This window comes from Lactuca serriola, chromosome 5, assembly GCF_051521515.1.
Source record: "Lactuca serriola cultivar US96UC23 chromosome 5, Lser_US96UC23_V15, whole genome shotgun sequence".
In the NCBI taxonomy this organism is placed as follows: domain Eukaryota; kingdom Viridiplantae; phylum Streptophyta; class Magnoliopsida; order Asterales; family Asteraceae; genus Lactuca; species Lactuca serriola.
In genome coordinates, this window is record NC_136412.1 from 234,599,446 (window position 1) to 234,743,624 (window position 144,179).

At 38.0% G+C, this 144,179-nt stretch overlaps 2 protein-coding genes, 2 long non-coding RNA genes and 1 pseudogene across 10 annotated transcripts; 1 reads left to right on the plus strand and 4 right to left on the minus strand.

Moving 5' to 3' along the window:
• Window positions 1–6,206: 6,206 nt before the first annotated feature.
• LOC145053750 (S-adenosyl-L-methionine-dependent methyltransferases superfamily protein) lies at window positions 6,207–10,154 on the minus strand. 3 transcript variants are annotated; one of them, XM_079001846.1, is made up of 12 exons: window positions 9,901–10,154; window positions 9,068–9,238; window positions 8,558–8,655; window positions 8,251–8,355; window positions 8,099–8,161; window positions 7,875–7,948; window positions 7,308–7,782; window positions 7,177–7,233; window positions 6,953–7,075; window positions 6,771–6,877; window positions 6,599–6,673; window positions 6,207–6,387 (listed from the first exon to the last, which is right to left on the minus strand). In XM_079001846.1, the coding sequence occupies exons 2-12, from the start codon at window positions 9,232–9,234 to the stop codon at window positions 6,328–6,330; spliced, it is 1,404 nt and encodes a 467-aa protein (XP_078857972.1). In that variant the 5' UTR covers window positions 9,235–9,238; window positions 9,901–10,154; the 3' UTR covers window positions 6,207–6,327. The 3 variants fall into 3 exon arrangements, with proteins under 3 accessions (XP_078857972.1, XP_078857971.1, XP_078857973.1); XM_079001845.1 differs by having other exon boundaries at window positions 6,953–7,084; window positions 9,901–10,151; XM_079001847.1 differs by having other exon boundaries at window positions 6,953–7,084; window positions 9,068–9,171; window positions 9,901–10,150.
• An 18,062-nt stretch (window positions 10,155–28,216) lies between these two features.
• Window positions 28,217–30,410, minus strand: LOC145053751 (GDP-mannose transporter GONST3 pseudogene; annotated as a pseudogene). Of its 2 annotated transcripts, XR_013684602.1 has the most exons (3): window positions 30,337–30,398; window positions 29,845–30,018; window positions 28,217–29,571 (listed from the first exon to the last, which is right to left on the minus strand). The product of XR_013684602.1 is annotated as a GDP-mannose transporter GONST3 pseudogene, transcript variant X2 (transcript). The 2 variants fall into 2 exon arrangements; XR_013684601.1 differs by lacking the exon at window positions 29,845–30,018 and having other exon boundaries at window positions 30,337–30,410.
• Window positions 30,411–43,322: 12,912 nt separating this feature from the next.
• Window positions 43,323–44,473, minus strand: LOC145051490 (uncharacterized). The gene is made up of 4 exons (XR_013683652.1): window positions 44,139–44,473; window positions 43,980–44,066; window positions 43,726–43,885; window positions 43,323–43,431 (listed from the first exon to the last, which is right to left on the minus strand). It is a non-coding gene; the product is annotated as an uncharacterized LOC145051490 (long non-coding RNA).
• Window positions 44,474–45,838: 1,365 nt separating this feature from the next.
• LOC145053753 (uncharacterized) lies at window positions 45,839–47,954 on the minus strand. 3 transcript variants are annotated; one of them, XR_013684604.1, is made up of 4 exons: window positions 47,823–47,954; window positions 47,571–47,688; window positions 47,317–47,427; window positions 45,839–47,004 (listed from the first exon to the last, which is right to left on the minus strand). It is a non-coding gene; the product is annotated as an uncharacterized LOC145053753 (long non-coding RNA). The 3 variants fall into 3 exon arrangements; XR_013684605.1 differs by having other exon boundaries at window positions 47,317–47,486; XR_013684603.1 differs by having other exon boundaries at window positions 47,571–47,946.
• A 2,903-nt stretch (window positions 47,955–50,857) lies between these two features.
• Window positions 50,858–51,798, plus strand: LOC145053752 (thioredoxin H1-like). The gene is made up of 3 exons (XM_079001848.1): window positions 50,858–51,048; window positions 51,138–51,260; window positions 51,363–51,798. The coding sequence occupies exons 1-3, from the start codon at window positions 50,956–50,958 to the stop codon at window positions 51,501–51,503; spliced, it is 357 nt and encodes a 118-aa protein (XP_078857974.1). The 5' UTR covers window positions 50,858–50,955; the 3' UTR covers window positions 51,504–51,798.
• The last annotated feature ends 92,381 nt before the right edge of the window (window positions 51,799–144,179 follow it).

Sequence of the window (144,179 nt, forward strand, 5' to 3'; positions counted from 1 at the left end):
TTTGTTTTCGTATGACAAACAAGTTTGGTTTGCCATAGTGTCAAAACTTTTCGGGATTTATATGGTTGTGCATGTGGCTAATCCGAACTTTGTGACTTAATCACTAGGTTCGTCCATCTATTTGGAGGACTTTGGGAGATCCACGACGCAATCAGGAATATAGCAGTTGGGAGTTGGGACTTAGCCCTCAGGCCAATATGCTAGTGATGGAGTACACCCGTAGGAAATAATAAAACATTATTAGAAATAAGTGGCAAATAAATAAGGGTTATATATAGTAAAGTCCCAATATTTTCATCGATTTGACAAGAAAGTTCTAAACTTTATTTTTTTGACAGTAAAGTCCAAATTACCGGGAGTTTTTGACACTTTTATCCTTTTTTCCCGGTTAGCCGGTAATTAGAACTTTTTTGTCAAAGAAATAAAGTTTAAGATTTTCTTGTCAAATCGTCAATTAGGACTTTACTGTCAAAAAAATAAAGTTTAAGACTTTTTTTGTCAAATCGTTGAAAATATTGGGACTTTAGTGTATATATGATTTTTTTTTGTTAGAAATTTAATGATATGATACTCTTTAAACATAAGAGTTATTGAAACATTCTCTAATCTGCTAGATCCTATTGAAATCCTTAACGTTTGCTTCTTGTTAAATCGTTTTTTTAATCTCAACAAACCGACATTGAAAAAAATTGAGATAATCAAGAAAGAAAGAAAGAAAGAACCAGGGTTGCGTTTGCTTTTTGCAGCCCAAAAAATGGAGAAATAAGAAACCAAAAAAAAGGCAGATATATTTTTTTTAACGGCAGATATATTAAATTATTCTTTTGAACAAAACCATAATTAGTTATATTTTTTAAACGGAAAAAATATAATAAATTACTTATAAATCATTTTATTTATGTTCGTTGCGCGACTTGAACTTAGATGTCAAGAAAAAATTGACGACACTGGACACCACTTTAGAGTCGGTTAGCTTCAATAAGGTGCACACCTACATCACCTAATCTTTTTCTTTTACTATGATTTTCTATGTTTTCTTTTGGTTTTAGTTAATACGGAATTAAGTCTGCATTACATAGTTTTGACGTACACTTTTAAATGCATTTGTTGAATATTTATTGGACTAAAAAAAAGGTCAGCCCCACAATATACTTTTGACACTTGAATTTGAAAGCTAATATATATATATATATATATATATATATATATATATATATATATATATATATATATATGACTCAAGCGAAAATGCAATAATTTACGAAAACGTTCAAAACAAGGAAAACCTATAAGATTATGCCACCTAAGGCCCCATTTAACCAAATTTTGAGTTCATGTATATCCCTAACCGGCTAAGCTAATCGCAACATCTAAAAAAAATTAGAAACTTACACTTCTGATCTTCTTCCTCTCCATTCTTCAATTATGCATACGGATTCTAGACTTCTTCTCTATTGTTGAACAATCTGAAGTCTGATTTTGTGAACCGTTGCTGAAATACATTGGATTATTGTGTTTCTTTGAGCAATATAGAGAAAAATGATTTGAAAAGGCTTTAGATTATGCAAAAAAAATTGGCTTTAGAAATGAAAGTAAAACCGGAATTTTGTGAAAAACGTATCATTCAAAGAAATAAACGATATGATGAAAATGTTGCTAATGAAACTATTAAAACTCCTCTTCAATTATTTAAAATTGGTTACTTTTTATATATAGTAGATAAAACTATTATTTCATTTAAAAGTAGATTTGAGCAATTTAATGAGTTCAAAAATATTTTTGGTTTTCTATTTAGTATAAAAAAAATTAAAATCATTTGATGAAAATACTTTAAAAAAACATTATTTAAATCTTGAAAAATCATTAAAACATGATGATAACTTAGATATTGATGGTTGACATTTATTTCATAAACTTAAACTTTTAAGACATATTTTATATTTAGAACCTGATACAATTATTAATATACTTATTACATTAAAAACTTTAGTTCTTTTCCAAATGCATATGTTGTCTATATGATTATGTTAATTATTCCTGGTATCGTTGCTTCTACGGAAAAAAGTTTTTCTAAATTAAAATTATCAAAAATTTATTTAAGATCTACAATGTCACAAGAAATATTAAATGAATTAGCTATTTTGTCAATTGAAAAACAGTTATTAAAAGAAATTGATTATGAAAATTTTATTAAAGAATTTGCATCTAAAAAACTAGAAAAATTAATTGTATGTCTTAAATATATTCATAAAAAACATATACATAATAAAAAAAAATTAACTTCGCCGTTTATAAACTTTTTAGTTTATTATTGTCGGTCTCAAGCCCAGATAAATGATGAGGGTTTATACCATTAACTATAGTAAATGTCAAAGGGTCCTAAATTTTTGGTTCGCTTCGAGCCCCCAAACTGGTTGAGCCGACCATGGTGCCACCTCAACCTTATATTTTGGACAACAATACATCCAAAATTTTAACTACCTGATGATAATCGATGATACATGAGAAATAGTTTCATATTAGCAAAACATGTTTTTTTTTTTGTTTTGTTTTTACTTTTTTATTATGAGAACATGAATTTACAAGTGATTAAGGACGTAAAAAAAATGTTTGTTAAAATCACCTTTAAATCTATATTATCATAACACCCTCTCATGTAAACTTATTATCCTGCTAATAACTTTAATTTCTAAAGTACATATGTTTGATTTTTATGAGATAAAATCTATTTTCGTATTTTCGCAAAATATTTTTGTTTTCGTATTCTCTCTCTCTCTCTCTCTCTCTCTCTCTCTCTCTCTCTCTCTCTCTCTCTCTCTCTCTCTCTCTCTCTCTCTCTCTCTCTCTCTCTCTCTCTCTCTCTCTCTCTCTCTCTCTCTCTCTCTCTCTCTCTCTCCTAACCAAAAAAAAATCTTATGGTTTAGCTTCAATAATTTTTTGAGTCACTAAAAAAATGAAATAATATATTACAATTATAATTTTTTTTTATTTAGATAACTTTTAATAATATGTTTAGAACTTTTAAAAAAGTCAAATTAAAATATTTTGCTTTTATTTTCTAAAAATAATTATAAATACTTTTCTTATGACTTTATTTTAACTTTTTAAGATATCATGGTATTTAATTTTTATTTTATTTATCCTTATTTTTTTATTGTCTAAAATACAACGTACATATTTAAACAACATGATATATGTGTATAGATTATTTATTTAAAGATATACCTTAATATGATTTATTTGATAAAATAACGCTTTTCTGTATTTATCAATTTAGTTTATATCTTCTAATTACATATAAAAATAAGTTTATTTTATTTTATTTATTCAAACTAACCATAGATACAATGAAATATAATTATTCATTATGTTACCTTTTTAATTCAATTAGGTTGTTCCTTCAAAATTTTATGATTTAATTCCATCATGCTAATATACCATGCTTTAAAAGGGGAAGATTCTTGATGCGAATCAAAATAGACGGACTGTCCGCAAACATTTTTCTAATGTTATATGTAATTACAAAAAACTATAATACTATGCTAACAATTTTTTTAGTAAAATTATTTAAATGACCATATGCTTTTATTAATTAACTAGTTTATAACCCATGGGAACCACGATTATAAAATTAATTAAACTTTCATAATAAAAAATATAATTATTAATCAATTATTTTAAATAAATTATTAATTAGGAGGTATATCAAACTTTTAAAGTTATTATAAATTCAAATTTAACATATAATTAGAAAATGTAAATTTAAATTTTGAAATGAGTTGCCTTATATATGTACATGACACTTGGTATAATATTAATGAGGAGTTGTATTAGAGTGACACTTGACAATTGGAGATTAAAACTATTTATTAATTAGAATAGAGATACACGTCCGCTCGTTTTATCCAATTTGCCCCGTTAAATCTTTTTTAGTCAACTTCAATAGGTAAAAAGGTTGTTTCAAAAAGTTGCAATAATTAATTTTATTGTCCAATAAACTATTTTTTATTCTTTTTACAACCAAATAAACACATTTCACAAAATGTATAGTTAGTTAAAAAAGATTCTAAAAATTACCTAATTATCCTTATTTTATTAATTTGCAATCAAGTTACTAAAAACAAAGGCAATTTGATAGTTATTATTGCATATCTGCATATTGGAGTGAGTTTGATATGTCTCTTACTCATTTTGTTGGATCTGGTAAGAGTTGAGTCCGACTCGGTCAGATTCATATAGTTTGATATCATATTTAAAAGTCTTTGACTTGGTCTTTGGCTCCTCTGAAATGTCTGTTATCCGGTCAGATTTAGGGCTGAGTTACTCAATCAGACATTCATTAACTCAATCAGATGAGACTCAAATACCAACTATCAAACAACTTCTTAGTAAGGCTCAACCCTGAATCTGAAAGGGTAAAAGGCATTTCAGACGAGCCAAGACCAAGTTAAATGTTTCTAAATGTGATATAAAACATTATAAATCTAAAAGAGTCAGACTCAATCTCTTACAAGACAAAATAAGAAGCATATCAAACAATACCTTCTATAAAACTACTAGAATATTAAGTATCCCTAATCATGTAACAAATTTTATACAAAAGTGAAAATAGCCAATACAATTATACATTCAACTTTATTGAAAACAAGAGTAAAGTATTTGAAATAAATTGATGAGCTTTTATTGATTCTATGGATAGGGTTCATCCACAACCAATGTAACAAAAATACACATATTTTTTTTCACCATTGTATTTTTTAAAAGTAGGAAGATCGCATATCTAAAATATAAAACTTACACATCATTTATTAAAAGTTTTACGTTACCATGACACCATATATATGTATGGGTCCTAATGTTCACCAAAAAGGGTCAACACAAGAAAGTTGTGAAATGAAGATAGGGAAGAAGAAAAGTTGACTCTATCTTTTTAACAAGGGGCAAAAAAGGGAAAAAAGAAGATTACCCCAAACATGTTTTCATTAAGCTTTCCAGCCTGAATCTACGTGTTTTATATTTTTCATTCCTGTCCTCTCATTTGTTTGCTTTTAACCTTTTCAACTTTATTTCAGGATAAGTTTATAAAAATCAATAACGTGTTTTTAGATTTCTTCCATTTAAATCATCATTTTTTTTCCTACATACCTAATTATTTTACTTTCCAAACGTGTCTTGTTTACATCATTTTGTATCTATTTAAAAAATTTACAACTTACAGCTAGTTGCCTAGTTTTACCAAATATATCCATAAATCAGAAAAATATGACTGCATGTTAAAAAAAAAATTTTAGAGTAAATTACACGAATAGTCCCTATGGTTTGGGGTAATTTGCGCGCTTGGTCCCTAACTTATTTTTTTAACTCGAAAGGTCTCTATTGTTTGTTTTTGTTACGCGTTTGGTCCTTACTGTTTGTTTTTGTTACGCGTTTGGTCCCTGTCTTACCTAAAAAAACTATTATTTAAATACGAAAAAATGGTGGGATAGGTAAGGTAAGGTGAGGGATGGGTTTGGGGGGGGGGGGGGGGTGTTTATTTAATATAAATTAAAAAATCAATGCCAAAATAGTCTTTTTAGGTAAGATAGGGACCAAACGCGTAATAAAAACAAACAATAGGGACCTTCTGAATTAAAAAAAGAAGTTACAGACCAAATGCGCAAATTACACTAAACCATAGAGACCATTCGTGTAATTTACTCCATTTTTTATTTTTTAGCAATAGCTTGTGACCAATAGAAGATTTTAACATAAACTATGCACTCATGATCATGGCTTAGTTTTTGGTTATTTTTGTCTTTTTCTCATGGACTATGAATTAATGGAAATCTAAATGTTAATACATGACCATAATGAGACTTTCTTTTCCGGATTATAGGAGTAGATATGTACAAAAAAACATAAACATAAAATATAATACAAATAAAGATAAAACACATGTTATTTTATGACTTTGTTATATTTTCTCGGTGTGCTCCAATAAAAAAATTGTCTTTATGAATTTTGTACCCACTTGAAGAAAAAGCATAAAGCAATACGTATATACTAATATGACTATATGATGCAATTCCAGTCAAGAGGATATGCTTTACCCCTAAAGTTTATGATTGCATCTTTCAATTTCAATGGTGGAATTCTAATTGTTCTTTTACATGTTTTTTGATCTTTGTTATCGTGTCGGGTTTTAAGGTTTTTAATAGACCATCGCGAAAAAGAAGAGTATTATACTTTATCGAAAACTCTTATCCTAAAACACACAAAAAAAATAAAAAAGTTAAAGATAACTAATTATCATCCAAATAATAATGTAAAAAAGTTACAATATTTAAATCAAGAAACTTCATTGATGCATGCTTCTTCGGGCAATCGAAAGCTCAAGCAATACATCGCCTGCAAGACATGACTTAATCTGGTAAGCTATATATCAGTGTTTTTTCTTTTTTCTACTTAATGCAGAAAGAACGTCTTAATGGAGAGAGTGAAGATAAAAGATTGAGTTGTTACTCTTTTTAAACAAATTATTGAGATAGCACTTTATCTTTAAAGGAAAAAAAAAATGAAGTGTTGAAATTTTGTATTAGATTTTATATTTGGAATTTACCTTATTTGGAGCAACATCTCTGACTCGATGAAATAAGGGGTCGTGTATCTTAGCATTCAAGAGAGATTCTGCCTCCTGTAAAGTTTGGTAATTAGTCAAAATGGGTCAAACTATAATTAAAATTAGAAAAGAATGTTGTGATAGAAAGAAATGAATATATAATAAAGCTTACTGAAACCACTGATTCTTGAGTCTCATTTGATCGAATGAAGCAATAGCAATGAATCCATGGAAGAGATCCTTTCCAATATTTCATCTGTATAAGTCCTCTAAATACATCTGAGATAAATATAATTAAATTTTCATTTTTCATTAACATGAAAGAAAAGATAAATTTACAGAATCCATATTTACCTAAAAACTGTAAAGCAGAAGCAGGAAGGTTCATTATCACATGATCAATATGCTCCCATGATTTATCAGTAAATGTCAACAAAGTTTTCATTCTTTTATTTTTGCTTCCTTTTGTCTTCACAGCTACATGAGCTTCAGCATGAAAGATTACAAGGGTATTTACGTCTTTTACACAAAAACAACAAATTCACTAGTGAAAAGTTTCAATGAAAACATCATCATACCTTGTATACAGCTTTCAGAAGTGGTTATATTTGATTCTTTGTTCATATCACCCTCCTCTTTGTTTCCAATTCCAGGAATGAATATCAAATTAATAAATTATAAATTTAAATTTAAGCAAAACAAAACATACCTCCATTCCTTTTCTCAGATTCTGGTTTTGGTTTTTTCATATCATCATCAACAGGCAACACTTGCATCAATTTAGACATGAAAATTCTTGCATCCAAATTATAGGCATGAAGATTGTGATTAACCTTGTTGATATCTGCATTAATTTTGAGATAACGAACACTGTCTGGATTCAGATCATTTGCATACACCAAGCATCCTTTTTGAGCAGAAGGAATAGCAAAAGGACCAATTCCAGCAAACATGTCACATATGATTTCTCCTTTCTCAAACTTATTCACCAATCTTATGTGTTCATGCTCTAATCTTGAATTCCAATACACCAATCCATAATCCATCTTGAAAGTTGCTCCATATTGTTTCACCTCTGTAGACATTTCCTGTTTTCCCGCCAAAACTTCAAATTGTGGGACCCGGAATTCGTTTGAAATGCTGCCCACTTTGTTGACAACTGTCTGGATTCTGGGATAGTTTTTCTGTTAAGTTGGAAAATAAATGCTCTAGTTTTTCTAATTTGTATAGAAAAACCCTAAAAATGTGATAGAAGTTTGAGACATGTCATACATACATCATAGATGACCTTTGCAATTACATCCTTGTATGGAAGGAGTTCATCTGGTATGTTCAGATGAGCAATGTGACCTGAAAATGAAGAATAAATTCAGCTCAATTCATTCATCCAATACAATTAACTCCAAATAATAGATCCAAGAAATAGCAATTTTGAATTCGAATTAGAGTTAGAGAGTAAGGCTAAATAGAAATTTAAAGACATAAAGAAAGAATACTTAACTATTGTTTCAAAAGATGAAGGGACCTCAAGTCCAGAAGGTAGAATCTGCTTCAGCACATGGTCTGTAATAGAACAACACTCATTTAATAAATATAATTTTTTTTTTGGCTAAAGATAACAGTTTTGAGTGTAAATTTGAAGATAAAGTCACCTGCACCCCAGTATGAATATCCAAGTGTCAATGAGTATGGAACTGTTTCAATCTTGCATAGTTTCTTTAACTCATCAAGATTCTTGGTTGGAATATCTGAAAGATCTGCTCCAAAAAGCCACAATTACAAAATATGAATCTCAATATATAACAAGAAAAAACTCAAAACACAATAAAAACTTGCAAGATTATGCAAAAAGAAAGGACAAGACTCTCATTCATTAATGAGATGCATCATGCATGTCATCAACATTATTATAACATTCAAAAATTACTACTTTAATAAGAGTAATATTGAATTTCTTACCTGGATTTTGAACCCTTTCAGATAATATAACATAACGCGTTTTTTCACTAGTTGGGTCTTCAGTGATGGGCTTGATACGTGGTCTATCAAGCATATGTCTACATATATAAAGAACAAAAAACGATAAATGATCTGATGTGAAAGTCTACATAATACTAAAGATCAAGATCAAATTTCAACACTTCAAGAGAATTGACATAATAAAACCAAATTCTTCCCCACAAGGACTCATAGATTCAAAATTGCTTGTGAAATAACAAGATTAGATCCAATTAGATCCTAAGAGTTCTGCAAATTACATGGACAAACAGTCTTCATGTGGTGATATATATATATATATATATATATATATATATATATATATATATATATATGTAAGTATATAGCTACTCAAGTTCATGACTTTGACAACTGGAAATGCAAAAGATTTCTATGGAATTTGGGTGTAAAAATAAGGGACATATGGGTGATCAAACGAAGCAAGATTCAAAAAAATGAACAAAATCATACCCATTAAGAAGCTTAGTTGCAACCTTGCAGAACTCTCTAGGGATTCGAAGTGCCCACAACTTCAAATGCACATCAAATTTGCTTTCATCCAACATTGCAGAATGCTTCAAAACCCCACAAAAACAGCAGCTAAAATCAATTCTCTTCACAGCAATAAACTTTATCATGTAACTACAATAACACCTCAACTTAATCAGGACTAATTGCATGATTTATATGCAATACAAGCTGATAAGCAACCATGTTATTTGTGCATGGACTAAGTTGAGCTTAAATCAATGAAATGGAACTGCAAAGTTATGTAATCCATCAAAAACAAAAGAAAATGTTTACCTGGAACTAAATTGTTCATTCCCAAGTTACCAACATCAAAATTCAAAAGTTCAAAGTTAAAACATGTATTAGAATCAATCAGTGAAAACATGCATATTAAGAAAGTACTATATAGATCCCTTTCAGGCATTTGATCAAACAGCTTGTCTGCAATGGCAACCATCCCAAATCATATCACAAACTATTTGTCATTCTTGAATCTTGATAACCAGATGGTTATCACAATGTTGTAGGCTTGTACATACATGGGCATCAAACTAGTACATGTTCCTTCACATATAAACTAACACAACCAAGATACTTCGCTTTCCATTAATCAAAGCTCAATTTTAACCAAGAAATGTCGGTGGTCATATAGTAGAAGCAGGAACTGACGCAATAGGAAAAAAGAATTGGAAAATAACAAACCATAAGGTAGAAGTAGAAGTACAAACTAAATACAGTAGCAGAAGGAATGGAAAAGAACTCGGAAGTCGGAACTACACACAGTAGAAAAAAACCTCTTGAAAGCCGAAATTCGTTGTGCACTGCTTGGTGCTTGCTTCAACGCTTCTTCCTCTTGCTCAAACAGAAATGGAGGATGGAAGGGACTGTTTTGAGCGGCGGAGACCGGCGAGTTGGGGTGCTGGAGTGTGGTGGACCGATGGCGATTAGGGATTTAAGGCGTGAGTAGTACGTGACGGCTTGGGTAGGAGATGATGGATGGGAAATATGAACGGTAAATGTTATTCTAACCCTACAAAAATTTCAAGGGTTTTTTTAGAACGTTTATAATTTTTTAAGGGCTTAATGTCACTTGTTAATAAGTTCACTTTACTAGTTTACTTGCTATAACAAGTTTTAAGACCCCATCCTTCCTTATTAGCCTTATACCACCGTCAATCACCCTCACCATTTATCCACCTTTATCATCTTCATCTTCACCTTGCACTAGGGATGAGAGTGCATCCAAATCCGGATCGGATGGACCCGGACCCGGAAAACTCGGAACCGTTTAACGATATTTTTTAGAACCGGTATATAAGAACCGGTTCCGGTTCGGTTCCGGGTAAAGTGAGTCTAACATCGAAAAACCCGGAAATAAGAAAGTGGGTAAGGTAGAACCGGGTCAAATGGGTTTAGAACCGGAAAACCCGGATTTTTTTTTAATTACCTCAATCACATAATCTTTCAACTGTTATAAAAAAAATTAACAAACAAAAAATTACATTTAGGTTATTAGGATATTAACGACATTGAAATCAAAATTCTTGACAACTTACTTGTGTAGCTTCATTGTTATCTACCAAATTGTCCACCATTGGTCTTTAATTGATTGTAGGAGATTAATTTGAAGTTCAATTGGGGATGAATGGAAGTTGATGTTTTGATGATCATCGACCTGAATGATGAACTGAGGCTTCAGTATCGGCATAAACCGACTGAGGCTTGGGCTTCGGTATCGGCGCAAATCGAGTGAGGATTGTGTAGGCGACGACGATCTACTTCTTTGTGATCGGTGACTTTTTTTTAGCTTTTCTCTGTGGACGATCGACGAAAATTGAGGGCACGGGGAAAAGAAACCAATCGTATTCTGGTTCCACGGTTAGCACGTTTCCTATATCGGTTCCACATCTAAACCGGTTCTTTGGCCCACTAAACCCAGACCCGATCCATTTAACCCGGTTCCGGTTTTTTAAACAAAACCGGTTAAAAAACTCGGATTAACCGAACCCGTTAGACCCATAATCGAAATATTCGGAACCCGGATAAGAGTAATATTGAAACCCAATACCCGGACCGTTTAAGCATTTTCCGGTTATACCGGTTCCGATTCCGGTCCGGTTTTCCAGTTCTAAATTTCATCCCTACCGTGCACCATCCACCGTTGTTACCTTATAGCTATCCGCTTACAAGGCCATTCTCTAACGACTTGGAATGCCTCCGGTGAGAAACCGTGCCCTTCAATGGTGTGAGTTCAGTTAGACTTAACAAACGTGTCGTGCCGTGTCGGGTTCGTGTCGTGTCAAGACATTAAACGGGTTGAAAGGGTGTGACCCTACCCCGACCCGTTTAATTATCGTGTTGTGCTGTGTCAACCCCTTTATTTTCGTGTCGGTTTCGTGTTAGGTTTCGGGTTAAGGTTTAGACCTTGTAAATAGGTTGTGTCATGTCAGGTTGAAATATTTTAAAGGTTAGAAAGTAGGAGTTGTGGAGGCAAAAAGGAAAAAGTAAAACACTGGAGTTATGAGATGGAATGACAAAATTTATAGTAAGTTTTAGAAGGAAAAATGAAAAGAGTTAAAGTTGGGAGAGCAAAAGGGACAGGTTGTGAAGATGATTAAAATTAAGTAAGTTTGAAATTTTAAATATTACTTCTAATTATTGAGTTTGGCCCATTACAAGTCTATAATAAACAATATATAATTAAACGGGTCATCTTCGAGTCATCTTCGAGTTGAAAGTCTTGACCCTAACCTTATCCGTTTAATTATTGTGTCGTGTCGTGTCAACCCGTTTACATAAACGCATCAAAATCTCTAACCCTAACCCGTTAATTTCGTGTCATGTCATGTTTTGCCAGGTGTAGCGTTAGTTTGCGGAATGTGTGTTGTTGAAGATATTTTTGATGATGACGAAGACGAAGAAAAGAGAGTTTATGATTTACTGATTAGTTAAGCTATAGAGTATAGATAAAGGAATACTTCGTATAAAGGGCAATCTGGTAATTTTAATGTATTTTTTGTCGCCTTACCAAATGCATCTGACAACTTGTTATATTCTATATTTCTATAACTAGTTGTGAGACCCATGTATTACATGGGTTAATTTAAAAAAATAAATAAATATAAATGTCAAGATATTTAAAAACTTTAAATTTATAAGAAAATAAGAAAAAATAATGAATTATATATATATATATATATATATATATATATATATATATATATATATATATATATATATATATATTAAAAGAGGGTTCCCAATTCAACCGTTCTTGTTGTTGATTGGACCAAACTTTTTTTTTTTGTTTTTTTTTTAAATTTTTTTCTTTTGTTCCTCGCTGGATTTCTACGGTGGATTATGTGTCATCAGCTCTGGCCCTTCCCATCTACGTGTTTCTCTCTGTGAGTTTACCTTTCTTTTGGGCAAAAGAATACCTCCATATATCTCCTACCAACTACATCTCGATCCTCTGCCCCTTTACCTAAGTCTACCATGGTCACCGCTCACCATCCTTCCCCGTCGCCTCTGTTATCCAATATCTTCCGATTCAGACTCCATCCCCTTAGCGAAGTCGGCCAGATCGATTTTGCATAAATCCATTTCTGCTTCACCAAGAAATTGAAGACAAAAGCAACCACAATAGCCCCCCTACCCTCCCGGTCGCTCATGTTCATTTTCCTATTCTGCTATTAGGGCTAATCACCTTCAAGGTTTGTATCTTTTTTCGACTGTGACTGTGGCGCCACCAACTTATAGGATTTTGAACTCATTGCCTGCATCAATTTCGTACTCAAATGGTTAGTTTCCTCGATTAACAGATATTCTTACTTACTTGAACCAATTTCTCCCTTCTGATGTTTATCTCATTTCAGTCCACTGCCTTCATATTGTCGTATGCCCACACTTCATGTACATCATGCTTCTGCCTCCATCTCTATTGGAAGTCGTCCGGTCGAACCGTAGATGTTCACTTCCTCATATAGTTAATCGATTCTGACCACAAGGTAAATGATCCGACTAATCGATTGACGTTAACTGGAGATTAATATTTTTTTTGGGTATGTTGTCTGTTCTAGACCTTCATTTCCATATTGAGCCCATATTGGTTTGGAAATTTAACTTTTCATCAACTCCTCCTGTAACACCCAAAGTCAGGAAGGCCAAGAAAGGAAAGGAAACCCTAATTTTAAGGGACGACTCGGCGAGTCCGAGCGGGATCCGGGTCGAGGAGTAAGTGACCGACTCGGCGAGTCGGCCAAGGAGACTCGACGAGTCTGGTCTGTACGAGGAAAACCCTAAATTCGAGACTTGGAGCCTATTTAAACGTCTCATTCTCTCCCCTAGGGTTCCTTTACTTCCTCTCTCACCCATAATACGAACCCTAAGTCTCCATTGTTGTGCATTCAAGCTTCCAAGCCATTTTTAGGTGATTTGAAGGAAGAAGAAAGAGGGGAATCATTGAAGCTTTAAGGGTTGGCCTTAGATCTGGAGCTTGTGGAACCTTTCTGAGTTATTAAAGGTATTAAGTCGTTTCCTTCCCTTAGATCTTCTATGGTTGTGAGATTTAGGGCTTTTTAAGCCATGGTTAGTCATCCATTTGAGTTAGAAGCCGGATATGGAGTTGCTACTTCAGATCTAAGCATATTTTGGTCTTGGGAAGCATAAAGTATCAGCCCTTGAGTTGGTTATGGAGCCTCTTTGCCTTAAACCCTAGTTTATGGTGTATTTAGCCTAGATCTCCTTCCCTACACGTAAAGTTTGCAACTTTACGTGAGGAATAGGCTTGGGAAGGGTAGATCTACAGTTTGGGGTCCATGCATGACTCAAAAGTCCTCTGCATGTATGTAGATCTGAATGGACTCGGCGAGTAGCATGAAGATTAGGAGGAACTCGACGAGTGGGATGAACAGCTCGTCGAGTCGGATGAAGTTGGGCAGGAACTCGGCGAGTTGGAAGAACAACTCGGCGAGCCTGTTGAAGGTTGTCCTAGACTCGGCGAGTCTGTTCTTGGACTCGACGATTCAGGTCGCGAAACCCCAAACCCTTCGAGTTAAGACTCGAATCAGTGAGTTAAGTGGAGACTCGGTGAGTTGGTCAGGTCAGGACTCGGAAATTGGTAGACTCGGCGAGTCATGGACTGACTCGGCGAGTCGAGTCGCGAATGGAAGGACTCTGAGCATATGAACTCGACGAGTCTGTAGGTTGACTCGACGAATAGGGTTGACCTGGAAGGTTGACCTTGACCAGGACTTTGACTTTGACCAGAGTTGACTTAGTTGGCTTTCGGGGGTCAGTTAGACTAAGTGTTGCATTGATATTGGTAGCTCGGGGAGCTAGTGGAGCAGGAGTTCAGAGAGTTGTCGGTCAGCAGCTAGTGGGATCATCAGCAAGTTCAGCCAGTGCAGGTGAGTTTCCTTTTTGTGTGAATGGGTCTACGGCCACAATGTCGGCCCATGTAGTTATGAGTAGAAGACCCGGGGGTTAGCCCTAGGCACAGTATGCTAGTATGATATTCAGGACGAGGTCCAATGATAGCGGGCGGGTGCCCAAGGAATGGTTTATATGATAGTTTATCCTTGTTGTCTGTGTGATACATGTATGTGCCTGGTAGGGAGGTGAGTGTGGGCGAGGTCCCGTATCTCACCAATAACAGAGTGTGGATGGTGTTCCACATCTCATTAGCAGCAGATCAGGGGCGAGGCCCAAGTTAGGGAAAGAGTGAGTGTGGGTTGGGCCCGTATCTCACTATCAATAGGAGAATGGACGGGATTCCATGACTCATTAGTAGCAGGACAAGGGCGAGGCCTAGGATAGGCGAGGCCTTTGGACAGGATCTATCAGTATGTGTTTAGCTTATGTGTTGTGATATGTTCATGTGCTATTATATGTTAGCGGGCGAGGTCCGGTGACAGGCGAGGCCTAAGTGAAACAGATCTGTATCCAAGCGGGGCTCGAAGCCAGGCAGGGCCTGGAGCGGCGGGGCCGTTGTAGCGGGCGAGGCCCAGGATAGCAGGCATGGCCTAGTATGTGCAGTATGTGGTTATGCATGGTATGTGGTAGGGTGGGGAACTCACTAAGCTTCGTGCTTACGGTTTTCAGTTTTGGTTTCAGGTACTTCCGGTAGCGGAGGGAAGAGCTCGGGGTGATCGCATGGCACACACCAGAGATTAGACAGCCTGAGAATTTTTTACTCTGATAACGAACATGTGTTTTGGAAATTAATACTCTGATTATGTTTTGGATTGATGGTTTCGCTTTAAGTAATGTTTTATTAAAAGAAATTTTTTTGTCTTGAATTTTGGGACGTTACAAGTTGGTATCAGAGCCTTGGTTTGAGGGATTCGGGCATACTCTCGGGTGTGCCTGAACTCAAACTAAGGGGTCGGATAAAAAGTTTTCAAAATGAAAATACAGTTTTGTAAAAAGAGAGTTTTGGGAAAGAAAACAGTTTTAGAAAAGCAATAATAATTCAGCAAGAAAAGAACTTTGAAAAGAGAAAAAGGGTGTGGTGCATGCAATCAGTCGAGCTCAAGTAAGTACCCCAAAATACCCATACAAGTTTGTGCTATGATTATCAGTTAGTAGAACAGCATGCTAGATTAGGGCTAAGGATCTAGGGAGGATGCCTTATGTGCCTATTATATGTGCTTTGAGTTGCATGTTAGTGCCGATTAGACAGTAGTAGGATAGCCTGTTTAGGTTATGCCTGAGTTTATGAGTTGTGTTGCATGCTAGTTCCGATTCTTGCTATGTGGATATGATTGCTTGAGTATGTTGTGGTTAGATTTTCCCCTTGTCTGAATGCTGCTTGCTTCGTGCAATATGGGATTCCGAGTGATGGGAGTTAGTCATTAGGTGGATACGTCACGTCATATGTGATCAGGGTTGAATAATCTCAGAGTGCTGGATTTGGCCCTATTTCGCAGCTCATGTTTGAGTCTAACTGTTGTGGGGACGAGTCTTTTACTCGAAGTATTATCTGAGCCTCGTCACATGTGATGGTATCCAGGTGATGGCTAATTGGCATCACAAGGAGACCTTCAGCAGCTGAGGACTGGTTTGAGTTGAGTCAGAGATTTCCCTAGGGCAAGCCTAGGATGAGATAGTGCTTGGACCAGTGGTAGTGGATGAGGGACCTGGTGGAGTCAAAGAAATTTCTGAGGAAAGTACGGATAGATGTGGAAGGTAGTATGGGCCCGTACTACTGAAAGCAGAGGATCCGTACTCGATTCGGGAAGGACCGAGACAAAACCGGGAACCTAGTAGGGTGTGTGTTTGGTCTCGCCGCAGTGATGCGTATTCTGATAGTGGATGTATTATATTTTCAGCATGGTGACGTTGAGAGAGAGACCAACGGGCGGGTCAGGCGCTGGAGAGGGATCAGGCTCAGGTTCAAGGACCGAGCAGCTCGAGGAGCGTATGAGAGAGTTTGTATCAGCGAAGGTTACACGCAACATACTAGATTAGACTCCTGTGATCTTTGGCACGGTCAAGGAGGGTATACTGGAGATTTTGGATGAGAGGCTGGGAGCCTTCCGTACCGAGATGATGGCCTTGGTGGGAGCGCGTACCTTGACATTTTGGGAGTTCAGGGCTTGCGGGGCACTAGATTATCATGGGGCTAGAGACCCCATCGCTAGCAGCAGATGGTTGGCTGATGTTGCCAATGCATTCCGTACGAGCCGGTGTCCCGAGGGGGACAAGGTCAGACTCGCCTCCTGTCTTCTGAAGGACAGAGCAAGGGATTGGTGGGAGGAGATTGGTCATGCTTTGGGGGATGATGCCGCGTTGGATGCGATGACTTGGAGCGATTTCTCGGCCAGGTTCAGGGCGGAGTTTTCACCAATTATTGAGGTGCAGCAGTTGGCACGGGAGTTTCAGGATTTGACGCAGACCACTGAGATTGTGGCGGAGATCACCGCCAAGTTCAGGGAGAGGGCTCTTCTTGTACCGCAGTATGTCGCAGATGAGGAGATGAAGAAGGCCCGATACCATGAGATGTTGAGGAACGACATCAGGGAGTTCGTGAGCAGATCCAGCTGGAAGACGCTGGAAGGTATGATTTCTCGGGCTAGAGAGAGGGAAATTGATTTGGAGCAGATCCGGAAGAGGAATCCGGATGAGGTTCAGGTAGCCGCGGGTTCGGGCAAATGGCCCAAGGGATTGGATTCGAGATCAAGGGATTATCAGGACCGCAACCGGTGCGGGAAGTGTGGCAGGACGCACGGGGCGCGTGCAGGAGTGGTAACGGTGGTGAGTCTGGCTGCTTCAAGTGCGGTCGGACTGGTCATTTCAGCAGGGATTGTACTGTTACCGCCATACAGGGATCAGATTTTATATGTTTTCACTGCAATCAGCAGGGCCACAAGAAGGCCCAGTGCCCCAGTTTGTTTTCAGCAGGACGGGTGATGGCACCTGCCCCTGCAACTTTGAGGATCACAGACGGCCGTCAGGGCCATGCAGAGGCGCCTGTGGTAGGAGGCAAGGCTTTTCAGATGGCTACCTTGGAGACGCGAGCAGCGCCGGACGTTGCAGGTATGCGAATTCCGTTTTCAGTTCTTTTATTTGTGCATGATTATATTGTTATGGTTCTGCATCCATTTTGGTATGAGTATAGTATTATGGTGTGGCTTGCTTGTGATTATGTTATATGCCATCTGCATACCTCGGATATTTGTATGGTAGTTGGGGGATGTGCTCTATTGGAGAAGGTTGCATAGGATGCAGTAACTGTAGCATGCTTGGGAGGGACTTGGTACGTCTTGCTAGTTCGGAGTGGTATAGTTTTAGAAATGGATTGGTTAGATCTCTAGCTATGGTAAGCTTGGTTTCCTCAGCAGGTTGATTATGGAATGGTAGCAAGGATTGGATTTCTTTTGAGTATTGAGCATCAAGGGGTAAGCAGGATCGAAGTGGGGGAGAATCCTCCGAGTGTGCAAAGGTAGGAGCACGCAGACCCAGAATGAGTGCGTGACCTCCGAGAAGGAAAATAAGTAGTTCAACGTTTGATGGATCGAGGAGTTCAGGGTTGGGAGTTTGAGAAACCCCCCCTCAGTTAGTGCATGTATTGGTGATGGTTAGTATGTGGTTGGGAATTCAGGTTGGAGGATCGCCTGTAGGACTCGAGTGGGTTAGAAGGAGGATCTTGAGAACTGATAGCATGGGGCGCTTTCGTTCTAGCAGTCAGTGGTAGAAAGTGTTGTAAGACTACGGGGCAGCCGTAGCATTCACTAGCAGTCAGTGGTGGGAAGTGTTGTAAGACTACGGGGCAGCCGTAGCATTCACTAGCAGTCAGTGGTGGGAAGTGTTGTAAGACTACGGGGCAGCCGTAGCATTCACTAGCCGTCAGTGGTGGAAGGTGATGTGAGACTGCGGGTAAGTCGTAGCATTCCATAGTAGCTTCATTAGCAGAGTTGGGGCGAGGCCCTTATCTCCTAGTGATCAGTCAGGGATCCGGAATGGGTAGTGGATGAGAATGATAGGGAGCTTGCCTGTATAGCCCTAGAGAGGTGAGACCTTGGGAAGGGCCGCTCCAGGATAGAGGCGGGTGAGACCCGTGAGCGAGGCCCGTGAGTTTAGCAGCACAGGTGGGACCTGGTAGGGACCTTAGTGTCAAGATAGGGGATCGGGGATCCCAGGATTGTAGTTCCTGAATGGCAAAGTAGATTGAGCAGTTATAGGTGGTCGAAGTTTCTTCGAAAGTCGATGGGAGCGACTTGGAGTTGTGTTGGGTCTAGCGACCGGTGGGAGCCGGTAATCCAGATATTGGTAGATTGGTAAGGACCAGGGTGGTCTCAGTCATCCGGAAGTCAGATGAGGAATATCAGAAATTTTCAGCCAGTATCAGTACGGGTAAGCAGTCTTGGTGGAATTCAGTTAGTTGATCGTGGGGTGCTCGACACCAAATTATAGTAGAAAGAATTACCCAATGGATACTGGCAATAATGACCCGTACTGGAGGTAGCGGGAGTAATGGATTGGTGAAGATAGGATCTTCACAGTGACAGAGGAATTAGTTGGTTATGGAGCATTGCCTTGGGAAGGCAAGGAAATCGCGCAAGGAAAGAAGGGGTGAACCCCTATGAGTTCAGTGCAGTACTCGGAGAGTACCAGAAGGATTGTCGGTTGTGCAAGTTGAATTTCCAGAATGTTCAGAGTCAGGGATGAACCGAGGTTATTATCCCCGAGGATTATGTTAGTCAGAATGACTGGGCGAAAGACCAGCGAAGGTAGGCAGCTGGTGTTGGAATAATTGGTGGGGTATTGGAGGCAGATCGCAGGCGGTGGGCCATAGCAAACTTAGAGGACGAAGTTTAGTTTAAGTGGGGGAGAGTTGTAACACCCAAAGTCAGGAAGTTCAAGAAAGGAAAGGAAACCCCAATTTTAAGGGACGACTCGGCGAGTCCAAGGAGGAACTCTGCGAGTCCGAGCGGGATCCGGGTCGAGGAGTAAGTGACCGACTCGGCGAGTCAGCCAAGGAGACTCAGCGAGTCTGGTCTGTACGAGGAAAACCCTAAATTCGGGACTTGGAGCCTATTTAAACGTCTCATTCTCTCCCCTAGGGTTCCTTTACTTCCTCTCTCACCCATAATACGAACCCTAAGTCTCCATTGTTGTGCATTCAAGCTTCCAAGCCATTTTTGGGTGATTTGAAGGAAGAAGAAAGAGGGGAATCATTGAAGCTTCAAGGGTTGGCCTTAGATCTGGAGCTTTTGGAACCTTTCTGAGTTAGTAAAGGTATTAAGTCATTTCCTTCCCTTAGATATTCTATGGTTGTGAGATTTGGGGCTTTTTAAGCCATGGTTAGTCATCCATTTGAGTTAGAAGCCGGATCTGGAGTTGCTACTTCAGATCTAAGCATATTTTGGTCTTGGGAAGCATAAAGTATCAGCCCTTAAGTTGGTTATGGAGCCTCTTTGCCTTAAACCCTAGTTTATGGTGTATTTAGCCTAAATCTCCTTCCCTACACGTAAAGTTTGCAACTTTACGTGAGGAATAGGCTTGGGAAGGGTAGATATATAGTTTGGGGTCCATGCATGACTCAAAAGTCCTCTGCATGTATGTAGATCTGAATGGACTCGGCGAGTAGCATGAAGATTAGGATGAACTCGACGAGTGGGATGAATAGCTCGTCGAGTCAAATGAAGTTGGGCAGGAACTCGGCGAGTTGGAAGAACAACTCGGCGAGTCTGTTGATGGTTGTACTAGACTCGGCGAGTCTGTTCTTGGACTCGGCGAGTCAGGTCGCGAAACCCCAAACCCTTCGAGTTGAGACTCGAATCAGTGAGTCGAGTGGAGACTCGGTGAGTTAGTCAGGTCAGGACTCGGAAATTGGTAGACTCGGCGAGTCATGGACTGACTCGGCGAGTCGAGTCGCGAATGGAAGGACTCTGAGCATATGAACTCGGCGAGTCTGTAGGTTGACTCGACGAGTAGGGTTGACCTGGAAGGTTGACCTTGACCAGGACTTTGACTTTGACCAGAGTTGACTTAGTTGGCTTTCGGGGGTCAGTTAGACTAAGTGTTGCATTGATATTGGTAGCTCGGGGAGCTAGTGGAGCAGGAGTTCAGAGAGTTGCCGGTCAGCAGCTAGTGGGATCATCAGCAAGTTCAGCCAGTGCAGGTGAGTTTCCTTTTTGTGTGAATGGGTCTACGACCACAATGTCGGCCCATGTAGTTATGAGTAGAAGACCCGGGGGTTAGCCCTAGGCACAGTATGCTAGTATGATATTCAGGACGAGGTCCAATGATAGCGGGCGGGTGCCCAAGGAATGGTTTATATGATAGTTTATCCTTGTTGTCTGTGTGATACATGTATGTGCCTGGTAGGGAGGTGAGTGTGGGCGAGGTCCCGTATCTCACCAATAACAGAGTGTGGATGGTGTTCCACATCTCATTAGCAGCAGATCAGGGGCGAGGCCCAAGTTAGGGAAAGAGTGAGTGTGGGTTGGGCCCGTATCTCACTATCAGTAGGAGAATGGACGGGGTTCCATGACTCATCAGTAGCAGGACAAGGGCGAGGCCCAGGATAGGCGAGGCCTTTGGACAGGATCTGTCAGTATGTGTTTAGCTTATGTGTTGTGATATGTTCATGTGCTATTATATGTTAGCGGGCGAGGCCCGGTGACAGGCGAGACCTAAGTGAAACAGATCTGTATCCGAGTGGGGCTCGAAGTCAGGCGGGGCCTGGAGCGGCGGGGTCGTTGTAGCGGGCGAGGCCCAGGATAGTGGGCGTGGCCCAGTATGTGCAGTATGTGGTTATGCATGATATGTGGTAGGGTGGGTAACTCACTAAGCTTCGTGCTTACGGTTTTCAGTTTTGGTTTCAGGTACTTCCGGTAGCGGAGGGAAGAGCTCGGGGTGATCGCATGGCACACACCATAGATTAGACAACCTGAGAATGTTTTACTCTGATAACAAACATGTGTTTTGGAAATTAATACTCTGATTATGTTTTGGATTGATGGTTTCGCTTTAAGTAATGTTTTATTAAAAGAAAATTTTTTTGTCTTGAATTTTGGGATGTTACACCTCCTCTATTTTCTGCTATCCCTTGGTAAGTTTTTGTATATTCTTTCTGTTTTCCATCTTTGTTTACAAGTATTTGCAGTGATGAAAGGTTATACGGTATTCCACGTATAGGTAACTTTTATGATGCACACCAAGTGCTCGATAAAATGCTTGAGTCAGGTTTGTCAAATTTTGGGGCCATTTAGTGTTTAATTTCAGGTTTTTAACATTCTTTATGTATTTCATCTTCAAGTTTTATTTTCAAAGATGGGTTTCTTTTTTCAGCTTACTGGGAATTCCACTTTTTCATTGCATGTTATACACGGAATATAGTTGGAGGGTTGCTACATGTCCCATTTGATATTGCATATTATCGAAAAGTTCAATATTTCAACCATAGAGGGAATACAAACCTGGTCATGGACACTTTAGGTGCATTGGATTTAGCCACTGAACCACCTAATTTGACTTATTAGTTTACTACATTTACAATTTTACATAGTTGCTTTTATTACATATATATTTGCTACATCCACTTTAATTAGTTTTTCTTAATAAAATGGTGTGCATGAAGAGGCCATTGTGGAAAAGAAATTCAATCTTTATGCGACAAATTGGCAATTAATTAAAATAAAATAAAAAACAACTTTTTTCTATTACCACTTCCACTTACTGGTCACTTGATTTTTAGTTATTTAGTGTGTTTCGTTTTTATACCATCATTAGGAAACAATATGCTTTTGGTTGATTGTACAATTTACTAATATCTCCCTGAGCAATTTATTATAGTTTCTTTGGTAGCAAAGGATGGTTGAAAGTATAATACTTCCATTATAGTTTCTATGCAACTGAGGTTGTAATTAGGTTATACTATCTCCATTGTTTATGTCACACCCCAAAACCAAGAACAGCGGAAACGTTCTGGGGCGGAGGACGTTATGTATAGTATCACAATAATGAAAAGTAGTAAACAAGCAACAACATCATCCACTGCATTAATAATATAATTTTAATACAAGTGTGTTCTGACAAATTATAATAAACACTAAAGTATAAACAAAATGAAAGATGAGTCTTGAACGAGCTCCATCTTCTCTAAACCTTGCATCGGTACCTGTCTATCGTTGACCTGAGGATACAAGTATTTTGAAAGCGAGTATCAGCTTTAAAGCTGGTGAGATCATAAGTATTTTAGTGTCTTAATTTGTATGTATATGAACTGTAAGTATTGAAAATGTATATGAATTGTAAGTATTGAAAATGTATATGAACTGTTAGTATAAAAAATGTTTTGTATGATCCTAGGAAGCCCTATGTTTCCTACTAATCGTATCGTTCTACCAAGGCATCTAGTGTCTGTGTGTGTGGCTCTTGTAAGAGTGTGTATTTTCCCAAATCTGACTATCATTAACCAAAAATATAGTTTCTACATTACCGTGCGTCGTGTGAAAATTCACGAAGTGAATGTAATGGGAAAATGAAATAGTACTATGGTGTAGTGTCGAACTACAACCGTACTAATTACCTTAAGTCTAGGGTAATTTTGTGAGCACTGTAGTATTTGTAATAAGTGACTACTTCTGTACTCCTATTGCCTTATTTGAGGGATAAGGCATAATGTGATGGCTAGATCCCAGGCTAGACGCTCCCTTGTCAAAGGGATTTTGAGACCTTTACACGCCCATGCATATATGCACGCCGTGACACATCCACATTACTATGATCATGTATACCTGATATAACTATCACAATTGCGTTGTGATTCATCGGTATAGTTAGATCCTGAACTCGTTCCATGCTATAGCACCTAGTGATGTCTGTCCTATCATCGTATATGTAAGCGTACTCATGTAAGTGTGATCATGTAAATGTACTCATGTAAGTGTAATCATGTAAACATATCTATGTAATAGTATAGTAATGTACTGTAATGTTCTATGTGTGCTAGCTGTAATGGGTATTCTCTCTCTATCTAGCATGTATAGTAATGTACTGTAATGTTCTACGTGTGCTAGCTGTAATGTGTGTTCTCTCTATCTAGCAAGTATTGACTCATGAATGAACTGACTCATTGTGTGATATCGCGTTCTAGTAATAGTTCTAGTATCTTCCTAAACTACCCAAATGGTAGCTTACTAGTAATATAACTGGTACGTATGAACATGGAAGTATACCCTTGCTACCCAAGGGCATTGGATGAACTGGAAGAACCTTTATGACTATATATGTACATATGATATATAACTAATATTTAAACAACCTTTGGACGGATACCCGATGTCCCACCAGACCACATCTCAAGCGCGAAAAGGAAATAGGGTGGATAGCCTTCCTAAGTCTTTTAAACATTTCTTATATAACTATACATATAGAGGCATGCAATTGTTAATATAAAAGCATAAAATAAGTTTTGTAAAACCTTTGATCATAATTATTATCTAAGAAAAGATCGACTTGATGTCAATCTATAAAACGGTTTGAAAGCATGGGTTTGATAAAACAGTTTAAGTATAAATAAACATTTATTTGAAACACAATTGTAAATGAGTTTGAAATGGAACATACAGAGTAAAATGTACAGTTTAATAAGGAGTTTTAAACATATGAAGTGTTTATAAAAATCATTTGAAGGAAACTGTTTGGTAAAACGGCTAATGAGTAGCCAATCATTTGAATGCTGCTTATCAATCACATGTGATCGATATAATAACTAGCATGATTCTACTTGTATCCCCCCATAAAACATTTAAAAACAATTAAAACATTGATTAAGGGGTATGAACTCACCTGTTGCGAGTGGATCGGATGGAAGTGTCGGATAAGTGCTTGGTGTCAAGTGAAGACTTAGATACGCACAAAGATCCTAATTACAAATGTATATAAACAATTAGTCTTTAAACAACTAATAAACAAGTCAAGACACTCTAAGACATGACAAACACTTTGTATAAGTGTTATAAGTGCTAAGGAGTGCATCTAAGTGTTGTAGGGAAAGGCTAGTATGATTGGGGTTCAAGGAACACTCTTAAAATGAGTTTACTCCCTAAGGACCAACACCCCTTGAGTTTACGGTCGTAAACTCTTGATTTTTTCGGTCGTAAACTCCTAACCTTTTGACCATTTGTTGTTTGGAAGTCTCCTAAGCTATTCCAAGCATTCCTACTTCATGATTTAGCCTTAGGAAGTGTTGTGTGGCATCAAAACACTCCTAAATGGAGTTTACGGTCTAAGGACCATTTCTCCATGAGTTTACTACCTTAAAATCATGAGTTTACTACCTTAAACTCACGAGTTTACTACCTTAAACTCACAAGTTTGGTATTTTGGGGGTTTTCAAGTCCTTAGCTCAATCATGGCACTAGTCTAGGTTAGATTCTAGGCATAAGGAACAACCATGGGACATTTACACAACTTTTAAGGTGTTTACGGTTTTGGGAGATCCCCAAACCGTAAACACATATAAATGTAGGATTTTTGTGTGATACACTCATCAAGGATGGATCTAGACAAGTCCCTAAGGCATTGTGAAGCATCTAGACACCCTAAAGCACCCTAAGGCACTATATTTGGTGTTTACGGTTTTGGGAGCCTCCCAAAACCGTGAACACCTTGTTCTTGGTGTTCTTGGGACTTTTCCTTGGTATAAACATGTATGAATCGGTCCTGTACCTCACAGACTAAACCTACTCCGCGAACTCAATAGCATACATTTTATCCTTCGCGTTTCGATTTTGAAACCATACCTTTCCGTTAGGACTCTTGTAAGTCCACTCGTCGAGATCCTCGCCTTCGTATTAGAACCATGGTGACCCTCAACCGAGAGGTCAAGCGGACGAAGCAACGCTGTCGCCATTTAGTGAAGGTTCGTTGGGATACCAACCGAGGACCCGAATTCACTATCGATTAGGAAGTTTCCACCTCTTGACTCGATTATTCATACCTACTTCCTTACCTAAATTCTAATTTCGAGACGAAATTCCCTTTAATAGGGGGATGATGTGACAACTCGAAATTTTCATTCGGTCAAACCCTAAAAGTCAACCACTTCGTATCATAAGTTAATGTCATCATTTCTTATTTTTAAGAAATTTAAAGTTTGTTTGATTATTTTAATATTATCTTTAAACGAACGGGTGAAAGAAAGTGTCGTCTCGGGTTTTGAATTTTAAAAACCGCAAACACCTCGCGTCTTAGAAGTTCTCGGCCAAACTATTATGTTTGGGTTGAAAAATCATCCCAAAAACCGTGAACTCATGCCTATGCATGAGTTTACTCCCCAAGACTAGCCATTATGTGTTTACTCCCCAAATACCCAAAAGAGTAAACTCCAAAATATCCTTTCAAGTATCATCCTAGATTTTGTTATAGATCTTCAAAATAGTAAGTGTTCTAACCCTTTCAAGTTAGTATATCACTTAATCTAGTGATTGTACATCCTTTAATCCATTCATTTATGTGTTTTGACTGGTTTTTCCAAAACACCAAGAACACCAAGAACACACACTAGTGTTCTTGGACTTAAAGTTCATTTCAAGCTTCCACAATGTAAGTACTTCTATCCTAGAGTCATTTAAAACTAGCTATACATGTTTATACCAAGGAAAAGTCTCAAGAACACCAAGAACAAGGTGTTCACGGTTTTGGGAGGCTCCCAAAACCGTAAACACCAAATATAGTGCCTTAGGGTGCTTTAGGGTGTCTAGATGCTTCACAATGCCTTAGGGACTTGTCTAGATCCATCCTTGATGAGTGTATCACACAAAAAGCACAAAAATCCTACATTTATATGTGTTTACGGTTTGGGGATCTCCCAAAACCGTAACCACCTTAAAAATTGTGTAAATGTCCCATGGTTGTTCCTTATGCCTAGAATCTAACCTAGACTAGTGCCATGATTGAGCTAAGGACTTGAAAACCCCCAAATACCAAACTTGTGAGTTTAAGGTAGTAAACTTATGAGTTTAAGGTAGTAAACTCATGGAGAAATGGTCCTTAGACCGTAAACTCCATTTAGGAGTGTTTTGATGACTCTAGGATAGAAGTACTTACATTGTGGAAGCTTGAAATGAACTTTAAGTCCAAGAACACTAGTGTGTGTTCTTGGTGTTCTTGGTGTTTTGGAAAAACTAGTCAAAACACATAAATGAATGGATTAAAGGATGTACAATCACTAGATTAAGTCAAAACACATAAATGAATGGATTAAAGGATGTACAATCACTAGATTAAGTGATATACTAACTTGAAAGGGTTAGAACACTTACTAGTTTGAAGATCTAGAACAAAATCTAGGATGATACTTAAAAGGATATTTTGGAGTTTACTCTTTTGGGTATTTGGGGAGTAAACACATAATGGCTAGTCTTGGGGAGTAAACTCATGCATAGGCATGAGTTCACGGTTTTTGGGATGATTTTTCAACCCAAACATAATAGTTTGGCCGGGAACTTCTAAGACGCGAGGTGTTTGCGGTTTTTAAAATTCAAAACCCGAGACGACACTTTCTTTCACCCGTTCGTTTAAAAATAATATTAAAATAATCAAACAAACTTTAAATTTCTTAAAAATAAGAAATGATGACATTAACTTATGATACGAAGTGGTTGACTTTTAGGGTTTGACCGAATGAAAATTTCGAGTTGTCACAGTTTAGGTATTCCTTTTTTCAATCTTATAAAGTTACTGTCTTTATTGTTAAGATTTATATAACATAATGTTACATCTTATTTGGTTGAACCAGAGACAGGATTTCCTCAAGATTTGGTACAAAACCAAATGGAACTGGACTTGCAGTATGGAACGCACCATGGCAACCATTTGGCGTTAAATGAAGACTTGGTTTTATTCATTAGTCATTACTGAAGTTATTATTTCTTTTTTTAACTGTTTGTGCAAGGAAATAAACAATGCATTATAACTTTCAATCTATTTTCATTTTATAGACTTTACTTTGCTTTTTATATGAACTTAAGTTCATAAATTTGAAAAATTTATCATTTCTATTTTTATTGTTTTATTTATGCACTCCAAATACAGTCCATTTTACGTAACACCATTTCAGTATACCCAAAAAATGGATAGATAACACATCAAAAACATTGAAGGCTTCCAACCCCCGCAATGCGGGGGCCCTTCTCTAGTTATTATAATGTAAATATTTTTTATCTTTTAAATTTAAACAAATAATTTAAATAAAGAAAGAAAAACTAATGAGTTTTAATTTTAAGAATTTTGAAATTAAAAGACAAGTTTATTAATAAAATTAATATTTATTTATTACTACATTTATTGTAATAATTACAATAAAATATCATGTAGAATTTAATAAAATAAAAAAAACTCATAAAATAACATGTACACAAAAAATGAATTCAAATTAACCAAAAAATAACATTTGGCAAATTAAATGAGAGATGGCAAAAAAAAAAAAGGATCCGTCCGTCTTACAAAATGCATAATCTTATTTCAAGAAATATTACTACATAATATAACTAAATTAAAGAATATAGCCAAGAAAGGAAGCCAATAGCAAACAGAGGACAAAATTGCTTGTTTATTAATATTGGCAGATTTCTAACTATTGCACAAAAAAGCATGTAGTAGGACTAGGTTTATAAAGCACAAAAATAGTGTACGAATGCAAATTATACAAGAAACAAAGAACTATTTCTAACAAAACGATACCAAACATTTGGTACTTGATAAATCTAAATGTGCACAACCAAATAAGATGTCCTCCTTTGATAAATTTAAAAAAAAAAATGAATCTTTGACCTATTCTACAATATTGTAAGTAAAGTAACAATTTCCCAGTATACAACACATGTGTAAAAGCAACATGCATCTCATTTTGCTTCCTCTGAATTCGTGACATTTTGCATTTCAAGCAGTTTTTGTTGCTCATCTTCTTCTTGTACAACAACTTGTTTAACATCAGAAGAAGTTTTGGAATTAGGGTTTTTGCTAGTAGACTGTTGATACATAACCCCACCAAACATACAAATCAAAAGCCCAATTGTCCCAATCAAACTCGAATGTTTATCCCAAATCATCAAATTAATCACCACAGTTAAAAGCTTATTCACAATCCCAAGAACTGTAAAACCCGTTGCTGAAATTGCCCTTCTACAAGAAAATCCAAAAAAAGAAATCGCCAAACCAAACAAACACGATAAACCCACTGGCAAAATCACCTCAAAAGAATACCAATCTGTCTCCTCTTTGATTTCATGTTTTATCTTCTTCAATTCCCCCATTATCAACAACTCCAATGGGAAAAGTAACAAAGCTTCAAGATTATTGTAAAGAACAAGACCCCATGTGTTCAATCCGATTGTCATCACCACATGTTTTATGTAGACAAAATCTATGGACATGCTTATAAGATATGCTAAAGCCCAGCTATACGCCATGAGGGTAAATTGGTAATCTGTGATGACATAAAGTAGACTCCCTGCAAAAATGGTGGAAAGTGAAAGCCATGTCTTGAGTGAAGGCCATGGTTGGTGGAGGTAAAGGGTTTCTCCAATGGCAACAAAGATTGGAACTGCTGAACGAAATACAATGAAGGTGTCAACATTTGCATGAAGGAGGAGTTCACTGTTTGTGAAGAGGGAAAGATAGAATATAATGGCAGCTGGAAGGAAACGCCACATTGTTTGAAGGTCTAATCGGTCATGTTGGAGAAAGTTGAGGGACCCGAAAAGGAATACACCGGATGCACTTGTGAAGTATTGTAATGCAGTTAGGGCACCAGGGTAAGGGAATTTCATAACTGCCCATTTGTTGATGATGGAGAGTAAAGAAGCTGATAAGCAGTATCCAACAGCTATACCATATACTGAAACTTGATGGAGGAAAGTATCATAATCATACCAGTTTTTTGATTCAATGACAGGTGGAGGAGGGAGGGGATCTTTTTGTGGGTTTTCCACATCATTTGTCATCTAAATCTGCAATGAGAATATGAGATAAACAGTGAATCAAAAATGTTAAAAACCCACTGTTTATTTCTATATGAACACAATGTGTCTTTCCTGTTATGAGCAGTAGCAATTGAACAATTATCAACACCTAGGCAGCAAATGAACAGATACATATGATATCACAACCAAAATAAAATCAATTCACATGTAAACCTAAACAAAAATCAAAATCAAAATCAAACACCAAATCATTCACACCTAAACCCAAATAAAATTCAAATAAAAAAAAAAAGAACAAACCTAAAGGAAAAAGAGAGAAGATCGTTGCCGATGGAGAAGGAGAGGGGAGCAGGGAGAGAAGCAGCTGTTGGGACGTATTCAAGGCGATATCTCATCTGTGAGAGAACGCCGGAGACAGGGAAGAAAAGATCATTGGAACACCGGGAAAAGAAAGGAGCGTCGGAGATCAGGTAGCTAAGAATAGATGAGGAGCGAGACTAATAAGTATAAGATGTCAAATTACAGTCCTAATTCAATCACTAACAACATCTCTTATGCTGCAAAAGTAAAACCCTAGAAAGCTTGAGTAGTGAGTGAAATACACGAACAAAATCTATGGAAATGCGTAACTCAGAGTACTGCCGACAAAATTAAACAAACTTGCTATTGCAAACACAACCAATATGATATGCTAGATTCCACATCTCTACACAGCATTATAGTCGTGTGATCTGTAACGAGAGTTTAAACAGATCTGTGAATTTCAAGAGATATTCAAAGTGACGTAGGTACCTGTATTTCTGGCGGAGAGTGTGCGTGAATTTGGAGAGTGAAGAAAGCAAGGGATTTGGAAATGGAAGAAAACGACCGGTTTAATTATACTAATGTGACTTTTAGCTTTAGAAGAAAGAACACAAAATTACAATAATGGTCCTATAGATTATCGAAAATTATCATTTTGATCCAAAATATTTTTATTTGATCCAAAGTATTTTTATATCCAAAATATTTTTACTACACCATTGATTCAAAATAGAAATTCCATTACATTTTTTATCTATTAAAAAAAATACTTAAAAAGACTCATTTACCTTTTTTTTTATTTTGTTTTCCAGTTTTTTTATTGCATAAATTATAAAAAAAAAAACACCCACCCTTCCCCCTTCTCTTTCTTATAATGTTCATCTTTAAGGTAGCGTTTAATACACGGAACAGAACTGGAGAACTGAACTTGACTGAAGTGCTTATTTATATAGCATTTGACAAAACTAAGATAATATGGAACAAAAACATAAATTTACCGGATTATCCTTCAGTTTATGGATATGTTTATAAAAGTGTATCTAATTTGTTTTAGGGTATATAATATTTATAATATGATTATATATATATATATATATATATATATATATATATATATATATATATATATATATATATATATACTAGGTACGTCTTAAGGCCGTCCTAAAGACGATCCTGTGTAGTCTTAGATGAAGAACTTTTGGTATAAGATTATTGTATATACTCTTTTGTTTCAAGCATGTGTGATTTTTACAATAATAGATGGTGCTGTAAGTTCTCGATATAGAAATCAATAAGAATATCAGCACGTCAAGTTATTTGGATGAGTTCACTAAAAAATCGCAAGAATAAGTCTTGCTTAAGTTTTCACAGAATATGATTAAATTTTTGCTGATCCAAAAGATGTCCGTATTTTCGCCTGCACCATGAAGCTTGTGACGCACCAACTCTATTGGGTTTTTTCCACCGACCTTTACTTAAAGATGCTGCCTAAAAAACATAGCACATTGGTACTGTAAGGCTTTTTTCATTTGTCTTTCTCAATTTTAATTTAAAGTCTAAAGTTTTATAGTACAATGTTTGAACATGTTAAAATGAAAGTAGATGGATATTATTGATGAATGTATTAAAGTACATTGTGATTTGGGTTTTTATTTGTAAGAATGAAAATTTTACTTGGTGCCATGAAAGCATTGCATTCTTTGCCCTGTATACAAAAAAAAGACCCCAAATTAGATACACAGGAACAATAGTACACAAACATAAAATTATCAATTTTAGAGAGAAATCATAAAACAGTACCCAACCTTGGGAAGCAAAATAACTTGCATGGACTTTTGTTAAGAAAAATAATTAAGTGACCATAAAAAAGTAATTAGTAATTACTTCAAATACATGGAACAATGGAAGATAGCATGAAAAATCAGTTAATCATTAGACGGTTAGAAAGAATTAAATGGAAATTAAAAGATTAAAAAAAAGGTTTAGATGTTATTACAATGGTATGAAAAAAAAAGGATTATAACTATTTTCAAAAGCAAATGTATGAAAAATGTATAAGTAAGAAATCATCAATCTTCATAAAGTACATATTCAAGAACATCCAAACAACAAACTCAAAACAAAAATTTACTCATGATGCGGCGAAGAAGGTGGGATTTGATCGGCAAGCTTGTCTATGTACTTACTGCTGAGGCTGACCTAACAAATCTATACCGATCTTATGATTCTTATCCCTGAACTAATCTTGTTAACACCGAGATTTTCTTTTAGATGATATGATTTTAATATCAACTGATCCAATGAATATTGATAACCATGATTCCGAACAATCTTTTTGTCTTGAAATCACAGTTTATTTCATGCTTCTAGTAATTAGTCTTAATTATCGAAAACCAATATAGCATCTCAAAGATATACCTTCCTTATGTTGAAAACTTACACTACAATAGTACAAACCTCATGAGCCTTGATTGTCTCAAATCTTCATATATAACCTCATCAGTTTGCTCTCTGTCAATAAGACCAATTATGGAAGAAGGCTTGCATCTATTAATCTCCAATATGTGATATTAAATCAATAAGGAAGATCTAAGTATAATGCATGGTTAAGTTCTCAGAGCATATAAGAAAATACTTAACATATATCTACAAAAATGGTCACTCACATAGCTACTTCAAGTAATGGAAGCTAAAGGAGTTTCCTAAGCTGATTTGTTATAAAATCCAAGGCTTGAGAACTTAAAAAAATCATTTTTCCTTTATAGAAAAATTAAACCCGAAAATAACAATTAAATAGGATATTTCGGATTGAAAGCTAATACTTTTGAATTTAAAATGGAAAACATGAATATCTCTTTGTGTTGCACTCCTACCTTGGCCTGCTTTTGCTTTAATGGAAAAATAAAGATCCAAGCTTGTTAAAATGTTGACGATCTTCAAGAAGACCAACAGGGGAGACGTGAGATAAACTACAATCATCAAAAATCTTGATATAGGAAAAAGTTAAGATGAAATATGTAAACTCGTTTAAATCAACTTCATTGGCTTCTTCCCCTGCCCTTGACCACGGCCAGAAATCCAAGAATATACAGGAGGAGATAACGGAACTAAAACAGACAAAAAAAAAAAAAAACAAAACAAAACAAAAATACAAACCTGATGCTCAGCCCTCAGCTTCCTCTTCAATGGTTGACTCCCGAGGTTCGCTTATATTTCACATCCGGTTGAAAGAGTAAATAAAAGAGAGTAGAAGACGAAGGGTGATGTAGCACCTGGTTCCTGATACGTAATCCTTGTAATTAATATTTCTTAATTATGCATTTTGCCTTGGACTCGGCGAGTTGAAGGACCAACTCACCGAGTAGAAGCGGGATGAGACGCGGGGTCTAAGCTTTGGACTCGGCGAGTCGGCCCCCGGACTCGGCGAGTAGACCCTGTTTGGGCAAAAACCCTAATCCGGGTGTTTGCACCCTATTTAAACGCTCTAACTTGGCCTCCTTTGTCCCTAACACTTCCAGAGAGCTGTAGAGCGAAACCCTAGCCCCCATATTGTTCTTGAAAGTGATTTTGGATTTGTAAAGAAGGTTTGGAGCTTAGAAGAAGAAGGAAGAGGTTGAAGTGTGCAAGGAGGGGAGGTAGATCCATAATCTACACTGTGAGAAGCTTCCATCCAGGTAGAAAAGTTCTTACCTTGATCACTAGTTCATTAGATCCCCTTTTTGTCCCAAATTAGTGGTTTTCAAGCCCTAAAACCTCAAGCTCCATGTGTTATGCTCTATGTTCTGAAAGGACTTTAGATTTGGACCTTATGGACATCTTGGAAGTGTAAAGTCTCTGTGGTTGGGGTTATTGAGGTCCCTATTGAGTGTATGACCTCTTAAAGAGCTTGGATTTGCTTTTTTGAGCTTATGGGGCCATGCATGCACATAAAGTTTGCAACTTTACGTGATAAGCATGCCCTAGGATGAGAGATCTATGGTTTAGAAGTGTTGCATGTCTCAGTTTTGGTCTGTATGGGAAATGGGTCGAAGGGACTCGGCGAGTACCAAAGTGGAACTCGGCGAGTTCTATGAAGATGGTCTTAAACTCGGCGAGTTGGGAGAACAACTCGGCGAGTCCTATGAAGATTGCCTGTAACTCGACGAGTTGTTCTTCAAACTCGGCGAGTCATATGAACTGTTACTGAGTAAGAGGGGTTTAAGTGTTGAAGGTCTGGTGAAGATTTGGTGAAACCCAAATCCTCATAAGGGATGCTCTGGTGAAGATTTGGAAGCGAGTAGGAGATCTGCTCGTGGGGGACTCGGCGAGCTGTTCTTGGACTCGGCTAGTCGGATCACGAGTCGGTTCTATAGTCCCAAGTAGTGAGTTAAGGGTGACTCAGTGAGTGGGAAGAGGGACTTGGCGAGTAGGACCGGGTTAGTAGGAGAAGGACTCGGCGAGTCTGTGCCATGACTCGGCGAGTCCAGTCAACTGCTTGACCAAGGAGTTGACCTTGGACCAGGGGTGGGTCAATCAATTGACCTAAGGGTATTTATGAGTGGCTAATCTATGTTCATGGATTTTTAGCCTGAGGATTACCGGTGCAGCAGTCAGACGTCTAGCAGTCAGACTTTCGGTAGCTACTTTTCGAGGTGAGTTTCCTTCTAGTAGGAACGGGTCTAAGGCACCAAGGCTGGCCCGTATAGACGATATGTTAGTATCAGAATGTGGGCAGAGCCCGTATATCATAGTTGAGTTTGATTATGTTATATGTTGTATGATAGAATTGCTTATACTCGTTGTCTGTGTGATACTTGTATGTTATGGTTTAGTAGCTGAGTGTGGGCGAGGCCCGTATCTCTCAGATAGCGGAGTGTGGGTGAGGCCCATATCTCTCAGATAGCGGAGTGTGGGCGAGGCCCGTATCTCCCAGATAGCGGAGTGTGGGCGAGGCCCGTATCTCCCAGATAGCGGAGTGTGGGCGAGGCACGTATCTCCCAGATAGCGGAGTGTGGGCGAGGCCCGTATCTCCATGAGTGTGGGCGAGGCCCGTATCTCCTAGCTGTTCATTGTATGATTGTATGGTATGAGGTATTATGGGGGAACTCACTAAGCTTCGTGCTTACGGTTTATAGTTTTGGTTTCAGGTACCTCCTCAGCGAAGGGGAAGGAGCTGGCACGATAGTGGCACATCATACACACCTCTTGTTTTCCGCACTAAGAAATTGTTCTGGGATTTGTACTCTGACACTATGGTTGATTCCATGTTTTGGTTTTCAGACACGTAACATGTTTTAGGAAATGATATGATCGAATGTTGGTTATTCTAAATGTTTTGCAAAGTGAAATTTTTGGACTTGAAAATTGGGTCGTTACAGGTGAGGTTCTTCTTCAACACTAATCCATCGGTGAAATTAACTCAATGTTAAGAGGAGAGCGATCGAAATAGAAATTGAAGGACCCTTCATGAACCCTAAATTGTAATCACAAACTATCAAGGAGAGGGAGTAGGTACGAAGGTGTGCAAGGAAGTAGAAATCAGGCGTCCATGTAGCACGCAGATTACTAAACAAATACTACTTCAAAATCAAATAAAGAAGAGGCAAGGCATAGGAAAAAAGTGAAAAAAAAAATAAGTAGAACCAATGGGTTGCATCGTTCAAATTCAAAGTGAGCGTATGAACCCATGACCTTTAATCTTGATTAAACCGAGGGAAATAAACTTGATTAGTCAAAAGAAAGAAAGGGAATAAGAGGGTATGTGATTTCAGCAATTGGGGATAATAAGTGGAGATGGCATGAACAAATGTGCTGCTGGTGGTCAGAAATGGTGGTTCCATAGGTTTTCAAGAGAGATTGATTGAGAGAGTAAAGAAGAAAACAAAAGAGGGTAAGCTAGGTATAGTGAGTCGGTTGGTGATATATTAGGGAAGAAGCCAAGTAGTGGTGTCTTAGCTAGAATAGGGGCAGCTGGCAAAGCTAGAATAGGGTGTCACGTGTTTCTCTATCCATGCTTAATTCTTAGAAAATCAAAGAAAATCGGTTAAAATTCAAAAAAAAATATTTGTTAAATTCTCAGCCCTCCACTTATCTCAAATCTTAAGACATAGGGTGAATTTATATAATATATATATATATATATATATATATATATATATATATATATATATATATATATATATATATATATATCAATGAATTAAAATTATATAGACTAAAAGAAAATATAAAAAAAAGTTAAAATTGGTCTTGAAAATGATTACAAGTATCACCACTAAGATTTAATGTTATGTTTAGGTCATTTTTGATCACTTAATTTTTGCTTTTGTGCTTATTTGGTCATTTAACTCATTTTAAGTTTTAAAGCATCACCGGACTTCTGGCTTTGTGCTCATTTAACCACCTAACTTTTAGTTTGGTCGCTTACCTTTTGGCTTTGTGTTCATTTAGTCACCTAAATTTTAAAATTGTGCTCATCTAGTCAATAAACTTTTAAAATAAAGTTATATATATATATATATATATATATATATATATATATATATATAGAGAGAGAGAGAGAGAGAGAGAGAGAGTCGGGTGAATACTCAAAAAATGATGGGGACTGCGAGGATAAATCCGGACCTTCAATATTGAAAAACAAGTGGCTGAAATTAATTGTATTTTCCATTTTTTTTTTCAAAAGCACGGTGGCATATTTGAAATTAAGTAGATATTTTGATACTTTTCCTGCCAGGGGTAAAATATGTTAGGGTAAACTTGTAAATATGCAGGAGAAATCCCTTCACATTTTGATTGATGCATTCATGTCTGAAAACCCTTCATCCTCCATTCTTCTGCTTCCTTCTTTGCTATAATCGTCCTTCTAGCATCAACTTTGCGTACTCTTCTGAAATCAATATATATTATGAGAATCAATTTCGAGACGTCATTTTCAGATCTGTTTGTTTATTTCCATGTTAGTGGAAGGAGGTAATTTTGTATCTCTGGATATTCAAATTGTTTGATTATTTGTTTATTGTTGTTGATCCATTTCTTCTTCTATTTTATCTACAATCCATCAAATTCTAAACATCAAATCATTATAGATTGTGAAAATCAGGTTGCATCTTTATACTTTTGTTGTCATTAGTTCTATTTCTTCTAATCTCTACATCGATTGAACATTTTCTTTGTTATTTAAAGTTAATGGTATTAGTTAAAATCCATTTGTAGTACTCATTGATTTGAAACTCTAGTTTTACAATCTCTGGTTTGTCATCACATCCCAAAAATACGGTCCCAAAAGTTTCGTTATGAAAATTTATATAAAACCACAATTCAACCATAGTCATAAAGAAAATCGTGTATCGTGTATCTCAAAACATCATATCAAATACTATGTCAAAATCATGTGAGATAAATATCAGAGTCTAAGACATCCCATACCAAAAATGTGGTGCGTGCCATGTGATCATCCCGCCCTTCCCCTTGCTAGTGAAGTACCTGAAACCAAAACTGAAAATTATAAGCACGAAGCTTAATGAGTTCTCCAAACTACCACATACCATACAAATATCATGCAACTAGGAGATACGGGCCCACCCACTCTCATGGAGATTCGGGCCCCACCCACACTCTGTTGTCTAAGAGATTCAGGCCCCACCCACACTCTGTTGTCTAGGAGATTCGGGCCCGCCCACACTCCGTTGTTTAGGAGATTCGGGGTTGTCTAGGAGATTCGAGCCCCGCCCACACTCTGTTACTAACATGCATACAAGTATCACACAGACAACAAATATATCTACCAAATAATCACATAACTATTCTCAATTAACACTATGAGATCCGGGCCCCACCAACACTAGACTGCTATGAGATTCGGGCCCCGCCACACTCAACTATTAACATATCACATATACGAGCCGACCTTGGTGCCTATGACCCGTTCCTACTGAAAGGAAACTCACCTCTCAAATTGAATGTTGAACTTGTGCGTGAGGAATCTCTGCTGGCTGCTCCCACAACTCCTCGGCTACCACTATATAATAATACTTAAGTCAGAAATCTGGCAATTTTGCTTAGGGTAAAATGACCATTTTACCCGTGGTCAAAGTCAACGTTTGGTCAAATTTAACCTTCTAGGTTGACCTAACTCGCTGATTCAGCCTATTGACTCGTCGAGTTCTAGAACTCAGAAACCCTAAAATCGTGACTCAGCTCGCCGAGTCACCCTATGACTCGTCGAGTTCATAGGGTACCCATTATCACGACTGGACGAACTAACTCGTCGAGTCATCCTCATACTCGCCGAGTCTTAGCATAGTCAGAAAAGGGACAAGATGAGCCAACTTGTCGGGTTCCTTGACAACTCGCCGAGTTTCATGAACATCATCGAGGATCCTTGATCGGACTCGTCGAGTTCCCATATGAACTCGTCGAGTCCCTTGCAGATCTAACCTAAGCAGCTGATTTCACACTTCTAAGGCTCTAAAAATACAAATCCAGATCGTTTCCATGGTCCATTTCTATAAAGTTGGAGACTTGATGGATTTGCACACCTCAAATGGACCCAAACTCAAGTTATAGCAACCTACTTCCATGAACATGACCATTACTTGGACAAAAACGGGTTGAAGACCTCTTTTATGGTTCTAGAGACTAAATATCACAGGAAAAATGGATTTCTTGGCATACAACCCATATAGAGTGACTTATCCTTCTCAAAGGGATCAAAAAGACCCATAAATCAACACTAAAAGAGATCTAAGCTGTGGATTATCAATCTAAGAGCTTTTTACCTTAGAAGGTTGCCAATGATGGATGAAATCCTGGATCTTGATCTTCTCCACAAGCTTGATGGCTCCAAGCTCTTCCAACTCTCTTCTATATCACAAAAACACACTCAAAACCTCAATAATCTCTCAAGGATGAAGCTCACAACGAATTAGGGTTTTGGAGGACATGGAGCTAGTAAGGGAGGCCTGAAAAGGGGTTAAGTGGCTTAAATAGGGTGCAAAACCTCGAAAGTAGGGTTTCCTCCAGACAGATCTGCTCGTCGAGTCAGGGCTTCGACTCGCCGAGTTGAGCATTTAAATTCCCACGTCCAATCCGCATCTACTCGACGAGTCAGGGCTACCAACTCGTCAAGTCGCTTTTACAAAAATTAATATTAAATGAACTGATGCGTACCAGGAACGGGGCGTTACAATTCTCCCCCACTTGTTTTAAACTTTGTCCTCGAAGTTTGCTGCATCTGAAAACATCTCTAGGTAATGCTCCCTTATATCCTCCTTGGGCTCCCATGTTTACTCCGAACCCTTACGATGCTGCCACTGCACCTTCACTAGTTCGACCCTCTTGTTCCTCAGCTCCTTCGTCTTGCGATCCAGAATCACCATTGGTCTCCCAATGTAATTCAGGTTGTCATCAACCTGAATAGCATATAGGGGTACCACTAATGAATCATCCACCAAGCACTTTCGTAGCTGGGAAACATGGAAAGTGCTATGGATTTGGCTGAGCTCGGCGGGAAGATCCAGTATGTACACCACCTTGCCCACCCGAGCTATGACTCGGAAGGGGCTGATATACTTGAGGCCCAGCTTGCCATGTTTTTGGAACCGTATGACTCCCTTCCTGGGCGACATCTTCAGGAGAACCATATCGCCCTCCCGAAACTCCAAGTTTGAACACCGTTTGTCACGTGTAGCTCTTTTGCCGACTCTGAGCAGTCTGGATCCTGCTCTGAACCTGTTGGATCCTCTCGGCGGTCTTGAGTACTACCTCTGTACTCCCCATGACCCTCTGACCGACCTCACTCCAACATATTGGGGTCCTACACTTCCTCCCGTAGAGCATCTCGAAGGGAGGCCGGTCTATATTGGCGTAGTAACTGTTGTTATACGAAAATTCCGTTAATAGAAGATACGTATCCCAACTACCACCGAAATCTAAAACACATGCACGAAGCATGTCCTCGACAGTTTGAATCGTCCTCTCGCTCTGTCCGTCCGTATGGGGTGGAAAGTGGTGCTGAAATGGAGACAAGTACCCATCTCTTCGTGAGACCGCTTCCAAAATCTGGAAGTGAAACGTACATCTCGGTCTGACACCACCAAGACAGGCACTCCATGACGTGCCACTACCTTTCTCACATAAATCTCGGTCAGCTTCTCAGTCGAGATGCTCTCCTGGATCGGTATAAAATGGGCCCTCTTGGTCAATCAATCCACGATGACCCATATCGAATCGACCCTACGTGCGGTCCTGGGAAGCTTAGTGATAAAATCCATAGTAATATCCTGTCATTTCCACACAGGGATGTCTAGCGGCTGCATCTTTCCGTGAGGCCTCTGGTGCTCTGCCTTGATCTTCCTACAGGTCAGACATCTCTCCACGTACCAAGCTATGTCTCGCTTCATGTAGGGCCACCAGTAATTGGGTCGAAGATCTCTGTACATCTTCGTTGCTCCTGGATGGATGGAGAACCTAGACTTGTGGGCCTCATCCATCAATACCCGTTGTACTCCGCCCTAGTATGGTACCCAGACCCTCCCATGCAGGGTCAACAACCCACGATTGTCATAATCTAAGGAGGCCACCTAGCTTATAATCCGCTCGCACTTTCGGCGCTCCTCCTTTAGGCCCTCAACCTGCACCTCTCGGATCTGCTCCAGTAATGGAGTAATCGTTGTCATCCTCAGACAGATGTCTCGGATCGGGGCCACTACCTAAAATGAAATTCATATTATCAACTATAAATTAAAAACTGGAAATAGATTTAATGATGTAAAATAGGAAGCAAAAATCAAATAAAAGTGGTCTGATGGATCTAAAGGAAATAAAGACAATAGGGCTTGAAAATATAAAATTTAAAGGGATTTTCATGAGGATTTAGCGTTAATAATAAGAATTAAGGTTGAAATAAGTTCTTATATAACTATTATGGTCATCAAGTTTTTTTTGTTAATTCAATAATAGATAGAAAATCTATAAGATCACATAATCAAACTTGTCACATTTTAACAACATATCATTGTTTTTTTTCCTTATTAACACTATCATTTAGTTATTTCAATCAAAACATCAAATACAAAGCTTCAAATATGGAAGTAAAAGTCAAGTAAATATAATTGATATCAAGAAGATTAATATGAACTTCAAAAATTACAAACCTTGAAATAACCAGAACACTAATCAATTGAATCTTCATATTACATATAAAACACATACTCAACACAAATCAATGTAAATAATACACAAAATTAAATTTCACATATTATTTTCCAGAATAGAAAAAGCATCATAATACTTTATACATGAATGTGTAGAAACCTTGCACATGATTGAGTAGAGTAAAGCTTTCATTGAATCGATAGGTAAAAAGCCAAAACCAAATCGTATATTACTAACCTTGTGCACTTCTTTGAGCCTTTTATTAATTTTTTTATGAGACGAGAATAAAATGGAGAAAAATGGAGGTATATATGAACCATCGAATTTAAATTTGAAATTGATCGCGACATCTGATTTAATAGAATTCAAACTATTTTAATGATTTTTTGGGATAGCTACAATCGGTAATTTAGGAATTCCTGATTTTTGCTAATCATCATACATAATGTAATTAATTAGCTGAAAATAACAAGTTATGAGGACCTTAATTTTCATTTGTAATTGTATATTCAATTTCCAAATGCAGGTTATGAGTGGCAGAAAGGAAGAAGGGTATATCGGTAATTTGACTTTTTTAAAAAAAATGGTTGCATAATGGACACGTGGTTTAAAATGTCTCTTTTATTAGATAGGATTAGATAGGATGATTTAGAAATAGTATGATCCAGAAAATTTATGATCTTGGATTTGTTATTATGCAAAAAAGTCTAATAATTCAAAAATATTATTTCTTTAAAATCCACACAAAAAAGAAGATAAGAACAAGATAAGAAAATATGTTTTGAAAATATTAGTCGACCACGTCATGGTTGTAACTTTTCCTCAAAATAAAACTAAAAATGTAATCACGAGATTTATTTTACCAGGGGGAAATAAGTTATTTTCTACTTTCATAATATCAAAACAATATAATATTGTAATAAAATTAGCCACCACCATATATATCTGTTTCTATATCTATATCTGTGGCCCACCACCGAAATATATAATTAAAATTTAAAAAAAAAAATTAGTTCATTAATGGCCCACCAAACAAATATATATTTAAAATTAAAAAAAAAAAGAATTAAGAAAATAGTTCACGGATGGGCTCAATGAAAATCACGGAGCGAATAGTTGGAGGGTATCCACTTGTACAGGACTTGCCGGCGCACCAAGCCCAGCTCATGTTTGTTACTTTGACAAAATTACCCTTAATGAATACATATGTTTAATTATATATATATATATATATATATATATATATATATATATATATATATATATATAGAGAGAGAGAGAGAGAGAGAGAGAGAGAGTTAGGTTTAAATGTTTTCACTATCTATTGTGTGCATTTTTGCTTGGTTCTGGACCAATCATTTTAGTTATTTTAAAAAAGTAATTAATGCATATTAAATGCAGAAGATGTAATTAATATTCATTATATCTTCAACATGTAATATGCATTAATTACTTTCTTAAAATAACTAAAATGATTGGTCCAAAATCAATCATACATATACACAATAGATAGTGAAAATAAAATAACCTAACCATATATATATATATATATATATATATATATATATATATATATATATATATATATATATATATATATATATATATATATATAGTAGTTGCGTACCCGTGCAAAGCAGCGGGAGGACATTAACTCATTTCGGTTATTAGGTTCTTTTCGGCTTTAACTTTTATTTCAAATTCACGTGATTGTTGCGGAGATTTGGATATATAGTTTTCTTTTGACGGATGGTAAATAGTTTTTTTAAATTTTTTTTTTTCAAAATAAATTGCATATTATACAAAACACGTATTGTGGTGGAATCAAATACTTTATGTTCAACGAATAGTTTCGTTTGGCGAATTGTTTTCAGTGGCAATAAGTTTTCTTTTGATATGCTATTACGAGATAAATATCAAAGATGACAAGTTAGCTTAAAAAGAAAAATACATTGTATTTTTGGGGTAAATATAATACTATGTTAATTTGCTTACAAATAAAAATAAGTTGTTATTATATTTTAAATATGAAAGTATGTTGCTATTACATGTTAAATTTTAAAGTACGTTGCTATTTTAGTTTAAAAACAAAATAGGTTTTAGTTTTAGGTTAAATAATATTTGCTACTGTTTTAGCTTAAATAATTAAAAAATAATATAGTTATTATTGTTTACATTAGAACTTATCCATATATTATATTAACATATATGAGTTCAAAATCAAATCAATAATTGAATATATAATCTTGTTTCGTTTTCATAATGTGAATGGGCATAGATAAATCCAACACAAAACCAAACCACAAGAATAACATATTTTCTCATATAATGCCAAAGATATAAAAAAGAGTGGAGTGGTTGCATACCGACAAGTAAAAAAGATACACACTTTTAATTATCTTATACATGCCTAATAATAGAATTTGACTTCCACCTCAAACTTTCCTGGAAATCCACCAAAAAACAAAAATGGTTACAATAAATAGTTAGATGAAATTAATCTTTTATAAGAAGATGTAAAACTAAAACGGATATTATTATAAAACCTTTATATAGTAAGGATGCAAGCAAATAAACACCTCTTAAAGTTTGCTGGTGAAATTTTGTTTCCTACCAAAACTAAGCAAGGAAATTAAGCTCTAGGTTCCTTTATTTTAGTTTTACTATTAAACAGGCACACACATTATGAAACACATATAATAAATATATCCAATACACAACTTAAAATAAAGCATATACCTGCAAATAAAAACCATATATTCCATCCAGTAACCAGCATTTGAAACCTCACGAAATGAAAAGAATTAATAACATTATTGTGCATGTAGGAGTATCTCTATATAAGATATATGAAACTAACCCCAATTTCCTTTATGTTACTCCTAGATTTTCAAATATCCTGCACAAAAAAAAAATCAATAAAACTGTCAAACCTTCGATGGTCTCTTTAAACAATGTCGATGATGAGAAATGTTAGAGATTATTTACAAAACCTTCTGAGGCTTTCTTGATACACATCCACCAGGCGTTTCCGTTTAGCGATAAACAGAGAGAAGGTTGAAGAGCCCACAGCCAAAACCCTAAATCAACGATTAAGAGACAACTAAGAGAGAAAATTAAGTGTAAACTTTAATGTCCATAAGGTAAAGTACCGGGGAGAAGGGAGCAGGTGGTGGCTGCTCGCTGGTTGTGAATGTTGTGCCGTCTTCCACGGATGTTGGTGACGACATTGTAGGAGTGGCGACAATATAGCGTTGATGGTGGTCACGTAGGAGTAGGGTAGTGTGTGGTGATGAACGACGACATCAAGGATGTTCTAGTGAAGGAAGTTGAATATTTTTAGGCGGTAACAAATAGTTTCTTTTGATAATTAGTTCCATTCGGCAAACATAGAGTTTCTTCATTTGAATATTTTTAGGCGGCAATTTTTTTTTTCTGTTAGCACACTATTTCATCTTAGCAGTTTCATTTCAAATAATATTTTTCATTTTAAGAAACATGTCATCGGTTTTTTAATTTCATTCGGAAATCAAACGTTTAAATTCTCTTCAAAAGCATAAAATAAAAAATCAAACTTTACAAAACCTAACTGTTACGCAAGTTGGTGAGAGGTATGGGGGATTAGTTATCTTTCGATTATTGTTCATGTTTTTTGGCACAACCTTTTTATAGGGGATTGTTCATTCAAACCACAAAAAAAAAAAAAAAAATTGTAGTACTAAAATTACGTTGCGTTGTGATTCTTTAAAATGGATTATTTGACTAAAAGTTATAAACCGTTTATTGTTCATGTTTTTTGGCACAACCTTTTTATAGGGGATTGTTCATTCAAACCACAAAAAAAAATTATAGTACTAAAATTACGTTGCATTGTGATTCTTTAAAATTGATTATTTGACTAAAAGTTATAAACCGTAGTAGTTTTTATATATTTTATTATTTTATGGTTACTAATAAATCTCTTATGCTAGTTTAGAAAGAGTAACATTAGAGTCTCAATAGTTACTTATAATTCTTGTTCGTATGAACTCTTTTGAACTATTTTGTTTTGTTTTTTCATTTGTAATTTTATTTCTTTTAATATATTAATCATTCCATAATGTGAAATTTATTAAAAAAACCATAATGTGTACAATTCATTTTAAGTCGAACTAAACAGACAAGTTTAAGAATCTAGTATAAACATGTTGATTGTTAGAAACTTAATTTAGAAATACAAAACTTAAGTATATTTATAGTGCCAACAATTTCTAAGTGTCACATGGAGTCAAGGTTATATATTTAACAAATTGATATGATAACTCGGTGAATGCCTATCAATTTTAACGAAGCTTAAAATTAAATAGTTTAACCTAAAAGTCAAACTGATAAAATCCTACTACAATTTTCTTGACAAATATGGACATGTAAAATATTGAGTAATCATGTAGATGGATAAATAAGTAACTCGATTAAATAGAAAAAGTATTATAACACCACGAAAAAGTTTAGTAACATTGAATGGAAAAATTATAATTAACATTAAATTTACAATATGCATCCACCACATGAATGATACATGATCTCAGACGTAATGATTCATCAACTTCAGAAGGTAGGGAATGTGTTATGCCTTTTAAAAATATAAAGTTGCATAAAATACCAAAAATAAGGATGAAAATTAAAATATGAGATAACGTGAAAGCCAAAGTGAGGCCCCAAAAAACACCTATCTATCTTGTATCCAAAAGGTAGTACATCTTTTATACAGAACATCCAGCTATGTAAGTACATTGCTAATTTGCTATTTCCCACGTTCTTTCATTAATTTTTTTAAACAAAAAAAAAATTATAAAAACCGCACATCAGGTAGTAGAGCAAAGTACATTGCTATACACTATAAGAAAAAAATTCCAATAACATGTAAACACCTAAACACATAAATTGGAAAAGAAAAACAACCTCACATCAAAAGAAATTCACAACCTTGTGAACATTAGAAACAAAAAACCTTCCATAATCCATTGAACATAGACAGGCTCAGGGTGAAAATAATATAGTAATAACCTATTGTTTAAAATAGGAAAAACAAACTTACCCAACATTTGTTGGTCAAAAAATACATTCTGTACATGTCAACTTGCAAAATTGTGCCCATGGAAAGAAATATAGTCCACCAGATTAATGAGCTTGAAAATTAGTTTTATGTTTGAACTCACAATGCTTATATAGTAGATAATACTTGAAATAGAGGTATTTGGATACGATGGTGAAGTTGGATTAGTCTCCTCATTAACATGGGTAATTTCGACATTTGACTTTGTCTTCTTCTCATCCTTATCAGTAGAAGTAGGAATTTGAGAAACAACTTCTTTAGATGCCTTCCTGGAAATGATGGCAACTTGTATATCTGCTTCAACTTCTTGGAACTGGCTTCCAAACAAGTCTACAAGCTCATAAGGAAGAATAATAAGTAAGCATTCTGTTGATTACCATTAGCAAAATCGGAGAACTCTTAAAACTATCGTTTAATATCCATTCAAAACTTCTTGCTTCGAATATTAGTTTCTCAAATATTAATTGTTCCAATATTTTTTTTGTTATTAGCTATTAGATCTTGCCTAATGGCAAAAATTGATGTCGTTTATCGAAATAAGAAAGAATACAAACCATTATTTTTTAAGAAGAAAAGAAAAACTGAAAAGAGAAATAAACCAAACTTCTCCATTCTTCAACATAAGTCTCATTCTCCACCACCATCACTGACACTGTCCTTTAAAACAAACATTTAAAAATCAAAAACTAAATAGAAAAAAAACGAGGAAATATAAGATCCTGAAAAATCGGTGAACAAACCCAATGCTACTCCTTTTAGGCTTGATTCAAAAAGTCAAAATTCAATGACAGTAAAGCTTACACAAATATGTTTTAACTTTGAACCTTTTGAAGCTCTTTCCTTATCGTTCTCTTCTAAGCCATAATCAAAAATAACTTCATACAATTACTTTATCCTTCAACATAGAGAATCTCCGACAATAACTTACAAAAAAAAAAACAACAGAGTCCAAGAAATCAAGAAATTAGAAGAGGGAAGCATTAAGACGTCAAATATAAAAAGAGAGGTCAGATCGAAAAGAAATAAAAAAATCAAGAAATTAAGATGGACCAAATCTAGAACCCGATGTCGATAAATCCAAAAAATTTCTTGAACAAACAAATGTTCTTGCGTCGTTTAGGGTTATTATTAGGCTTCTTTTCAAACTAAGAAAAACGTATACCTTGCAATTCTCTTGGTAAGAAGAAGAGAGGAATCATGGGAAAAAGAGATAGGGAGAGTGAAAGAAAAATTACCTAGGTTTTATCAGAGCAAGCAATAGACAAAAGGACAGAGTTAAGAAGCCCTATACATATCCGGTTCTTTATCTTCTTCATCATATCGTCGAATCGACCACTTCTGGAATACTTGCAATCGGTAGAGTAAAACAGAGTTATGGGATATGGGATTCACAACATGTGAGACTCTAAAGCATTAACAGAAAACAAACAAAATCATCCTAAAATATAAACCTTTTAGTGCTCAAATAGAAAACAAAAAGAGATCTTACCCACATTTGTGTGAGCCTCTATTTAAGAAGCAATATCGAAAAAGGAAGGATAAGAAAGAAAATCAAGATTTTTTTAGAAAAAACTATCTTTCTTCAACCCGCCTATCGTCCATCTCACCTGCAACACATCGAAACACCAAATCAAAATCATTAAAATGAAAGAAAATCAAACTTTTTTTTTTCTAGAAAAAAAAACTCATTGTCTACGTCTAAGAGAGGGAGAAAATCGATTAGGGTTTATAAGGGAAATACTTCATGGCAGTGGGATTTATAGTAGGGTTTATAAGGCGGAGGGAACAAAGACGCATCTGCTATGGGAGGGATATTTGAATCAGCTGCAGCTGCAGCATTTAAAGGATATTTGTTGAAGAGTATTAGGATGAAAAAGTTTTAAATTTTGAAGTACCCTTAAATTAAGGATTTTGTTGAGAAATATAAGGAGCCAAAACAAATGTTAAAATTTAATATTATTTTATTAATGGTTGTTTGTACTGTTAGCTTAATCGTTTGGACGTTTTAAAAAAATAATATTATTATATTCAATTTATTTTTAGAAATAATAAGATTTCTTTTATAAGATAATATATATATATATATATATATATATATATATATATATATATATATATATATATATTGGTTTTTTTTTAAAATAATATATATGTTAAATTAAGTTATGAGAAAATTATATGTTAAATTAAGTTATGATATACTCTATCCATTGATATATTGCAAAGAAAAAAATAAATTAATTTGAGGCCAAGTTGGATTTTTTTTTTCTTTTGAAGTAGATGTGAACGAAAAGTTAAAAAGTTAAATAGGTAAGGTCATTTTAATATAATGAAAAATAAAGAAAAATATAATCTTAGGATTCCAAAAAGGGATAATAACTTAAAAGGGTAATATATTTTTTGATTTATACATATTTGATCACTGATTTTTTTATTCGTCCACATTTATCCCTTCAACTTGTTAAACTGTATACATTCAGTCAATATGACCGGCTACTCCAGGTTACCCGGTAAAAATGACTTCATAAGGTAATATATTTCTCATTTTGTACACATTTAGTCCTTAATATTTTTGTACACATTTACTCTTTTTTTTTTAATTATTTTTTTTATGCAAAATAAATCATTTTTTTTGTACTCATTCAGTACTTATGAATGATTTATTAGTTTTTTCTCACGAAATCTTACGTGGTACATTCTATTAATGAGGTGTATGGGGCTTTTGATTCTTATATCCATCGTGATCTCGACTACTTGGTTGCTTAGATCATGTATTCTGAACGTCGTAACTTCTTCATATGATCTCGGATTTTAACGATCTTTATATCCACGCGTTCGTATTTTAGTCTACTACAACTTTCATTTAGATTACTCCCATTAAAAAATAATATATTTTTACTTACAATTTTTATATCCATACGCGGTGGCGGATTTAGTATGGTCCCGGTGTTGCACCGATAACACCTGTTTTTTCTGTTCGCAGTGAAAAAATTATCGTTTTTTTAAACGTTTATACCTATTTTCCATGTATCGACAACACCTATTTCATCTCAGCAACACCTGCTATGTATTACTGCGTCTTCCCCGGTCCATACGTTTTTTATGAATGCATGTATGTATGTATGTTACTTTTTTTTTAATTTTTTTTATTTTTATAAAATCGTTAGTAAAAATACATTACATTTTAACGGAAGTAATCTTAATGAAAGTTGTAGTAGACTCAAAAAATGAACACGTGGATAAAGATCCTTAAAATCTGATATCGTATGAAGAAGTTACGATGTTCAAAATACAAGACCTAAGCCAAACCACAAGACTTACGCAACCAAGCAGTCGAGATCGCATTAGACATAAGCATCAACAACCCAAACACCTCATCAATGATTATCTTACGGAAGATATCGTGAAAAAAAAAACATAAATAAATCATTCATAAGTACTGGATGAGTACAAAAAAAGGACTTATTTTGAAACAAAAAAAAATGTTAAGGACTAAATATGTACAAAAATATTAAGGACTAAATGTGTACAAAATGATAAATATATTACCTTATCAAGTTATTTTTCCCGGCTAACCTGGAGTAACAGGTCATAAGGACTGAATGTGTACAGTTCAACAAGTTTAAGGGGTATATGTGGACGAAAAAAAACTCAGTGACCAAATGTGTACAAATCGAATAATATGTTACTCTTTTAAGTCATTATCCCTTCCAAAAATTAAGTATTTATTGTCATTTTATTGTTTTCAAATTTATGAAACATCTCAAGGTCTAATTTTTCATTTTGGGGTATGAAATCCGATTTATTATTAGCATTTTCTTCATTTCCATTTTGAAATACTATAGAAAATAAAATAATAAAAGAAAATAGTATTTTTTTTTTCCGGTTGTGGATATCAAATATCCGAAAGGAGAAAGAAGTAAGGCAAATCGCATAACCAATGTTTTAAAAACCGGCTTGAACCGGCCGGTCGAACTGGTTGGACCGGGAATCGAAGAAGGGAGCGGTTCAACTATCACCGGTTTTATGTCTATTTCTGAACTTGATCAAACCGGCCGATTTTTACAAAAATCTGGTTGAACCGGTTCAATTAAACCGGTTGAACCGGTTAAATTGAATAAAAACACATGAAATCGAAACCTTTTGCATAATAAACTTTGGTAGTTTTTTCACATTTATTAAATTTTATCTTAATAAAAGCACATGATAAATGTTATAAAGTTTTTTGATGCATTTATATTCATCTACGACTTTATTTTCTTTTTCGTGCACGTGGATTGATGTAAAACTTATGGTTATGAGTTATTTTAATTTATTTAGAATGATCTACAACTTGTTTTCATGTGTATTTTAATATTTGAATTTGTGGACAATATATTCTTGATTTGTGTATGTAGGTATGTGTAGAAAAATACGAAAAAATATGAAAACTATAGAAACCGGTTTACTTAGCGGTTAAACCGATTGAACCGAAAACCGATCATCATACCGGTTCAATTAAAAAACCGGTTTTTAAAACTTTGCGCATAACTCATAAGTCTACAAATGACGTGGAAGAAGATAAATGGAAAGAAGATTTTTTTATTTTTTTTTATTTTTAAATAATAAAAATGTGGATTATCCAAGTTGCAAGGTAAACGTGATATTAATTAACGGCCCTACAACATTCAATATCTATGGCCACGCAAGCGTAGGTCTACATCACCTCTCTCAAAATATCTATCATCCCAAAACCGATATGCCTTGCTTTTGTGCTTATAAATAGTGATTCCATGTTGCACAATTTCATCCATACTCAAAGCTAAAGTACTCATTTGCATACTAATTAAACAACTTCGAATCACGTTTACTTGAAAGACAGACTTAGGGCGAAGATGGCGACTTTGGAAGAAGGAGCGTTGATTAGCTGTCACTCCGTCGAGTTATGGCAACAACTCTATGAAAAGCACAAACAAATTAAAAAATTGGTAACTCTAATCTCTTTGTCATATGCTTGTTTATCGAAAGTTGTTATCGTTTTCACATACACTTAACATTTGGATGGACTTGTTGACAGTTGGTTGTGGATTTCACAGCCTCATGGTGTGGTCCATGCCGTATGATGGCACCGATCTTTGCCGAATTAGCTAAAAAGTTTCCCGATGTTATCTTCGTTAAGATCGATGTGGATGAACTAAAAGTAAGATTACTTGTATCTTCTTGACTTCTTCATAGTTAGATTATTGCAGGGTGTTATTATTTTCAACACTTAGAAATAACAAGTTGGTATTATAACAAACAGAGCATTGCTGAGGATTTCTCAGTGGAGGCAATGCCAACATTCATGTTTCTTAGAGATGGAGAAGTAGTGGACAGGATTGTGGGTGCTTCCAAAGATGAACTCCCCAAGAAAATCGAGACTCTTAGGGGACCAGCTGCATAAGCGTAGCACAAATACATATTAATGACTTATTTGTCTCTAAAGTGTCATTCTAAGCATGTTTATGACTTATTTCTATGATGTGAAGAAGACCAGTAAATATTAGAAGATATGTGTTATATGTACAATATTTTGTTTCAACTGCCATAAGTTATATCTTGTGGAAAAGAACATTAAATAATTGGTAATTGTAGTTTAAGGAGGGTTGGTTATCGTGTTTTGCTACGAATATGATTTAGAAATAATATTTGTAACGTAGATGTGAGATAAGTTAATAATGGAAATTATTATTATATCTTATCGTACATATAAAAATGTTATATATGAGACTTTTGGGTCAACCGAAATTGTATCTTATATCTTAGAAATAGTTTTCTTAAAAATAAAGATGTAAAAAATATGAAGAAGACAAGAAGTAATACAAAAAATAATTTTTAAAAGAAAAACCTAGTTCTAAAGACCATAAAAAAAATTAGACACAAATAGTTGACGAGAAATAACTAATAATGGTGGGATAAGTTCTTTATATATATACTAGGAAACTTATTTGGCCCGGGATCACGGCCCTAAAGAATTGATAAGTAAACTAAATTTAAGTGGTTTTTAGAAAAACTCAATTTATAATGATCTGATTGAATTTTTTTTGTTATGGCTTACCATGAAATTCCTTACATCCATGAAGAAAAGAACATCATTTTTCTAGCAGTATCTTAATTAATTTCCACAGTAATAGATGAAGGAAAATCCCAAGCACGTCATGAAGGGTCATTATGGTCAACTTCTTGCATGATCTCATAATCCTACTTTTAATGATGAGCTTTGGTGTAATTCCTATGACTGACTTGGTTCTTCTATTAAAGATATGTAATTTCATATAGAGCACAATTTGACACACTTCCTCACAACCGACTTCCCTTCAATATGATATGGTACCTACAATGTAGCCATGTCATATAATAACGAATTAATACTAAATATAGTTTGTATTAGCAAGTGGTTTTTAATATTTACCAAATAAACACATGGATTCATAATAATTTGAACTTTCATGAAAGTGTTTGCTACGCCAAAACAGACAAACTGAAAGCAAAAAAAATAAACAAACCAATCGAAGGGAAGTCGGTTGTGAGTGGAAACAACAATGTGTTTTTTCTGTTTTAATCTCTTTAGTGTCGTCTTCCATCAAACGATCAAATGAATTTTGGGGTAGAACATCAAAATGATGAAAATGTCTTCCCATTGACTGCAGAAAACAATCAATCTGTTTAAATGCATGTCATTAGATTCTTTGTGTGTCTCTTTGTGGTAGCGTAAAATGTCTTCCATCATTGCATCTTCAAATAACAACCACAACTTACTCGGACTATTTGGACATGTAAAAACTAAAAGTGAAGCAAAAAGCCTTCTCAACTCATATGGCATATGAAGCTCTTTCAAATAAAAAAACTCATATGGCATATGAAAAGTAGAAGCTTTTTGCATACATACGAGTAGCATCGTCAAATAAATAACCACGTAACAAAGCAGATTCTCTAAAGGTAGCAACTGTTACCCCGTTAATCATTTTTAAACCAACAAACAATTTAGGACAACAAACTCTAGACAAAAGAATTCTAAGATGATACCTTTCGCCTTCAGTTGGATAGGCAATCACAAAACAACCAATTGAGTCGCCTATTTTCCGAGGTGACCACATCTTTTTATCCCCCTTCCAAACAAAATGATCAGGAAACTGATTGTATGTGAGCTTAAGATGCTTTGCTAAAACTCCTGTATCATTTTTAACAAAAAATTAAGTCAACATAGTTTTTATTTGACCAAAGTTACTCAGAATATTAACCAAATTTGATTTACGTTTGAATGTCAAAGGCTGATAGTTTTCTAAATGCAATGACAAATGAATAACAGTTGGTTTCCGTGACGCCCCAATTCCTGAGTATCCATTTGTGGTTATTATTTCTCATGATTTCAAGGTCTACTCGACGAGTTAGTTGCCTGACTCGCCGAGTAGCAGCGGGTTGGTCCATGTGTTTAAGTGACCTACTCGCTGAGTCCAAGAAGGGACTCGACGAGTAGGAGCTGGTGGATGAAACCCTAATTCCGGGGTTTTACACCCCATTTAAAGGTCCTTAACTTTCCTTCCCAGGCTCCCTTGTCACCTTCATGTCCAGAGAAACCCTAATAGCCAGCTAGTCTCTATTCTTGAGTGTGTGAGACTAAAAGAGAGCGTATTGGAGCATTTCTTGAAGAGTTGAGAGCTTGGGACAAGAAAGAGCTTGTAGATCTAGCCTTTCAAGTATTGTGGCAGCAAGATTAAGGTATAAAGCTACCACCTTTACTTTTCATTGCTTAGATCTCCCCTTTGTGGAAGAAAATGGTCATTTCTAGGGCAAGATAGAGTCATTTTCGGGTTTGAGCTTGTCACAAGGGAAAAGTTTTAGATCTTGACTCCCCTAGGCTTTGTGGACAAAAAGCCTCAAGCTTTATGAAGCTTTGACCCTCCTTCATGTCCAAAACCTTCTCCTAATGCTAGTTATGAGTGTTTTAGTTCCATAGAGCCTTGCATGCACGTAAAGTTAGCAAATTTATGTGATAACAACACCCTAGGAGCCTAGATCTATAGTTTGGAGCCTTGGTTTCACGAAGAAGCTTCTGTATGATGAAGGACTGAAGGGACTCGACGAGTTCGATGAAGATTGTCGTGGACTAGGCGAGTCAAATGAGTGACTTGACGAGTCGGCTAGGGTTTTCCCAACCTTTGGACATGTATGAACTAGTCAAATGAGTGACTCGACGCATCGGCCAATGAGTTTACGACCGCAAACCTTTGGAACTCGACGAGTCACTCTAGTGACTCGGCGAGTTAGCGAGTTATGCAAGGAACTCGACGAGTAGTTAAGGGTACTCGATGAGTTGAGGTCAACATGGACTGTTGACCTTGACCGTTGACTTTGAATTTGACCAAGGGTTGACCGATTTACTTTTGAGGATAATTGGTAAGCGGGTATTTATGAACTGGATCATTGATGGTTATAGGTGATGGAGTTTGGGGTAGTGTTTCGGGAGCGTGATTTCATGGTTCAGTCTGACATTGCAAGGTGAGTTATCCTCACTATATCAATAGGGTCTAAAGTACCAAGGCCGACCCTTTATCAGATTTGTATCTGGATATTTGCTTGATATGTTTATTGATCTGCTAGATCTACATCCTGGTAGATAGGATGGTATTATATTAGTGGCCTGGTTTAGGTTGGTATCCTGGTATATAGGATGATGTTATGTTAGTGACCGGTTAGGTCGGTATCCTCATTATAGGATGGTTGTTGTGTTAGTAATTTGTTAGGTCGATATGATTATCTATTATATACATGTCAACGTATGATATTTATGTGCACATGATTATTTGATTAGTATGGGGGGTGGGTTGAGGCGGGTCCTGCTTCATGCTGTAGGCTAACATACCCAGGGCGGACAGGATAGACTGTAGGCCCAGGAGGGTATATAGTCAGGCCGAAGGCCTAAAGAACGGTCCAAATAGACTGAAGGCCCCGAGAAGGCAGTCCAGACGTGCCGAGGCTCGGAGAGTGGGCCAGATAGATTGAAGGCTCAGTGCGGGCGGACCAGTCACACTGTAGACTCGTGATGCATGGCTGTTTTGTTACTTATATGTTTATATGATATGGTTATCTGTCTGGCGTTGGTATTTTGGGGGTAACTCACTAAGATTTCGGGCTTACAGTTTCAGTTTATTGTTTCAGGTTCAGCGGATGGCCGCGGGAAGGCGAAGACGTGACTGTACACTTCCTCGATTGACGATTATGATTTCTGGGAACTCTGATGTTTAAACTATTTTGAAAACAAATTGTAATAATTTAATGGTTTTAAACGATTTAAAAAGTTTTAAAGTGGCGCGAATTTTATGGATGTTACAGTTTCATTTCACCCAAAGGGAATTTTAAAATTCTCCATGCACCTTCTGGAGGAGAAACCCATTGACCTGATTGATACTCGTCAATCTCATTTATAAGGATAGAGTTTGTAATTTGAGAAAGATTAAAGCTTATCTTGGCATAACCTTCATAAATACACTTTTATATATATATATATATATATATATATATATATATATATATATATATATATATATATATACACTTCACATCCTATATTGATGAACAAATTTCTATATTAATGTGACAGTTAAATTTACAAAGCAAATAGACATTATATCGAATTACCCATTTATTATTAAGAATATCACCTTTGAGTTTCACTTTAGACCCATCGTTACGTCTACGATATATAGGATATGCATCGTCTGTCTGAATAGTCTGAGATGAAAAGTCTTTTGGGTAAGGATTTTTACAAGAACCCTTCTTTTTCCATACATACATTAAAAAATTTAAAGAGCCATATGGACCATGAATCATATGTTGCACAACCATCCTAAACAAATGAGGATTTTCACTTTGTGACGGTATTTTTGCATAAACAATTTTGTCAAAGTCTTCAGGTGTATGTATTTTACAATTAGTTTCTAAGATAAGAAAAAATGTGCATGTGGAAGTCCTCTTTTATGGAATTCTATAACGTTAGTGCAAGCACCAATTTCTCCGCAAATGTTATTCTTGAAAAGTTCATGTTTAAGTTGTTCTACTTTAGCATGAAAACTCTAACAGTCAAATTAGCTCTATTCTGGCCTTCTTCATATGGTTTAAGGTTTTGTTTTATTTCATGCCAATTAGGATTGCGCATCATAGTTAAAAAATAATATTAGGCTTACCGAACTTTTGTACCAAGGCCATCACATCTACATATTTTTTTGTTATGTTTCTACAGCCACAAATAAAATTCAAAGGTAATACTATTTGTCTACCAATAGCAAAACCCTCTGTTTCCCCTTTTGCCATTGCATCCACAACTCTTTGCAAGAATTCTTGTCTTATTTCTTCTTGTTGTGTTCTAAAAAAAATCTAGTCTTTATGTTTATAATTTAACGTAGTTGGCAACTATATACTGCTGTAGTACTCTACCGAAACAAAGTAAAAAAGGTTTGACATTATGCCTTATCTGAAGCTTATAAGCGTAATACTCTCTAACAAATAGAACCTTGGGGTAATCTGCGTTTCTTCCAAACACTGTATAAAAAGAGAAAAGAAGTAAAGCACAATACAATGCCCAAAAAATATAAGAATAAAAAAAGTAAGTATGTTATCGGTTTCTTCCATCTTTAATAAGTCATCCGCACGCGCTACACTACAGGAGCAATAAGTTTTTCTGCAGCTAAACGCAAACCTTGCTTTCTAACTTGGGTGAATTTAATTTTTTCTAAAATACCTTGATACCAACCTAGTTCTTTTTAAGGAAGCAGTAAAGGGCACTACAGACGATCATAACAACCATAATAATACTTTATATTTCTAGAATCAGCTTCATGGGTTGTGTAACTCAGATATCTCTTGGACCACACTCCCCATTATCTTCACCGTCCACCAAAATTGCAGCAACATGTGATACATCGGGTTTATTATAGACTCCTTGGTCTTGAACAGCAACAGTTTTAAGAATAATCTCATAAGTATCTAAGTCTCCAATATTCTTCAAACTGTGGAAAAAATAAGTGTATGGATTATGTTGAAGATATTTTATACACTTCTCAGCCAGAGTTTCACATATCAGTGGACAAACTTTGGATCTCATATTCAGTATCATGAAAATATAGCTGCAGATTTTTATGCCGGTCATTCTCAGAGCATAAACCATTTATAAAATGATACATCTGACCTTGAACTCTAAAAGTATAAATCCTGCTTTCTTTCTGATTGAAATTAGGATTAGATGTAACACCTAAGGACATAAAAGCGAAATGGTTATTATATTTTCTAATATATGTTTTAAAAACCTTTGCTTCATGACATTCTGAAGTTAGAAGTCTAATCATGACTGTTGGAAGATGATACTATACAAGACAAAACTACCATCTAAATAGCAAAAACATGATGTTTCTGAATAGAACTTTAAAGCACAACAATGATGACAGTCAGGAACGTAAGGTAAGATATCAGCAGCAACAGGAATGAACTTTAATAGAGCTCTACCTGTTGCATGACCAACAATATTAGGCTTATTTTTACGATTTTATTGCTTTGAAATAGATTTCCATATGTAATCTTTCTTCTGTTCAAGTATTTGTAGTTTCCATCTTAAAATACCACGTTTCCAATATGATTTCCTATCCTCAAAATCCAAAGAAGGCTGAATATCCTTCATGATAGATTTATCAACCTTTTGCAATGACGAATAACTGATGAATATAGATGTGCAATAAGAAGCTAAACAAACATCATAACTGTAACCAATAATAACATATTTGAAGGCGTTTCAGATGAAAAGAAGGCAACACCCGATCATAAGATAAGCCTGAAGACGATAGTCTATAAGAAAAAAAGGAGAAAACTTTAAGGAAAACATAAGCAACATAACAAATATTTCTAACCTAAAAAATAACATAACTCATTAGAATAAGATATATGCATAGAATTTTAGCAAATCTGATACCATTGTTTGTGAAAATAATACAGAAACCCATTTCAAATTAGGGTAATAGCAACATGGTGAACAATTGGAGAAAGAAAATATAAATAATAATTTAAATGGCACGGAAATAGAATTGCCTCTCATACCTTCGGTCCCCTTAATCAGCATGCGTCAAATCCTACTGCACAACTAATTTGAACCCTTATAAACCCTCAGAATAAGTACGCAAATCCAAGAAGAATATCAAAGCAACGAAGTGAATAGAATCCCAACTCTTGAAATGTGAAAAGTAGAAAAACAACAACAACAAATAAATAAATATCCGAAAAATGAATACCAATTGATTTAATTGGGCAAAGATAAAACGCTGACCTTAATTGGACCGTACCCTAGACAACATACAACACCAACATGTAGCATTTGAGAACTATAGGCGGTGTAAGCTCAAAACTCCAAAATTACCTGCGGGGGAAGAAAATTGTTTTGGGATATGCACCAGGTAAACGGTAATAAACCCAAAATTTTATTTGTTAAGGATAAAAACAAATGTAAGGGTGATAAACAAAATAAATTGGTCAAAACAAAACTGAAAACAAAAGGACCACAAAAAGGAGGTATCAATTGGACCAAAAATTGGAAAAGTCCAACGACATCTCTCACCTTACAACCTAAGCCTACCAGTTATATTGCTATAAAATAAAGTATACAGACATATATGTTAAAATTTGCTGCCATAGTTTTCTTTATTGGAGGAAGTAAGCAGCTCGATGACGTGCACCAAAGTACTAATCTTGAATATATATATATATATATATATATATATATATATATATATATATTTATATATATATAGTAAACATTTTTCTTTTCACCACATTCATTTGAAACTCCTATGAGACATTTTTACTCAAACCATATTCATTTGAAACCTCCTATTTGAATGAGTACCACTCAAAAGTTTCTTAATAATGATTAACCATTCAAAGATTTTATAACTTATATAATATGTTTAATAAGCAATTAATGGATAGTCTACTATAAATGGCCAATCTCTTTGAGTAGACATACAAATACCAATCACATACAAAATTCACAAAGAAAATAAATTTAAAGGTTTTATATTGGTTGGAGGGCTTTGGACCATTTTTTGAGCCATGTTATTATGTTAAAGTTTTTAATTTGTAAGTTCATTATATACTAATTCTTTATTTTATTTTTTTGGTTTATGTATTCTTTTAAGACAATCATTATATGTTGTGGCTGAACATTTAATGTAAATTATATTAGATTCATGTTATCGATCATATGTTATGGAATGTGATATATATTGTGTATATGTTTGTATGCTTGTGTTGCTTCAAATCAATAAGTAATTAAAAATCATGAATATGTCGTATTATCCATGTAAGTCTCTTTTAAAATGCAAATTGTATATCTTATCACTTTCTATTTAATATGTGTTTAAAATTTTAAGTATAATAATAAGTGTTTTTTTTTTTTTTTTAAAGTTTTCTTTCACTTATTATGTAACACCCATAAAAATCATACAAGATTTAAACTTTTAAAAACATTTCAAAACCATTAATCATTACAAAACTTGTTTTCAAAATAGTTCTATATCAGAGTGTCCCATAAACAAAGTCATAAAATGTGAGGAGCTGTGCGATCACGTCTTTGCCTTCCTGCGATCATCTGAGGTACCTGAAACCAAAACTAAAACTGTAAGCTCGAAGCTTAGTGAGTTCCCCCAAAATACCAAATCCATAAAGATATATTCATATCATATAACATATAAGCAACCAGCATGCATAATGAGCCTTTAGCCTGACTGGACCTCCTCGAAGGCCTTCAGCCTATCTGGACCGCTCTCTGAGCCTTCGGCACGTTTGGACCGCCTCGTAGGGCCTACAGCCTATCCGGACCGCTTGCTGGACCTTTGGCCTAACTGAACCCCTTTGCATGACCTTCAGTTTATCCGGACCGCCCTGGGTATGTTGGCCTTCAGCACAAAGCAGGATCGCCTCAACCCAAACCCCAATCAACAAACATGTGCACATACATATCATACACTAAAATATATAACAGTCAACCGATCTAACAGATCACTAATCATAGCAACATCCTATTACCAAGATACAGATCTAACCGGTCACTAACATAGCATCATCCTATATACCACGATACTGAACTAACCAGGTCACTAGCATATCACCATCCTAACTAGCATGATGTAAATAAATGAGCATATCATCCAATAAACCCGGATACAAATCCGATAAGGGCTAATATTGGTGCCTTAGACCCAGTTGATGTAGTGGGGAGAACTCACATCTCAACTGTTGAATCAAAATGATAACTCAAACTCTCGAACCACGACCACGAACTCCACCACCTATATTTACCATAAGACCATTTCTATAAATTTCCAATTTACCAAAATACCCCTGAAGTCAACTAGTCCACCCTTGGTCAAAGTCCAAGTCAATGGTCAAGGTCAACAGTCCATGTTGACCTGACTCGTCGAGTGTAGTTCACTGACTCGTCGAGTCCTTCCAGAACTCGAGAAGTCGTGAAATCGCTAGTTGACTCGTTGAGTTTCCCTACAACTCGCCGAGTTCATGCATGCCCGAATGTCGGGAAAACCCTAGCTGACTCGCTAAGTCGTCCTACCGACTCATTGAGTCCATGCAGAATCCTTGCACATCAATCTTCATCGGACTCGCCGAGTTGGCCATGCAACCCATCGAGTCCCTTCAGTGCTTTCTTTGTAACAACGAAAATTTTCAAACAAAATTTTCATTTTTAAAATGCATAAAATATTCATATAATTTATTTCACAAAATCACAAGTGTCTCAAGTCAACATAATTCCACAAGAAAAGTCAAATCCCAGAATCCTCAACATAATCTCGAACAGGTGTGTACAATCACGTCGGTGCCTTCCTACGATCCTCGGAGGTACATGAAACACATATCACAGAACACGGTAAGCATAAAGCTTAGTGAGTTCCCCAAAATACCACGCACATAATTAGCCATTCTAGGCTATAGCTCTGTAAGACCTACCGGTCAATCTGTATAAGTGGGATCCTCTAATCCCACAGCTCGTTGGACCCTCCGGTCCGGTCTAAGTGAGAACCCTCTGGTCTCACTGCTCGTTGGACCCTCCGTTCTGGTCTAAGTAAGGACCCTCCAGTCTCATAGTTCGTTCGACCATCCGCTCCGGTCTAAGTATTTCATAACATAACATACATTACATATCACACATAATACATATCTCAAGCAAGAACATAAGACCCTTTGGTCACACATAATTACCACTCTAGGTAAGGTATAGTGAGAAGACTCGCCTCGTAAGCTAGCAAGTGAAAATCTCGTACTCGGAACTCTCGAACTCTAACCATCAGTCTAGTCTCTGCCTAACACATATAATAATTATCCCTAATTAATAATGGCCCTCAAGAAGCTAGGCTAACCCTTCTACAAACTCACAGAAGGGTAAAAGACCATTCTACCCCTCCATAGGCTTAATAGTTCACAATTTGACCAAACCCTAAAAGTCAACAAAATTCAATGGCCAGGGAGTACGCTGCACATACTCGATCTCTAAGTTGAGCGTACTCGGCTGTCATGCAGGCATCGGGGATGCACGACCACTACGCCGTGCGTACAGGATTTACGCCCGCGTACTCTCCAGTTTGCTCTTTCTCACTGATTTGGTCTTACACAGTTAAGACATTGACTCATCTCATAGATCCAGACTCTCTAATAGCTCCTAACCCATAAAGTCAGTGACTTTAAGCCTTTGCATGGCTAAAAAGGTCACAAACCCTCAAAATATACACTCTTTTGCCTCAAGGAGCTCATAACTCATGCATGGAGTGATTCCAACGACCAAGATTGGATTTTGTTCACATTACACCACTCGTAAGCTCAAAAGGGGTTGGTCCTAGTCTCTGGAGTTCAAGATCTCATCAAGCCTCCACCTTTTTGGGACAAAACCCTAAAATACTCCATTAATATACTCATAACAAAAGAGAGGTAAAGTTTGAAGCTTTATACCTCAATAAGAAGCTCCCAACTCAGATATGCTCGGATCTAGATGTTGGAATAGTGTCTAAGGCTGCAACTATATTAGGCAAGTATTTGACCCGATTGTGCATGGTCCTTTTGGGTTGCCTTCACCATAGCAACTTGATAGGATGATTTATTATGAGAGAATAAATATTATTAATATATTATGAGAATAATATAAGGAATAATAATATTGTTATTTGATTAATATAAGTCATAGATTAATTAGTATTAATTTGGTGACTTAAAGAGATTAATTAAATAAGAGGGTATAAACTGTCAATTGTTTGATAGTTACACTTTAGACTGTAAATCCTCCATGGATAGAGGATGGACGAATTCTAGGGCTTGGGATAGCCTCAAATTCGTCCAAGGCTTATCTTTGGTAAGGATTTGGATTGCTTTGGGTAAGGATTATCCAACTAGGGTTTAAGGGTGAAACCCTAGGAGTCTACAAGTATAAATAGACCCTTAGGGCATGTGAAATCTGCATCTCTTCAAATGAAAAGAACCCCTGGCCGATTTCTTCCCAACCTCTCTCTCAAATCATCCTCTTTGGTAGTTGGTGTTTGTAAGCCATTAGAGGAGTGACAATTGTGACTCTAGAGCTCCAAGACAACAAGATCAAACAAGAGATTCAAAGGTAAACTTCTAGATCTGATTTTGTATTGTTCTTATACCTAATTAGTCATTAGAAGTCTTGGATTGAAAGCATGTTTAATTAGAAAACCTAGATCCAAGCATTAGGGTTTTTCATGCCACATAGGAAAGTTCTTATGGCTAAAACCCATCACTAGAAGCTTGGAATCCAACTCCTTCTTCTTCAAGGCTTCCTCTTCTCTTCAAGAACACATAAGAACTCTCAAAGGCTCATAAACACACACACAAGCTCTAAAACGAGGGTTAGGGCACACTTACGGTTTGTTGTCTGAGAATGATGGCCATAAATGAGGCCATTATATCCTTTAAATAGGAGAATCACCCTAGATTAGGGTTTTCATTCTGGGCCTAGTACGCCCAACGTACAAGGTGGTCTCCGCGTCACTTGCACACTGATGAGTACGCTAAGCATACACCTCAGGTACGCCCTACGTACTCGTTTTCACCCTTTTTATAATAAGGGCCAAAATAGAGAATAGCTCAAAAGATCAAGGTTCACAAGGTATACCTGGACTTGGGATGTTACAATTCTCCTCCGCTAGAATCAGACTTCTCCCTCAAAGTCATGCTCCGGAAATAACTCTGGATGTTGCTCTGCATCTCCGACTCCGACTCGCAAGTCAACTCGGACCCCTTCCGATGCTGCTACTGGACCTGAACCAGGGTCACTTCCTTATTCCTCAGAACCTTCACATTCCGGCCCAAAATTGCAATCAGTATTTTAATATAATTCAAGCTCGCATCCACCTAAATGTCCTCTAATGGCACCACTGACGTCTCGTCGGCTACACACTTCCTCAACTGGGACACGTGGAAGGTGTTTTGAATTTGACTCAACTCTGCAGGTAACTCCAGTCGGTAGACTATTCTGCCTACCCTGTAAGTCACTCTAAAAGGACCGATATATCGGGGCCCCAGCTTGCCCCGCTTCCTGAATCGGATCACCCTTTTCCAAGGGGATACCTAAAGGAGGACAAAATATCCAACCTGGAATTTTAGCTTGGTTCGTCGCCTGTCCGCATAACTTTTCTGGCGGCTCTAGGTCGTCAACAATCTCTGTCTCACCTGCTGAATCTGCTCAGTCGTCTTTAGTACTATCTCAGTGCCACCCATCACTCTCTGCCCCACCTCCCCCCCCCCTCAATAAATAGGAGTCTGACACCTCCTCCCATATAAAAGCTCAAAAGGGTGCATGCCAATACTCGAATGGTGGATGTTGTTGTAGGAAAACTCAGTCAGGGGTAAGTATGTGTCCCAACTTCCTCTGAAGTCCATGACACAAGCACGCAACATGTCCCCGAGGGTCTGAATCGTCCGCTCGCTCTGCTCGTCCGTCTGCGGGTGGTATGCAGTACTAAAATGCAGGCGCGTGCCCAACTCCTCGTGAAACTTCTTCCAGAATCTGGAAGTGAAACGCACGTATCGATCTGACACAACAAGATTGACACCCCATGCCGAGATACCACCTCTCTCACATAGATCTCGACCAATTTCTCTGCAGAAGAGCTCTCACTAATAGCAAGAAAGTGAGCACTCTTCGTCGAACGGTCCACTATTACCCATATTGCGTCAACTCCACGCGCAGTCCTCGGTAGCTTGGTGATGAAGTCCATAGAGATCTGTTCCCACTTCCACTGGGGAATCTCCAGTGGCTATAATGGACCATGTGGGTGCTGGTGCTCTGCCTTGATCCGGCGGCAGGTCAAGTACCTCTCAACTACCCAAGAAACTTCCCTTTTCATACAGGGCCACCAATAATATCTCTTAAGATCCAAATACATCTTTGTGGCCCCGGGATGGATCGAGAATCTCTATCTATGCACCTCCTCCAACAGTATACGTCGAGCTCCTCCTGTGTAGGGCACCCAAATTCGCCCTCAGAAAGTCATAAGCCCTCGACTATCCGTCACAAACTCGGACACCTGCCCAACCACCCGCTCCCTCTTGCGGTTCTCTGGTCTCACAGCCTCCACCTAGGCCTCCCGAATGGTATCTAAGACTGGATTCATCTTTGTGATCCTCATACACATCTCGAATCAGAGGATGCTCTGCTCTATGGCTCAGGGCGTCAGCTACCACATTAGCTTTGCCCGGATGCTACAAGATCTAGCAGTCATAATCTTTCACCACATCCAACCAACTCCTCTGTCTCATATTTAAGTTGGGCTGATCCATGAGATACTTCAGACTCTTATGGTCCGTGTATATGGTACACCGGACTCCGTACAAATAGTGGCGCCAGATCTTGCGAGTGAACACCACCGCCCCCAGCTCTAGATCGTGGGTGATATGTCTCGTCTCACGAGGCTTCAACTACCTCGAGGTGTAAGATATCATGTTCCCTCTCTGCATTAGCACCACACCCAACCCGGATATAGATGCATCACAGTAAACTACAAAGTCCTCCATTCTCTCAGGAAGAGCTAACACCAGGGCTTTGCACAACCTCTGGCGAAGAGTCTCAAATGAGGTCTGCTGCTCGGGACCCCAAGAAAAAGTGACACCCTTCCGGGTCAATCTGGTGAGGGGAACGACAATATTGGAGAAATGTTTGATAAATCTTCGGTAATAGCCGACCAATCCCAGAAAATTCCTGAACTCGGATGGGGATCTCGGCACCTCCCATCGCATGACTGCCTTAATCTTGGCCGGGTTGAACAATATCCCATTCTGAATAACGAGATGCCCTAGAAACTGGACCTCTCGTAACTAGAAATCACACTTGGAGAATTTAGAATAAAGCCTCTCCGATCTCAATACTCCAAGAATCTCTCAAATGCTCCTCATGCTGCTCTCTGGATCTCGAATACACCAAAATATCATCAATGAACACGATCACCGATCTATCTAGCATAGGCTTGCACACCCGATTCATGAGATCCAAGGAACGCCGCCGGTGCGTTGGTGAGCCAAAAAGGCATCACCATGAACTCGTAATGCCAATAACGATTCCTAAAGCCCGTCTTTTGAATATCCTCTTCACAGACTCTCATATGATGATATCCAGACCTCAAATCGATCTTGGAGAACTAAGACACGCCCTACAACTGATCGAACAGATCGTCGATCCTCAGAAGTGGATAACGGTTCTTGATCGTCAACTTGTTCAACTCCCGGTAATCAATGCACATCCGGTGTGAACCATACTTTTTCTTGACAAAAAGGATCGGTGCTCCCCACATTGAGCTACTCGGTCGGATAAAGCCCTTCCCCAACAGCTCCTGGAGCTGTGAGGATAACTCCTGCATCTCCGGCGGCGCAAGGCGATAAGATGCCTTGGCGATAAGTGCCGCCCCCGGAACAGATCACCATCCTAACTAGCATGATGTAACCGGTCACTAACATAGCATCATCCTATATACCACGATACTGAACTAACCAGGTCACTAGCATATCACCATCCTAACTAGCATGATGTAAATAAATGAGCATATCATCCAATAAACCCGGATACAAATCCGATAAGGGCTAATATTGGTGCCTTAGACCCAGTTGATGTAGTGGGGAGAACTCACATCTCAACTGTTGAATCAAAATGATAACTCAAACTCTCGAACCACGACCACGAACTCCACCACCTATATTTACCATAAGACCATTTCTATAAATTTCCAATTTACCAAAATACCCCTGAAGTCAACTAGTCCACCCTTGGTCAAAGTCCAAGTCAATGGTCAAGGTCAACAGTCCATGTTGACCTGACTCGTCGAGTGTAGTTCACTGACTCGTCGAGTCCTTCCAGAACTCGAGAAGTCGTGAAATCGCTAGTTGACTCGTTGAGTTTCCCTACAACTCGCCGAGTTCATGCATGCCCGAATGTCGGGAAAACCCTAGCTGACTCGCTAAGTCGTCCTACCGACTCATTGAGTCCATGCAGAATCCTTGCACATCAATCTTCATCGGACTCGCCGAGTTGGCCATGCAACCCATCGAGTCCCTTCAGTGCTTTCTTTGTAACAACGAAAATTTTCAAACAAAATTTTCATTTTTAAAATGCATAAAATATTCATATAATTTATTTCACAAAATCACAAGTGTCTCAAGTCAACATAATTCCACAAGAAAAGTCAAATCCCAGAATCCTCAACATAATCTCGAACAGGTGTGTACAATCACGTCGGTGCCTTCCTACGATCCTCGGAGGTACATGAAACACATATCACAGAACACGGTAAGCATAAAGCTTAGTGAGTTCCCCAAAATACCACGCACATAATTAGCCATTCTAGGCTATAGCTCTGTAAGACCTACCGGTCAATCTGTATAAGTGGGATCCTCTAATCCCACAGCTCGTTGGACCCTCCGGTCCGGTCTAAGTGAGAACCCTCTGGTCTCACTGCTCGTTGGACCCTCCGTTCTGGTCTAAGTAAGGACCCTCCAGTCTCATAGTTCGTTCGACCCTCCGCTCCGGTCTAAGTATTTCATAACATAACATACATTACATATCACACATAATACATATCTCAAGCAAGAACATAAGACCCTTTGGTCACACATAATTACCACTCTAGGTAAGGTATAGTGAGAAGACTCGCCTCGTAAGCTAGCAAGTGAAAATCTCGTACTCGGAACTCTCGAACTCTAACCATCAGTCTAGTCTCTGCCTAACACATATAATAATTATCCCTAATTAATAATGGCCCTCAAGAAGCTAGGCTAACCCTTCTACAAACTCACAGAAGGGTAAAAGACCATTCTACCCCTCCATAGGCTTAATAGTTCACAATTTGACCAAACCCTAAAAGTCAACAAAATTCAATGGCCAGGGAGTACGCTGCACATACTCGATCTCTAAGTTGAGCGTACTCGGCTGTCATGCAGGCATCGGGGATGCACGACCACTACGCCGTGCGTACAGGATTTACGCCCGCGTACTCTCCAGTTTGCTCTTTCTCACTGATTTGGTCTTACACAGTTAAGACATTGACTCATCTCATAGATCCAGACTCTCTAATAGCTCCTAACCCATAAAGTCAGTGACTTTAAGCCTTTGCATGGCTAAAAAGGTCACAAACCCTCAAAATATACACTCTTTTGCCTCAAGGAGCTCATAACTCATGCATGGAGTGATTCCAACGACCAAGATTGGATTTTGTTCACATTACACCACTCGTAAGCTCAAAAGGGGTTGGTCCTAGTCTCTGGAGTTCAAGATCTCATCAAGCCTCCACCTTTTTGGGACAAAACCCTAAAATACTCCATTAATATACTCATAACAAAAGAGAGGTAAAGTTTGAAGCTTTATACCTCAATAAGAAGCTCCCAACTCAGATATGCTCGGATCTAGATGTTGGAATAGTGTCTAAGGCTGCAACTATATTAGGCAAGTATTTGACCCGATTGTGCATGGTCCTTTTGGGTTGCCTTCACCATAGCAACTTGATAGGATGATTTATTATGAGAGAATAAATATTATTAATATATTATGAGAATAATATAAGGAATAATAATATTGTTATTTGATTAATATAAGTCATAGATTAATTAGTATTAATTTGGTGACTTAAAGAGATTAATTAAATAAGAGGGTATAAACTGTCAATTGTTTGATAGTTACACTTTAGACTGTAAATCCTCCATGGATAGAGGATGGACGAATTCTAGGGCTTGGGATAGCCTCAAATTCGTCCAAGGCTTATCTTTGGTAAGGATTTGGATTGCTTTGGGTAAGGATTATCCAACTAGGGTTTAAGGGTGAAACCCTAGGAGTCTACAAGTATAAATAGACCCTTAGGGCATGTGAAATCTGCATCTCTTCAAATGAAAAGAACCCCTGGCCGATTTCTTCCCAACCTCTCTCTCAAATCATCCTCTTTGGTAGTTGGTGTTTGTAAGCCATTAGAGGAGTGACAATTGTGACTCTAGAGCTCCAAGACAACAAGATCAAACAAGAGATTCAAAGGTAAACTTCTAGATCTGATTTTGTATTGTTCTTATACCTAATTAGTCATTAGAAGTCTTGGATTGAAAGCATGTTTAATTAGAAAACCTAGATCCAAGCATTAGGGTTTTTCATGCCACATAGGAAAGTTCTTATGGCTAAAACCCATCACTAGAAGCTTGGAATCCAACTCCTTCTTCTTCAAGGCTTCCTCTTCTCTTCAAGAACACATAAGAACTCTCAAAGGCTCATAAACACACACACAAGCTCTAAAACGAGGGTTAGGGCACACTTACGGTTTGTTGTCTGAGAATGATGGCCATAAATGAGGCCATTATATCCTTTAAATAGGAGAATCACCCTAGATTAGGGTTTTCATTCTGGGCCTAGTACGCCCAACGTACAAGGTGGTCTCCGCGTCACTTGCACACTGATGAGTACGCTAAGCATACACCTCAGGTACGCCCTACGTACTCGTTTTCACCCTTTTTATAATAAGGGCCAAAATAGAGAATAGCTCAAAAGATCAAGGTTCACAAGGTATACCTGGACTTGGGATGTTACAATTCTCCTCCGCTAGAATCAGACTTCTCCCTCAAAGTCATGCTCCGGAAATAACTCTGGATGTTGCTCTGCATCTCCGACTCCGACTCGCAAGTCAACTCGGACCCCTTCCGATGCTGCTACTGGACCTGAACCAGGGTCACTTCCTTATTCCTCAGAACCTTCACATTCCGGCCCAAAATTGCAATCAGTATTTTAATATAATTCAAGCTCGCATCCACCTAAATGTCCTCTAATGGCACCACTGACGTCTCGTCGGCTACACACTTCCTCAACTGGGACACGTGGAAGGTGTTTTGAATTTGACTCAACTCTGCAGGTAACTCCAGTCGGTAGACTATTCTGCCTACCCTGTAAGTCACTCTAAAAGGACCGATATATCGGGGCCCCAGCTTGCCCCGCTTCCTGAATCGGATCACCCTTTTCCAAGGGGATACCTAAAGGAGGACAAAATATCCAACCTGGAATTTTAGCTTGGTTCGTCGCCTGTCCGCATAACTTTTCTGGCGGCTCTAGGTCGTCAACAATCTCTGTCTCACCTGCTGAATCTGCTCAGTCGTCTTTAGTACTATCTCAGTGCCACCCATCACTCTCTGCCCCACCTCCCCCCCCCCCCCCTCAATAAATAGGAGTCTGACACCTCCTCCCATATAAAAGCTCAAAAGGGTGCATGCCAATACTCGAATGGTGGATGTTGTTGTAGGAAAACTCAGTCAGGGGTAAGTATGTGTCCCAACTTCCTCTGAAGTCCATGACACAAGCACGCAACATGTCCCCGAGGGTCTGAATCGTCCGCTCGCTCTGCTCGTCCGTCTGCGGGTGGTATGCAGTACTAAAATGCAGGCGCGTGCCCAACTCCTCGTGAAACTTCTTCCAGAATCTGGAAGTGAAACGCACGTATCGATCTGACACAACAAGATTGACACCCCATGCCGAGATACCACCTCTCTCACATAGATCTCGACCAATTTCTCTGCAGAAGAGCTCTCACTAATAGCAAGAAAGTGAGCACTCTTCGTCGAACGGTCCACTATTACCCATATTGCGTCAACTCCACGCGCAGTCCTCGGTAGCTTGGTGATGAAGTCCATAGAGATCTGTTCCCACTTCCACTGGGGAATCTCCAGTGGCTATAATGGACCATGTGGGTGCTGGTGCTCTGCCTTGATCCGGCGGCAGGTCAAGTACCTCTCAACTACCCAAGAAACTTCCCTTTTCATACAGGGCCACCAATAATATCTCTTAAGATCCAAATACATCTTTGTGGCCCCGGGATGGATCGAGAATCTCTATCTATGCACCTCCTCCAACAGTATACGTCGAGCTCCTCCTGTGTAGGGCACCCAAATTCGCCCTCAGAAAGTCATAAGCCCTCGACTATCCGTCACAAACTCGGACACCTGCCCAACCACCCGCTCCCTCTTGCGGTTCTCTGGTCTCACAGCCTCCACCTAGGCCTCCCGAATGGTATCTAAGACTGGATTCATCTTTGTGATCCTCATACACATCTCGAATCAGAGGATGCTCTGCTCTATGGCTCAGGGCGTCAGCTACCACATTAGCTTTGCCCGGATGCTACAAGATCTAGCAGTCATAATCTTTCACCACATCCAACCAACTCCTCTGTCTCATATTTAAGTTGGGCTGATCCATGAGATACTTCAGACTCTTATGGTCCGTGTATATGGTACACCGGACTCCGTACAAATAGTGGCGCCAGATCTTGCGAGTGAACACCACCGCCCCCAGCTCTAGATCGTGGGTGATATATCTCGTCTCACGAGGCTTCAACTACCTCGAGGTGTAAGATATCATGTTCCCTCTCTGCATTAGCACCACACCCAACCCGGATATAGATGCATCACAGTAAACTACAAAGTCCTCCATTCTCTCAGGAAGAGCTAACACCAGGGCTTTGCACAACCTCTGGCGAAGAGTCTCAAATGAGGTCTGCTGCTCGGGACCCCAAGAAAAAGTGACACCCTTCCGGGTCAATCTGGTGAGGGGAACGACAATATTGGAGAAATGTTTGATAAATCTTCGGTAATAGCCGACCAATCCCAGAAAATTCCTGAACTCGGATGGGGATCTCGGCACCTCCCATCGCATGACTGCCTTAATCTTGGCCGGGTTGAACAATATCCCATTCTGAATAACGAGATGCCCTAGAAACTGGACCTCTCGTAACTAGAAATCACACTTGGAGAATTTAGAATAAAGCCTCTCCGATCTCAATACTCCAAGAATCTCTCAAATGCTCCTCATGCTGCTCTCTGGATCTCGAATACACCAAAATATCATCAATGAACACGATCACCGATCTATCTAGCATAGGCTTGCACACCCGATTCATGAGATCCAAGGAACGCCGCCGGTGCGTTGGTGAGCCAAAAAGGCATCACCATGAACTCGTAATGCCAATAACGATTCCTAAAGCCCGTCTTTTGAATATCCTCTTCACAGACTCTCATATGATGATATCCAGACCTCAAATCGATCTTGGAGAACTAAGACACGCCCTACAACTGATCGAACAGATCGTCGATCCTCAGAAGTGGATAACGGTTCTTGATCGTCAACTTGTTCAACTCCCGGTAATCAATGCACATCCGGTGTGAACCATACTTTTTCTTGACAAAAAGGATCGGTGCTCCCCACATTGAGCTACTCGGTCGGATAAAGCCCTTCCCCAACAGCTCCTGGAGCTGTGAGGATAACTCCTGCATCTCCGGCGGCGCAAGGCGATAAGATGCCTTGGCGATAAGTGCCGCCCCTGGAACCAAATCAATCCGGAACTCCACCTGCCTCTCGGGAGGCACACCCGGTAACTCCTCGGGAAAAACATTCGGGAACTCACTCACTATCGGGACCTCTGTGATAGAACTTGGTCTCTCAGTAGCAATTCGTGTATCCAAAACATATGCTACAAAACCCTTGCAACCCTGCTGTTGACTCTGTCTGGGTCTGGCAGTTGAGCAGAATGCTAACTCGGATCAAGTACCCTCGCCATACACTGTAAGCACTCCCGCACTAGGGTCTCGTATGTGTTGGATTAGTGTCTAAGTCCATAACTATTTTGGTATGTACTTGACTCGATTATGAGTATGGTCCTTTTGGGTTGCCTTCACCATAACAATATATAGTATGAATTAAGGAAAGAAAGGTTTAATTATGATTTATTAATATATTATAAGAATAATATATTAAAGGAGAAATCATAATGTTTAATTAATATTAGTCAAGAATTAATTAAGAATTAATTTTGTGGCTAAAAGAGATTAATTAAACTTAAGGGACTTATTGTGTAATTATAAGATAATTACATAGATGGGCTTATGGACTCCATAGAAGGTGGAGTGGACGAATTATATGGGGGAAACCCATTAGAAGTCGTCCAAGGCTTCTAAAGAAGGAGTCCATGGGCTGCTTAGGGCTTAAGCAGTCAAATTAGGGTTTCCTTGTTAGATAACCCTAATTGCCTAAGTATATAAGGAGCCCTTAGGCACCAAAAACGTGGCTAACACTTGGATTAGGGTTTCCAGCCATTTTTGGTGCCTCCCCTCTCTTCACTTCTTCATCTTGTTGCTTAGTGGTGTTTGTAACTCCGTTAGAGGTGCAACACTTGAGGCACTAAGCTTTCTGAAGCTAAGGATTGATTGTTATTGCTATATAACAATCAAAGGTTAGATCTAAACCCTATTTTATGTTAATATGATTAATTGTATGCTAGATCTAGGGTTTATAGCTTTGGATATTCAATTGCAGGTTCATTAGACAAACTAGATCCAAAAGTTATTAGGGTTTGCATGTACACCATAGGATTGATGTATTGCTCGATACCCATCAGTGGTATCGAAGCCTAGGCTGTTTGTTTGATGTATTTGATGCTATAATGGAATATTCTTGTTTAAAATCGAAAATTAGGGTTTCTGGGGGTTGGACTCGCCGAGTCCATGGCTGAACTCGCCGAGTCAATGGTGAACTCGACGAGTCAGCTGGTCAGAAAGAGGTAATTTCGGGATTTTGTGCATCTTTGGCTGTGGGATAGTTACAAAAACGTTTTTTATTGATAAAAATCAGATTTTTATGATATTGGGTGATTATCCTTACCAAAATAAAAGATATCTTCATATTAATTGAATAATTACTTCCTTATATGATTAAATTTAATTATTTGAATTATTTGGTGAATTATCTTGCAAGAAATTGGACTAGGTCAAAATTAGATAACCACCAATTAGTTGTTAATTGCCTTATTTGAATTTTGATCTAGAATGTTCTTGATAAAGTTTTAAAAAGTTTCAAATTACTCCCTTTAGGTTTTATAGTTTAAATTTGAACTTAAAAGTTTTGTTTTTGAAATTTAAATTAGTTAAACCCTAATGTTTTGAAAAGTTTCAAAACTTAACCTCAGGTTTTGGATTTTAAAATTAATTAAAAGTCTTAATTTGAAATTTTAAATTCTAAAACCCTAGTAGTTTGAAAAGTTCAAATCACACCCTTATGGTTTTATTAATTAAATAAAGTGTATAATTAAAAGAGATTTAATAAACCCATAAAGTTTTGGTTTACATTTAATTAAATTAAAAGTATAATTTACTAAGTTAAACCACCTAGTATTTAAGTGTAAAATACACCCTATACTATATATAACATTAAAAGTCTAATATTATATATATGTATGAGTAAACAGTCAGTCTTACCGTTAGTAGGCCTCATTCACGAAGCTGGTCTATAAGGGGTGTTTAAGGAAATTGCCTATAAAATGGCGATTTAATGGGTATCCACTCTTACCCACCGCACTCTTGACTAGTGGAGGGTCGTTAGCCAAACGAGTAATATAGGATAGAAACCTTCCATTATAAGTATAATGAAGTACAAAGTAACTAAATGCTTTTACAAATTCCCAAATCATAGTTACTTTAGGCAAAATGTGAAATTGTATGCTAATCCATGGAATTACACTTCGTACCCTTGTCAAACGTTAGTGGAGCGTGTATGGTTAACCGACACACTAATTTGGGGATGACATTGGTAGCGAAGGGTGACTCGATGTTTGTCCTAGATCAATGGAGCGTGTGTGGCTAACTAGAACATTGATTAGGTGATAGTAGCATTGAGTGCACCACATATATTCGTATGGTTATTCACACCTTATTTGTGATCCTCGGCATCCTAGTCACAAATAGAAGGGCATAATCGAGATTTAAACATGCCATTGAAAAGGTCAATGAATCTCAAAAGATCTAGGAGTTTCAATTCATTTAAAACTTAAACTTTCTTTTCGTTTTCATGGTGGAAATTAGTAAATCGTCATTTACCTTACTTCAAATATTCTGCAACTAGATTACGATGTCCTTCTTCTAGGTTGTAGAGTATTGTGCTGGATCCTAGCCTTAATAATTCATTTGGGTGTTTTATTAAGGACTCAATCAACTTAACTTGAATTTTCTCCCGTTTTGTAGATGTCAAACAACTATGGTTTTCCTAAATCCCTTGGACAAAGTTTTCCAAACAAACATGATATTCCATGATATGATCGAGGAACAAGAAGTCATGCTTCACTTCCTCCACCTCCTCCAATTGTTCTCCCTAACCCACAAGTTCGAAGGCTTGAAAAGTTCAAGCTCACTCAAGCCTTATTGGCATTTAAGCATGAAGATGGAAAGTCTGTGTGTGCACACGTCTTAGAGATGAAGTCACACATTGACAGGTTGGGTATGTTGGGTGTTGTCATCCCCAAGGAGTTGGCTGTTGACTGGGTTTTTTAGCAACTTCCTAAATCATATAGTGAGTTCGTTAGAGAGTACTATATGATGGATCACGACGTGACCCTCATTGATCTCACCTATACGCTTATAGCTGCTGAATCAACAATGATTTGGCATGCTAGTCAAGCAAATTTGTCTGGTGAATCAAACTCCCAAACTTCAATGGACATTGAAAATGATGACATTGGAGATCCATAAAAGGTAAACTCTGATATATTTCCTTGTGTCATTCCAAAAGAGTCAATTTGCTTTTATTGCCAAGAAAAGGGGCATTGGATACGAAGCTGCCCCATTTACCTGAGAAATCTAAGAGATGGGAGAGTCAAGACGTATCGCTCTACTTCAGATAAAATCCATTATCTAACTCTTTTAAGTTCCTATTCTAAATTCTTAATACATGATGTGATAAGATTACATTTTTATGTTTTGTAGGATCGAAGAAAAGAGAGGAAGCGTAAGGGAATAAGTGAGATGAATCTAATCGTGAAGAAATGAATTTCGATCACATTGCTTGAAGATTAGATTCTTGAGCTACTACTTGGAGTTAGAATAGATTGCTAAGAAATATGTAATAAAATAGTTTTTCAATTGAATTGCATTGTAAGGACAATTTTTTTCCGCAATAAAATGAATTTTGATTTTATTTTATTTATTTATCCTTGCAATGGCGTGTGTGAAAATTGATGTTTCAAAGTTTCTATTATTAGCAATAATGGATTTGATTCTTAATTATGTTAATTGTGGAGATGTCAAGAATTTACCAAATATGGAGAGTTTCTCATCGCCCAAGTTTCGATTGGACAAAAACTTGGAATCATACAACTTGGTTGCGTGATGAATGAAAACTTTCATATTTGGAAATTAGACTAATTCTTTGACAAAGTGTCAAGTGAAGGACTAGGAGATCGAGTACACTAGGTTGTGCGTTGATCAAGTCCACCACAAAGAGAAATAAAATATTCGTCATGATTTACTACAACTTTAGTAAATATGAATATGCTTATAAGATTAAGTGTAATTCTGAGTTGATTGAAAAATGTTTCAATGAATAGCAGAACGAATAAGAAGAATCAAGAAGGCAGAAAGATAAAAGTTTCTCTATTCTAAGAAGAAGGGAGAGTACCTTTTATTGTGTTTTATGATAAGTCTTAATGATTAAGAACCATATCTCAATTGGTCCTCTAAGTGAGTCTTAGTGCATTTGTATGTCTAAGAAGAGGAATCGAGAATTGTGGAAATGGTTAAATCAAGAAGTCAATCATACTTCATTCCAATATCGAGTCTTAGAGTCATACTCCAAGATTGTGAATTGAGTGACAAGTCTTAAGTAGGTTTATAACATGCATCAAATGTGGAATTTTGAAAAGTTTTCTTATTCTTGCACAATTGAAATTGGTAAGTTGTGATGTCTTGGATAAGACAAAGACCAACTAGGACCAATTATGTGAAGTGTTTTTTCTTGATAAGAACTACACTAACTCTTGAATACTTGTTTTGTCTAGAAAAGTTTTCTGACAAGAGAATCATATATGTCAAGAGGTTAGTGGGAGTTTTAATGATCTTGAAAAAGTTTCTAGAACAAATCAAGAATAAACCTTATCGATCATCACTAGCACACGACTTGAGGTTTACAACCTATCGTGTTGACATTATTTTGTTTCTGTACCATTCCAATTGAGTTAATTATGCATGTGAGTTCTATGAGTTCTCATTTGAATGCATAAAGACAAAGTACCTTGATCGATGGAGAGTACATTGATATGTAAGGATAAGTAGCTAAACTATGTGGGCACTCGTGTTGCCATATGGCAAGAAATCAAGATTAAAAAAAAGTTCGGTCCATATGAGTTTGGATTTGTCGCAAACTTTGTTTTTGGCAAATTCACATGGATAGGAGCACATACACTTTAAAATCTAAGTGTCATGAGGTTTCCCTCCTTCATGAAAATGATTGTGAGGAAATTCTTTCACTAAGAGAGATTTTAAGAAGATAGCAATTGTGAAAATTGTATTCCCAAATTCGATTATGGTTACTGCATCCCTTTCCATAGTTCGAGTTGTGAGATTTGGCAATTAGTCTAACATTTGGGACTTAGTAACATAAGTTCTGAATTTGTCTAGACACACATGTGAGCTTTCTAAGGCAAATGTGTATAAGTTTAAGAAGCTTAGATAAAGGCTTATCGAAGCATCTGGTATTAGAAATATGAACTTCAGAAATTCAATAGGTATTGTTTTCTAGAAGTTCAGCTGTTTTCTGAATACATGTCAAAGGTAGTGGGAGCATAAGTGTTATGCTTATATGATAATAATCATCATGATAGTGAGAGATAAGTGTTATGCTTGTATGATTATTATGGCAAGTATTGAAAGTTAGCAATATTAATTATAGAAAACAAAGATTCAAAGTCGCAAGGGTTGAAAAGTTATTTTGTTATAATTAAGGGAAAGAATATTATACTTTGTTTCAAAATATAAAGTTTAGATTGAGAAATTTTAATATTTTTTAGTCAAAGGATAAATAGTGTGCTCTTAAATTTCGATTATGATTACGACATCCCTCTTCATAGTTCGAATTGTGAGAACATGACACATAAAATATTATGACAAAAGATTGATAAAGTATCATATCTTTATGTAAGACATTATGCATCGTGTCCCATACGCTTCGGGTATAGGATCGATTGCAAATGCTATAATATTTGACCATTCTAAAATTTTCCAAATGTCTAGCGTATTGAGAAGGAAAAATGACTAGAATCGGTTTTGACTAAATTAATTAAACAACTATCAAAGGACGATCCAAAGATCGTTGAGGATTCACTACTAGAAAACAACCTTTTACGAAGCTCATTGCGCGTCGTAAAGGGCTCAGACGACGCGCAAATGTGCGTCAAGGAAGGCCCTGTCATAAAGAGGGACGACGCACTTTTGTTTCCCCCGTTATCTTCTCAAGGCGCGTTTCCTTAAAATTATAAAGTGACACCTATAGAAGATGCACGTTTAAGATAAAGCGCCCTTCGTGTTTTTAATTTTTTTTTTCTTGAGACACTAATTTAAGGGCATGCAAAAATGCGTGTCCACTATCCTTCAAATTTTGGAAGTCTGACATTATTTTTAAGGACGCCCAAAAATGCATAACGTGAATCAGCGAATGTCATTGTTTGCCCGTCATTAAAGGCTATTTTTCTTGTAGTGATTGGTCGCGTGTGAGTAGTTGAAAGTATGGTATTGGATGGACCATATCGACATTATTATGAATAGATAAGATTCTATTAAGAATGAGTTGTCATATGGCAAAGATGGAAATGTTTCCATATTGGGAGTTGGATGTTGAGAGTCTATTTCTAGATTAGAAAATTTTATGCAAGAAGGATGTTCAAAGGAATGTACTTTAAATGTGAGACTTCACGTCTATGGAATTTTCTTGTAACAATTTCCGATAGAGTACTTTGTAATTTCATTGGCCAAGTCTTGGTGACTTTTGTGCTATGACTTTGCGAAAGGATCGTAGCATAAAATTTTAGAATCTAGCATATTCTAGTAGTGGCAAGAACCTTGTGTTCTAACACTAATGATAAGGATTGGGAATTATGAAATGAGCATCATTGGAAAAGGTTTTCAATTGATATATTTCACAAATTAAGGACCATAGGAAACATAGTGTGCATGCTTTGTGCATGGGACAGCTATTGTTGTGTTTCAGTTTGCATGTTTTGACTTCCAGAATAACTGGGTTATTTGAACCTCCACAGTCAGTCATATGTTGGAAGTAAGTATGAAGGAAGACTGTCATGAAGAGTCTATAGATTGTCTGAAGAGTTTAGACATAGCACAAGTTTGCTGTAGGGTTCATGAGTGCTTTGATAAGATTAGAGTATTGGATTAAACCCACGCTCACTTGGATCACTTCATGGATTTATCATGGGTGATTAGTGAGATGATAATATTGTATATTCTTGAAATTGATACGTGTGAGTTGTTATTTGTTGGACGGTTGCACATTGATAATAAGTAAACGCACCAGTAACTTGGTGTTATAAAACTTATTGTTGTGTGTGATTCGATCAATGAGTGCAAGCAAGCATATGAGTCAAAGTTTATCCATTCCTTTTACCCAAAGTGGGATAAAAGCGATATCTATGGGCCCCTCGATGATTTAGTGATGACACCTAAGCGCTTGGCCAAGCCGGGACTAAGTTGATGTGTTCAATTATAGTCTATTGTTAGTCGTCGTAAGTCGGAAGTCGGGAAACAGTATAGAGAGAATGATTGAAATTCATGTCTTATGTATATATGATATCTTGAGAATGAAGGAATATATGATCCCTTATCTAAAGGACACGCGTATCTGATAAGATCAGAGTTGACAGCGGCTTTTGAAAGCTACGATTGCTGATCAGGTTCTGAAGTCATACGGAAAATAGTTATTAGACTTATCCAAGTGGGAGATTGTTGGATTAGTGTCTAAGTCCATAACTATTTTGGTATGTACTTGACCCGATTATGAGCATGGTCCTTTTGGGTTGCCTTCACCATAGCAATATATAGGATGAATTAAGGAGAGAAAGGTTTAACTATGATTTATTAATATATTATAAGAATAATATATTAAAGGAGAAATCATAATGTTTAATTAATATTAGTCAAGAATTAATTCATATTTAATGTTGTGGCTAAAAGAGATTAATTAAACATAAGGGACTTATTGTGTAATTATAAGATAATTACTAGATGGGCTTATGGACTCCATAGAAGGCGGAGTGGACGAATTCTATGGGGGAAACCCATTAGAAGTCGTCCAAGGCTTCTAAAGAAGGAGTCCATGGGCTGCTTAGGGCTTAAGCAGTCAAATTAGGGTTTCCTTGTTAGATAACCCTAATTGCCTAAGTATATAAGGAGCCCTTAGGCACCAAAAACGTGGCTAACACTTGGATTAGGGTTTCCAACCGTTTTTGGCGCCTCCCCTCTCTTCTCTTCTTCATCTTGTTGCTTAGTGGTGTTTATGACTCCATTAGAGGTGCAACACTTGAGGCAGTAAGCCTTTTAAAGATAAGGATTGATTGTTTTTGCTATATAACAATCAAAGGTCAGATCTAAACCCTATTTTATGTTAATATGATTAATTGTATGCTAGATCTAGGGTTTATAGCTTTGGATATTCAATTGCTTGTTCATTAGAAAAACTAGATCCAAAAGCTATTAGGGTTTGCATGTACACCATATGATTGATGTATTACTCGAAACCCATCAGTATGGTCACCAACTGACGCTCGTAGTCGATCACAGCTCCAAATCGACTCAACCAGTCCATGCCCACAATGACATAGACATCACCCATCGTGATCGGGACCAAATCTATCAGGAACTCAACACCAAAAATCTCGAGCACACATCCCCGAATCACGTCAGTCGCAAACACCGCATGCTCATCGGCTATGGAAACTCTCAGAGATCGACTCAACGCCTCTCGTCGAATACTGATGTGACGGCTAAAAGATAATGATATGAAGGACCGACTCACACCTGAGTCAAATAACACCAAAGCAGGTACAGAACTCGCAAGAAAAGTACCGACCACAACATCTGGTGCTGTGCGGACCTCCTCTGTTGTCAGCTGAAAGGCTCTCCGATGAAACCTCGGTACCTCGGTCTTCATTGGCCGGCTCTCTGTAGCTCGTGCAACAGCAGGGGAAGATCCCTGTGTTGATCTTTGTAACAGCTGTGGACACTCGACCTTCTGATGACCGGTCTGGTTGCAGTAAAAACAGACTGCTAACCCCTTGGGGAAATCCCTCGCAATATGCCCCTCTTTGTCACATTTTTAGCAAATGCCTGCTCGACATACTCCCTCATGAATGTTGTTGTACTTCCTATAAGTGCGGCCCTTCTGGCCTCCAGATCTCGAATCAGCGGGCTTAGCCCGCTTGGCTGCCAACTGAGACTGTGCCAGTCGTCGAACCCTCTCTTGAGACTCCGCCTCCTCCTTGGCCTGAGTCTCCAGCTCAATCTCCCTCTTTCAGGCATTTTCCTGAAGCTCAGAAAATGAACGATACGTTGTGTTCACCATGAAATCTTGAATATCCATCCTCAAAATGCTAAAATACCAGCTCATACGTGCCTGCTCAGTAGACACGTGCTCAGGGAAAAACATCGCCCTCTCATGGAACATCCTCGTAATCAATGTCACTGACTCTATCCTTTGCTTAAGGGACATAAACTCCTGGGCCAACCACTACCTCTCTATCGGGGGAACACACTCATCTCGAAACATCATAGTAAACCTCTCCCATGTCACAGTAGTGAGCTCTACAGACGCGAAGCTGGCTGTCACAAACTTCCACCAGTCCTTCGCCCCCAAGCGAAACTGGTTCAACGCGAATCGTACCCTCAAATGATTCGGACATGAGCAAGTGTAAAAGCACCTATCGATATCAAAGATCCATCTCATCACGGCAATAGGATCCTGAGTCCCATCAAACTCTGGTGGCTTTGTGTTCTGAACTCCCAGTACAGCAACGAGTCACCCCCCTGTGGCCTGGTAGCAGCGACAGCTGCGGAGGCTGCAACAGCAGCCGCCTCGGTAATAGCAACGTATCTTTCTTCAAACGTCTCAATCAATGTGGTCTTAATAGACCCAAATATCTCCGGGATGGCCTCTCGGATAGCTGCAGCCACCTCGTCGTGAATCATCCAGCGAATCTCATCATCGCTAACTCCACTGGTCTCTGGGGTGTGGCGCGTACCCATCATGATGTCTATGAAACATAATGCAAAATAATCAGAGACTCAATCGAGAATACTCACACTCGATCACTCGCTCCTACTTGTTCCCTAGCACCCTAAGGATTCTTACTTAGACTGCGCACCGATCCAGTGTTTCTAGTAGTACGAGCCTAATACTACCTTCTTCACTGCATCTGTGTTCATTCCAAGTCTTCCTCCTAGAATCCTAGTTCCCAAGTACTCTATATCTCTCCAAACACAGACTACTCTCTTAGTAGACCTCTCATATGCTGCTCTCTGCTGCCTACTCGTACTCGAAGCAAAACACTGGTAGCAGTAACCCCTAGGCTAAGGCATCACACATCAGGCCACTCTAGTACTAAATTATGAAATACCTGGCCTACTCTCTAGCATGCATAATATATCTCATAATATCTCATAAATATCTCATAACACATAAAGTGAGGGTATTTTGGGAAATCACCGTTCGGGCTCTGGCTGATTGTACACACTGCTCCTTCTCGTTTTTCTATTAGAAACTCTTAATCGTTTTATAAAAATCGTTTCTTTTGAATTTTTTTTTCTCAAATCCTCAGTTTGAGTCCGGACATGCCTGAAGGTGCATCTGAATCACTCAAACCAAGGCTTTGATACCAACTTGTAACAACGAAAATTTTCAAACAAAAATTTCATTTTTAAAACTTATAAAATATTCATATAATTTATTTCACAAAATCACAAGTGTATCAAGTCAACATAATTCCACAAGAAAAGTCAAATCTCAGAATCCTCAACATAATCTCGAAAAGGTGTGTATAATCACGCCGGTGCCTTCCCGTGATCCTTGGAGGTAACTGAAACACATATCACATAACACGGTAAGCATAAAGCTTAGTGAGTTCCCCAAAATACCACGCACATAATTAGCCACTCGAGGCTATAGCTCTGTAAGACCTTTCGGTCAATGTGTCTCAGTGGGACTCTGTAACAGCCCGGAAATTCAGGTATCTTTATTGTTTAATTATTTTTGCGTTTTGAGAGGGGACTCGGCGAGTTGGAGCTCAGACTCGCCGAGTAGGGTCGCGATTCTGGACGCGGGATTCGTCTGGACTCGGCGAGTCCGGAATATGGACTCGGCGAGTCTGCGCTGTTTAATGAAACTCTAATTTCCCGGTCCTAAGCCCTATTTAGAGGACCTTATGGCCCTCATTTGCGGCCACCTTGAACCCTAAGAGCCCCCATACGACTGTGAGCCCTTGTGAGTGTATTTGGAGGCCATTTGTTCACCATTTCGTGTGATATTGCAAGAAAGGAGGGAGAGGATCAAGCTTAAGGAGTTGGGGAGCTTGGATCTGTTGCTAATTCATCAGGGGAGTCTTCTTGAGGTAACTTTCAGAGCCAAACTTCGTGTTTTGTGTTGATGTGTCAAATCTAGGGTTCTTCTTGCATTTATTGGCTTAAATTGGAAGTATGAAGGGTTCCATAGAGATATGGAGCCTAGATCTGGGCCTTAGCAGGTCCAGGAGACCCCATATGACTAGCTTTATGTCCATCCTTTTTAGTTAGAAGCTATGGTGGTCATATTAGAGGTTGTTTCCCCAAAATAAGCCTTGTACGCTTTGCATGGCAACCAAGACTGAGACTTTACGTGACAAATAAGCTTGGGAAGGCCAGATCTATGAATGGTTGGAACAGATCTGACCGCAAAAGCCAGTTTTAGCTGGTGCATGGCATGGACTCGCCGAGTCTGATGAACAGGCTCGACGAGTCGCTTGAAGATTGTCCTTGAGGACACCCAGTGCGTAGTATTGACCGAGTTATGGTTGACTCAGTGAGTCAGGACGAGTTAGAGAGGGTCGACAGGTGGACTGAGTCGAGCTGGGACTCGCCGAGTTGTTCTTGAGACTCGGCGAGTTGAGTCGGGGTGGCCCCACGAATCCCCCAGGTGGAACTCGTCGAGTCAAGGGAAGTACTCGACGAGTAAGAAGGGAATCCTAGGGAGTTGGTGAATACGTCTAGACTCGCCGAGTTGCCTTGTGCACTCGCCGAGTCCGGTCAAGTTGACCGTTGACCGTTGACCAGAGTTGACCTATGTTTGACTTCTTAGGGATAGTCAAACTTAGAAGATAAAAGTGTTAATAAGAGATGTATGATGTTATAGGGAGATTGCAGCTCGGCGGATCGAGCACGAGTGACTTCGGGATTTGCTAGCTTTCGATATCCACGAGGTGAGTCTTCTCACTATACTGTACCCGGAAGGGTTTGACCGTGGGACCGGAAGGTCGGATATGATATGAGATATATGGGCTATATGTGATAAGTTAATTGTTATATGTGATAAGTTAATTGTTATACGTGCTATGTATGTTATGTGGGCCGGAAGGCATTATGTTATGGGCCGGAAGGCGTTGTGTTGTGGACCGTAAGGTTGGCGTGGGTAGGACCGGAAGGTTTACCCAGCAGGGACGGGAGTCCCCTGGGACACATGGACCGGAAGGTCAGGGCCTGGAAAGGCGTATGTGCGTAAGTTGTATTTTGGGGAACTCACTAAGCATTTATGCTTACAGTTGTTGTGTATGTGTTTCAGGTACTAGCGAGGACCGTGGGAAGGCGCCGATGTGATCTGTACACACTGATAGACGTTTTGTGATCTTGGGATTCATATGATTTGTATTCTGACATGACACTTGGAATGTTTATGCCTTGTTTTAAATAAAAATACTTTATTTTGAAATGAAAAATTTGTTTGAAAAATTACGTTGTTACAAATTGGTATCAGAGCCTTGGTTTGAGGGATTCGGGTGCACCTTCGGGCGTAACTGAACTCAAACCGAGGATTTGAGGAAAACTTTTTAAATAAAGGCATAAACTTTTATAATAATGTTGTGGTAAACAAGAAAGAAGCAGTGTGTACGATCAGTCAGCGCCCGAACGGTAAAGATCCCCAAAATATCTTACAATGTTATGTTAACAGATGTGATATGATATGAATTGTTATGCATGCTAGAAGACTAGGTATTCATGATAGGACTAGAGTGGCCTGATTTGTGATGCCTTAGTCTAGGAAAGTTTGCCGATATGAGATGCTTTGATAGCGTGCGGGTAGATAGTGCATAACAAAAGTAGAGTACTCACTATCCGGGGTTTGGGGAGGAAGACTTGGGATGAATGCTGATGCGGTGTGGTCGGTAGTATTGGGCCCGTACTACCGAAGACACCGGGTCAGGGGGAAACCCAAGTAAGAATCCCTAGATATCGGAGACTGAGTAGGGTTGCGTTATCGAGTGCGATTATACTCGATGGAGTCTCTGATAGTTTTATGTTGTATTTCAGAGACATCATGGTTGGACCACGCCACAGACCGAGTACGAGCGGTGTGAGTGACGAGGAGATTCGTCAGATGATTCATGAGGAGGTGGTTGCAGCGATCCGGGATGAGATTCCGGAGATGTTCGGGTCTATTAAGACCACCTTGATGGAGACTTTTGATGAGCGGTATGCCGCATTGACTGAGGCTGCAACCGCTGCAGCTACCGCAGCTGTGGCCGCTGCCAGGCCACAGGGGGGTGACTCGTTGCTGTTTCGGGAGTTCAGCAACACGAAGCCACCTGAGTTCGATGGGACGCAGGATTCGATTGCTGCGATGAGGTGGATCGCTGATATTGAGGGGTGCTTCTACACTTGTTCATGTCCGGAGCATCTGAGGGTACGGTTCGCTTTGAACCAGCTCCGTCTGGAGCGAAGGATTGGTGGAAGTTCGTGACGACGAACTTCACTTTGGCAGAGATTTCAGCAGTGACATGGGAGAGGTTTACCTCTATGTTTAGAGATGAGTACGTTCCCCCGGTGGAGAGGGAATGATTGGTTCAGGAGTTCTTGACCCTCAAGCAGGGTACTGATTCGGTTGCGGTGATCACGCGAAAGTTTCATGAGAGGGCGATGTTCTGCCCTGAGCTGGTGTCCACAGAGCAGGCTCGGATGAGCCGGTACTTGGGTGTTTTGAGGAGGGATATCCAGGAGTTTGTGTCAAACTCCACCTATCATACCTTTGCTGAGCTTCAGGCGAATGCCAGGAAGCGCGAGATCGAGTTGGAGACTCAGGCCAGGGAGGAGGCCGAGTCTCAGCGGGTGGACCGGCGGCCGGCTCAGTCTCAGCCGGCAGCCAAGCGGACTAAGTCCGCCGATTTGAGGACGGGAGGTCCGAAGGGCCGCACTTGCGGAAAGTGCGGCAAGGGTCATGAGGGGACATGTCGATCTGGTGCTTGCTACAAGTGTGGCAAGGAGGGACACATCGCCAGGGATTGCCCCAAGGGGTTTATGGTTTGCTTTCATTGCAACCAGACAGGCCATCGGAAGGCCGAGTGCCCTCAGCTTCTTCAGGGATCTGCACCTGCTGCCAGGACTACCGAGACTCGACCGGTGAAGGTCGAGGCCCCGAGGGCTCGTGGGAGAGCCTTTCAGCTGACTGCGGAGGAGGTCCGCGCTGCGCCCGATGTTGTGGCAGGTATGCTTTATTTCATGTATTTATTCTGATGTTGAGATGTTATGCTTATGTTATGTTATGCGTAGGTACTTTCCTTGTGAACTCTGTGCCTGCTTTAGTGCTATTTGACTCGGGTTCGAGTCGGTCTTTTGTATCTTTGGCCTTTAGTCAGCATATCAGCGTTAGTCGTAAGCCGTTGAGTCGGCCTCTGAGAGTTTCTATAGCTGACGAGAGGGTGATTTGTGCCACGGAGGTTCTCCGGGGATGCGTGTTAGAGATTTTCGGGGTCGAGTTTCCGATTGATCTGATTCCTATTGCGATGGGTGATGTCTGTGTCATTGTGGGCATGGACTGGTTGAGCCGTTTCGGCGCCGTCATCGACTGTGAGCGTCAGCTGGTGACTATACGAGACCCTAGTGAGGGAGTTCTTTCGGTGTACGGCGAGGGTACCCGTTCAGGATCAGCTTTTTGTTCGGCCGCTAGGGCGAGGCAGTGTTTACAGTAGGGCTGTAAGGGTTTTGTGGCGTATGTGATGGATACGCGGGAGGCTTCCGAGAGACCGAGATCAGTTGAGGAGGTTCCAGTGGTGCGTGAGTTTCCAAATGTTTTTCCCGAGGAGCTGCCGGGAGTACCTCCTGTGAGGCAAGTGGAGTTTAGTATTGATCTGGTTCTGGGGGCCGCGCCTATCGCTAAGGTGCCTTATTGTCTTGCACCTCCTGAGATGCAAGAGTTGTCCTCGCAGCTTCAGGAGTTGCTGGGGAAGGGATTCATTCGGCCGAGCAGCTCGCCGTGGGGAGCACCTATTCTGTTCGTCAAAAAGAAGGATGGTTCACACCGGATGTGCATTGATTACCGGGAGTTGAACAAGTTGACGGTCAAGAACCGTTACCCGTTACCGAGGATCGACGATTTATTCGATCAGTTGCAGGGAGCATCTTGGTTTTCCAAGATCGATCTGAGGTCGGGGTACCATCAGGTGAGAGTGCGGGATGAGGACGTCCAGAAGACAGCGTTTAGGACGCGATATGGGCATTACGAGTTTGTGGTGATGCCTTTCGGGCTCACCAATGCCCCGGCTGTGTTCATGGATCTCATGAATAGGGTATGCAGGCCGATGTTGGACCGGTCAGTGATTGTATTTATCGATGATATTCTGGTGTATTCGAGATCTAGAGAGCAGCATGAGGAGCATTTGAAGGAGGTCCTTGAGGTATTGAGATCGGAGAAGCTTTATGCGAAGTTCTCCAAATGTGATTTCTGGTTGAGGGAGGTCCAGTTCCTAGGACATCTCGTTAACCAGGAAGGGATTCTGGTCGATCCGGCCAAAGTCGAGGCGGTGATGAGATGGGAGGTGCCGAAGTCACCATCGGAGATCAGGAGCTTCCTTGGGTTGGCAGGGTATTATCGGAGATTTATTAAGGATTTCTCCAAGATCGCAGTGCCGCTCACCAGATTGACCCGGAAGGGTGTTGCATTCTCATGGGGTCCCGAGCAGCAGACCTCCTTTGAGACACTTCGCCAAAGGTTGTGCGAAGCCCCGGTGTTAGCTCTCCCGGAAGGGATGGATGATTTTGTAGTATATTGTGATGCATCGATTTTGGGGCTGGGTGCAGTGTTGATGCAGAGGGGTCATGTGATAGCTTATGCGTCGAGGCAGCTGAAGCCTCATGAGATGAGGTATCCCACGCATGATTTAGAGTTGGGGGCAGTAGTGTTCGCTCTCAAGATTTGGCGTCACTACTTGTATGGGGTTCGATGTACGATATACACGGACCATAAGAGCTTGAAGTATTTGATGGATCAGCCCAACCTAAATATGCGTCAGAGGAGGTGGTTGGATGTGGTCAAGGATTATGATTGTGAAATCCTGTACCACCCAGGCAAGGCTAATGTGGTAGCCGATGCGTTGAGCCGCAGGGCGGAGAGCACTCCACTGCGAGAAGTATGTTTGAGATTGACCGTGATAGCTCCAGTATTGGATGCTATTCGTGGGGCGCAGGCCGAGGCTGTGCGACCGGAGATGCAGAAGAGAGAGCGGGTCGTTGGTTTGGTTTCAGGGTTCGTTACGGATGGTCGAGGGCTTATGACGTTTCAGGGTCGGATTTGGGTACCGTTCGTGGGTGGTACGCGTATTACTTTGATGGAAGAGGCTCATCAGTCGAAGTTTTCGATTCATCCGGGGGCTACGAAGATGTATTTGGATTTGAGGAAAGAGCATTGGTGGCCCTGTATGAAGAGGGACGTCGCATGGTTCGTTGAGAGGTGCTTGACCTGCCGCAGGGTTAAGGCCGAGCACCAGAGACCGCATGGCAAGTTGCAGCCATTGGAGGTTCCCGAATGGAAGTGGGAACAGATCACTATGGATTTCATCACCAAATTGCCGAGGACTGCCAGAGGAGTTGATGCAATTTGGGTGATTGTGGATAGGTTGACGAAGAGCGCTCACTTCCTTGCCATCAGCGAGATCTCTTCAGCGGAGAAGTTGGCAGAGATATATGTGAGAGAAGTGGTATCTTGGCATGGGGTGCTGATCTCGATTGTTTCAGACCGTGATGTGCGCTTCACTTCCAGATTCTGGAAGAAATTCCATGAGGAGCTGGGTACTAAATTGCATTTTAGTACCGCATATCATCCCCAGACAGACGGCCAGAGCGAGCGGACGATTCAGACACTGGAGGACATGCTTCGAGCATGTGTGTTAGATTTCGGGGGTAGCTGGGATGCGTATTTACCCTTGGCAGAGTTTTCCTACAACAACAGCCATCATTCGAGCATTGGTATGCCGCCCTTTGAGCTGTTGTATGGTAGGAGGTGTCGGACCCCCATTTGCTGGGGAGAGGTTGGGCAGAGAGTGATGGGCAGTACAGAGATCGTGCTTCAGACGACATAGCAGATTCAGCAGGTCAGACAGAGGTTATTGACCGCCCAGAGCCGACAAAAGAGTTATGCAGACAGACGCCGGTCCGAGCTTGAGTTTCAGGTCGGTGACTTTGTTCTCCTGAAAGTTTCTCCTTGGAAAGGAGTGATTCGATTCAGGAAGAGGGGCAAGTTGGGGCCCCGGTATATTGGTCCATTTCGTGTGATTGCGAGGGTAGGCCGGGTAGCCTATCGTTTGGAGATGCCAGCAGAGTTGGGGCAGATCCACGACACTTTTCATGTGTCGCAATTGAGGAAGTGTATAGCCGATGAGTCGGCAGTGGTTCCATTAGAGGATATTCAGGTGGATGCGAGCCTGAATTATGCCGAGAGACCAGTGGCCATCAGAGATCAGAAGATCAAGGTTCTGAGGAACAAGGAGGTACCTCTGGTGTTGGTTCAGTGGCAACACCGGAAGGGATCGGAGATGACCTGGGAGCCGGAGCGCGAGATGCGGGAGCATCATCCGGAGCTATTTTCAGAGCGAGACTTCGAGGGCGAAGTCTAGTTCTAGTGGGGGAGAATTGTAACAGCCCGGAAATTCAGGTATCTTTATTGTTTAATTATTTTTGCGTTTTGAGAGGGGACTCGGCGAGTTGGATCTCAGACTCGCCGAGTAGGGTCGCGATTCTGGACGCGGGATTCGTCTGGACTCGGCGAGTCCGGAATATGGACTCGGCGAGTCTGCGCTGTTTAATGAAACCCTAATTTCCCGGTCCTAAGCCCTATTTAGAGGACCTTATGGCCCTCATTTGCGGCCACCTTGAACCCTAAGAGCCCCCATACGACTGTGAGCCCTTGTGAGTGTATTTGGAGGCCATTTGTTCACCATTTCGTGTGATATTGCAAGAAAGGAGGGAGAGGATCAAGCTTGAGGAGTTGGGGAGCTTGGATCTGTTGCTAATTCATCAGGGGGGTCTTCTTGAGGTAACTTTCAGAGCCAAACTTCGTGTTGTGTTGATGTGTTAAATCTAGGGTTCTTCTTGCATTTATTGGCTTAAATTGGAAGTATGAAGGGTTCCATAGAGATATGGAGCCTAGATCTGGGCCTTAGCAGGTCCAGGAGACCCCATATGACTAGCTTTATGTCCATCCTTTTTAGTTAGAAGCTATGGTGGTCATATTAGAGGTTGTTTCCCCAAAATAAGCCTTGTACGCTTTGCATGGCAACCAAGACTGAGACTTTACGTGACAAATAAGCTTGGGAAGGCCAGATCTATGAATGGTTGGAATAGATCTGACCGCAAAAGCCAGTTTTAGCTGGTGCATGGCATGGACTCGCCGAGTCTGATGAACAGGCTCGACGAGTCGCTTGAAGATTGTCCTTGAGGACACCCAGTGCGTAGTCTTGACCGAGTTATGGTTGACTCAGTGAGTCAGGACGAGTTAGAGAGGGTCGACAGGTGGACTGAGTCGAGCTGGGACTCGCCGAGTTGTTCTTGAGACTCGGCGAGTTGAGTCGGGGTGGCCCCACGACTCCCCCAGGTGGAACTCGTCGAGTCAAGGGAAGTACTCGACGAGTAAGAAGGGAATCCTAGGGATTTGGCGAATACGTCTAGACTCGCCGAGTTGCCTTGTGCACTCGCCGAGTCCGGTCAAGTTGACCGTTGACCGTTGACCAGAGTTGACCTATGTTTGACTTCTTAGGGATAGTCAAACTTAGAAGATAAAAGTGTTAATAAGAGATGTATGATGTTATAGGGAGATTGCAGCTCGGCGGATCGAGCACGAGTGACTTCGGGATTTGCTAGCTTTCGATATCCACGAGGTGAGTCTTCTCACTATACTGTACCCGGAAGGGTTTGACCGTGGGACCGGAAGGTCGGATATGATATGAGATATATGGGCTATATGTGATAAGTTAATTGTTATATGTGATAAGTTAATTGTTATACGTGCTATGTATGTTATGTGGGCCGGAAGGCATTATGTTATGGGCCGGAAGGCGTTGTGTTGTGGACCGTAAGGTTGGCGTGGGTAGGACCGAAAGGTTTACCCAGCAGGGACGGGAGTCCCCTGGGACACATGGACCGGAAGGTCAGGGCCTGGAAAGGCGTATGTGCGTAAGTTGTATTTTGGGGAACTCACTAAGCATTTATGCTTACAGTTGTTGTGTATGTGTTTCAGGTACTAGCGAGGACCGTGGGAAGGCGCCGGCGTGATCTGTACACACTGATAGACGTTTTGTGATCTTGGGATTCATATGATTTGTATTCTGACATGACACTTGGAATGTTTATGCCTTGTTTTAAATAAAAATACTTTATTTTGAAATGAAAAATTTGTTTGAAAAATTACGTTGTTACAGACTCTCCAGTCCCATAGCTTGTTGGACCCTCTAGTCCGGTCTAATTGAGAACCCTCCATTCTCACTGCTCGTTGACCCTCCGGTCTGGTCTAAGTGAGGACCCTCCGGTCTCATAGTTCGTTGGACCCTCTGGTTCGGTCTAAGTATCTCACAACATAACATACAATACATATTACACATAATACGTATCTCAAACAAGCACATAAGACCCTTTGGTCACACATAATTACCACTCTAGGTAAGGTTTAGTGAGAAGACTCACCTCGTAAGCTAGCAATTGAAAATCTCGTACTCGGAACTCTCGAACTCTAACCACCGGTCTAGCCTCCGCCTAGCACGTATAATAATTATCCATAATTAATAATGGCCCTCAAGAAGCTAGGCTAACCGTTCTACAAGCTCACAGAAGGGTAAAAGACCATTCTACCCCTCCATAGGCTTAATAGCCAACAATTTGACCAAATCCTAAAAGTCAACAAAAGTCAACGGCTTGGAGTACGCTGCGCATACTCAGCTTTCATGCAGGCATCGGGGATGCGCGACCCCTACACCGTGCATACTGGATTTACGCCTAGCGTACTATCCAGTTTCCTCTTTCTCACTCATTTGGTCTTAAACAATTAAGACCTTGGCTCATCTCATAGATCCAGACTCTCTTATAGCTCCTAACCCATAAAGTCAGTGACTTTAAGCCTTTCCATGGCTGAAAAGGTCACCAACCCTCAAAATATACACTCTTTTGCCTCAAGGAGCTCATAACTCATGCATGGAGTGATTCCAACGACCAAGATTGGATTTTTATGACATTACACCACTCATAAGCTCAAAAGAGGTTGGTCCTAGTCTCTGGAGTTCAAGATCTCATCAAGTCTCCACCCTTTTGGGACAAAACCCTAAAATACTCCATTAAGATACTCATAACAAATGAGAGGTAAAGTTTGAAGCTTTATACCTCAATAAGAAGCTCCCAACTCATATATGCTCGGATCTAGAAGCTTGGAATCCAACTTCTTCTTATTTGAGGCTTCCTCTTCATTTCAAGAACACATAAGAACTCTCAAAGGCTCATAAACACACACACACACACAGGCTCTAAAACGAGGGTTATGGCACACTTAGGGTTTGTTGTCTGAGAATGATGGCCAAAAATGAGGCCATCATATCCTTTAAATAGGGGACTCACCCTAGATTAGGGTTTTCATTCTGGGCCTAGTGCGCCCAACATACTAGGTAGTCTCTACGTCATTTTCATGATGACGAGTACGCTAAGTGTACACCTTAGGTATGCCCCACGTACTCGTTTTTCACCCTTTTTATAATAAGGGCCAAAATAGATAATAGCTCAAAAGATCAAGGTTCACAAGGTATACCTAGACTTGGGATGTTACATTCTCCATCCATATGATTTTTAAGCCACTTTAGAGCTCCATAATGTAGATCCAAGCTTCTAAGGCATACTTCTTACGTAATGTTGCAAAATTTATGTACATGCAAGGTGATAATGGCCCAAATCAAGCTAAGGAAAGTACTCCTGAATGCCAGCCTCTGACTCCCATGTCTACTCAGACCCTCTTCGGTGCTCTCACTGTACCTTTACCAAATGTATCTTGTTGTTCCACAGAACCTTCACCTTCCTCTCCAGAATGGCCACGGGCCTCTCCACGTAATTCAGGCACTCATCAATCTGAATGTCATCCAATGATACTACTGCCTGCTCATCCAGAATGCATTTTTGCAATTGCGAAACGTGAAAAGTGTTGTGGATCTGACTGAGCTCCTCAGGAAGATCTAGTCTATATGCCACCTTACCAACCCTCGCAATGACCCTGAATGGCCCGATGTATTGGGGACCCAATTTCCTCCTCTTCCTAAACCGGATCACACCCTTCCAGGGTGAGACCTTCAGGAGTACCATGTCACCGACCTGAAACTCCAATTCAAATCGGCGGCTGTTGGTGTAACTCTTCTGCCGACTCTGAGTGGTCTGCAGTTGCTGTCTAATCTGCTGAATCATTTTGGTAGTCTGCAAGACTACCTCGGTTCGACCCATTACCCTGTGACCCACCTCTCCCCAACAGACTGGGGTGCGACATCTCCGTCGTACAACAACTCATAAGGTGGAGCACCAATGCTGGAGTGAAAGCTGTTGTTATAGGAGAACTCTGCAAGGGGTAGGTAGGAGTCCCAACTCCCACCGAAGTCGATGATGCAAGCCCTCAACATGTCCTCGAGGGTCTGTATAGTCCACTCACTCTGACCGTATGTCTGCGGATGATAGGTTGTACTGAAGTGTAGTCGTGTACCCAGTTCCTTGTGGAACTTCTGCCAAAATCGGGAGGTAAACCGAACATCACAGTCTGAGACGATAGAGATCGAAACCCCATGACGAGTGACAATCTCGCGTATATACAAGCCGTACTACTAGAAAACAGACCTTTAATGACGCACTTCTTACGACACGCACTAATTAATGATAAGCAAAAGGGCGTGCCCTAAAAATAATGTCAGATATTTAGAAATTTGAAGAATTTAAGACGCGCATTTTTATGTGCCCTAAAATTAGTGTCTCACAAAAAAAACACGGAGGGCGCTTATATTAAAGGCGTGTCGTCTAGAAATGTCGCTTTATATTTTTACAAATGTGCTCTTGAGCAACTAGCAGTGGGAAAATAGAAATCAAATAAATTAGAAAACCCGCATTCCTTCCTGGTTTCCCCTCTTTCGCTCTGGGTGTGTTCTTTGACCACAAAAATATTCTCTGGTCATCCTCCGCCTCCCTACATCGAGTGTTGCTTGCTTCTTCCCTTGCACTCCGACCGCCGCCACCGATTCTTCCCCGTTCGTTGACATCGATCAAGGCTCACTTACTTCTACCCACTGGAACCGTAATATCTCCCACTCGATGTTGAAATTGTCAGAAAAAGCACTAATTCCGTATTATAGTCTCAAGTCTCAATATTAGGAATGTAAATCCTTATTCTCGTTTGTTTATGATTCCCCGTGTTTTTTATTTTTTGATTCTCAAGTCTCAAGTCTCAAGTCTCAATATTATACTCTTAAGTCTCACTTACTTCGTTTCTCGAAAAAGGGGAATCAGAATGACGAAGGTAGTGGGAGTTTTGGTCCGGTGGTCATGGTTCATCTGTCGAGCAACGAAGTTGGGAACGCAAGCAGACATGGTGGTTCGATGATGGCAATCAATCGAGAAAGGGGAAGCACCTCTGGTGGCTCGATGATGGCGATCAATCGAGAAGGGATAAGCAGCGGTGCTTCTCGTCGCAGTTAGGGGGCCGCTCCAGCGGTCTCCTTGGCTGTTCATCCTTTTCGCCAAGAGATTACACGTAGGGAGGGGACTCAACTAGTCCAATGGAGCAGGGCAAGTAGCGACTGGTAGATCGGGACGATCGATCTATTCATGAGGAAGAAGAGGTAATTATCGGTTCCCAGTGAGCCTTCCTTGGCTTCTTAGACTCTGTCATCAGTAGAAATCGGGGTAGATTAACCAACGTGAAGTGTTTATTGATCCAGAGAAGATCATGATTAGTTGATAACTATTGGTATTGTTTATATTCTATAATATGATAATATCTATCAGTATCTATCTCTGCTACCGAATCACATGAGCTTAATACCTAAAATGTAGCCAAGAATTAGTTATTTATCTCTGACATATGTTGTTATAACTTACAGGCTTCAACTAGGTGCAGTTCTGCAAATCTACTTGGATACTTTTTCAAAAACAGTAAATTGTATCTAGTGGATGAAGCTCCAAATATGATATCCACCTTGATAATTTTACTAAGTGACACAGATCTGCCACTGTATCGGTAATGTTTCATTTATCTTACTGTTTATTACCATTTTTTTATATAAAACTTCATCATTTATATCATATATAATACATAACAGGCTGCCTGGGAAGCAATTTGTAGAGTTGTTGGTTCAGTCCCGAAAGAAGTTCTCCCATCATATATAAAATTAGTTCGTGATGCTGTATCCACATCTAGAGAGAAGGAATGTAGAAAGAAGAAGGTTAAATATATATTCACTGTATATTCAATAATAATTATTTTCCTGATTTTTCTTTGTAAATTAACTTAACACAAATAAATATTTGTTGATGGACATATAGGGTGGAACAATTGTTATACCTGGGTTACGTCTCCCAAAGGCTCTTCAACCATTGCTTCCCATATACCTTCAAGGCCTAATAAGCGGGTCTGCAGAATTGAGAGAACAGGCTGCTCAAGGTCTTGGAGAATTAATTGAAGTAACAAGTGAAAAAGCACTCAAGGAGTTTGTTATCCCTATTATAGGGTAACTATCATTCCTAGGACTTTATTAGTCTCTTATTTAATTCTATTTTTCTTTTTTAGTTTTTTGTTTTGCTTGACTTGTGTTATCTATTTTATGATGATTCTAGGCCTCTGATCCGAATTATAGGCGATCGATTCCCATGGCAAGTGAAAAGTGCTATTTTGTCAACTTTGACCATCATAATAGCAAAAGGTGGGATGGCTCTTAAACCTTTTCTCCCTCAGCTACAAACCACCTTTGTCAAATTCCTGCAGGACAACACAAGGTAAGATTTCCTTTTCTACTACCATCTTTTGTTTATTTGTATTCCTTTTTACATGAGGGAATTCTCGTCAAATTACATGACTGTTCGCTCAAGTGCTGCTCTCGCACTTGGTAAGCTTAGTGCACAAAGCACAAGAGTTGATCCCCTAGTTAGGGATCTTCTATCCAACAAACAAGCATCAGAAGGTGGGGTCCACGAGGCAATACTGGTCGCCCTAAAAGGCGTTGTCAAGCATGCTGGAAAGAGTGTTAGTGGTCCTGTTAAGACTCGTGTTTTCGATCTCTTATAGGAGTTGATATACAACGATGATGACCAAATACGAAGCTCTTCAGCAAGAATTCTAGGCATCATATCAGAGGTGAGGTTCATGTCACGTTTTTTTTTAAAAAAAAACTTCCTACAGTTGATAATATTTATTATCCGCTAACTTTTATTCAATTAATTACACTATTTGGAAGACGATCAAATTTCTGAATTACTAGACGAACTCCCAGAAAATGCTTCATCACCTACCTGGACTACTAGGCATGGGACACTTCTTACAATCTCATCAATGCTAAGACACATTCCTACTATAATATTAGCATCTCCATCATTCACAGTAGTTACAGACTGCCCCAAAAATATCTTGATCGATGAAAAGGTTTGGTCAACTTTCAGTCAATTTAGTGAAACATTAAAAAAACTCCCTGATAAATTTTTGATATAATTTAGAAAGCAAATTAAAACAGAGCTTTGAGAATTTAATATATGACAACGTCCAATACTAAAATGTAGCCATGAATTAGTTATTCATCCTTTATTGAGATTATATATATATATATATATATATATATATATATATATATATACACACACACACACACACACACACACACACACATATATATATATATATATATATATATATATATATATATAAATATAAAAAATGTTTTTATCCATTTGATTTTCTCACATGTTTAATTAATTATACATGTAAAACTTAGAGAGATGAAACCAGGAACCTTATCACATGAACTAAAAGAAGCTTTAGGCATGCCAGAAGGTGCTCCTCCTCCACAACTTATTAACATACAGGTAAATAAATTATAAATAAACCTCTTTTTCCTTTTGTCTTTTTACTATTATTATTATTATTTTTTGATGAATCATTTAATTTTTAATATGCAGAGATATAGCCCTCCACCTTCTTATCCACATTTAAAAATTCCTGGTTTGAATGCTCCTATTCCACCTGGAGCCAGCTTTCGTTATCATCCTGGAGGCTGGGGTAAGCGACCTGTCTGAATCAACACCCATGGATTATGTTTTCCATAAACCCCTTTATTTGGATAATGGATGTTAATCTTTTGTAAAATATCTTATTTGAATTTCATTTGATTGTCTGTCAGTTTTTTTGTATCTAGTTTTTTATGTGATTTATCAAGTATCAAGGGAAATATTCTTATTTTAGTAGTTCTTTATTCCCCGTGTCTCACATATTCCTTTTTTCAGCTGAAAATGCAGACAAATGGTTGGAGAAACCGGATCATCCCAAAGTGGAAACTTCACCATTTTCAACTATTTAGATGGGGGTTCAGGAACATTAGCATGAATAGTAAAAGAAAGTGTGAAGCTTTACACATACAACATCAGAACACTTCATGTTGAAGTTGCTAGAAACAAAGAAATCGAAGCATCACTTGTGGTTTAATTCAGATTCTGGGACAAAAAGAGTCCTAGGGGTATTTTTGGAATATTTAGTTTTTCTAACTTTTATGATTTATTTTAGGAGTCTAAACTTTTAGTATATTTTGGAATGTTTTTGTATCAAGGAAGTGGCTAGGGAGTAGGAAGATACGATGTAATTGAGCTACAAAAGGTGCTGGTGTTAGTGATGAAAGACAAGGTTCAGATTCAAAAAGTGTTGTAGAGGTAACAAATGGATCTTCAGGTATGCAATACTCTAGGCATAATTATAATATAAAACTATAAAAAATTTCATTTTTTGATATATATTTTTTGTTTTGTTTTGCAGAGGATACTAAAGAGCAAATCTTTCGGAGGATATTTTTTGTTTTGTTTTGCAGAGGATATCCCTCACATTTTCCCAAATTACCCCTTCCTCTACAATGTTTTTTTTGTTTCTGTGTATTTTGTGCTTCAGGTAAAGTTGATCGAAGAAAGGAAATGAAGCCACTTGATTCAAACGTTACAGCATTATCAACAAGATGCAGTAAAGACTTGGAGTTGAATTTAGCTAAGTCATTATTGAGTGAGATGAGCCAATGTACAACTGCTTATCCATATAATCAGCTGCTTGGAGCATTAGTCTTAAAGAATTATGAAAGGCAAGATGCAACTTTACTTAGTTGGAATTTGATGTACAGAGTAGATTAGATGCAAATTTAGATATTGTAAGAAATATAATTGTATGACATTAAATTTTATGCAATGGATTGTATTTTTTGTATATGATATTTTATTTCTATTATGAGACATTAAATGAAAATTTAATTTAAAAATTAATAAATATATAAATATATTTTCTTTAAACATTTAAATTTACGATACGCAAAAATGTGTGTCATCTTCATTTATGACATGACCTTTCTTGATAGGGGTTTTAATGATACACATTGTGTGTCATAAATGCGCGTCGTCTCTCGTTATGACAGGGCCTTCCTTGACGCCCATTTGCGCGTCGTCTGAGCGTTTTACGACACACATTACGCGTCGTAAAAGGCTGTTTTTCTAGTAGTGCCGGCCAGCTTTTCGGGCGATGAACTCTCCCGAATGGGCAAGAAATGAGCACTCTTGGTTAATTGATCCACGATGACCCACATAGCTATTGGATTAGCGTCGAAGCCCATAACTATAATTGGTATGTACTTGACTCGATTTGGCATGGTCCATTTGGGTTGCACTTCACCGGAACAATTTATATGGATAGTCTTTTGAGAATAGTATGGTTATGATTTATATTAATGTATTATAAGTTCCAATATATTAATATGGAATCATATTATTTAATTAGTATTTATCAAGAATTAATTTAGTGATCAAAAGGAACTAATTAAATATGGACTCTTATATATAGTATGGACCAAGTTCATTTAGGTTGGGCTAAGCTTGCATGGATAGTCCATAGAGTTTTTAACCCATGGATCCTATGGAAATGAAAGGTCATGGGTATTAGGGTTTACATGGATGAAACCCTAATCCTCCATACTATATAAAGAGGTATTTGGCACATGAAATGGCACTAGTGTGTGAGTAAACAAGAGCGGGTCAATTTCTAGTGTGCTTACTATTCTATCAAGTTTTCCAAGGTGTTTTTTGGTGATTTGTGATTCCACTTGAGGCTTCCACACTATTGGGGATAAGCTCTTAAAGGTCAAGACTTCAAGCCACATCAAAAGGTATGCTATCTAATTAGTTTCTTGTAGTATAATTGCTTCATATTATGCTAGTTAGGATGAAACCTTGGAATATTGAATATTTGCATGTATAATAGAGAAAACATAGATCCAAGGTTTATAGGGTTGCATGCACACCATAGGAGTGTTAGAATGCTCAAAACCCATCAGTGGTATCAGAGCCTAGGCTTGTTATCATTTATACTTGATGCAAATTGCTGAAAATGCTGAAAAAAATGATTTTCTGTTGTTCTAGATAGTGGACTCGCGGAGTCCACTGATGGACTCGCGGAGTCCACTGATGGACTCGCCGAATCCATGTATAAATTCATCCAACTTGTCGAGTTGTTTCATGCACTCAACGAGTTGGACCTCCAAACAACATATCTTCGAGTTTTAAGTTTGGAATTGGTCTAGAATCATTACCTTAAACTGTTTTGGACTTATAAAACCTCTTTTTGATGTGGTAAAGATTATGGTAAACCAATTTCAAGGTTATTATCAAAATTTCATGTTTTATATGTGTTTATGTAATTCTTGAAATTGTTGATATGATTGTTCATACACTTATGAGTTTTGGTAGATCATATGAATTATTTGCAAAATTGTTAGTTAATTCTTGATCTAAATGTATTTTAATGGAGTCCATAATTTGTCCTCAAGTTATGGATTACCAAAAGTCATTTCTTTTAAAGATCCATTAAAATTCATAGGTTTCATAATTGAAGAGTCTTTTTCTCATAAATAGTTTTATGGACTCCATAACTTGTCCTCAATTTATGGATGTTCAAGAGTCTCCTCATTAAATTTGTTAAAACCTTAATTAAACTCATAAGTTATGAAAATCCAAAAGTTTTTGAATAGTTCAAAACTTTCCCTCAAGTTTTGGAATTTGAAAAGTCTCACACACACTTTAATTCCAAACCCTAGAGTTTTAAAAGTTGAAATTCAACCCTTATACTTTATAGTATTATAACTTAATATATATATATATATATATATATATATATATATATATATATATATATATGTAAGATCAGGTCAGTATTACCGTTAATAGGCCTCATTCACGAAGCCGGTCTATAAGGAGGGGGGGTATAAGGTTGTTGCCTATAAAATTACAGCTTAATGGGTGTCCACTCTCACTCACCGCTTCCTTGACTGGTGGAGGGTCGTTAGCCGAATGGGTAGGACAAGGACTATAATTCTCATTATAAGTATAATGATAAATATAAAGTAACTAAACCTTTTATAAATTCCCAATCTTAGTTACTTTAGTAAATTGTGAATTTGGTGCTAACCCATGAAATTACACTTTGCACTTTGCTTAAGTCGTTAGTGGAGACTGTGTGGTTAACCGGCACACTAACCTGGATTTAACAAGGTAGGCAAAGGGTAACTTAATGTTTATCATACTATCGATGGAGCGCGTGTGGTTAACCGACACATCGATTAAGTGATAAATTTCAAGGGTACCAAGTATATTTGCATGGTTATCCACACCTTGTTTTGTGATCCTCGACATCCCAGTCACAAAACTTGAGAGGGCACAATTGAGATTGAAACATGCCACTGAAAATCTCAATGAATCTCAAAAGATGTAGGAGTTTCAAATCCAATTAAAACATAATAAATTATTTCGTTTTTCATGGTGGAAATTGGTGAATCGTCATTCACCTACCTTCAAATATTCTATAGCTTGGATTACGACATCCCTCTTCCAAGTTATAAAATATTGTGTTGGGTCCTAGCCTTAATATTTCATATTGGGTGTTATATTATGGAGTTTAAATCAACTAACTTGAATTTCTCCTAGTGTAGATATTTGGTTCAGGCAACTATGATCTTCCTAAATCTCATGGAAATCATACTTCATACTCCTCCACCTCCTCTAATTATTCTCCTTAACCCACAAGTTCATGGTCACTCAAGCCCTACTGCAAGCAAGGTCTATGTGTGCTCACATCTTGGAGATGAAGTCACATATTGACAAGCTGGGAGAGTCGGGTGTCAAAGTCTTGAGGAAGTTGGATATTGACTAATCACTTCCTAAGTCACATAGTGAGTTATTTATGGACTACTATGTAACAGAATATAACATGAGCCTTAATGATCTTATCTATTTGCTTGGTGCTGCTGAATCAAGAATGATTTAGAGCACTGGTAAAGCAAATTTGATTAGAAGATCAACTTCCCAAACTACCATGGACATTGTCAATGATAACATTAGATATCCAGAAAAGCTTTCTCTTCCCAATGGAAAGGGATTGGCCATAGTCAATTTGGTTGACCAAATGGTAAATAGAAAGGCAAGTTTGACATAGTCCAGTGTACCATTCCCAAAGGGTCCATATGTTTATATTGCCAAAGGAAGGGGCATTGGTTGCAAAGCTGTCCTAACTACCTGAAACATCTGAGAGAAGGTCAAGTCAAAAAGTTTGACTCTGCTTCAGGTTAGTCCATTATCTAACTCTCTTAAGTTCCTATTTGAAGATTCTTAATACATTTTTATGTATGGCAGGATCAAGCAAAGGGAAGGAAGCTTAAAAGGAGAGTATGTTGAATCTGATCACGAAGATGGATTTCAATCACATGGTTCGAAGATCGGAGTCTTGAGCTACTACTTAGGAGTTATGATAGATTGCTAGGAAATATGTAATAACATAGTTTTCATTTAAAGTTGCATTGTAGGGAAAAAGTTTTTTCCGCATTTGATAGATAAATAAAATTTTTGTTTTATTTTATTGTATCTCCTTGCAATGACATTTATATGTTTTTATGTTTCTAGCAATAATGGAAATGTGAATTTGATTCTTTCATTTGTGGTAGTGTCTAAATTTACCAAATAAGGAAAGATTCTCATCATCCAAGTTTCAATTGGATCGAAAATTGGAATCATGCAAGTTGTATAGTATGATGAATGAGAATTTTCATCTTTGGAAATTAAGACTAATTCCTTGATCACATGTATATGTGAGTCAAGTGAAGGACAAGGGGATTGAGTACATATTCTTGTGCATTGGTCAAGTCCACCACAAAAGACCGATAAGACTATTCGTCATGATTTACTAAAGTTTAGTAAATATGGTTATACTTAACAATTTAAGTATAATTCTTAAACATTGGAAAAGTTTCGATGTATGGCAGAGCGAATGAGAAGAATCAAATTTGACAGAAAGATAAAATTTTCTCAAATCTGAAAAGATGGGAGAGTACTTTAGTATCATGTTTTATGATCATCTTAATGATTATGAGACCATATCACAATTCATCCTCTAAGGACATCTTAGTGCATTCTTATGGCTAAGAAGAGGAGTCATGAATTGTTGAAATGGTTAAATCAAGAAGATGAGTCATACTTCATTCCAAAAAAATTCTTAGAGTCATACTCCAAGATTGTAACTTGAGTGACATATCTTAAAGAAACGTTTATAACACTTGTCAAATGTAACAGTAAAATGTGTCCTACTCTTGTACATTTGAAATTGGTAAGTTGTGATGTTTTGGATAAAAGAAAGACCAACTAAGGCCAATTGTGTGAAGTGTTTGTCTTGATAAAGAATCCGCACTATCTCTTGAATATTTGGCAAGAGAGTCTTATATGTCAAGAGGATAGTGGGAGTCTTAAAGATCTTGAAAAAACATCAAGATCTGTTCAAGAATAAAAACCTATAGTTTATCACTAGCACACGACGTGAGGTTTATAACCTATCGTGTTGACATATTCATGTGCCCATTCCAGTTAAAGTTGGCTTTGCATATGAGTTCTGATAGTTCTCAATTGGTTGCATAACAACTTGGAAGCAATGGAAGGCCCTTTTGCTGCCAAGTGGCAAGAAGTTAAGACTGCACAAGCTCAATCCATATGAGTTTGGATTTGTCACTAGCCTTGTCTTGTGATGATGGTTTTCAAAAATTCACATGGATAGGAACACATACGCCATAAAATCTAAGTGTCATAAGGTTTCTCTCCGATTCATGAAAATGATGATGAGGAAACGCTTTCACTAAGTAATTTTAAGTAGATAGCAATTGTGATATTTGCATTCTCAAAGTCATTAGTGGAGCGTGTGTGGTTAACCAACACACTAACATGGACTTGTGAGGAATGACAAAGGTCTAAACAATTGAGACTATGATTACGACATCCCTTTTCATAGTTCTAAAACTGTTTAGACATACATGTGTGCTATCTACGGAAAGGTGTATGATTTTGATAAGGTTTTATCAAAGCATTTCGTATCAGAAATCTGAACTTTGGTAAGAAAGTCAATAAGGTATTGATTTCTAGAAGTCCAGCTGATTTCTGAGTACATGTCAAAGCTAGTGGGAGCATAAGTGTTATGCTGATAATTCTCATGTTAGTGGGAGCATGATAATTATGATAAGTGTTGCAAGCTAGAAATGTTAATTATAGAAAACAAAAGTTTCAATTGGGAAAAAGTTGTTTTGCTAAACTTAAGGGAGATAAAATTATACTTCATTTCAATTATAAAAGCTTAGATTGAGATTTTAATCATCTTTATATATATATATATATATATATATATATATATATATATATATATATATATATATATATATATATATGAATTTTATGTTGGAATGGCTCAACTTACGGAAATTCTATATATATTGCGTTCTCAAAATTTGATTATGATTACGGCATCCCTCTTCATAGTCGAATTATGAAAACATGGCAAATAAAAATATTGTAGAAAAAGATTGGTCTAGTATCATGTCTTTATGTGAGACATCATGAATCGTGTCCCATATGCTTCAGATATAGGATCGATTTCATGTGCTGTAATATTCATTCTTTCTAAAATTTTCCAAATGCCTGGGGCATTAAGAAGGGAAAAGGTCTAGAATTGGATATGACTAAAATAATTAAGTAATTGTCGAGGACAATCTAAGTTTTACCAAAGATTGGTTGCTCAGGGATAGTTGGAAGTATAATGTTAATTTTGGAAGGACCATATTGACATATTCTGAAAAGAGGCAACTCCTGTTCAGGAGTGATAGTCAAAATGGGAATATGGAGTTGTTCCCATAGGTGGAAGTTATTCATTAAATCTGTGTAAGATTAGGAAACTTAATGCAAGAAGAATGTTCAAAGGCAATGAATTTTGAATATGAGACTTCGGTTCCATGGAGCTGGTCTCCATTGGAATACTCTGTAATGTCTATTGACAAGTCTTCGTGACTTTGTGCATAGTCATTATGAGAGGATCAGTTCATATAAGTTTAAAATCTAACAAATTTCGGTAAATGGTAGGAATTTGGAATTCTTACATTTGCGATAAAGATTTGGGATTGTGAAATGAGAATCATTGAAATTATGTTCAATCGATCTATTCCACAAAGTAAAAATCATAGACAAACATAGTGTGCATACTTGGTGTATGGAATAACTAATGTTTAGACAAACATAGTGTGCATGCTTGGTGTATGGCATGGCTATTGTTTGGATAAACATAGTATGCATGCTTAGAGCATGGCATGACTAGTGTTTTGATTCAAGTATAAAGTTGATTAGTTGAAACATTATACAATGAATAATTTGTAATCAATATGGTGATAAATAAAAGGTGTTCTATTTATATTCATAAGTTCTGAAACCATATTGGATTCGATTATTCTTGTGTTTCACTTTACATGTTTTGACTTTCAGAACAACTAGGTCATTCTTCCCGAATGACTAAATTATTAAAACCATCCACAGTCAGTCATATGTTGGAAGTAGATATGAATTAAGACTGTCATGAAGTTGGCTTGTAGATGTCTAAGATGTTGGACATAGCAAGAGTTGCTACAACACTCATGAGTGCTCAAAAGTTCTGAGTATTAGATTAAACCCACACTCATTTGACTCATTTCATGGATTTTATCACGAGAGATCATGAGACGATAATATCTTACATTCTTCAAACCTAGAGATATGCGTTGTTGCCTATGAGTTGGTTATACATTGATTGTACGAAAACACATTGGTAACTCGATGTTATAAAATGTGCCTTTGTGTATGATTCAACAAGTAGTAGAACAAGCATATGAGTCGAAGTGTATCCATTCCTTTTACCCTTGAAGGGATAAAATCGATATCTGTGGACCCCTCGATGATTTAGTGATGACACCCGAAGTGCTTGGCCAAGCCTGGATTGATTTGATTTGTTCAATTAGTTGGTCGTCATAAATCGGAAATTGGAAAAAAACGGACAAAGAGAATGATTATAATCCATGTCTCAGTCCATATGATATCTAGAATGGAGGAATATATGATTCCTTATCTAATGGACAAGTCATTGACTAAAGTCAGAGTTCGATAGCGGCTTTAAGAGCTACGATTGCTAGTAGGGTTCTGGAGTCATACACAATAGTAGTTTTAGACTTATACAAATGGGAGACTGTTGGATTAGTGTCTAAGCCCATAACTATAATTTGTATGTACTTGACTCGATTTGGCATGGTCCATTTGGGTTGCACTTCACCGGAACAATTTATATGGATAGTCTTTTGAGAATAGTATGGTTATGATTTATATTAATATATTATAAGTTCCAATATATTAATATGGAATCATATTATTTAATTAGTATTTATCAAGAATTAATTTAGTGATCAAAAGGAACTAATTAAATATGGACTCTTATATATAGTATGGGCCAAGTTCATTTAGGTTGGGCTAAGCTTGCATGGATAGTCCATGGAGTTTTAACCCATGGATCCTATGGAAATGAAAGGTCATGGGTATTAGGGTTTACATGGATGAAACCCTAATCCTCCATACTATATAAAGAGGTCTTTGGCACATGAAATGGCACTAGTGTGTGAGTAAACAAGAGCGGGTCCATTTCTAGTGTGCTTACCATTCTCTCAAGTTTTCCAAGGTGTATTTTGGTGATTTGTGATTCCACTTGAGGCTTCCACACTATTAGGGCTAAGCTCTTAAAGTTCAAGACTTCAAGCCACATCAAAAGGTATGTTATCTAACTAGTTTTTTGTAGTACAGTTGCTTCATATTATGCTAGTTAGGATGAAACCTTGAAATATTGAATATTTGCATGTATAATAGAGAAAACATAGATCCAAGGTTTATAGGGTTGCATGTACACCATAGGAGTGTTAGAATGCTCAAAACCCATCAATAGCGTCGAACCCCTTCGCCGTTCTCGGCAGCTTGGTGATGAAGTCCATTGTGATCTGATCCCATTTCCATATGGGAACCTCCAGAGGCTGCAACTTTTCGTGCGGCCTCTGGTGCTCGGCCTTGACCACCCTGTAGGTCAAACACCTCTCGACATACCAAGCGATTTCTCGCTTCATGTACGACCACCAGTAACTCAATCGTATGTCCCGATACATCTTGGTGGCCCCCGGGTGAATAGAGAAGCGAGACTTATGAGCCTCCTCCAGTATAGTCAGTCTGACCCCACCAGACATCGGTACCCAGAACCGACCGCAAGGGGTCAATAATCCCCAGCTATCCTGCACAAACCGGGTGTTCTCACCTCTAATCATCTTCAGCTTCCAATTCTCCTAACACATGCCCTTTGAATGGGCTTCCCTGATCATGTCCACAAGTGGAGAATCCACTGATATCCTCATACATATTGTCGGAGTGGAAGACCCGACTGACTTGCGGCTCAGAGTGTCCGTAACCACTTTTGCTTTTCCTGGTTGGTAAAGGATCTCACAGTCATAGTCCTTGACTACATCAAGCCACCTGTGCTGTCTCATGTATAGGTTCGGCTGATCCATGATGTGTCTCAGCCACTTTTGGTCCGTGTAGATGGTACAACGGACCCCATAGAGATAATGCCTCCAAATCTTGAGGGTGAACACCACCGCCCCAACTCCAGATCATGAGTAGGGTATCTCGTCTCATGCGGCTTTAACTGCCGCGATGCATAGACTATCACTCGTCCTCTCTGCATGAGGACCGCTCCTAGTCCCGTGATGGATGCATCATAGAACACTACAAAATCCTCGACTCCCTCCGGAAGAGTCAACACTGGAGCCTTGTATAAACGCTGTCGGAGGGTCTCAAACGCCCTCTGCTGCTCAGGGCCCAGCCATAAATCCACCCCCTTTCTTGTCAGACGAGTGAGGGGTAATGCAATCTTGGAGAAATCCTGTATGAATCTCCGGTAGTACCCTGCCAGTACCAAAAAGCTCCTGATGTCTGAGGAGGATTTCAGAACCTCCCACTGCATAACTGCCTTGATTTTGGCCGGATTGACCAAAATCTCCTCCTGGTTAACGAGATGTCCTAGGAACTGAACCTCTCGTAACCAAAACTCACACTTCGAGAATTTGGCATATAGCCATTCTCGCCTCAAGACTCCCAATAACTCCCGTATATGCTCCTCATGCTGCTCTCGGGTCATGGAATATACCAAGATATCGTCTATGAATACGATGACCGAATGGTCGAGCATCGGTCTGCAGACCCGATTCATCAGGTCCATAAATACTGCAGGCGGGTTGGTGAGCCTAAGCGACATCACCACGAACTCATAATGTCCATAACGAGTCCGAAACGCGGTCTTCTCCACGTCCTCCTCCCTAACCCTGACCTGATGGTATCCGGACCTCAGGTCTATCTTGGAGAACCAAGATGCTCCCTACAACTGATTAAAGAGATCATCTATCCTCAGGAGTGGATAACAGTTCTTCATCGTCAGCTTGTTTAACTCCCGGTAATCAATGCACATCTGTTGCGAACCATCCTTCTTCCTGACGAAGAGTATCGACGCTCCCCACGGGGAACTGCTCGGATGAATGAACTGCTTGCCCAACAGTTCCTGCAGCTGTGATGACAGCTCTTGTATCTCTGGTGGTGCTAATCGATACGGAGCCTTGGCGATAGGGGCCACATCTAGCACTAGGTCGATCCTAAACTCGACCTACCTCTCCGGAGGCACTTCGGGTAACTCCTTCGGGAGCACGTCCGCAAACTCCCTGACCACTGGGACCTCTGAAACCGAAATCTGATCCATGACTCGCGTATCCACCACATATGCTAGGTAACCCGCACACCCGTGCTGAATGTACTGCCGAGACCTGGCAGCTGAACGAAACCCTGATCCCAGTCTAGTACCCTCGCCATAGACAATCAGTTCTCCCCCAAATGGACCATGCTTATTTCGGGTCAAGTACATACCAATCATAGTTATGGGCTTAGACACCTAATCCAACAAAACATTCCTCGGGCACCGCCCGACATTAGACCGTAATCCGGAAAACACATAAACCTACATCGAGCACCGCCCGACATCGGACCTTAGTACGGAATAAATATAGCCATAAATACCTGCGAACATTGGTGCCTTCGACCCATTCAAGAAGGAGGAAAACTCCCCTCCAATGTCAGATGATAGCTGAAACGTCTCTACCCCGGAATCAACCCTTCTCACTCCTTGAACCAACAACCCCTACGATACCATTTCATACTCATAACACTTTACGGGTCAACTATGGTCAAAGTCAAAGTCAAGGTCAAAGTCAAAGTCAACGCTCTGAGTTAACTCAACTCGTCGAGTTATCCTATAACTCGTCGAGTTCCCATAAATCTCATAATCGTGTCTTTTCGAATCAACTTGTCGAATACTCCCTCAACTCGTCGATTTCTTCCTTTTAACAGAATCGGCACACTTCAGCCCAACTCATCGAGTTCCTCTATGAAATCGTCGGGTTCTTCAATCGGTTAACCCTTCTTAATGCATTAAGCCCTTATTCTTCAAATACATGTCCCATATTTAAGATCTAGTCCGAAAATACATCTAGGAGGGTAAAGTTTCCAACTTTACCCATTAAAACCCACTCTAGAAGAAATAAGCTCTAACCCTAACCCAAAAGGCTAAAGTGTTGATCCAAAAACAACCAAAACTACAAGATAGACCATGAGGTCATAGATCTAGACTCTAGGGACTAAATGATCACATAAAGTTCCAGCTTTCTCTACATGCATGGCCATTAGAAGATCCAAAAGGCCCAAATGATGGTCGAAACGTTGCATGGGACTTTCATGGCCATAAAGTTGGCACCTTTATGCCATGAAAACCCATCAAGACCTTAGATATGAAGTGTTAGCCCATTTGGGACGTCCAACTCCCAAGGAACCTGATATTGAACATAAACCAAGGAAAATAACCCTAAAAGAAGATCTAAACAACTAAAAGGCAAGGCTCAAGCTTTGTACCAACAAAATGTCATGGATGAGGCAAGGATACTGGATCTATAAGTTCCTTCTTGTGTCCTCAAGCTTTTCCTTCTTACAATGGCTTCAAGTACACACTAAAAACACTTAGAATGGCTCACAATAGCTTTAGGGTTTGGGACTTGGAGGCTAGAAATGAGGCCAACATGAAATGTTTAAGGTGTTTAAATAAGGTGCAAACCCCATCAATTAGGGTTTCATGTCTGTCAGCCTACTCGTCGAGTTGGTGCCTCCCAACTCGTTGAGTAGGTCACTAAAATACACGCCCTTATAATCTATACTCGACGAGTTTGGGGCTCCCAACTCGTCGAATTGCTCTATAAAATGGAATAATTATAAGTCAAATACATACCAGGAACCAGGCGTTACAGTCCCCCTCTTTAGTATGCTGAACCCTCACTATAAAAGAGAATGAGTGATCTCATCACATGGGAGCATTCTCTGGACCCTTCTCTCTAAACACTCATTCACTCATCCTCCACCGTCTGACTTGACTGTCGGAGCACCCTCCCGGGACCTCCTCCCAGGAAGCGACTGATATATTGTTGATTGTGACTACAGGTTCCTCCCGGAGAGCTGCCAGAGCATTCCAGTCCTGCTAGCAGAACGACGTCACAACACTACTGATGCCTACGACTAAGAACGATCAAATAGTTCCTAGAAACCCTAAGAAGATCATAACTCGACTAGAGATCAAGCATTGAAGAGATCTAGAGGAGAAAACATCATTATTCATTTGCAAGGTTTTAAAATGGCTCGACGGTCGACTAGCGATAATCGATTAATCAGACTCGGCGGGGATTAATCAACGATTAGTCGGAGACTCTAAATCATTAATAAAATTATTAAAAAAATTAATATTTCCTAAAAAAATTAAGTATTTGGAAATTTTAAATTTTAAAATTTTAAAAATTTTAGTATAATATTTTAAAATTTGAAAGCTTAAAAATTTAAAATTTAAAATTTTAGTGTAATATTTGAAAATTATTTTTTAAATTTTTTTTAAATATTTCCCGCCTATAACCGCCGAGGACCGCCAAGGCCACCAAGCCCGAGATGACCAATTTCCGCCAAACACCTAATCGTAATCGGTTCGAGGCCGTTAAACGATGGCGGCCGATTTCTGCAACATTGTTTATTTGGTTTTCTAGTTTACATTATATGTCTAATGTAGTTAACTTCATGTTTATGTACTTTCCTGCTATGATTATTGGCTAATACCTTAACTTTTGTTTAATGTAGATGAACCATAATACAATGTGTCGATTTTGCTATTTATGGATTTAATTAAGTTGGGTTAACTTGTGTTTGATAAATCTGATACCTAACATGTTAAAGTTCTAATATTTATTGTTTTTCTTGCAAGTTTTGTATAGTTAGATGATAACTCTTATTACATAAACTTGATATCTAATTGTTTATGACCGTTGAATTGTTTGATCTAGTTATTAAATAAATCCTAAGACGAAAAGTGAAAACTGAAACGTAGAAACTCTACTTTTGTAAAACTGCTTTACAAAAATAAATATTATGAAATGACATAAAATATAAAATCTAAAACTACTAAAAGCAAGAAGTATTATTGGTTAACATACCGGAAAACACCAACCCCATGTCAAATCCTTAGGTGATCATATGAATTTAACACATTTTTATGGTGCTAATTCGGGTCTTTTTTGGACTTCTCAAAGAAAGTTGACAACCAAACAAGCATCCAACTTGGTCACCTAGTCTCCATGATAGCAATGGATGTGGAACCTAATAGTTTTTTCATGAAAAATGATTTCAGCAAATGTAGGCAAGGTCATAGCCTCCACCATCGTCAAACCCCAATACTCGTATACAACTATACATAATGCATGAATAAAATCCCTGGCCCCAGGTGTCGGCAACCACACCAGCCCTAGTAGTCTACTAATGCATTATGCATGGTGCCCTTGAAGTTTATGGGAGCAAAGAGTATGAATACGAAAATGGGGAATTTAGTAGGATATATATATATATATATATATATATATATATATATATATATATATATATATATATATATATAAACACAATTGGTTTCGTATAACTTTTTCTATGTAAATTTTATCGTACAATGATAAAAAAAAATAATAACATAAACCGGGTTGAATCAATTTGGGAAAAAAATTATTTGATAAAATACAAAAGCATGTTGAAATTTTTCCAAAAATGAAATAAATAGGACAAAGTTATACACGAATCGGGCTAAATGTTAATCCTAAGTGAATTGGGTTTCAGTTGTTAATTTTTTCATTAAAATACGTGATGGTATTTTAGTGACGAAAAGAATCTTTCGCTCATTATTTTCTAGTAGTGACCCAAAAGAGAATATTGTAAAAAATATGCAATTCCAAAAATTTGATTCAAAACCCAAAATTATATGAAAATCCAGGCACCAGTAAATTTGAACGTCCAAATTTAGCGATTATAAAAAATTATGAGAAATTAAATATATTCTTCATTTTTGTTTCAATTTTTTTTTTACGATATTTAAGATGATATTTAAGATGTGACAAGTATATAAATTTAATATCTCAATCAAATTTAATTATATTTGTCACCTAAAAAAGATAGATGAATATTAAAAACAAAAAATAAAAGAATATTTAATTTCTCAAAAATTATGTATTTAGTCTGTATGAAATTCCAAAACTTTAATTCTTTATTTTAAATTTTTTATAGGGACTTTTTCACCACACCAATTATTTAAACACCGGATTGAGATTTATCAATTGAAACTATATACAAATTTTTATGCATGAGGTGCAATTAACCATAACGGATTATGTAACCCTCGTTCAACACATTTGGCAGTAGCAGTACCACCACGTATAATGCGGAAACATTTCACCGCCGGTAACAACGGTACCAACCTTAAATCTCCAAGAAAAATCTACAAATATGTCCACCTAAAAGTCACGTTGATCATGCTGACATTTTTTATAATGTATTTGGAATCGCCGTTGTATAAATCATGGCCAACAATATATACTTATGGCATTGTAGCAAAGCTTTCTATATCTGAAAGATGAGAGGTGAGGTAGTTAGTTTTGCAAAAGACGTGCCAGGTTATCGAGGGTAGTTTAAGATGGTCTCCAAGTTATTTAATAAACCTTTGTAGATGTTGGAGTGATAATATTTTTAGCATTTTGCCATGTAGGATTTTTTTAAGGTCAAACATGATTTTTTTGTGCCATGTAGGATGAAGAGAATGGTTGTAAAAAGGGAGAGAGTGATAGTATCTAATCTTATATTATTTTTATTTTCAAAAAAAAAAAAGAAATAATCAATAAGAAGCCTTCATCTCCCAACCACTTTCTCTTTCCTTTCGTTAGGAGGTTAACGATCTTATTTATTTTGGGGAGAAGTTTAACACAATTATAGGGAGTGGACTTAGTGCCCTTAGCGAGCTGGAGGCGAGCATGGCTAGCTAGCCACTTCCTCCGGCCTAAGAGCTAAGATGTAAAAAAAATCAATACACTAAATAGCTTTTATATATATATATATAAATGTCAATATATTTGAGAAATTTGAATTTATAAGAAAATAAGAAAAATAATAAATTATTATAATAGAAAGTTTTTTATCTTTTAAATTTAAATGAATAATCTCTGAATGTTTTTTTTTTTTTTTTTTTTTTTTTTTTTTTTTTTTTTTTTTTTTTTTTTTGCCATTTGTCACTCTTTTATTCAAATTGCCAAATTTAATTTTATGGTTATTTTGAATTAATTTATTTCATATGTCATTTTATGAATTTTTTTATTTTATTAAATTCCACATAATATTTTAATATAATAATTACAATAAATGTAGTAATAAATGAATATCAATTTTATTACTTAACTTACATTTTAATTTTAAAATTCTCAAAATTAAAGCTTATTAGTTTCTTTTATTTATTTAAATTTAAAAGATAAAAAACATTTCTATTATAATAATTCATTATTTCCTTATTTTCTTATAAATTCAATATTCTTGAATATTTTGATCTTTATATTTAACCTTTTTTTCATTAACCTATGTAATACATGAGTTTTACAACTAGTATTCTCTAATAAATGAAAGTTTTTTTTGCCACTTGTCACACTCTCATTTAATTTGTCAAATGTCATTTTGTGATTATTTTGAATTAATTTTTTTTTCTACATGTCATTTTATAAGTTTTTCTATTTTATTAAATTACAAATAATATTTTAAAAGGTAAGATTATTAATAAAATTGATATCCATTTATTACTATATTTATTGCATTTAATTCAAAATAGCCATAAAATGACATATTTATTGCACTTAATTCAAAATAGCCATAAAATGACATTTATCAAATTGAATAAGAATGTGACAACTGGCAAAAAAAACCATTCATTTATATATATATATATATATATATATATATATATATATATATATATATATATATATATATATATATATATATATATATATATATATATATATATATATATATAATGGTTGATTAACCTATTTAATTATATATATAAATAAGATATTTATTATATTATAGAGCTAATAACTTAAAAAACATTAAATCTTATCGGTTTTTTCATTTTAATCAAGTAATCTTAATTTGTATTAAAACACACTCATATTTTTAAGCAAGTTCATTGGGGCTGTTATGAGCTTCAAATGTCGGTTTTACCGCCAATGCACTCTTTTATTGTATGAAAACCATATGAATTCAAAAAACAAATTTCATCTTGATTGCTATCCGTAATTTTAAAATAAATTGTTCTTTATTTTTATAGAAAAAAACTAATATATACAAACTTATGGCATTTTGTCTTCTATAAACAAATATTTATATCGATATATATCACTGCCAAACTGCCAAGTGTTATTTATTTATTTATTTTGTCAAAATGTCTTTCTATTCCAATTTCTATGATTTAGTTTCGGTTTGGATTGAAAATTAGATTTTGGTTTCTATAATTTAGATTCATATTATTAGCCTATTAGGATGAAAAACCTTTTGATTTCAATTCATTTATGTTGAGAAACCAAATCGCAAAATTTGATTCTAAATTTAGTGTAGGAAAATAACTTTCATACAAACACAGACAATTTCTATAATATAGTCTGGAGTAAAACTTTCACTCAATTTCGTTTCTTTTTTCGGTGTTGAAAAAATATTAGATTTCAATTTGTTTTTTCAATACAAAATAAGCAAAATCTAATTATTTTTCAACCAAAAAAATCTATCATACAAACAGAAACCAAATGGTTTTTCGACAAAAAAAACTGAATTTACGGTTTGGCATCAACATTTATCGATATATTTGGTTATAGAGAACAAAAATGATAAATTTTAATATGTTAATTTTTTCCTATACAAATAAGCCCTACAATTATTTCAAAAAATAAATAAATAAATAAATAAATATAATAATAATAATAATAATAATAATAATAATAATAATAATAGTGGGAATGTGATATTTTGAAATGTGAATGTTTTTTGTGGAAAAAAGGGGCATTACCAGCAAAATCGAGATTTGTAGCTAATAATGGTGACAAGAAGATTTTTTGGAAACATATTTAGTCTTTTTAATACAAATTAAAAAATTAGATTGGTTATATCTAAAAAAACTTATAAAATATACTATTTTTTGTTATTATCCTTTAATTTTATAGATATTTGTACATAAAAAAGTGATAGTCAAATGATACAAATATCAATATTAAAAATATTATCATAACCCGGTTCAACAAAATATCATCACTATTTTATCATTTTTTAATTATAAAAAAACTAAAATCAATTATTTCTAAAAATATGAATAGACGTAAATTTAAAAATCATATGAAATCCTCTCTAATAAATGAAGGTTTTTTTGCCACTTGTCAAATTCTCAAGAGTTTTGCCACATGTAATTTTGTGATCATTTTAGAATTATTATTTTCCACTTGTCATTTTTTAGAATTTTTATTTTTTAAAATAAAATTTCATATAAGTAAAGAAAATTATTCTATTAATTTGATAATAAAGTCTCAAAAATGCTTTAAAGAAGATTTGATTTACTTTTATAAATGTTTTAAAAGATTACATTATCATATGTAAAATTATTATTTTATAAAATATTTAATATTTAAATATTGATATTACATTTTTATTTTTAATAAACCCATGTAATACACGGGTCTCACAACTAGTCTTCCTTAATAAATGAAGGTTTTTTGCCACTTGTTATTCTCTCATGAGATTTGACACGTGTCATTTTATGGTAATTTTGAAATAAATATTATCCACTTGTCAATTTTTGGTTTGTTTTCATTTTTAGTTAAAGTTATATAGTTATATATGTAAAGTATTAAATATCATATATATGATATTAAATTATAATAAATACGTTTTTTTTTTTTTTATTTTAAAGTTGTATATTAAAAAATATTTCATTTTTATACTTTAAGTTTAATTATTTTTTAAATCAACCCGTATAATATACGGGTCTCACACCTAGTGTGTATATAACATATAAAAAATAAAAACAAATTATTTAATTTTAATAAAACATTTAAAATAATTAACTATTGAAGAAATTTACATCAATTTTTTAATAAATAAAAGTAATGAAAACTTAATTGACAAAAATAATAATGTTTTTGAGAACCAAAGATGTCCTAACAGTAATATTAGTAATACTGATGCCAAACAGTTTACACTTCTATTTAATAAATGTTTGGATAATGCAGAAAGTGACAAAAGGCTTACAAGTTATGGCAGTATAGTAGTATCTTCAATAATTCAAAACAAACGGATGGCTTTTCCTATTTTTGTTATGGGCCACAATTTGGTATCCAAATATTCGTAGAAACCATTTCTTGACGAACATTTTCAAATTTCATATTTGTATTTGTAGAAATCATTTCTTGATTCTATTCTACCTCATAATTCGATGGCTAAAAGAATTGAGCAGGTGGATTTGACTAGTTTAATATATATATATATATATATATATATATATATATATATATATATATATATATATATATATATATATATATATATATATATATATATATATATATATATATATATATATATATATATATTAGTTTATAACCCGTGGAAACCACGGTTACAAAATTAATTAAATATTCATAGTAAAAAATTTAAAATTATTAATCAATTATTTTATATAAAATTTTAAATACATTATTAATTAAGATATTTTTTTATTAGTTATGTAAAATTATAATTATTGATTCAAATAAATATGTGGAATTAATTTATCATATATATATATATATATATATATATATATATATATATATATATATATATATATATATATATATATATATTAGACTCTTTTTATTTGTGAACTAATAAAAACAATAATATAAAATTTAAAATTTAAAATTTAAAATAAAGAATAAATAGATTGACAAATAATATCACATTAATTAGGAGGTTTAATGAATTTAAAATGGAGAATTAATAGAATGACAAATGACATCATATTTATTCTATCAAATCATTTCCGTAGAAAATGTATTATATTAAAAAATATGAAAAATATGAAAAATAATTTATCAAATCATTTCCGTAGAAAATGTATTATATTAAAAACTTTGGGACATCATTGTTAATACATATCAAAAGCATAAACATAAACAACATAGCCATTATAATATCTATTTATTCTAGTAGCCTATAATCCATTGATCTCTCATCAGATCATCACTCATGTGCTCTCTTTCCACTACCTGTATATGAGAAAACTGAGTGGGTCAGGCTTGGGAGCCTGGTGAGCACATAGGGTTTTCAACCCGCAATAAATAAGTTTATTAATTTCATCAACCAACAATAACCCGATTATCCATTCCCGTTATCTTCACTTTATGTCCCTAAAACACCTATCGTAAGGGATCTAGCCTAAGGATTATCATCGGGATGGACACTATTGCTAAGGGGTTTCCTCATCAATAAATGTTCGTAAGGCAACCATGAAGGGGATAGAGTACACCAGTGAACACATCGTTTACAAACACCTACAGGTTGCGGGCCTGCTAGCGTTCCACTTGACTGTCTAGAATAGTCCGTGGTTGTCATCTATACTCTGCTAGATGACTGGTACAACAACATCGAGGCCTCTCATCATTTTATTTCATCACACACCAACTATTTCATCTACCCATGTTTTACCCCCAACATATTTGTAGATATAAAATACATATACAGTTTAGATCATTTAAAACATGTATAATAGTGTTTGTCTAACATAGATAACAAGTATACAAACAATATGCATACATAGCATGTAATTTATATAAAATACTTCATATATATGCGTAAGATGAAAATAAATATGCACTCACTTTAGTAGTGGGCGTAGATAGAATCTAAAAACGGTCAACGGCTCGTGATCGTCGGGCTCGGGACGCGAAATGGCTTCAGAAAACGAGAGAGAGAAGGAAGATTTGGTGTAAGAAGTGAATGAGGTCGAACTTGCTATTTATAGGCTGATTTCGGCCCATTCATGTCGTGAGAAGTCATTTCTCACGTTGCGAGCCATGGATAAATCACATCGTAGCTTCGACATCTACGTTCTAGGCTTGAATAGTGTCTGTTTGACTCCTCACGTCGTAAGAATTCATTACTCACGTCGTGAGCTTTTGAGTTATCGTTCCCGTAGACTTCTTGCTTCGAAATGTGACTTTTTGACTCCTCACGTCGTGAGAAAAGAGGCTCACGTCGTGAGTCCAGTCATTTTAGGGTTTCTGACACGTGTCATGCTCTTAGACAACTGTATCTTCGGAAAGTCATAACTTTTGCATACGAACTCCGTTTTTGACGTTGTTTATATCTGCGCGTAGGTGGAGACGTACTCTACAACTTTCATTTAGACTCCTAAGGATAAAAAGTAGTTTATCATAAACTAACTTTTTACGTTTTCCAGTGTCGTGCCGGTTTTGACGCGAAACTTCGACAGGTCATATCTTCTTCGTTATAACTCGGATTTCGGCGTTCTTTATATCTTTGGAATCCTTGTCCCGACCACTACAACTTTCTTCATAGATATTGGACCTATCTATTATTTTATTTTTAACGCTTATTTTTATTCTTAACTTATTATATCTTATAATTAAATATAAGGCACATAAAATCACATAATATTCAAATAATTCCTATTTATTATTTCAAAGTAGGTTATAAGTGTTGACCCTAACTATTACACCATTAAATTAATGATTAGCCTAGAAATACGGGTGTTACAATTCTCTCCTCCTTAGGATGATTCCGTCTCGGAATCATGCATTAGCAAATAGATGTGGGTAGCGACTCATCATGTCACTCTCTGTTTCCTAGGTGAAGTTTGGCCCATTCGTATGTTTCCAGCGCACAAGCATTAAGTCAACCATCTTGTGGCGCAACTTCTTAGTCTTACGGTCAACAATCGCCTCAGGCTCTTCAATTATCCTCTTATTTTCATCCATCCTTAACTCTGAAATTTGAATTATATTGGGAATTTCTCCCATAAAATTCCTCAAGTAACACACATGGAAAGTGTTATGAATACCATCTAGTTCTTCCGGCAACTCTAGCTTGTAAGCTTGGTTCCCAATCCTCTGAAGAATTTTGAATGGTCCTATAAACCTTGTACTCAACTTTCCTCTCTTTCCAAATTGTATAAGTCCCTTCCATGGTGTGACTTTGAGCAAAACTGAATCTCCAACTTCAAATGTCAGCGGTCGTCTTTTCTTGTCAGCATAACTCTTTTGACGATCCTGAGCTGCTAACATCCTTTCCTTGATCAGTTTCAACTTTTCAGCAGTCTGTTGGACTATCTCAGGGCCCATAAACTGCTTTTCTCCAGCTTCAAGCCAACAAGATGGCGTACGACACTTCTGTCCATACAACGCATCATAAGGTGCCATCTTAATGCTCGAATGATAACTGTTGTTGTAGGAAAACTCTACCAGAGGTAAGTGCTCATCCCAGTTACCTTGGAATTCTAGGGTACATGCTCTCAGCATATCTTCCAGTGTTGTTCTTTCACTCTGACCATCAGTCTGTGGATGGTAAGCTGTACTTAAACACAACTTCGTACCCATTTCTTCCTGTAGACTTTTCCAAAACCTTGACGTGAAACGACTGTCACGATCTGATACAATCGTTAATGATACACCGTGAAGTCTTACCACTTCCTTCACGTAAGCATTTGCATGCTTATCCATAGACCATTTCTCATTGGCTGCTGTGAAGCGTGCACTCTTTGTGAAACGATCCACGACTACCGAAATCATGTTGTGGCCGCTCTTCGTTTTGGGCAGTTTAGTCACAAAATCCATGGTGATATCTTCCCATTTACCCATGGGTATAGGTAAAGGTTCTAAATTCCCATACGGTTTCTGATGTTGTGCCTTAACCCTTGCACATGTTACACATTCAGCCACATACTTTGCAATATCGAGCTTCATCGTCGGCCACCAGTAGTAGGGTTTCAAATCCCTATACATTTTAGTGCTACCTGGATGAATCGAGTATATGGTTTTGTGAGCTTCTTCCATCAGAAGATCCCTTATTCCTCCCATCGTAGGTACCCAAATTCTATCTTGGAATACCTTCAATCCTTGTTTATTTGTACCGAATACCAACGTTTTGCCTAAACATTCTTCCTTTCGGTCATTTTTCTCCAAAGATTCTTCCTGAGTTTTCTTGATACTTTCCACAATCGTTGAGACAACTTCAATTCGTAATGATCTTGGCCTTTTTCTTTCAAAGTTTACTTTTCGACTTAGAGCATCTACTACAACATTTGCTTTACCAGGGTGGTAAAGTATCTCACAGTCGAAATCTTTGAGTAACTCTAGCCAACGTTGTTGTCTCATGTTCAATTCCTTCTGATTAAAGAGATACTGGAGACTCTTATGATCAGTGAAAAGTTTGCACTTCGTGCCATAGAGGTAATGCCTCCATATCTTTAAGGCAAAAACTGCCGTTGCCAACTACAGATCATGAGTGGGGTAGTTCTTTTCATGCTCCTTTAATTTTCGAGATGCATATGCTATCACCTTTTCTCTTTGATGTAGAACACATCCTAACCCGCCTCCCAACGCATCGCTATACACTGCGAAATCTTTAACTCCATCAGGTAGAGAAAGAATTGGTGCTTCACACAATTTCTTCTTTAGCTTCTCAAATGCCTCATCGTGTTTCTCACTCCATGCATATGTGGCTCCTTTATGGGTCAAAGCTGTCAATGAAGCAGCTATCGAAGAAAAGCCTTGGATAAATCTTCGGTAATATCCAGCTAATCCCAGAAAGCTTCGAATCTCTATGGGACTTTTTGGTCGTTACCACTTCATTATAGCTTTTATCTTTGCTGGTTCAACCATTATTCCCTCTTGGTTAACCACGTGACCCAAAAATTGGACTTCTCGAATCCAGAAATCACATTTGGAGAACTTAGCATACAACTTCTCCTTCTTCAAAAGTTCTAATACTTCTCTCAGGTGCTTACCATGTTCCTGCTGACTCTTTGAGTATATTAGAATGTCATCTATGAACACTATTATAAATTTATCGATGAATGGTTTACAAACCCTATTCATCAAATCCATAAATACTGTTGGAGCATTGGTCTGTCCAAATGACATAACTAAGAACTCGTAGTGTCCATATGTTGTTCTGAATGCAGTCTTCTTAATATCCGACTCTCTCACCTTCAGCTGATGATATCCTGACCTAAGATCGATCTTTGAGAAATAGTTCAAACCTTGCAACTGATCGAATAGGTCATCAATCCTTGGCAATGGATACTTGTTCTTCACTGTATCCTTGTTCAGCTCTTGGTAGTCTATACACATCCTCATGCTTCCGTCCTTCTTCTTTACAAATAGCACCAGAGCTCCCCAGGGTGATGAACTAGGTCTAATAAAACCTTTGTTCAATAACTCCTAAAGTTGCATCATAAGCTCCTTCATCTCCGTCGGTGCTAGTCGGTATGGTGCTTTCGCTATTGGTGTTGATCCTCGTGACAAGTCTATTCGAAACTCCACTTGTCTATCAGGGGGCAATCCAGGAAGATCTTCGGGAAAGACTTTTGGATAGTCACACACCACGGGTATACTTTGTATCTCTTTCTTCTCCTTCTTAGTATCAATCACAAATGCCAAGTATGATGTGCATCCTTTGGAAAAACATTTTCTGGCTTTCATCAAGGAAATGATTCCAGAATTTACTCTGTGTTTGTCCCCGTACACCATAAATGACTCTTTTCCAGATGGGCTTACTCTTACCATCTTCTTCTTGCATAGTATCTCAGCATCGTACGAACTAAGCCAATCCATTCCTAGCACGATGTCGAAACCATTCAACTCAATGGGTAGTAATTCCTCGTGGAATTTGTTCCCGTTCAAGTCGATGATGATATTTTTAATGCAATTACTAATAGGTATGAACTTGCCACTGGCAACTTCTACAACTATAGTATTATTAAGTTTATCTATAGGCAATGCTAGTCTTCTACCAAAATTATGTGATATAAATGAGTAGTTTTCTCCTTAATCAAATAATATATTGGCAGGCAATCCATTTACGAGAAAGGTACCTGAAGCGACATCTGCTTCATCTCTTGCTGCTTCCAGTGTCATCTGGAAAGCTTTGGCTTTCGGTTTCGGTGGGACATTGGGCCTTGCTGCCTCCTTCTTCTTCGGACAGTCTTTCAAGATGTGCCCTTCTTCATTACACCCATAACAAACTTTCTTGTTGAGGGTGAATTCATTGGCATAGTGCCCAGGATTTCCACACTTAAAACAAGTGACTCCTCCGTCACATTTCCCTAAGTGCTTCTTCTTGCACTTCTCACACCATTTTGCTTCACCTCCTCTTCCTCCAAACTTCTTCGAATCAGACTTCGAAAATTTGCTTTTCTTGTTGGACCCTAAAGATCCATCCAACTTCCTTTTATCACCAACTTCAACCTTGCTGGCGGCTCTTCCTTTGATCATCTCCTCAACAGACTTAGCAGCCCAGAAAGCTGCCTCCAGAGTAGGTGCCTGACGTACTGGCACAGCGTACTCCCATGGAAGTCCCTTAGCGTACTTGTCGACTTTTGTCAATTCATCTGGGACGATGAGCAAAGCAAACTCCATTTTGTATGTGAAGGAATTGGTGTATTCATCAATGGACATGTTGTCCTTCTTTAACGTCAGGAATTGGTTTTCCAGCTCAAGCAGATTTTGGGCCGAGCAGCACTTGCGTTTGAAGTATACTAAGAACTCTGCCCATGTCAGTTGTAGTGGCTCGTTGGTGTGACAACCCGAAATTTCCAATTGTTTCGTCTCCGAATTTAAGCAATCCAAAAATTTACCACATTTATTTCAAAATATTTTGGCCGGATTTAAGCCCATTGGAATATTTTGAATAATATTCGTCAAGCGAACCAAAAACAAGGAGGTATAATTTAAAATTTTCCGTGTTTAATGGAAGTCGTGAAAAACCACGTATGCGGTTGGTATTGGGTGGACCCCCACCCAGGCTATAAACTCAACCCTATATAAGGGTTGAGTGGGTTTCATTCCAACCTTTTCACACCTTAGGAGCCTCCTCTCTCTACTTTCTCTCTCTACAAATCGGGTTTTTGTCAAAAATCGCCCCTTCGAGCTTCAAAACAGTAAGTTAACCTTCCTAGCTTGTTGTTTAGCTTATCGCACTTGCAAATTCATGGCTTAATCATCCAAAAACCCCAAGAACAAGAGTTTACGGTTTGGGAACATCCCAAAACCGTAAACACCTTGAAAGAGGGTTTTGGTGCCCAAAAACCCTCCCAAAACCTTTCCAATGCTTAGCTAATGGTCTAGAGACTTGAATGAATGATCTAAGAACCCCAAAACATGAATTTAAGAGGGTAAACATGAGTTTACGGTTTGGGGATCTTCCAAAACCGTAAACACCTCCAAAGGGGTATTTAAGTGCCTTTAACACCTTGTATGGCTTGTATTTGGGTCTAGAACTTTGCATGCTTAACCTACAACCACCAAAACACAAAAAGAATGGACTAACATGAGTTTACGACCGTAAACTCATGTTTTTAAGGCCGTAAACTCCCAAGGGAGTGGTCCAAGGACCGTAAACTCCAAAAAGTGTCCATTTTGAGCCCTAATCACTTCCATAGCCCTTGAATCAACCCTAGAACCTTTCCTTGTGAAGCATGAAGCCTTAAAGCACACAAATACACCCCACCCATGAGTTTACGGCCGTAAACTCATGGGGGATATGGTTCGAAAACAGTAAACACCCCTAGGTATTACCATTTGAGGAGTAAACTCCAAAGTGGGACTATACTCTCCTTAGATGCAACCCTTAACACTCCTAGCACTTGAAACAAGGTGTTTCCATGCATGAGAGGGTCTTTACTTGCTTAATTAGTTATTAATGACTAATTGGATACTTAAATGTATCATTACATTCTAAATAGGATCCAAGTGTGTGTTCAAGACCTCAATTGACACATAGCATCCTATATCATCCGACCATCCGAGTCACCCACGTCAGGTGAGTTCATACCCCTGAATTAACCTTTTAAATGTTTTTAAATGCTTTTATGGGGGGATACAAGTTGAAACATGCTAGTTATCATATCAATCATATGTGATTAATAACCCGCATGCAAAAGGATTTACTACACTTTCATCTGTTTTACCAAGTATATTACTTGAAATGGTTTTCCAAAACGTTGTTACTTGTTTAGATCTTTCTCAAACTATCTTTCGTGTTGTATGTTTTCCTTCAAAACCTGTTACAACAGTGTTTCAAACAAAGGTTTTCTTCTCTTAAACTGTTTTATCAAATCATTTTTCAAGCTTGTTTATGAAAGGTTTACCAAAGGTTTTCAAAGCTTGTTTTATAAACTGAAATCAAGTCATAAATTCTTATTTATAAAGTTTTTCCAAAAGTTTTACAAAGTTTCTGTTAAGCTTTTACTTTGTTAAATGCATGCCCGTATAGGTATAGTTATATATGTAATATTTAAAGGACTTAGGAAGGCTAACTCGCTTTGATTCCTTTTCCTTGTTTGGATGTGGCTTCGGGGTATCGGTTATCCGTCCGAAGGTCGTTTAAATATTAGTTATATATCATGTATACAAATATGGCCATAAAAGCTCTCTCAGCCAATTCATCGCCTTGAGTAGTACATGCATCCTTCCATTATTCATGTTTCTAGAACCCTAGTAACTATTATAGGAATAGTTAGGAGATTCTCTCTCTCTCTTTCTATCTCTCTCTCTCTCTCTATCTCTCTCTCTCTCTCTAGTACGAAGATTTACTCAGGAGTCAGTTCATTTGCGAGTCTATACTATTATTATAATACTTTAGAATGTGACACCCTATTTCCCTCTACGACACTTCATCGCACCATTTCTGTGTAACCAGAGTCTCCTAGAGGGAGAGCGAACATCATGTGTATAGATCTATACGGGACTGACACTCCCGCACCCTGACTGCTAGCTACAGTCCGCGCCGGTAAGGCCCATGGGTGACATAATGTCATTAACTCTACGCGTGACCTGGAGGGTCATTGGATACTCTATCGTCGATCAGCATGGTTACGTACGAGTTCACATTCACCCCCCTTGTTTTAGACTTTGCTAGCTGTATCGTTCATTCGATACTGTCTGGAGTCTGTATTTCCTTGTTTTAGACTTTGCTAGCTGTATCGTTCATTCGATACTGTCTGGAGTCTGTATTTCCTTGTTTTAGACTTTGCTAGCTGTATCGTTCATTCGATACTGTCTGGAGTCTGTGCTTCCTTGTATTAGACTGAGCCAGGCGTATCATCCATTCGATACTCTCCTGGAGTCTATGTTTTCATTTGCTTAGGTCAGCAGTATTACTGCTAAGGTATATGTTATTTTCCCCTAGTATTTTTACTTAGAAATTTCTCTCAATTCCTTTAAAGTCAAAACTGTATTTTGGTAATGATAGTATTTTGGGGAAATTACTCCTTAAAACATAAATCTGTCGAGCCTTGGTAGAAGACTGCTTTTATTTGAAAATATTGGATTTTCTGGAAATGATTCTAATACACCGTAGATTCTAAACTACTATCTTTCATAAAGTTATTTTTAATAGAAATGTGTATTTATATAAATGACACAAAATACTTATGAATTCACCAACATTATAAAAATGCTGATACTCGCTTTCAAAATAACTTGTATTCTCAGGTTATTGTTAGACAGGTACATCGCGGGAGATTTTGCGAAGTCAGCCTAGAACCGAGTTGCATCTATGTTATGTTCTGTATTTACTTTGATGTTACTATGAAATGTAACCTATGTAAAATTATTACTATTAATGTAATGGTTGTTGTACTTTGATTACTATACTGCATATGTTGTGATACTTGACATGACGTCCTCCACCTGAGAACGTTTCCGCCGTTCTCGGTTTTGGGGTGTGATAAATTGGTATCAGAGCATTGTTTATAGTGAGCTCAATATATCAATTCATAAAAGATATACAGCCTATAAATACATTGGGATAAAACTCTCTGACCAAGAATTATACTTTAAAATATAACCATATTTTACCAAAGTATAAGAACATCCAGAATCTAAACACCCGAACAAAGTATCACAAGAAGAACACGAATAAAAGTTTTTGGATGTTGACCATTACCGTCAAACCTGGGCAGTTATGTAATCGTAAGCTGGAATAAATGTAACCTGATCAACTACATTTATTCGAGATGCGACCAACGTGTACGTGGGAGTGATGGTGGTGTTGCAACGAATCTGAAACTTACCAAATAGGAATGCTAGAGCCAAACATAAAGTTTAAAATACTATGGGAGTATTTTGGAATACTAAAAGACTCACATTAATCCCAAAATCATATTCTGAAGTTAAGAATCAAACAAGTAATTAAAATACCATAGGGGTATTTTAGGATCCATAGATAACCTTGTGTGAAAAACTAAAAAGATCCTTATTGATATACCTATGATTACAAAGGGTATACTTCCAAGGTTATATATGATAAGGATCCCATAGACTAAGAATTTGTGGTTTCGCTCTACTTCCTTTTCCTTGTTTGGATGGGGATATACAGTAGTATCACATATTCGAAGGCCTATCGGATCTAAGCTATATATAATTTGTGTACCCTATGTAATTGTGTCAGGACTCGATGTGGATCACCCAGTGAAATGTTTTAATAATCTCTTAGGATTCTTTAGACATTTCCATTCTCGCACGAACCCTGTAGAAAACCTTATCCACTTCAGTGTGCGATGGAAGAGTTAATTCAGACCCAGAAGAAGTTCATTGAGAAGATTTCCAATTCGGAAATAAATGAACTAGGATAAGACTATCGAAACCACCAAGTACCTATACCTTTTAGGGATATCGGTGGAAATTCGCCTGAACTTCCGAGATTTCCAGTCATCCATCATGAAGCGATGACACCCAGGTTCAGGATAAGAAGTAATGCAGCGATGACACTCAGGGTCAGGATCAGAAGTAAGGCAGAGATGACACTCAGATTCAGAATCGAAAATAAGACGGAGTAGAAATTCAATATGTCTACACGAGAAGAGGACCCTAGGTAACTACCCGAAGAAAACCAATGCCGGTCCCAATCAGGGATAAGAGGTAGACAAAGGGAGCCAATACATGGAACCCGAGAAATGTCTTTTCCTCGTTATCGATGCACTAATCCAACCATAAAATAATACAATTTAGTGAGTTAGTGGTTACACTACTCACGCTATGTGTTAGGTGAATCGACTTTTCCCGTCGTAAGTAATACGATTAGATCGGATCCCAAAACCTCGATTTAGAGTGTTTAGCCATAAGTCTTCATGAGCTTTTCTTCCGTGATCTTCGTTTCGAACTGTCCTCAAATCTTTCCAAAACCGGAGAGTGAATCTCTCCAATATAAAGATAAATTAGTAGGAACGACCCCCATCTTATGGCTTTCCGATACTCTTACTCCTACCTTGATACCCGGACTACATCATAGGGATGTAGGTCGACACTCAGATAACCAATATCCGAGGCGCGGGAAAATTTATGCCTATTATAGTAAGGATAGATACGTCTAGAATTAATCATCGTCTCTCATCAGCTTGTGTTCCTTTTTCCGTGTAGGAAAACCATGCCTCCAAACAAGTGTAACCAGCCCGCTAGCAAAACACCGACTCTTCTATTCAATGAAGCTACGTTTCAAGCTGCAGTTTCAGCAGCCGTAGCAGCTGTCATGGCTCACCTGAATGCTAGCAACGCCAATGTTAGCAGGAGCCCTATCAGGATTCTTGGTCAAAGCAATGGACATCAGCAACCAACACTTACGTACCCAGCCACCCAAGAACCTTAACCAGATCCACTAAAAAGAAAGTTCAAGAGCGAAGAGGGAAGTACCTCGACTCAAGGACCTTCCAAAAGGCAACGAGCTGAGGTAGTCAATACCCTGTCAACCATTCCATCCCGATTTCAAGGAGACCATACCTAGGAAACCTTCCCCGTTGTAGAAAGTGTAGCTACCATCATCATGGTGTTTGTCGAGAATTCTTTTGCGCTAGGTGCAACAAGAAAGGGGCATACCGCTCGTACCTGTAGAATCTCAGTTTAGTTCATTACATCAACCACCAATGTGGCGACCAGTCCAGTATGCCATCTATGTGGTGAGATTGGGCACTTCAAGCGGGACTGCCCAACTGAAAGAAACGACAAAGGCGCAGGAGGAGTCTAACTCTAATACCTAGGGAGAAGCATCAAGGAAGCCGGTAGAAATTTTGGTACGTCTCTCAATCCTAGATAACTAACCGAAAACATTAAAAGGCGAATTCTAAATGTAATTACTCTCCCGTTAAGGCGAAAGTCGCAGCACTGTTGTAAAATTTAAAATTTCATCAGGAAAAGCTATAATGGCTCGATATATACGTTAAGACCATGCATAATTAAGATGGATAGACCTCGAGTGAGTGATGTTGCCTTATTTCCTATTCCTCGTTTGGTTGTGGATTTAGGGCGGAGTCACTCAGTCAACAGTCCTTTCCACCGTAATTATACATGACTAGTGTATACTAGGCGATTATAGAAAGGCCTTGTGAGAAATCCATTCATGAAAAGTACATTATTCCGAAACCTCAGGACCCCTTATAGTTCCGCGTCGATGCTATCGATCCAAGTATCCGCGACAGTGATGTCATGGACGAAACCCGAGACGCCAAGAACTTATGTGCCCGTTCAGCACATGGTCCTATCGACCTTCATTCCATATCATGTCGATGTATGTTAATTTCGACGCCTCTATCAATCATGATTCGACCCGGTGCAACCATGTGTAAATTCCTAGTGCTGTGTAAAGGGAACTTTCACCATAGCCATTGCGGCAAATAAAAGTTCTTCCGAACTTAATAATGAAACCTAATGCAATCCGTCGGTTGCTTCTTTTATCTAAAAACCTTCCGAAATATACAAGAGAAGGGATCGCGCGCCGTTACTCAATCTCTCCTCAGGCAAGATAGAACCCGAAGCGGAAGACACTGCAGGTATTCCAGAAGACGATAACCACCCGAAACCTACTCTGTAGATTCCCCAGAACGATCTTTAGCACCTCACAATCAGATTCGAGAATCAAGAAAAGAAACTCATGGGATTAACTTGCTACTACTCAGTACATGCATTAGAGTGGTATATAATTTAGATCAATACGATTTAAGGTGTGTGCTTCCTCCCTACTCCCTGTTCCTTGTTGGGTTGTGGGTCTGGGGTGGGGCCACACAACTGAACTTCCCGTCGATCTCAATTATAGATGGATTGCGTACACCAAGTATTAGCGATTAAGCCGACTATGAGCTTTACCACGAACCTTGTAATAAAATCCTTCATCCTATCCCATAGAATAGGAGTTGGAGTAAAGAGAACCACTGCGGGTTGAGCTACTAAAATGACCACAAATTCGAAATTTGTCATCATCCCGGTTAAGCCAGCCTAGTAGCTAACACCCTCAGTTAGAAAAATAACTCAAGGCGTAAGAGTCAAAATCGTGACTGCGACCATCCATTCACGTTTAATCCCACGAATTAAGCATCTCAGTAGAGATCCTGGAAACCCGGAAGCTACGATGGGTTAAAACTCTAAGAAGAGTGGATAAGGGATTAAAAGTTTCGAGTGACGAAAGCCTATACTCTCTAAATTCGATTTAGAACGAGGAACCTCAGAAACACCGGAAGAGTTGTTGCAAGGGATACACTCACTACTCAGACACTTCGTCCACCCCGTTACCGACGAGTAGTGCCTAGGACACCCCGCCTCCTCACGTGGAAGAAGTCACCGTCGCCCCGTACACGATAGACTGCGTTCTTCGAAGTGTATACTAGAATGCCAAAAACCTCAGGATAACCTCCGCAACCAAAAATACTTGAATAAAGTATAAAAGTAGGTTGCGTCAAGCCTTATAACCCAGATCCCGAAGAGATTATAGACTCGACATCAGTCTAGGTGTTAGTCGATGGGTTATACAAGAACACACGCTTTCTGCAACTGGAATGAACTGACGCCTCATAGAAATAGGGCATGTCTTAGAGATTCATAGGACTACTAGGTGTTCCAAGGATACTATCTCACACAGAAATAGTGAAAACACCTCCCGAGATAGTCCAACACTCCAGAAAATCTCTAAGGGCTAAGTTAGCCTGAATAGAGTCTGCTATTCATAAATCAGTAAGGCGAGCAAGAGCATGATTTTTCCCGTTAATAATCATATTGTGAAAGCATCAATTAGACGATGATGAGAAATTTAAGCTTTCTAAACAATCGTCTGGTAAAAACCCTATCTCACGAACCTTGAGAGTTACGTTAGAAACATCTCAAGAATCAGAAGTGCAGGTTCATTTTGCACTAAGTTGAGATAGACGCCCTGCAGAAAATAGATACCGGTAGATATCCAATTCATCCGATGATCCAGAAAACCTCTGAAAGCCAATCAGCAGGAAACACGAATCCGAGGATAACTCGAGCCTTCTAAGAACCAACCCGAAGAACTACACCCCCGGTATGAGAGAACGTTTGGAACTTCAAAATGGCGATCACGCCAGTGATGATCTCACATTAGATGTACATTATGTTATAAGTACTAAAAAGCTCTATCTTTCTGAGAGCTTAGGACCATCAGAGATTCTTTATAAGAATTGGTCCAACCCTTGTCAGACCACGACTACTTTCGGAATTCCATAAGTTTCACCCCAAATCGATCCACGTCTTAGACTTGAAAAAGTGCTTGCCCGACGTAACTCTCTAATAACACACTTGTCTTGATAGAAATCATTGGGAACCCTAACTTCGTAGAGGAACCCGTAGGAATCGCGAACCGAGCGATCAACCGAACGAAACGAAATCCGCATCCCATTAAGTGAAGGTTCGCTGAAACGCCAAGGGAAGACTGGAGCTCACTTGGGAGCGCGAGGACAAACCGAATAGGAAGTACCCTCATCTCTCTACTCGATTGTTCATGCCTACTTCCTCGCCTAAAATCTAATTTTGGGACGAAATCCCCTCTAACGGGGGGATGATGTGACAACCCGAAATTTCTAATTGTTTCGTCTCCGCATTTAAGCAATCCAAAAATTTACCAAATTTATTTCAAAATATTTTGGCTGGATTTAAGCCCATTGTAATATTTTAAATAATATTCGTCAAACGAACCAAAAATAAGGAGGTATAATTTAAAATTTGCCGTGTTTAACGGAAGTCGTGAAAAACCCCGTATGCGGTTGGTATTGGGTGGACCCCACCCAGGCTGTAAACTCAACCCTATATAAGGGTTGAGTGGGTTTCATTCCAACCTTTTCACACCTTAGGAGCCTCCTCTCTCTACTTTCTCTCTCTATAAATCGGGTTTTGGTCAAAAACCGCCCCTTCGAGCTTCAAAACGGTAAATTAACCTTCCCAGCTTGTTGTTTAGCTTATCGCACTTGCAAATTCGTGGCTCCAAGAACAAGAGTTTACGGTTTGGGAACATCCCAAAACCGTAAACACCTTGAAAGAGGGTTTTGATGCCCAAAAACACTCCCAAAACCTTTCCAATGCTTAGCTAATGGTCTAGAGACTTGAATGAATGATCTAAGAACCCCAAAAAATGAATTTAAGAGGGTAAACATGAGTTTACGGTTTGGGGATCTCCTAAAACTGTAACCACCTCCAAAGGGGTATTTAAGTGCCTTTAACACCTTGTATGGCTTGTATTTGGGTCTAGAACTTTGCATGCTTAACCTAAAACCACCAAAACACAAAAAGAATGGACTAACATGAGTTTAAGACCGTAAACTCGTGTGTTTATGGCTGTAAACTCCCAAGGGAGTGGTCCAAGGACCGTAAACTCCAAAAAGTGTCCATTTTGAGCCCCAAACACTTCCATAGCCCTTGAATCAATCCTAGAACCTTTCCTTGTGAAGCATGAAGCCTTAAAGCACACAAATACACCCCACCCATGAGTTTACGACCATAAACTCATGGGGGATATGGTTCAAAAACCGTAAACACCCCTCGGTATTACCATTTGAGGAGTAAACTCCAAAGTGGGACTATACTCTCCTTAGATGCAACCCTTAACACTCCTAGCACTTGAAACAAGGTGTTTCCATGCATGAGAGGGTCTTTACTTGCTTAATTAGTTATTAATGACTAATTAGATACTTAAATGTATCATTACTTGCTAAATAGGATCCAAGTGTGTGTTCAAGACCTCAATTGACACATAGCATCCTATATCGTCCAACCATCCGAGTCACCCACGTCAGGTGAGTTCATACCCCTGAATTAACCTTTTAAATGTTTTTAAATGCTTTTATGGGGGGGGGGAAGGGGGGAATACAAGTTGAAACATACTAGTTATCATATCAATCATATGTGATTAATAACCCGCATGCAAAAGGATTTACTACACTTTAATCTGTTTTACCAAGTATATTACTTCAAATGGTTTTCCAAAACGTTTTTACTTGTTTAGATCTTTCTCAAACTATCTTTCGTGCTGTATGTTTTCCTTCAAAACCTGTTACAACAGTGTTTCAAACAAAGGTTTTCTTTACTTAAACTGTTTTATCAAATCATTTTTCAAGCTTGTTTATGAAAGGTTTACCAAAGGTTTTCAAAGCTTGTTTTATAAACAGACATCAAGTCATAAATTCTTATTTTTAAAGTTTTTCCAAAAGTTTTACAAACTTTCTGTTAAGCTTTTACTTTGTTAAATGCATGCCCATATAGGTATAGTTATATATGTAATATTTAAAGGACTTAGGAAGGCTAACTCGCTTTGATTCCTTTTCCTTGTTTGGATGTGGCTTCGGAGTATCGGTTATCCGTCCGAAGGTCGTTTAAATATTAGTTATATATCATGTATACAAATATGGACATAAAAGCTCTCTTAGTAAATTCATCGCCTTGAGTAGTACATGCATCCTTCCATTATTCATGTTTCTAGAACCCTAGTAACTATTATAGTAAATTCATCGGCTTGCAAGTTGTGAAGTCCTTATACTTGTATCTATTCCTCTCGACTCTTTCGTCTTGGTTGTTCCTTCTAATCACTGGCGGTTCAGCTTGACTAACAGTCCTACTGTAATTCCCTTCTTCTGATTGTCCGTCATTCAGCTCAGGCTGTTCAACAGGTATCGTAGGTTCATCCTTATTCTTTTGAATTAAACGCCTTGTCTCCTCCATCTGGCGATCCAACATGATCTGGATCATAGCTTGTACCCTAGCCATCGTCATTGGCTCAGGTGCAGCTGCTACAACTGGTACTTGTTCAATCACTTGGGGTTGAGGCTGTTGATTGTCATTTACATTGGCATTTTTGACTCAACTTCGGGTTCTTGCCATGATGGTCTATACACCAAATCATACGTTCAGTGTGTAGTGACAAGAATTAAGATAGGAAAACTTTATCTACGATAGACGTATTAAATCCTCCTTATTACTCCAAAACGTTTACAAGCTAGTTCTAATATCGTAGTCAAACGTTTAGAATCCTAAACACATAAAGTTTCTAGATTCGATCGGCAACAGACCATAGATCCGAACAAATAATAGCATATAAGATATCTTTATAGTTATAGCTATAACACAAAGCATTTAGCACATAAAAGCATTTTAGGCATCTTTCCTAAAATAAACTAGTGCTTGTATCTAAAATATAGCAGGTACTCATCTCACAATCATCACTTAACATTCTAAGTTTAAGTCTAGAAATCCTACAATTTCCTAGTTCGCTTAAACTAGTGCTCTGATACCAACTGTGACATCCCCAAATTCACGGCCAGAAAAGACCGATTTGTTTATGCTTTATTTCAGAATCAGAGTATATTTTAAAAGAAATATAATGCGGAATTTGTTCCCAACAAATATAAAAAAGAATTTATCAAAGCATTTCCGTAGAACTGTATTATATTAAAAACTTTGGGATATCATTGTTAATACAGATCAAAAGCATAAACATAAACAACATAGGCATTATAATATCTATTTATTCTAGTAGCCTATAATCCATTGATCTCTCATCAGATCATCACTCCTATGCTCTCTTTCCACTACCTGTATATGAGAAAACTGAGTGGGTCAGGCTTGGGAGCCTGGTGAGCACATAGGGTTTTCAACCCGCAATAAATAACTTTATTAATTTCATCAACCAACAATAACCCGATTACCCATTCCCGTTATCCTCACTTTACGTCCCTAAAACACCTATCGTAAGGGATCTAGCCTAAGGATTATCATCGGGATGGACACTATTGCTAAGGGGTTTCCTCAACAATAAATGTTCGTAAGGCAACCATTAGGGGGATAGAGTACACCAGTGAACACATCGTTCACAAACACCTACAGGTTGCGGGCCTACTAGCGTTCCACTTGACTGTCTAGAATAGTCCGTGGTTGTCATCTATACTCTGCTAGATGACTGGTACAACAACAACATCGAGGTCTCTCATCATTTTATTTCATCACACACCAACTATTTCATCTACCCATGTTTTACCCCCAACATATTTGTAGATATAAAATACATATACAGTTTAAATCATTTAAGACATGTATAATAGTGTTCGTATAACATAGATAACAAGTATACATACAATATGCATACATAACATGTCAACGGCTTGTGATCGTCGGGCTCGAGACGCAGAACGGCTTCAGAAAACGAGAGAGAGAAGGAAGATTTGGTGTAAGAAGTGAATGAGGTCGAACTTGCTATTTATAGGCCGATTTCGGCCCATTCACGTCGTGAGAAGTCATTGCTCACGTCGCGAGCCATGGATGAATCACCTCGTAGCTTCGACATCTGCGTTCTAGGCTTGAATAGTGTCTGTTTGATTCCTCACGTCGTGAGAATTCATTACTCACGTCGTGAGCTTTTGAGTTATCGTTCCCGTTGACTTCTAGCTTCGAAATGTGACTTTTTGACTCCTCACGTCGTGAGAAAAGAGGCTCACGTCGTGAGTCCAGTCAATTTAGGGTTTCTGACACGTGTCATGCTCTTAGACACTTGTATCTTCAAAAAGCCATAACTTTTGCATACGAACTCCGTTTTTGACGTTCTTTATATCAACGCGTAGGTGGAACCCTAAACACAAGTACCTTGTCCCACAATAGCTTAGATGCAATCCTTAGGGCTTAAAACACTTATATAAAGTGTTTATTATGTCTAGGATGTCTTAGCTTTATCAATTAGTAACTTAAGACTAATTGAGTGCATATATGTGTGATTATATGTTCATTAGGATCGTAGTGTGTGTTTAAGTCCTCGCTTGACACCTAGCAATCCTATACCGTTCAGTTCATCCCAATCACCATCTACAGGTGAGTTCATACCCCATAATCAAGGTTTTAAATGATTTTAAATGCTTTAATTGGGGGGGGGGGGGGGGAATACAAGTAGAAAACAGTATGTTATTAAATCAATCTTATGTATTTTATAACTGTGTTTCCACTCAGTAGATTTTCACATATTTCAAAAGGTGTTACATGAAATGGTTTTCTATCTTAAAATACCTTGATAACAAAAGTATTAGTTTTGATATGTTTATTAAAATGACATCAAGTCATTCTTAATTATTGTTCAAAACTCCTAGATATCTTGTAAAACCATTATTTTTACCTTCTTGAACGAAACTACACTTATACGCATATGTTCTTATATATGTATTGATGTTATAGTTTCCATCCTTCGTTCAGTTTCCCACACCCTGGTGTATTGTGGGTGCATAAATCTACTTCAACAACCAATTACTTTCCAGTAAATTATCATAGGGATAATTTGAAGATATCAAACATTATTCCTATTACAAGGAATCACACAAGAGTCAGTTCATTCATGAGTCTATACCAATACCTTACATGATACATGAGTACACTTACTTAGGATTACATGATACATGAATATGTTTACATATACTTACCTGTTACATGAACACACTTACATGAATACCATACAGGAACACTGTTACTTAGGTGCATTATCCTGTATTTACTTACCTGGATACTTGTACTTAAAACTACGAGGATGATTTAGTAGTATTTACTGTGTAAATTATCTTTCCTATCCCGGTTCAATGGGATATCTCGGCGGGACTTACCTGTCACACCCCAAAACCGAGAACGGTGGAAACGTTCTGGGGCGGAGGACGTCATGTATGCATCACAACAAATGTAAAGTAGTAAACAAGCAACAACATCATCTATTGGATTAATAGTATAATTTTAGTTACAAGTGTTTTCTTTCATAGTACAAGACATGATGATAACTTATCAAAATAAAAGACGAGTCTTGACTGCTCCGTCTTCTCTAAACCTTGTATCGGCACCTGTCTATTTGTAACCTGAGAATACAAGTTATTTTGAAAGAGTAGATCAGCATTTAAGCTGGTGAGTTCATAAGTATTTAATGTCATTGCTTTGATTAGTTGATATGAAAGACTGATGAATGAATGATGAAACATTTAGCATAAGTATGAAAAACTCTAGAAAATCCCTTATTTCCTACTAGTATAAAAGCAGTCTTCTAGCAAGACTCGAATGTTTTGAAAGTAGTCTTTTACCTAGACCTGACTGTTTTGAAAGTACGCATCTCTTGAAAATGTGACGGTTTTTCCCTGTTTAACTCTTATTAGTAGTCCCTTAAGTATACCTGAAATGGTATCAACCTAAAACATCCGTAGATTGTTCATTTACCTCTGTTGCTAACAGTCGGGTTTAGGAATAGTTAGTCCCTTATGTATACCCACGATGGTATCAACCTAAAACATCCGTAGATTGTTCATTTACCTCTGTAGCTAACAGTGGTTGTCGGAATGGTTAGTCCCTCAAAGTATCATGTGGTACTAGGAGATAAAGTCCTAATCTATCTTGTCGATGATGTGATTGAATCACAAGGTAAAGATAGAAAGGCGAACGATATAACCGTATCTAGACATATAAAATGTAATAGTAATTTGCCATATAATGTCTATGTAAAAGTATTCATGTATAAGTATTCATGTAAGAGTATTCTTTCATATAACATGTAGTAGTAATTTGCCATATAATGTCTATGTAAAAGTATTCATGTATAAGTATTCATGTATAAGTATTCATGTAAGAGTATTCATTCATATAACATGTAGTCTAGACTCATGAATGAACTGACTCCGGTGTAATTTCTTGTAGTAGGGAAAATGTTTTGTTTACTCTAAACTATTCCTATAATAGTTTACTAGAATGTAATTGATGAGTGTCCAAGTAGGTTTATACACCATTGCTACCCAAGAGTATCGGAACTAAATTAACTGATGGAACATTTATGACCATATATGTATACATGATATATAACTGATATTTAAACGACCTTCGGAGGAGTACCCGATATCCCACCAGACCACATCCAAATCGAGGAAAAGGAAACAGGGTGGATAGCCTTCCTAAGTCTTTTAAACATTTCTTATATAACTATACGTATAGAGGCATGCAATTTATAATATAAAAGCATAAAGAAGTTTTGTAAAACCGTTGAAAAGTCTAATGAAGAATTTGTGACTTGATGTCAGTTTATAAAATGGTTGAAAGTATTTTGTTTGATAAGACAGTTTAAGTACACGGAAAACCACTGTTTGAAAACACCTTTATAACTGAGTTTGAAAGGAAGCTTACAGTATGTAAGACAGTTTGATAACGAGCTTTAATCATGTAAAAACGTTTAAGAAAGTCATTTGAAGTAATATGTTTAGTAAAACTGTTAAACTTGTAGTAAATCCATTTGTATACTAGTTATAAATCACATAAGATTGATTTATTAACAAGAAGTATCCCAAAATATTGATGTTTTTCGTGCCAAAATAATCGTATGTTTGTAGTATGAAAGGTGGACACATATACATACAGTATAAGCAGAGTGCTTGATTTATATATAGATAACAACACTTTTCATTTCAAAAGATATGATGTTATCGTGATACATTTTGCATACGAAAGTTTCTTTATAATAATTATAAATCACATGTGATTCCGTTGATAAAAAGTGTATAATGAAACTTTATATAACATACGATAATCATCGTGTGTTTTACTTGTATTCCCCCCCTTAAAAGCATATAAAAATATTTATAAAACATTTAAAAGTGTCGATTATAGGGGTATGAACTCACTTGATTGAAGTGGTTGATTTGAAGTAGTCGAGAGAGGAATCGAGCAGAACTTCGATAGGAAGAGTTGAAAACGCGGGAAATCTCGGGATTCTCGGGAATCTCGGGAATCTCGGGAACACAAAACCTTCCTTCGGGACTTGAAGGTGAAAACCGGGGCTTTGGGAGGGTCTCGGGGGCTTAAACGCAGAGTTTCGGCGCGAGAAAGAAGGGAACTGAGCAATGGAACTCGGAGCCCTTGAAATCTATTTATTGGGGCATTTTTGGGGTGTGCCACGTCGTGGAAAGTGATGGCCACGTCGTGGGGAATCAAACCTATCATCTTCCATTGATTGGACGCCCTCAGTCACTTGCCGGGTCGCGGCAAGCTTGTGCCACGTCGTGGGGGCCTGACAGCCTCGGATTTTGGACCCCGAACTTGTAAAATCCGTAACTTTCGCATACGAGCTCCGTTTTCGACGTTCTTTATATGCACGCGTAGCTGAAAATGTTATCTACAACTCTCGTTTAGACTTCATCGGCAAATTTTGACTTTATTTTTAATTATTTATTTTTAACGGGCCGGGACACGAAAAGTCCGTTAAAAATCCACAACTTCTTCATCCGGTGTCCGTTTTCGTCAGAATTTTCGCCGTTGCGCTACTAATGTTGAGACCTTAGATTCTCATTTAGGTTGTTTTGGTCAAAAGTATCTCGAGCTCTATTTCGAGTTTTTAGCTGTCTACTGCTATACCCGAATCTTGGAAAAATCATAACTTCCTCATACGAAGTCAGATTTGGACGTTCTTTTTATGTATGCTCACGGTTTGAGGTTATCTATAACTTTCATTTAGATACTTAAGGCTAAAAACTATTGTATTGAAACTTCGCATTTTTCGTTTATTCGGTGTTGCCGGTTTCGCCGAGAATATTCGGTTGGTCATAACTTCTTCGTTATAACTCGGATTTTAGGGTTCTTTATATGTACGAAAACCTTGATACGATTCCTACTACTTTATTTAACCCAAATAAGATTTTAGGAAAGTTATATTTTGACCTAAATTTGATTGGTTTTACATTACATTGTCTCGAAATATCGGGTTGTCACATTACCATTCCGAACCCCACTGATTAGCACCGGTGGTCGATGAATGTCTACGGATGTTTAAGGTTGTTACTTACTTAGTAGTCAGTGACGGGACTAACCATCCCTCTGTCCAACTGTTGCAACAGTGGATGAGATGTGAATCTTCGGAGGATCATTAGGTTAATGATCGATATTAGGAGATCGATGTTGGGAATAACCCTCCCTCCACCCTGATACCGCTACAGAGGATGAGGGGACACTCTTCGGATGTCCATAGGGTCTATCTTTCGCTCCGGCGATGTCGTTTTTGTCCTGGTAACCCGAGACAATAACACTTACATGATTATATTTTTCCTGTTTACCTTATTTTGTGATACTTTCACATAAAGGAGGAGTTAGACTAAGTACTCTAGTACTAGTCAATAGAAAGGAAAAGCTATCATATTACTTACAAAACATTCGGGTCTTGGTAGAAGACTACACTTCATACTTATAGAACATTCGGGTCTTGGTAGAAGACTACATAGTCATAACAAAACATTCGGGTCTTGGTATAAGACTACATATTCATAACAAAACATTCGGGTCTTGGTAGAAGACTACACTTCATACTTATAGAACATTCGGGTCTTGGTAGAAGACTACATAGTCATAACAAAACATTCGGGTCTTGGTAGAAGACTACACTTCATACTTATAGAACATTCGGGTCTTGGTAGAAGACTACATAGTCATAACAAAACATTTGGGTCTTGGTAGAAGACTACATAGTCATAACAAAACATTCGGGTCTTGGTAGAAGACTACACTTCATACTTATAGAAAATAAGGGATTTTCTAGGGTTTTTCATACTTACATCAACATTTTCATTTAAAGGTTTACATGGCCTTCATGATAGATTTTCATAAGCAAGACAATGACACTTAATTACTTATGAATTCACCAGCTTTAAAGCTGACACTCTCTTTCAGAATAACTTGTATTCTCAGGTCAACAGTAGACAGGTACGATGGCCAGGTTTTGAGAAGACGGAGCAGACAAGACTCGTCTTTTATTTTGATTGTATATTTTTGGTGTCTTACTACAATGAAAGAACACACATGTATTAAAACTCTAATTGTAATGCAATGGATGATGTTGTTGCTTGTTTATTATATTACACTGTTGTGATACTGTACATGACGTCCTCCACCCCTGAACGTTTCCGCCGTTCGTGGTTTTGGGGTGTGACAGATTGGTATCAGAGCATTGTTTATAGTGAATATAGTATATCAACCCATAAAAGATATACTAACTATAAATACATTGGGATTAAAACACTCTGTCTAAGAGTTATACTTTTAAATAATAAAATATTTAACAAAGTATGCGTGCCTGCATTTATACTAAAATCAGTGTCACAATGACAAGAACAAAAGCATTACGATTGTTGAATATCACAAGTAAGCTTGGGGATATATAGTCAGTCTTGGGAATGGCATAGCCTGATCAACTATGCTGGTCCTAGGAGTGATTAGCATATGCTCAAGAATGGTTGTGATATGGCAACAAGTCTAAAAACTTACCAACACAACCATAAAGAAATACCATAGGGGTATTTGGTCTTATTGTAATTATCTTAGTCAGTTCGTCTATTTTAGCTATATCTCATATCCTTTTTCTCGCGTAGATTAAAATGGCTGGTTTTCACCATGGTGATCCGTACTTCCCAAACCAAGGCAATGCTGGTTGGCTAGAGGCAGAACCAGAAGATGATCACCCTATCCCTTTGGATGATCACCATGCTGAGGGTTTTTCTGATAGTTCTGACTCAAAGCCTGAAGTCAACAACCTACCCCCAGCTGCTCAAAACCCAAACCTGAACCCCCGTCCCGCGTTTCAAGGACCCACACCTCTGTGGGCCACGAACTTGAATACATGGAGCCAGGAACAAGGTCAACCCATTCCCTACAATGGAGACCGAAGTTTCTACAACCTCACTGAAGGAGGTTCTGCTGATAGAGTCCTACCAATCATGGTGCGTAGGATTTCTCGGAACACGATAATGGCTCAGGCGACTATCAATCAAGTCTTGGAAGTTGACGCCAACTCTGGTGTTAACACTGTCCACATTCGCCAACTAGAGTCTGCTCATGAAAGGACTCTGGTCCGCAATGCAAATCTGCAGAGGGAACTTGCTGAAACCCGAGCTGAAGTTAGAGAACTTCAAGCTCAGCAAGCAAGGTCGGACAGGCGTATAAGGGACATAGAACGTCTACTTTCGGGATCAAGAACTCATGCTAGCAGTTCTCGTCGCCGATAGAATCTCGTCGACTCATCTTTTGGATATAACCTAGTTGTTGTAAAACTTTGGTCTAATTTCCTGTCTTTATAAGTCTTAGACATGTTAGGTCTTGATCTAGTCCTATTTCTGTCAAAAATTTCCATCTTGGTTGATGTAAGGCCTACTTCTAGTCCATTTTTCCCGAACTTGTTACATCTGTAATTCCAGTATTATTGACAGATATCTAATCATATGGAAATTATTATCCAAATACTATTATCTTCATTTAGTCATACTATTCCTTCTGTTGTTGGGCTATGGGGAGTTAGTCCATGAGACACATTCATTAATCATTTATTCTTATCCATGTCGTCATCTTTTAAGCGTATAGTTAAAGATACCGCCACGCAGAAGTACAAGACGTAACCCAAACAACGCAGCACCGATACCACCACCTCCACCACCACCTGAACCCCTTCAACCACCTAATCCTTTCGATGCCAACATGTTCCAGGCAGCCTTCACAGCAGCGGTTGCAGCTGCTGTGTCAGCAATCAATGCTCCTATCCCTAGTGGATCGGGATCAGGTGCACCTCCCTCCAACTACGGTGAAAGCCATGGACACTCTCGGGAATGCACCTACAAGGACTTCACGAACGCCAAACCCCGCAGCTTCAATGGAACTGGGGGTGTTATGGTGTTGAGACAATGGATTGAAAAGATGGAATCCGTCTTTGAAATCTGTGCTTGCCAGGAAGGCAACAAGGTCAAGTTTGCAGCTTGTACCTTCTCTGACAGAGCACTAACATGGTGGAACAACCATGTTAACTATCTGACTTTGGTGGTGGCGTATTCCATCAGCTGGGAAAAGTTAAAGGACATGCTGATGAAAGAGTACTGTCCTCGAGGCGAAGTACAAAAACTCGAGCAGGAATTCTGGGGTCTACAAATGGTTGGATCCGACATCACGACCTACACAAATAGGTTCTGTGATCTGGCAAACTTATGCCCCGACATGGTTGCTCTCCAGAGCAAAAAGATAGATAGATATATCTGGGGACTGTCGCCCCAGATCCAGTCAAGTGTGATCGCTTCCAGGCCTATTACCTTCGATAGCGCCAAGGAACTGGCACAATCTCTCATCGGTCACCGGAAAACTCAGAACCCATCAATCCCTATACCCGTACCACAAAAGTCCAACCCCGACCACAACAGGAAGGGGTGGAATAAGAGGAAAAGAGGGGCTTCGCAAGGATCCTCCAATAAACAACAACTTGTGGCGATCAATGCTGCCACAGTGACTCCCGTTGTCCCTACGAACCCCTTACCAGCAAAAACTTATGTTGGATCCCTCCCGAAGTGCAACAAATGCAACTTCCACCACCGCGGGACTTGCAGGGAGATGCAATGCACCAACTGCAACAGGAAGGGGCACACAGCCCGTTTCTGCCAGGCTCCAACAGCTCAAGCCGCCCAGGTTCCTAACGTCGGTATGGGCCAAACTTGCTACGGTTGTGGCGAAGTGGGCCACTACAAGAGGAACTGCCCTAAAGCAGGGATGGCTGGCGGAGTAGGAAGAGTTATGGCCCTAGGCCACGAGGAAGCGGTAGCTGATCCTACGATAGTTACTGGTACGTTTCTCCTCGATAACTCATATGCTTGCATACTTTTCGATAGTGGAGCCGAGAAAAGTTTTGTAAGTCACAAATTTGCACACCTACTTAAACAAAAACCTTGTGTTTTAGATAATCCATTCACAGTAGAAATGGCTAACGGGAAAACGGAGAGTACTAACTGCATATACGTAGGTTGTACCTTAACTTTAGATAGCCATACTTTCAAGATAGATCTCATGTCAGTCCCAATTAAATGTTTCGACGTTATCATCAGTATAGATTGGTTGCGTCTTCTTCGCGCCGACATCATGTGCTTTGAAAAAGAAGTTCGTCTTAACCTTCCTAACAACGAAACCTTAATTATCTACGGCGACAAACCTAGTACGAGCCTTCGCATCATTTCGTGCATTCAAGCCCAGAAGTGCTTGCGAAAGGAATATCATGCATTCCTAGCACACGTCATCGATACCAGTCAAGAACTGAAAGTGATTCAGAACATCCCAGAAGTACGCGACTTCCCCGACATATTCCCATAAGAACTTCCCGGTTTACCACCACAACGCCAAGTCGAGTTCAGAATCGACTTAGTGTCAGGGGCTACCCCCGTAGCCAAATCTCCTTATCGTTTGGCATCGGCTGAAATGCAGGAACTTTCCAGTCAACTTAACGAACTTCTCAAGAAAGGATTCATTCGACCAAGCTTCTCACCATGGGGAGCATCGGTCTTGTTCGTCAACAAAAAGGATGGATCGTTTCGCATGTGCATCGACTATATAAAACTCAACAAACTTACCATTAAAAATCGTTATCCCTTGCCCCGCATTGAAGATTTATTTGATCAACTTCAAGGAGCCAACTACTTCTCGAAGATAGATCTGCGATCCGGATATCACCAACTACGAGTGTTAGAGGAGGATGTTCCCAAGACATCCTTCCG

What these genes read in the sequence shown, in the direction of transcription:
- LOC145053750 (XM_079001845.1), bottom strand. Translation starts at nt 9,234, where the DNA reads ATGATAAAGTTTATTGCTGTGAAGAGAATTGATTTTAGCTGCTGTTTT. An exon ending in ATCTGAGAAAAGGAATGGAG is followed by an intron (nt 7,234 to 7,307) that starts GTATGTTTTGTT and finishes TTGGAAACAAAG; the next exon opens with AGGAGGGTGATATGAACAAA. An exon ending in TTCTGAAAGCTGTATACAAG is followed by an intron (nt 7,085 to 7,176) that starts GTATGATGATGT and finishes TTCATGCTGAAG; the next exon opens with CTCATGTAGCTGTGAAGACA.
- LOC145053752 (XM_079001848.1), top strand. Translation starts at nt 50,956, where the DNA reads ATGGCGACTTTGGAAGAAGGAGCGTTGATTAGCTGTCACTCCGTCGAG. An exon ending in ACAAACAAATTAAAAAATTG is followed by an intron (nt 51,049 to 51,137) that starts GTAACTCTAATC and finishes ACTTGTTGACAG; the next exon opens with TTGGTTGTGGATTTCACAGC. An exon ending in TCGATGTGGATGAACTAAAA is followed by an intron (nt 51,261 to 51,362) that starts GTAAGATTACTT and finishes TATAACAAACAG; the next exon opens with AGCATTGCTGAGGATTTCTC.